We start from the raw sequence: 144,179 nt of genomic DNA, 5'->3' as shown, positions 1-144,179 counted from the left end.
ATACCTTTGAGTATCTGTCCTCCACAGAAGCCAGCAACATCTCCCAGAACATTTTAAAGAGCACAATATTGAATTCCTGCATAACATGCACTGTACACAGGTACCTAGAAGTATTCCTCCAGTTTCTGTGAATGACTTTAGGGAAAGGCTTTGGGTAATCGCTAAATTATTTGACCAAATTATGTCTATGGCATCAGAGTCTTAAATACAGCCCTATTTTTTATTAATTGAAATTCATAAAAGTGTAATCCTCTTAACCAGTGGTGCACAACTAGGTCCTGGAGGGCGGGTGTCCCTGCAGGTTTTTATTCCAACTGCACCCTAAAGTACTTTATTTGACCTTTCAGGGTTAACAATTAACTAATTTAGGGTATGGTTAGAATAAAAACCAGGAGGGACAATGGCCCTCCATTACCTGAGTTGTGCACCACTGCTCTTAACTGTCATCTCCAGCCATACAATTATAATCTTTCCATAAATTATTCTTCGGTCTCACTCCTTACTTTTTCTCAAAGTAAAAATAAAAATAAAATCTACTCCATCTTGTGTTTATTAGTATAAACTCTTGGGTGACCATGTTTCTCTATATTTAGCTAATAAGGTGCTACAAACAAATGGTTCTGTTTTAAGAGAAACAAGCAATTCAAATGACATGGTTTTCAACTGTCTAACATTATCTGACAGTTGTTGGTACACAGAATTAAAAGACACTTTTATATGACCTAATTATGATAAACACATTGTATTTGTAAGTTCTCAATCATTTTGAATAGTGTTATTTTATATCTTTGAATCGTATTTTGTCATACTTGTACTTACTAGAACCAAAGTCATTGTATTTATCTTGCTCTTAATTGTATTATTACTTGTACTGTGATTCTTGAAATGTATTTTTGTTTATGACTGTAAGTCGCCCTGGATAAGGGCATCTGCTAAGAAATTAATAAATAATAATAATAATAATAATAATAATAATAATAATAATAATAATAATAATAATAATAATAATAATAATAATAATATCTTGCATGTCATACTTTTTTATTTTATTTTACTTGATTCAATGTGAAAATCAATTCAGTATTGAGAATACATGTGCCTAAACTAATTAGTCAAAAATAAACTATATTTAGTATTTTGACGGTATTTTGTGTTCCTTCAAAATATAAAACTAGTATACTATATAGCAGAGGTAGGTAACCCTGGTCCTGGAGTGCCACAGACACTTCTGGTTTTTTCAAGCCCTAATTGATTCAATGATTTGCTTAATTGGTCAGAATTACCATGTGTTCCAGGTATTTAGCAATTAATGATTAACAGATACCTACAAAACCTGCAGGATTGTGGTACTCCAGGACCAGGGTTGCCTACCCCTGCTATATAGTACAAGAGTACCACCAAGATAGCTGCAGGGCACTGGCATTCTCTTAAAATGTGTGCACATTATATTCTAAAAATTACATGACTACTTTAATACTGAAATGCACATTTTGTATTTCACTCTGTGTGCAATTACGGCTTCTGGTGTCTTAAGTGTAGTAAGAATAAGTTTGAGGCAATTACTTATGTAAATAGATCTGCTTCAAAAATCCCAATATGTCATTCAAGGTCATACTTTCTGTCATGGGATGAAGAGACATAGTTCTGCTAATCTGGAAATTCTATATACGGATCGCTTTAAATAGTTGCTTGCTAATGGCAAATCAATAGGAGAGGTAGGGATGACTAAGCATTCGCTCAGTGGCTAATGACATTAAACCCTCTAAGCTTTAGAGCATTATTGTTTAAACCTTCAGCTTTGCCAGTGAAATATAGTCAGCCAATTTGTCTAATAAAAGTCAAACATTTAACTGAATAACAATATCTAATGGTGTGGTTCAGAAATGCTTCACAATCATGGCTCACCTTTAATATAGAGAGCTTCATCTACATTCAATTAAAAATAGCTTCTATTAGCAGATTTATGTATATTGGTATGCATAGAAATCAAAATACTCTCAATAAAGTCTGTGCTAATTTAGCTGAGAAAATTGAAGCTGCATTTTGGCAGAATGCCCTCTTTGTGTATGTTAGAATGATTACAAAAAAGCATGCATTACAAATACCAAAGCATTTAAAAAAAATGCTGTTAATCATATTAAAAAGCCATTTGTATGAAAAGTGTGACAATGGTAAGTAAAGGTACCTAAAGCATTGGGCAGCCGTAAAAAGCTTATCATTGAAAATATTTCTGTTTTAAACAAGTTGGTTAAGAATGAATCAGTTTGGTTTTAGTTGTGTATTGCTGGAATATACATCTGGTGCACTAGGTCGTGTTGACTCCTACTTTTATAAAGACACTATAGCCTGGCCTTCATATGTCCATGAATGGCAACTGGAACTGAAGAGCAGAATTATCACACTGGATACTTTGTTGCTAGTTTTATACAGTTAATTATACAGTAAATCACTTATGTGAAATAAACCACTTATGCAGCATAGTTCTAAAATTACAAAAACAACAACACTTGATAATTACTGGTAGTACCACCTTTTCATGTACAGCTCTGGCCAAAAGTTGAGCATCACTTTGAATTTTCGGATTGAGACATAATTAAAACAAAACTATATGAACATGACTTAGATCTTTTATTTAACATCATGTTATCAAAGAAACTTTCAAACGATATTGCAAAAGTCTACTGGACGTCTCAATATAAGTACAGTATTTCATGTTAGATTTCGAAATGTTAAATGTTTCAGTTTTTCATTAAATATATAGAAAACTACAAAGTGGTATGTAATTAAATATGTTAGCGTTACATTATTCAGCAGGTTTCATTCGACTTATTAGTTAATTCTATAGGGTGATGCAAAACTTTTGGCCATGGCTGTGTAGTATATCTCGTATTATTATTATTTGTTTATTTAGGAGATGCCTTTATCCAAGGCAACTTACAGAGACTAGGGTGTGTGAACTATGCATCAGCTGCAGAGTCACTTACAATTACATCTCACCCGAAAGACGGAGCACAAGGAGGTTAAGTGACTTGCTCAGGGTCACACAATGAGTCAGTGGTTGAGGTGGGATTTGAACCGAAGACCTCCTGGTTACAAGCCCTTTTCTTAAACCACTGGACCACACAGCCTCCTATATTTAAACCTGTAGTTAAACCAGGATTTAACTAAAAACTGGTGAATTTGCCTGCCAAAGCACAAATGCTGCTATACTTTTTTTAAAAAAAATTAGTGTGCCTGTTGGAAAGTACAGTCAGCGGCTGGTGTTATTGTGCAGGGAAACACTCAGGAACAGGTGAAGTTTGGTGCAAAACCAAATTATATTTATTTAAGAACACAAGAGAAAAAAACAACTAATTGTACAAAAAAAACCTATTTTTTTTAGAAAAGAACAAGGTGCAAACAAAAAAATATATATTTACATTTAAATAGAATTCACCTAAAGCAGGTGCTATACTTAGCACCAAGGTTATTACTGGGCTTCAAAAGGAAGGCAGTCCTGGACTGCACCAAACTGCCAGTATATATATATCTGTGCAGGCAGGCAACCTCTCCCCTAGACTGAACCAACTACATAGGTGGTTACAGAAAAATAAACCAAACATTTTATAATCATAAATAAATACAGACATAGTCAAAAAAATCAAACATAATCAATGAATACCTAAATAAACATTAACAAGCACGTGTATTAAAAACTACAGCTTTAAACAAGCAGAGGGATACTTAATTAAAATTAGCTACCCCCTCTTTACATTCTCAAGGGTACTGACCTGACTACAGGAAGTCAGTATCCAGGGAAGTTATTTTTAAAAGATTCCCTCAACAAGATGGTGGTTTCCCCACTTCCTGTAACAGAATGGAGCCCTTCAGAATCCCCAGCAAAGACTGGCAACTTTGCACAGCCAGGACACATTATTTATTCGAAAAGTAACACAGTATATCGGTGAAACTAGCAAATCAGTAGCCATCAGATTTTTATACGGTATAAATATACGGTAGATATAATTGTTACAAGCTCTGAGAGTCCAGACCAAGATGACCATAATACCAAACTGCATACATGTTTATCAGTCTTTTTAAGCTAGCAAAACACTCCAAGAAAGGAAAACAAGAGCAACACAACTCATAGATAGCATATTGGGAATTAACAAAATAACACCACTAGTACATTCATGGATAATTATCACACACACACACCTCTCTAAAGAAAGGGAAAACAAATGTCATGCTTTTCGTGTTACTTCTTCAAGTGTTCTTTAGTTTCCAGTTACAATGGTTTATTAGTTTTCATTAAAGTAACTCAATCACACCTGTTAATTAGTTGAAGTAAAATGCTTAGAACTGACATTATGGACAGCTGGTCTCCAGACTTGAAAATGAAAATATTGTGTACATTTTATATAATATCAGAAACACAAGAATGGATTCTAGATGAATTAGGTCTGTTTTTGTGTTTATCTAAAGCAGACCAATTAGAGTTAGAATACTGTGCTTTATTTTTAGCAAATGCTCCCACCCACCACCGACACCCAGCTGATCACAAATAGCTGGTAAAACAATAAACTGGAACTGTGTTGTTTTTTTATGTAGTTGTATCTAATAGTATTTATTTATTTATTTATTTATTTATTTATTTCTTAGCAGATGCCCTTACCCAGGGCGACTTACAGTTGTATACAAAAAAGAATACATATCAATAATTACAGTACAATTAAGAGCAAGATACAAAATACAATGACTTCAGTCCTAATAAGAGCAAATACAAAACACAGTATGATCTGATATCGGGGAAATTCAAGAGCAGATAACAGTGTTGATAGTTACATCAGTGTATACTAATGAAATTAACTTTGGCTGTCACTCAGGCCGAACGGAACATTGTGGCATAAGGGAAAAACAATGAGTGCTCTGTTGTCTGGAAGTTTACGACTTAGTGGCTAACAGATTTGTATTTATAAAACATTTCTATGCAAGATTTCAACACATGTATATTGTTCCCAATGTATAGAATTAAATACATCCGCAAATCGTGTGTCCGAGGTTTGACTCCATTCACTTATTTCCAAAGTCCACTCCATTGACGTAACCTAAGCTTAGTCTCCCAACCTGGATTTTACACGTAAATAAGACAGCATGTCACATCTTTGCCCCTGTAACTACATTTAAAAAAAAAAACACTTTAATGTGCATGGATCAATCCTACTTAAATATTTCAAATATAATGTATTGTAATATAATAATAATAATAATAATAATAATAATAATAATAATAATAATAATAATAATAATTCAAGCACAGTTTTGACTTTGTCCTAACAAAGACAGTCAAGTGCACTGAATGGCGGATTACTTCACTGAAGAGAAAAAAAAAAAAATCTGTAAAATTAAAGACTATAAATTACAGAATATTTTGTAACCAACAAAGGGGTGCCAATCCCCAAACATAGCTCTTTGAGACCTCAAGGTATAAAGTATAAAAAATATATTGATAAAAACTACATTATTAAAATTACTATTCAAAAGTAGCTTGTGCTGCAAACTTTAAAAACAAAAATATATACCTTAAGGTGAAGTAATTTAACTACCCAATTATTTTGTTTTTATCTTAACTTCTATTTTAGCTTTATATTAATTTAACTAAGACCCATTTTAACAGCATCATTAATTAACCAAATGAGATCTTACATGATACAGAAAGCCTTCTTTCAGTCCCTGTTTTAATTTGTTGAGCCTGACCTAGTGGAAATTTTGATAGATATTTATTTGTATTATTATGCTCATTATTTTTGTGGAACCCTGGTGTTAGTTTGATCTGCTGTTCTTTTGTAGGGACATAAAGTATCAGCCTTTGGGCACCCTTGAAATCATCAGGGGATAGTTCACCTCATTGTGTTTCAGCAACCCCCTACTGGTCAGAGACCCAACCCTGACAGGTAGAGACTAGCCAAGATTCAGTTCAACATTTGGAGTGTGAAAAGAGGCGATTGGTTTGACAGCAGAAGCATCTGTTGATCTTCAGCCCTTGGTAAGGGGTGTGCAGCACTGATGAGGCATTTCAATTTAGGAAGAAAAAATAATGTAAAATGATTGATGAAAAGAAATCATCATGCTGATCTTCAGAATTATTGAATATCAATCCACTTTTGCAAGGCCCACAGCTGGTCTAGGTTTGTTGGCTTTCCTTTAGCCACATGAGAATTCAAATACAGCCATAATTCTCTTTTTGATTCGCATCTGCACTGTGAAGGTGACCATATGGCTCTGTGTTCAGCGGGACAGTTTGGGATAGTTCAGGATTTTCAACTCGCAACCCAATGCATTCTGGTAAGCGTAGTCCTGCTTCTCTAAAAGTAAGAATGGTACCTGAGACAGGTAAAACGTACCAGAATGCATTTGGTTGTAAGCCTGAACTATCCCAAACTGTCCCACTGAACATGAAGCCATATGGTCACCTTATTTAGAAGGAATGATTTTTTTAATCAGCTCACCTTGGAAACATCTGAAGGATCCTGTCTTCATATTGGTAGTCTTGTATTGACCGATTACGGAAACAGATTTTGGGGGGATATATCTAAGAAGAAAGGAATTTCCCACACCGTTGTTATGCAATGGTAGTAAGTTACTAATATCTGGTGTACCACTGCAGTTGTGGGACAAACTCCTTGTATAAATGTATAACCTTTGCTTGGGTACTCAATAGTGTCTGCATTATTCTATGCTGGAGCTTACAGTATTTCACCCACCATTTTAAGATTTCTAAACAGTCATTATTAAATAGTTTGGATGTTTTGCTAGCAGTAGCCATGTGGAAAACTTCCCAGTATTTAATAAACCAGTTTCCCTTAATTTCTTTAATTTTATGTCCATCTGTACATAATTAGTTTGATGTTTTTTCTAGTCTTTTATTTTAGATACAATGCAACAGGGGGAGTTTATAGGCCAATCTGTATTTTGTTTAAATTCACAATAACAATTCTGTGTGAGACAACACTGCTCTTATGATAGTATGGTATGTGAGGGTACAGTCACTGTGATAGTAATTAGTTGATACATTTTGTAGCAAGTGCTATCGATGAAACAAACGTACTACAACAGTATTTGCAGCTGTAATGAAGTGAAACTCCAGTTGTGTGCATTGGCTGCTGTAGCCTGTTTTGCGAGCGTGAACCTCTCTCTTCTGTATGGCTAACAAAACAAAGGCTCTCGGTACTTATTAGGAGACAAACAGACTGGGTATAGGAAACAAAAATATATCTGTAGACTTAAAATCCATTGAAATTAAGGACCTCCATGGTATTCTCCATGATTTTTATGGGACTATGAGAAAAGTCAGTTTCACTGGCCTAAGGTTGTGAATCAGCAGACATTTAAATCCCCCTGTTGTCAGAAAGATAAATATAATGTCTGATCAGGAATTAAAATCATCAAACAATGTGTCTATCTCTGTTATTAAAGCTTACAGAAAAGTCAGTAAAGACACTACCGAGTACCATCCTCGCATAACAGAACCAGCTCTAATAAAAAATAAAAAAAAACAGCGGTAGATCTTGTCCGCAAAATATGTTTAGACATGCAGGTTTTACTTTGTCAGACTACAGTACCTACACACTGCTGAAAAATGAATCAGCTGCTGTCTTTACAGCATTCCTCAGCTACAGCATCACCTGACTTGAGAGCTGCCCCTGTAACACGAAAGGAAGCAAGAGAAAATGTGCAAAATTATTTATAATAATGAAAATAATAAGAGAAATTCAACTTTGCAAAAGTACTAGCAACATTTCATATACAAATATATATCAGTTCTTAATACATACATTTAAAATGTTATAGTTAAAAAGTTATTAATTACATACTTTTAAGGAACTATATTTTTTTATATATTTAATACATTTGATTTCCAGAAAATGTATCTTCTTTTATTTTTAAATAAATGTTAAAGTCTAATTTTAAAATGTATTTGAGAGCATGGAGGTAGTTGTTATGATGACTGTATATGTAAGCAATAACACACTTTAGGGTGTGCAGCCATTGTGTAATATACCACTTGTGTGAAGACATTGGTTTTACCTTATGCCTTACCACACTCCAGAGCTATGATATATTACACATTGTCTGCACACCCTGAAGTGTGTTATTGCTTAAATATACAGTTGTCTATAACAACTGCCACCATGCTCTCAAATACTTTTTGAAATTAGACTTTTAATAGCTGGATAACTCCATATGCTAAGGAGCTTAGACGTGCAGTACAGTGTAAAATGTTATTTTCAGAAATCCAGAATTTTGCAATGTTCTAAGAATGATCAATTAAAGCACCTAATTCTCTACTATATGTATTTCAATTCATTATCATTATATTAACATATTTTCAATGACAAAATAATACAGAGAACATATTTATGTTTAACTAAATCAATAACTTGCTACATTTCAAAAACTTGGAAATTAAAGTGTATGTATATAATACATTAAGCAACTGCATGTGATACTCACATTTTCCGTGTCGTCGCCTTTAAGAGGTTTTAAGTTGATAGGTATAAATTAAATATAATAAACTGTGTTAATTTCTCAACACAAAACAAAGCTCTCCCTTGGTTGTCTTTGTTGACACAATTACAGAGTACCAATCAATAACAATCTGTAAATTAATTAACATATAGCCAGTCGTGATCTAACTAAAATCACTCTGATTTTCTATGCAAATTTGTATTTGCTAGTTTTGTGACATGTGTTCATTGTCAGTTCATGTCCTTGTTATGGCAGTAAAAATGTCCATGTCGAGGGTGAGAGAAAAATGTGCTATGGAATATATATATATATATATATATATATATATATATATATATATATATATATATATCTGTGGAATATATATATATATATATATATATATATATATATATATATATATATATATATATATATATATATATATATATATATTCCATGAAGATCAGCAGGCTTCTTCCGACCCTGCTGTCTAGTCAATTTCATCTTCTCATCCAGTAAACCAACTGTAAGCAGCAGATACAGGTTCCCACCCACACCAAAAAAAAAAAAAAAAAAAAAAAAGAGAGTTTCTTCTTGCATGTGTCCACCATTTCATTTTGCACTTTTAGGCAATTTTAAATGTAAGGTAAGTGTGCTTATTATGCCTTGACGTCCCTGCCCTTATACAGTCTATAAGATCCCTATATACTGTATATGCAGTATGTTGGTTTATACAGTAACAGTAAAACGTATGTATTAAAATATACCTACTTTGAATCTTAAAGTACAATTACAAATCTGTTAGCTTAATGCTTATATTCCCTGTACCTTCTCAGTGTAACATTTTCAAAGTAAATACAGTACTTCAAATCAATTCAGGACATTGAGCAGAATTTCCAAGAAGCCAATAATGCCAAGAACAGTGAACTAAATTGGTATGCAGCATTGATTTTGGAAATTTCTAAAGCTTGATATCGTTGTATTCTTCTTATTATTATTAATGATGCTTAGGCTATATGCCTATGTCTATTATGGATGAAACAAAATCTCATGCTAGTTAACATCATTGATCAAGATTATCATGTAGACTCTCAAGGCTATAACTTACAAAGACTATATCAACTATATAAGAAAAGTTAAAATGATTTAACCTGTTCCCTATGTATAATGGTAACAGGACAAAAACTGACGGTCTATGGGGTATACAGCTAAGCCTATATGAAGCAAATGGATCTTCAAGAGATGGGTTCAATGCACAGAATACATGTTCTATAGAACTAGACTTGCTGCTTTTCAACGTTTCATTTTTAGGGGCTCAGTGGTTGCAGGGCCTTTGCTACTGTATGCAATAATTTCCATCTCCTTTACATTTCATGAATGCTGCTGTGTGTTACATCACCTGTCATAAAGCATAGTGGCAAGTGCAACATAAATGTAAGTGTGGTCATTTATAAACCACAGGACATTGTAGGAAGTGCAACTTAAAATGTTATACAATTTATAAATACATACGATTTAGCTTGAGGCTAACTGAAAGCAGTTTTCGGGTGCTTTCCTTGTTCCTTATTTTTATTAGATGAGACAGTCATAAAAATGCATGTATGAAATTCCTATTTTTCCTGAAGCTTTCATATATTCTCTATCATACAGCTGTCTGCAAAGTGAAATGCATACAGTACAACATTTAAAAGCAGTACTGCAAATGGAGAAACAAGAGAGAAGCTACTGACTGGTTTATGGATTTGGTAATAAGTAAGTCTAAATGGAATGTGATTTTAACATCTCAGCACACCCATTGTATTCTAGGTACTTTACTAGCGATTGGAGATCCCAAATTGACCAATCCAGTTTAAGGAAATCTCTGATCCATTTTCTAACATGAAGTAATTGTGCATATCTGTCACTGAAGAACCTTACAAAAATAGTATTTACCAAGATGAATGACATAGATTTACTATGTGACAATTCTTTACATATCAAACCAATAAAATAATGTATTATACAGTATAAAAGTTGACTATGGGTTATTATTTGGAAGCTAGCCTGGACAAATGGCCATATAGATACAAACCCAAGAACCCAAAAATGAGAACTATAAATGACTTGAATCGGTGCTCAGTGAAATGCTATTCACTTTATTATTGAAGGATATGTTTTTCAACTGTAATTCAGTCACATTTTAGTTCAGTATGGAGGGTATTCAAGTGTCCAGAGTATATTATATTCAGTTTACAAACACATTGCACCATTTCTGTGCTTTACACATTCATAATAAATATGTTACTGTTGTGTTGTACAGCAACTCCCATTGAATTGATGGCTGCCTTCTCAAGGCACCTAGAATCATATAGGAAAATAATGAAAGAAGAATATATAGCTTATGATGGAGTAACCCCTGGGCTGTCATGTATCACATAGAGATTATGTGCTTGATGAACTGATACAAAAGAGATTCTTCTGGGTATATAACCTTAACAGTTATGGAAAGACAGGTTATGAATAACACTGGAAAAAGCATACTTTAATTTCCTGCTTGCTTTGATCTAATACATTCCCCATAAAAATTAAAGGCAGCGGCCAGTTAGGTAGTTAGGCAGAGGGTGCTAAGAATCACCGGGTTATGATTTTAGGCTGCTACAGAACACTGACCCTGGCCACATAGAACTGCAGATTTCTTTCAGGTGAAGCAAGACTTAGTTGGAAGAAGAACTTGGAAGAATCAAGTGGGACATCGTAGGACTAAGCGAAGTATATCAAAAAGACAAAGACTAGAAAAAGACTAGAACTCAAGAGTGGACATCTTCTCTTCTACTGAGGCACTACAGATGGATGAACAGGAGGCATTGGATTCATTGTCCACAAGAGAATCAAGAATAACATAGTAGAGATTGACAGCATGTCAGCGAGGTTCACAAGACTGATCGTGAAAGTTAAGGTGAACTTCAGGTCATCCAAGTATATGCACCAACAACGAGATATTTGGATGAAGAAGTACAAGATTTGTATGAAGAAGTACAAGAACTACACAAGAATGGGAAAAGCCACTATAAGTTCATCATCAGTGACTTCAACACCAAAATAGGAGCCCAGCAAGAGGACAAGAATTCGGTCTGCAACTTTGGACATGGTTGACTGGTACTCAAGTGTAAGGTTGGTAGAGAAAACTATTGAAAACAACCGAAGCATGAAGAAAGCAAAACAAAGACTAATCGTCAACAAAAAACAGATTTTAGCAATCAAACAAGAGGACGGGACTGTCATCAAGAACCGCAAACTGATTTTGAAGAGAGTCAAACACTTTTACAGAAAATGATAACAAGATGAAAAGGGCAACGTAGCAGATGACAGACGAGATGGAAAAAACGCAACCCGAGGAAGAAGTTCCAGACGTTCTACCGGAAGGAGTGAAGCATGCTATCAAACATATGAAGACAGGAAAGGCACCCGGAGAAGACGGCATAACAACTGACATCATAAAAGAAGGAGGTGAAGAAATGACAAAAATACTTGTATTTTTACAGATTCTATTAAACAAAATAAAGTGCCAAATGACTGGAACAATGCATCAGTGATACCTTTACATAAGAAAGGAGATAAAGAAGACCTCAAGAACTACAGACCTATTGGCATACTTCCTATAATCTACATTTTTTTTACCAAGATACTCGCCAACAGTCAAGATAAATTTGACTCGGCACAATCAAATGAGCAAGCAGGATTCAGGAGTGGATTTAGCATAATGGATCATCTTCAAGTTGTACGGCAAGTGATTTAAACCAGCAACGAGTATGAACTACCACTTTGCTTGGGATTCGTCGACTATGAAAAAGCCTTTGACTCTGTTTACACAAGATCTGTATTAAGCTCTCTGAAAAAACAAGGAATTGAGAAAACGTACAGAGACTTGATCAGCACCATATACAAGAATACAACATCCACAGTACGACTCCATAAAAACATCAACAAAATCAAGATTGAAAAAAGGAGTTTGTCAAGGAGATACAATTTCCCCAAAGCTCTAGAAGATATTTTCAAAACACTGGATTGGGAAAATAAGGGACTGAAGATCAATGGAGCCTACTTGAATCACCTACGATTTGCTGACGACATCCTCATATTTACAACGTGCCCAGAAGAATTACAAACAAGAATACAAGAACTACACAAGGCTAGCACCAAAGCGAGCTTGAAAATGAACCTCCACAGGCAATTTAAGTCAATGGGATCTTGAAGTAAATAACTATGTATACTTTAGGACAGTTAGTTTCGGCAACAGAGAACCAAATGTGCGAAATCAACAAAAGAGCAAAAATGGGCTGGAGCTTTGGAAGATTAAGCATGGTTCTGAAAGGAAAACTACCCTTTTGCCTCAAGAGGAAAGTCTTCGACCAATGCGCGCTACCAGTGCTAACTAATGGATTCAAAACCTGGACCCTCAATGCAAAAATGACTAAAAAATTACAAACGACTCAACAGAGCATGGAAAGATGCATGCTGGAAATAACAAGAAGAGACAAGAAAGGAAGGAATGGATAAGAGCACAAACAAAACTATGCAATGTTATTATAAGAGCAAAAAGAACAGACCATCACTGGACCAAAGAGATATAAAGTGACCAAGAAGACTTCCAGGAAGATGGCAAGATGAAATCAGGAAACACACCAGAGCAACATGAATGAGAGATGCAGCAGACAGGCTATTGTGGAAAATCTTGGGGAGGCCTTCATCTAGCAGTGGATTGAAAAAGACTGAAGAGGGTGATGATGATATAGTGTATAATAAAGATTGTATTCTGAGTTAGACATCTTTTATGTGATGTACTGTATCAGTTTATTATGTATTTTAATGAGATATTTTACTTGCAGTGCTAAGTAACTGGAGACCACTAGATAAAATCATTTAACAATGTCTTATCATTTGGTTCCCTTGAGGCTTTGACTATTCAGCTTTAATATCTAATTACTTATGGAATCATATGGTTTGGTATCTGTAGACAATAATCAATGAAATCTACATTTGAATCGTATGTGTGATGTTTAAACCAGTATTTTAAATGTATTGTTTTTGAAACCAAGATAATGTTATTATGAGCTTTGATGCAATCAGTACTGATTAGTAATTGTAAAGATTAGGGCTGACCACGAACGTTCAAAACAGAACTAAAATGTGTATTACAAGCATCTGAAGCGCTGAATTCCAACAGAAAAATGAATTGCTGAACTGATTACTGGAATTATCAAACCCAATATTTTACTTTTATAATGGAACCTATATTTCAAGTTTGAAAATCTGTTTTCATTTGAGAAATCTGATTTCAGGTTAGAATTACATTTCATTTTGGAAAGCAGAGAAATTAGTTCTGCAATTACAGCTGCTGTAGTTCCAGTTTGAATGTAACATAGGTTTATGTTTGTGCTTTACATCATTTGGTAGGCTCTTTTAGCACAGCGTGTGTTAGCTTTTAATCTATGTGCCCATCTCTGCATCTTCAACAGTCTACATAGTTACAACAGTAGAAACATGCCCAACATCCTATATGTGTGTGAGAGAGAGAAAATTCACATGTCAATGTTGATTACTTTATTAAAAGCACTTGTGTTTTTTTCATTTTTCTCAATTGCTTTTCACTTGACAGATTTTCCTGTGGTGGGCCTGAAACCATGGCAACATTAGCTGACAAAAGGTATACATCTAACAATGTTCAAGCAAAGAGAGATATCCATGGTTACAGTTTGGATATGGCTCAATTAAACAAATTGATAATACTTATGAAGGAATCAAATTTATCCTGCCCAGTACACGCCAAGTGTCAGAAAGACAACTGTGACATCTGCATAGTCTGCAAGAAAATTCATTATGTCCAATGATCAGCAACCATGTGGCAAATTAGCTAATTAAAACAGGTACATGTCAGTGAATACATTCCAGTTACATATTCCACATGAATATTCAGCCTTGAAACAACTAGGCGTGGAGATTTTATTTACTGAATAACTGAATAGATAACCATCTCCTCTTTAAAAATATGCACACTTTTAACGAAAGTCCCATTTCACAATTGTAGGGTGGGACAATTATTGCTTATTGTTATATCATAGAATTATATAACTTTTTAATCTTAAAAATTAGCAAACTGTTGTCCATTTTTGAAGAGGGGACTATTATTTACAGTATACAAGGAAACCAAGACATGAAGCAGACAATGGTTCTGAGTGGGGTTAATCGACAATAATCATCCCACCTCTAAAGATATACAGATATTTAGTATGCAAGGGGTATGAGTGGGTTTCAAGGCTGGTGTCCCAATACCAGAGAGAGAGGGAGTGAGAGAGATTTTTTTTTTTAGGTGAGCTGTCTTCGAGTCTTCCGCAAACGCTACACAATTGAGAAATTACTTTAAAAATGTAACAGGAGTTACAATTTCTACACAGATGTGCCAGGGTCTGGAGACATGGTGAATGTTTCCAGCCTAGTATGTTGAAAAGCATGATAGATATGGAGGACATATTTTTTCACACAGTCAGCCATTAAAAAAAAACTATGAAAAACTGTAGTATATTTAGAACTCTTAGAAATGCAGTAACTTTGAGTTTGAAACTTCCTACTGAACATAAATTAGAAAAGCCCCATTAAATTTATTTTCATGAAATGATATTGGATATTTGGTAAGACTCCAAATTGTAAACCCATTGTAAAGCTACATGTTTGCTCTAAGAATAATGGAGTGGCAGTACACAGACTTGAAACTGTGTCAGCAACCATTAAAGTAAACTTTACATTTTAAAATAATTTGTTAAATGAACAAAATCAGTAGGACTTATGCATTATAATTGTAATTACCCATAGTGCAATTAAAGCACTTCATACTTCACAGAATTACATAGCTAATTAGCATTGACAAGCTAGAATGGCAACAATTGAGAAAACAACTTAAGACAATGGAACATTGGCGCTCGTAATTTACAATGAGTTCCAGCCTCTTCAAAGGTGGTTTCTGGCATCAACATTAATTGCCTGCCAATCTATGAATGGTTTCTTGATTTAATTCTGGAACATGTGTAGGCATTATTAAAAGAATGGTGGAGGAGGTTAAGAAAAGATGGAACGATATTCCGAGGCGCACAAAAGAAAAAGTCTCATATACAATGAGGGCTCAGACCTGGCAAGTTTCTTTGATCAAGTAGGAAAAAATAAGCATACAGTACGAGAGGTTTAGGTGTTCAATAATCTTTTTAAGTGTCACCATTTATTCAACATTTCAAATTACTGCCATTTGACTCATAAAATTATAGTGTTTTGTAGTGTACTTGTTTTATAAACAAGATTTAAAAAAAAAATACTGAAGCTACTACAAAATAAAGAAAGTGCAGCCCTTTGCAATAAATAAATAATTTTGTTATCTGTTTTCTGTCCCTTAGCAATACTATGCAATTAATTGTACACTAGCCTTAAGTACCATCTATCATGGGTACCTACCAAAGACAAAAAAAGTGACGTTTGTACTCCAAAATGTATTAAATTAGCATAGCTGGGAGTTCTGTATTGATGCTGACATTAACAGGCTTGAGCGACCACCTATAGAGTTGAAGTAAAATCTCTTTAACCCAATTCATTGAGCAATATTTGCTAAAGAAGAATGAAAACATGAAAAAAAAACTGCTGGTTCCACGATTTTATTCAGAAAAACACATTGATATGTATATGTAGATATATATGTAGATGTGGACTACAATTACAATTCTGAATTGTAGGTCTTTAAATGCTTTTCCAAAGAAAGTGTGGTTCATACCAATAGAAAACAAAAGTAACAGGTAGGGTGTGTGTTTTACTAGCAGCCATGCATACACTGTAAAATTGTCCATGCACATATAAAAAGTATTTATTTCCAGTTTTACCCATTCCCACCCACCATGTGTCCTAGCTGAGCCTCTCAGAAATTTGGTAGACTTCCATTGTAGCAACTCCTCCCATTTTGTGGTGCCTTAAATTTGAGGAATTTCAGACGTTTAGATATTTCACCAGAAATTAACTGAGTATATAACAATATTGTTTTGTGTGACACCTCTACTTTAGATAACATAAGTGTGAATTCAATTACCGTAGTTATTATTTGTAAATGTCTAATCTAACTTTAATTCAATTTATCCCCTAAAATGTGATTCAGAAACCAAACACAGGAGCATTAGTAATTACCATGCAAGAGGTGCATTTGCTTGTATTTTTTATTTTGAAAAACATTTACTGTACAAATCCATTTAACTTGTTCTTATAGTGGAGCACTACCAGAACTCATTCAATAGAACATATGTGATTCATAATGTAAAGGTATGTGCCTTACAGTCTAGGAACTTGTATTCTTACAATTGATGAACAACAATATCATATTTATTTCAACTAATAGCTTTCCACATTAAGCTCAATAAATTAAGTAACTGAAATGTAACTCGTATTTATGGAATTACTGCTCTTTGATACTACTTTTTTTTGGGTGGGGGTACTTTTAGAAAGAGATTTGGTAAATCATACAGCTGGTCTTGAGATTGATGTTTTCAACAGTTGTGAAATTAGTTGAGGTTGTAATATAGTTAATATCTAGTTGCTTAGAAAACAGGAAGGTTTATGAAAATGCTGATTCAAGCTTGACCCTGTTGGTACGTCAAGATCCTATCAGCTGAATATACATATTTAATAATGTAAGTCTTTAAAGTGATAGGCATGTTAACCGTAAGGCCAACTGCTGATCTCTTCGCCGTTAATTCTTCAATGGAAAATTAAATTAAAGACCAAAAGTGTACCACCCATTAGCTGTTCCACGTCCAGTAAAAGGACAGAAAACAAAGAACTGCATTTGAAAAAAATATATATAATAAAAATATAATTGTCATAATGTATTGTGACAAATGATTTTCTTATAGAACAACATCATTGTGTTGTAACAAATTACTTCCCTGTGAAACAAAATAATGTATTTGTCCTGTGTAAAAATAGTATATATTAGGTGCCAATGCTCAGTGTTATACAAAAGTATAATAAAATGCATGTAAATGTAAGTAATGCACATTTAAAATAGCCTGTTCATTTTGACCTTGAGCACAAATGGTAGAGGTTGTTGTTTCAAAATGTTTGAAGGAAAAACCTGAAGCAATGCATTATAAAACGTTTGAAACCACAAGAGAACAAAGTGTAAAACGATTGACAAGTTCTGTTGACCCAAAGCAAGCTTATATAGCCAATGAATTCTCACTGAATGTACTAAAACTGTAACAGTCAGATTTGCTGAGGGTCTGAAGAAAATATAAACCTACAAAGATGTATTTTTCTAAGATGTGATTTCTAATTAAAGATGTGATTTCTAATTAATGTATTCATTAATTAGAAATCAAATTAATAATAATAATAAAAAAGTAGTCCATTCTGGATAAAAAGTTTAGCTAAACATTGCTGTCCTCTGGCTTTCCATGGTGTCTTTGCACCATATTGGCAGTGTTCTGGCAGGTGCTTCTAATGTCTTGTCCACCCATGTATGTTTTATTGCAGATACACATTAGAATGGATGGATAGATATCTTAAACATCCTTTTAAAGCAAACCCAGCCACACACACACACACAAATCACAAAGCAACAGCACCACTGTTAGTATTTTTGTTGAGAAATAGTTTATTTTATACACATTCCTAAATGCATTATTAAGTAAATTGACATTTTATGCTAATGATCTGAACTGAAATCATTTTAAGTTATTAGTGGATTTTTTCCTCTGAAAAATATTTTTGTGAGAAACAAATCTAAACTTATGTTGGCTCAATTTTGAATATTAGGCCTATCTGTTTCTGTGTTATTTTCTGTTAGGCTGTGCAGTGCACTGCAATATTTTATCAATGATGTACTGGGTTTAAAATCCCAATGTTACTTAATAAGGCAATATGTTATAATTTTCATTAAAACGGTAATAACACAATTAGTCACTCTCCCTATATAAAGGCTTCAGGTGGCTGTTTCTTTTCAAACTATTTTTTCTTTTCATAACTGATTTATATCATATTTATTGTGCTTTATATTAAAGGGATGGGCACAAGCTTCTGAATAAATGTGTTAAATATATATATATATATATATATATATATATATATATATATATATATATATATATATATATATATATATGACTTTGCACCTCATTAGGGTCGATATGAAAACACAAACTGGACCCAGATTTAATCCCTAGAGGTTGTATATTATTATTATTATAGTAATATTTAGTTTTTGCTTTGGTTTATGCAAACTGATATAAATGAGTTTGCAGCAGAACACAATCTGATTAAAAATTTATAAAACAGACCTTTCAATGGATGCAAATAACTCAAGAGTTGTATAGACGCAATCAGAGGTGTAAAATGGATAAGTGGAAGGCAGACTCTTTGTACTATGAAACTTTTAATTTCAAATCGAGCGAACAGATTTGGTGTAATTTATTGTTCCATCCTTTTGCAAAGTTTGTCCTCTGAAATACACTATATGTCACTGTCAAATCTAGCTCTCAAAGCAAACAGATTGTGTTTAGCATGTTGATCACTGATATTATTTGGACCATGTGTTGCTCTGTATGATGCTTATCTCATTAATTGGTTCCTAAAATGGGCTTACAATGGAGTTTGGGCTTCCCATCAGTGTCATTTCGGAAAATGACAGCATTACAGCATCGGTAACGCTCTACTTCATTTTGAAACTGATTATCAATCCATTTCTGATTCACGCTGTAAAGGTGCAGGACATTTGTCAAGTATTTGTTTTTAGGCTGGAATTCTCTACATTTTACAGAAAAGCAAATCCTTTATGCTTTAAATTCAGAAAAGTCTGATAGGTCTTAGTGACACCTGGCATTTTCCTAATCAGACATGTATTATTGCAGTCTTCTGTAAACAAATGATGAGTGCCAGTTTTTTACAAACCAAATCTGTTGGCAATTGAATAATATATTTGTATTTCCTTTTAATACTGCCAAGCATTTAACATCTATATCATTTTCCTCTGATTCATCAGAGCATTGCACAAACAAAGCTTTCTTCTTTTAACACGTACTGACTACCGTAGCTTGGAGTTCACAATGAGAATAGTTTAATAAAGCCAAGCAATGTTTTACTGTTATAACTTTAACCAGAGATTGGTAAAAGAAAAGCCAGAAGCAATGGAACTCAGCCCTTGATTTTCTTGTTCTTTGGTGGCATGCAATCAATATGTATTGTGCTTTATATGAAAGGTACAACAAATACAAGCAGGTGAAACATTTCATCATTTTCTCACTTCCTAACATTCATGGTATTTGGTTTCTAATTTTTATTTTGTTTCCATATGTCATCACCAGTTTGAGCTCAGCATGGTTCATAGCGATATTTTCTCTACTAAAGTTCATTATAATTAGGGTTTCTGATTTTCAGTTTTAACCAATAAAAAATGAAAAAAACAGAGTTAAACAGAGGCTGGGAAGCTCAGCGCAAACCCCCCACAACACTCAAACTGGCTCCTCCATACCTCCCAAACCAACATTCCTTTCTTCTCCTCATTTGCATACTAGCCCTAAGGCAACCAATCAGTGTTCTCTCTGGATTCCCAATTGACAGGAATGGGGATGCTCAGCACTGCCATCTGTTGTTTTGTCACAGTATAAATAAAAAAATAAAAAATGCCAAAATGCATACATCATTTCAAAGGGATTTATGTCATGGTCTTGCCAATGCAAGATGTAGCCTATCAACCAGAAGTGTCATCCCAGTGAGTAGAGAAAGCAAGTTTAGATGAGAATAGTATGTAATGTACCATTTGCTGGTGTATATCTTTTTTTCTTTTGGCCCCAAATTCATTCTATGTCACAAAACTGCAGTGATAACAAGCAGTAAGTCCTGACAACATAACATAAATGACTGCCTTTTCCAAGGTCCATCTGTCAAAAAGGAGGAAGTTTACTACACTATTGCTTTCCAAATGTGATTTAAAAATGCACTGTAAAGAATAAGTGTGCACATTTACACGACACATGTTAGCAATGGTTTAAAATGGCTTCTGTGACAGTGATACTTTTGGACCAAATGTAAACCAACTTTATTCCAAATGAGTATACATGAGGGAATGTAATGAAAATGTGCATGTTAAATGCATATCTGCACTTCATGTGGTACATGCTATTACTAATTGGTACTGTATTAATGTCTTATTGGGATAACAATTACAATACTATATCATTACATTTGTAGGCCTACACATTTGAATTAGGTTTTCTAATTTGCTTGAAACTTAAATAAAATATATGAGCCTGTATGTAAAGGTTCAAAATACGGAAATATAATCGGAATTATAAAAATAAAAAATGTAGAATTCTTATGTTTTGTGTGTTTTTTTTTAATTGTTCATCATAAAAGCCAGGAAATAAAATAGATGTCAGGATTAAAAGCTCCCATTGCTGAATCACAGGATGAGAAAGAGTACACAATGTGCTAATTATCACACCCCTAATTCTGAAAAATGTCATAGTTAACTGGAATCAAAGAATTATGATTTCAGTGTTTAAATTCCAGTTACATACTTGTGGTCTGTTGTTTATTAATCACCCAGTATATGAACAAACTCTACTGAATACAATTGTGTTGTGTTGGTAAACAGTAAATACATAACTTAATAATCCATGTATTTAGCAATAAAGTATGGTCTTATGTACTACACTGTAACTGCTCGTGGCATCTACAGTTCTGAAGTGCACACTTTGAACATGTAATATTTACAATTTGAAAAACTACTAGTAGTCATAAGAACATAAGCAAAATATCCACACTATCAAATGGCACTAATAATTATGTAATTACCTATTCCAAAGTACTAAGCAAGGTACTAGGATGATGTACTAATTTGGAATCACCCCAGAAATACAGCAGTTGAACTCACTACTGTTTTAAAATGTATGAAAGAACTGACACAACCATACATGTCAAAGCAGGCAATAAAACAAAGGAACTGCTGAATACAAATGTAGGGCTGTTAACAATAAATACTGCTCAAGTGGGTGCATGATTAGTGTGTCAAGTAATTTGGTGGAAAATAGCTTGCACAATATAAAGAGAATAATATATGAAAGCCACAGCTATTAGCAGCATGCTTGGAAAACCAGGAGGTTACCAGAAGCCTTGCCGGTGTAAATAAGTATAAGATGTGGCCATTCCCCAGTTAAGTAATTGAGTGCTAATTGGGGAGTGGCCACCTTTACATAAGAAAGGTGAATACCTGTGTGTGGTGGAGGGAGTTAGGTTTGTTTACCTGTGTATACAGTGTTGTAACATTGTAGTGAAGGCTAATGCCCAGTATTTTGTTCTTTTGTTTGAACCTTTATATTGGCTTTTGTTCATTTTCTTTAAATAAAAATGCACTTCAGCTCTTTAACTGCATCTTTCTGTGTCCGAGTCTCTCTCCTGCCGATAACCAACCTTGCCAGTGACGCTACTCTTTCCCACAGAACAAAAGAGAAAGACTTGGCTTCAGCAAGGTCTCATCCTTGCATTATGTTTCAGAAGAGAAGAAAGGAGACATGTGTGAAGCCTCTGAACAATAAGGGTAATATACTATATAAAGGAAAAATAAAGCACAGAATGTTTTCTTGTTAACCTGGCGTGGAGCAACCTCCACACCTCACCCTCTCTTAACTGGAGTCCCCCAAGGGTCAGTCTTGGGTCCTCTCCTGTTCTCTCTCTACACCCGCTCCCTGGGCCCCCTCATCGCATCCTATGGTTTCTCATACCATTTCTATGCTGATGATGCTCAGATTTTCCTCTCCTTCCCCACCTCTGACTCCACCATCTCCTCCCGTATCTCTACATGTCTGTCTGCTATTTCCTCCTGGATGCACTCGCATCACCTCAAACTCAACCTCTCTAAATCTGACCTCCTTTTCTTTCCCTCCTCCTCCCCCTCCTCTGATCTCTCTATCTCTGTTCCTCTGGAATCTACCACACTCTCTCCCTCTTCCTCAGCTAAGAACCTTGGAGTCACCCTGGACCCCTGCCTCTCTTATTCCCAGCACATCTCCACTCTGGCACGCACTTGCAGATTCTTCCTGAGCAACATCCGAAGAATCCGACCCTTCCTCACCAACTATGCTACCCAGCTCCTGGTCCAGGCCCTGGTACTCTCCCGCATAGACTACTGCAACTCCCTCCTGGCTGGCATCCCTGCGTCCGCCACCCGTCCGCTCCAGCTCATCCAGAACTCTGCTGCTCGCCTGGTGTTCTCTCTACCTCGCTTCGCACACGCTACTCCACTACTCCGCTCGCTCCACTGGCTCCCGATCACCGCTCGCATCCAGTTCAAGACTCTTGTACTAGCCTACAGATGCCTTGATCAGACTGCACCCAGCTACCTCCAGACCCTCATCTCTCCCTACACCCCCACTCGACCTCTCCGCTCCGCCTGCACTAGAAGACTGGCTCTACCTCCGCTACGCTCCCCTGCCTCCCGAGCCCGCTCCTTCTCCACCCTTGCTCCGCAGTGGTGGAACGACCTTCCTACAGATGTCAGGACTGCCCAGTCCCTGACCATATTCCGGCGCCTCCTTAAGACTCACCTCTTCAAACAGCACCTGTAGAACTCCTCTGTTGTATCCTGGGACACTATCACCCTTCATTTAAACATGCTTTATTTTGCTCTTATCTGCCCCCTATTTTACTGCATTTAATCCTGTACCTCAGAATATTGTAATCTGCCAAGTGTTTAATCTGTAGTATTTTGTACTTAATCATATCCTGATGTAACTATCACTATTTAATCATATCCTGATGTAACTTTCACTATTATCTGCTGTATTATTGAATTGTGGTTTGTCACACTTGAGAATTATTGTATTTCTTGTTCTTATTGTATGACTTATATTGTAACACTTGAATGTATTTGTATTTGCTTGCGATTGTAAGTCGCCCTGGATAAGGGCGTCTGCTAAGAAATAAATAATAATAATAATAATAATATCCTGTTATACCCTGGGTCCATTGATTTCTCTGGAAGGCAGAGCGAATGCTGTAGTTAAGCAGCGATGCAGATCATGTCCGTCCATCAGTGCTTCTCTTGAACTCGGGTGGCAATAGCACTTTAAAGACATTTATGCACCTATGCACCAGAATTGTGCACTAATGAGTTAAAGAGCGTGACAAAGACTTCACGCTTTTTCCTTAACCACCACAATCCCACCATCTTAATCCAGTTGAGCCTGTTTGGGATGAATTTAAAGAAAATGCATTTCATGGAGGCTAAGCTTAAAAATGTGGCTTGAGTCATGAATTTGATTCTGACGCTATATGGCCATATTACACGATAATTCAATAAAAAACAAAATTACACAAATAATACAAGCGATACAAAGTCAAATTTAATTCCCTAGTTCATATAATTTCCCCACATGTATGATCTGTCTTCATTTACTACATGTTTTGACAAGGATAACAAGATTTGTTACCTTTTTGACTGCCTATCTCCTTTAATATATCCATAGATATAAAAATGTCGCTTGGTATGTGATGTTAGTGTGTTAAAATATTTTGAATGGCGCTCAAACAACTGGAATAACTGACAATACCCTGAATTCTCTATAAAGTTCACCCCTCTCTAGGTAATCACAGTCGTTTTACTTTATCCTTTATTCTAGCTGCTGGAGTGACTACTATGATTACTAATAAGGTGCAGACAATATAAATACCCACCTCCCTTAAACTATATTAAAAGGGGTGCTTTATCCTTTGGATGAGACATGAAACCGAGGTCCTATTGTAAGTGACTCTGCAGCAGCAGTAGTTGATACATAGTTCATCCCCTAGCCTCTGTAAGTAATTTTCGATAAACGCATCTGCTAAATGACTAATTATTAATACTACTACTACTACGACTACTAATAATAATAATAATAGGAAAAGGGCTTAGGTTAAAAGGAGCAATAAAGGTAAGAAGATGGATTTGAAAGCACTTTAAATGATGATTTCTCCCAGGGCTACATGTTACAGCAGGCTTACATGCCAAATCTCAAGAGAGTCAGAAACAACCTTTATTTTTTGCAGCCAGTAGAATTTTCCTAAAAAGTATTATTTGAAGACAGAAAGCATCACCCAAAAGGAGGAGCTCTGAGCATGCAGTCTTGTGTCATTTAAATGTCTGCTTTGATTAATTAAATGATAAGCAAGAGCAGAGAGTTCATTATTGCATGGCTTTGGGTTACATGACAGCACTGGGCTAAAAAAGTTTTGTGAATGAGTCTGTGTCATGTTGTCACAGTACAGCCATGCACAATGAAATATGACATGTGCCTAAGGAAAAACTGAAGCTATAACAGAGCAGATAAGCTCATCCGTACAGTTTAATTTTTCCTCTCAAATTGAGAATTGATGGAATAAATATTTGAATATAGTTTTCTTAAAGAAGACAGGTCGGATCATATTACAGATTAAGCATAATCACAAAAAATCCCTTAAAGGTTCAATTTATTTAGAGGAAATTTACATGCACTGTTGGATATTCGATGCACACTATGTGCACAAAAGGTGTTTCAAATATAACTGTTTAGCTCAATCTTTGCAACATAACCTTTGAAGGGATGTACAAAATGGGTTGAAATTAAGACGTTATTTTCAGAGGAGATCCACTGGAGGATAGCGTTATACTCCATTATTTTGACTTATATTTCCCACCGATTTTGTAATTTCTAAAGCTGCAGAAAAAACCTCGGGAATCTATCCGCTAGGTTAGTTATTCTGACACTTTCTTTTTGGCGGAATATATAAATGATCTAAGAATCCGTGCCTATTTTCCAAAGATCAAAGTGCTAAACTTCCAATTTGCTTCCCGCCTACTTCAGAATGGTCAATAGTCTACCTGCCAGTAAAAAGAGTGACATCACTTCAGATCATAAGCACAACTACCGCGCTCCCTTTTTAGGCTCTCTTTATGCCCCGTTCAAATTCCAGAATGTCCCATTTTCATTGGAAAGCTGCTGACATGAATCTCTGTAAGTTTTTATTAATGTGTTTTTTTTTTATAAACTGTATATGCAAATAACCAGGCTGTGAAAAACGACTTAATTCAGATCACATTTTAGTTTTATATCCAACGATACAAAGAAGTGGTTAACCTGTCAGTTTTCACCTTCTCGCTGCTTGTGGCAGCACTATTCATAGTTTGTACTGTTAACACTGACTTTCACAAACACTGGTGTACCTAAAGCACTTTAATATGCAGTGGGGGAAAAAACTGTATTTTGTGGTTACCAGGGCCGGCGCCCTGAGGGCAATGCCTGCCCAAAGTCAAGCTGGTGCCCACCCAGTTTGATTATTCTCATCCTTGATAAACAATTCATATACCTTTTTAGTCAAGTTTGTATTTATTGTATGTTATCTACCACAAAGCCCAGAGTGTCCGCCCCTGAGTTACTCCCTTCCAGTGCGCTACGTATTTACTTAATCGCTGTACAACACGCACACTGAAAAAGTAGAGCAGGGGGTGGGTCTTATGTGGCACAAAGTGAACGTTTCACAGAAAAATAAATAAATATTTTGTGAGTGTAAATTTAACATCTACCATCTAGAAAATCCTTCAGCCAGCTCAAACAGCTTGCAGGTAGGTATGGAAAACCCAGCTCAACCAGGCCTTAAGACAATTCCATATTGCAGTTTTGGAGACAAAAAAGATCATTTAACCTTGCTTGGTATAACAATAGGGGATGGTTAGAGTACTCCATTAAGTCAGATTCAATTTTTTGTTTTCCATGCAGAAAATTTGGATCTTTAACAGGAAATGCCGACCTTGCCTTTACTGTTAGTGGATATTGTGATTGGAAGCACGCAATTGAATAGAATAAAGGTTTAAATAAACATGTATTAAGTAAGGGACATCTACACTGTATGGCTGCTTGGAATGAAAGAAAAGTATGAGGCGCTCTGGGAAAGGCTGTAGCCACCCTTGTGAATACCGGTCAGCTTGAGAGGAATCAGTACTAAATGGCTGCAGTTATTGACATGATTGAATTCCTTGCAGTACACAAACTGCCATTCAGGGGCAGTGATGAATCTGTTGACATTGCGGATAGATCTAGTGGAGTTTTCTTGAGTTTATTTGAATAAACTTTATCCAGAGCTGGCAAAAGTTTACCAAACTATACCAGGCAATGCTAAGTGCACCTCACACAATATAGAAAATCAAATAATCGAAATAATGTGTGAAACTGTGAAGGACGAGATAGTATGAGAAATCGAGGATTCATGGTATACAGTAAAAGCTAATGGAACATGAGACCCAACTGGTTGTGAAAACATCTCGATTTGTAGTTCATTTTGTAACTGCGAACAATGAAATCAGGGAAAGGCTTTTGACTATAGCCACAACTGACAGTTTCAGTGCAGAGACATTTGCAAACACGATTGTAACTGAAATAACGTAAGCAGGACTCTGCCCTTCTAAAATATTAAGCCAGTGCTACGATGGAGCAAATGTTATGTCCGGCTACCACGGGGGAGGTTCAAAAGATTTTGCAGGACAAACTGGGAAGGGAGGTCCCGTACATCCATTGCTTTAATCACCAGCTGCACTTGGTGATTGTGCATGCCAAGTCCTCAGAAGAAAAGGTAGAAGAATTCTTCAGTGTGTGTAACTCATTATACACATTTCTAAGGAAACCTACTGTTGCTTTTCTCTACAAAGGCAAGGAACTTAAATGATTACTTGAGCAGCATTGAACAGGGTATTACTGTACAGTTGGGGTTGTTGTGAAGTCATTTAACAGCATTGTAGAATTACTTTCAGAAATCCAAAGCACTTGAGGACATGGAACTGAAGTTAAGATTGAAGCTATTGGATTATTGAAGCAAGTGACAGCTGTAGACTTCAAATTCATTGCACACATGGTGCAAAAAATGTTGAGTACACTGGACACTCCAAACAAAATGCTTCAGGGAGAAAAAAACGCTCTTCTTTCTGCTGTCGAGGTCGTTTGTAGTGCTTCAGAGTGTATTGCAAAACTGCGTTGTGATGCAGTTTTTAACGATCTGCTGAATGACTGTGGTGAAACAACTGTGCCATGCAAGAAACAGAGAGTTTTTCATCTGAGCAAGCACCTTGAAGACTTTGTGATTGAGGGATCTGTTGGTCAGCCAGGGGGTGAAGCTGATAATGAACGTGAGCTGAAAACGTTTCATAGCGCCTTTCGAGCGATGTGTTAAAACAGTGCTATGACTTGCTTTGACTTTTGGGGCTTCTACTGCTATGTGCGAAAACTCATTTGCTACCCTTTCCAACGTACTGACAACACACAGAAGGAGCAAGCATCACAATTGCAAAGCACACCTCATACAGTTGGCCTTTGAGAAGGATTTGACCCTCAAGTTCCGTGGCAAGTGGAAAGAAGTAGTAATGAAAAAGTTCAATGCAAAACAGAAGCGAAGATTGCAGCTTTACTGAGGGCTTCTTCATGACATTGATAAGTTATGTTTTACATTTAATCGATATGCTTTGACGTTATAGATTTTCCATCGATCTGTTGCTTATTCATTTGTTATACGATCAGTTATTTGCTTAGATAGCTGTTATTTGATAATATGTGCATATAGTGAGTAGCATTGTAAAGCACTTGGGCATTATTATTATTTGTGTCAGTCTTATATTTAAATACGGGTACAATGTGTCAGTTTGTATGTTATACGTGGTATGTACATATGCCCCCTCCCGTGTAATTCCTGGCGCCGGGCCTGCTGATTACACTACAATAAAACGTTTAGAGCAAACAAATTATATCATGATGTCACTGTCATGATCTATTTAAATACTGGAATTTTGTAAAAACAGGTTGAACGGTTGTATTTTATTAGTAGTCTTTGACAAGGGCAGTCAGAAGCTCCAAGGATTGACTTGCGCTCCGGTGTCATGCTGATATCTTTTATCACGAGGGACATCTAGCGTGCCCAGAATAACACTGCGCATGTGTGTTAGAAGCTTGCATAGAACGCTTATTGAAAATGTCCTAAAAAAGAACATCTGTAAATTCTCAGCGGCACAACATGCTAAAATCAGGTCGTCACCAATGCGGCAAACTAAGGTGCTGCTTTGTTGTTTTTTTTTTTTTTTTAAAGTAGGCACACATACACCGTTTCTCATATGAGGAGCCATTTCAGACAAAAATGAGAGATAAGTGGATAAGTTAAAACATTATGTTTTGGTCATCTAAATAAATAATCATTACTTGAACAACTTACATTTACCACAAACATTCTGTTAATATTACACTGTTGCATTGTCCTACAATTTTACAGATTCTTAACAGTGTAGCCTACATATAACCGGAACCATTTTTTTTGGCGGATTACACTATTTAAATGCTCATTAGTTATTCAGTTAAAACTCCTAAGAGCCACAGAAAATGAGGTATGAAATGCGATATGCTGGCGCATCCACTTTAGAAAAAAGGAGGATATTTTTTAACAGATTAAAAGTGGGAAAATTCCACAATTTTGCCGTTTCCACCGAAAATGAAACACCTTTCCAAAATCGGGGTAATTGTGTTTACTTATAATATGTTGCCAGACTACAACATTTGAGTGTGATTACACACAGACCATAAAATACAAAAATGGGTCATTTTTTCAGATAGCAGATTTTAAAATATTAGGAACAGGGTGACCGAAAAAAAAAAACACAAACAATAAATTTTAAAAAAAGTGCAACTGCAGTGGCTATCGCAAAATAAAATACAGGTACTTAATGCATTAACGACAGAAGTTATACATAATTTATTAAAATGAAATAGGAAATAATAAAAACACACACACACACAAACTAATTATGTAATCGTTGCAGTGTATTATATGTACTATGTGTGCGATAGGGCTGTACAGGAATATCCAGTGTGTTTTGTTGAATAAATAACAAATCTGCGCTGTGCAGTGGTAAATTCAACTTCATCTTATGAAAAGCTTCTGACATGCCTCAAGGCATAGTCACAGCATGGGGTGGTTGAATCTTTTTATTCAGTATATTCACCAATACTTATTTTTGTACCTATTATCTGCTGCGTATCTTCTTTTTCTAAAATATACTTAGTATAAAATAATGACAGTCAAATTTCAGCAATCAGTAGCTGGTTATATTCAAATAGATGTTTAGTGGTAAATCAATGTTCATATTTGAATAAAGCATCACCTTTAATCACTGATAAATTAAGGTCTGCTTTTTATACCAGGGTGTTTATGTAATTGTTACACCCTTAATGAAGTACCCGAGTCAGCTCAAGGCAAATACATTACATTACCACAGTATTTATGAGCAAACCTCAGAATCTATTTTTATATAGTAGCATCTTGAACATCGTGTCCTTTTTTCAGAACATTCTGTAGAACATTATAAAGTACTTCAGAAACCATACAAACTTTTCACTTTACTTTTTCAACACAATATATATTTTTTATGTTAAGTATTTTTTATTATGTATTCTGCTTGGAGATACATGTATAAAAACGCATTATTCTATGACCCGAGGGAACTTACAATACTTCCTGAAAGTTTTGCTGAAAATATTGATGTTTTGGCAAATTAGAAGACATTGTTTCACCTGAGTGATTGCAATGACATAATACACGTTTATTCTCAGGGTTTTTATATGCAATAATGGACACTACTCTCGATTTTATTTATAAATATTTATAAATAAAATAATAGTTATTCATTCCATTATTAATATAAATATGTCAAATACATCGGATTTACAGCGCTTTTTCATGTCTTTCTTACCTTTCTTACAAGTTTCTCTGAAGCAGACTGTGATGTCTTTTCTCTTGGTGCTGCCAAAACTTTCTCCACCCTTTAGACACTAAATGCCCCACTCAATGACATAACATAAAAAAAACTATCAGGAAGTGAACGTCAGTTCCTCCTCTATCCAATGATATGTGTTTCAAGCCTGTACTGCAAAGTATGGTGGCCCTATAAGTCATGAAAACAAAGTTACACGATCGCGGTCCTAGAAGCCCACTTCAGTATGATCATGTTAACACGATCCCAGCCCTTAAGGTTAAAGTTAGTATATTGGATTTAGTCATATGAACCAATTATGGAGACTTTGGGGTAAATGTACTAAAGTGTTGTGGCTGTCGCAAACTAGTCACAAACAAGTTGGAAGTCTAGGGTGAAATGTACTAAACATTCGCAATGCTGTTAGTGACCTTTTAGGGAATGCTTTGCGGCAGCAGTTTTTATTTGTGGTTCAGCCTTAGACGAATATGTAATAATGGGCGTTCCTGCATAAATTCGCAAAAATGGGGTGGGATAGTGCAAATCAAGGTTCTCAAATATTATAATGAGATGTACTAAAGCTACCGGGAATTGCAACATTTACAATTGAATCAATTTGTAGAATCTGATGGGATTAAACTGCCTTTCATTATTTATTCTAAAAAATGTTGCACGACTCTTGCAATGCTAGCCCTTTGCAGTCCTATGTCAGACCTGGTCCGACATTGCAATTATTCCTTTCCGGTCCAATGTCTGACCCTGTCCGACATCATCAAAAAGACGCAAAAAACATTTTTTTCATAGTCGTTTTTTCTCCGGAAAAAGCCGAGAAAACCATTCAATGGCCGAGTGGGAGCGACAGGAGCCGAGACAAACTGAAAAAAAATAAATAAATAAAAAAAGGGCGTATCTCATGAATAGTCATACTTGCCCCTGGGATCAGATAGGGACGGCCATAAGAAAACAAGCTGCCTGCGACTACATCAGCACTCAGAGAATATCACAGACATTTGCAGAGCTTTTTTCAGATATTATAGTAATAAAATAATGACTTGGATCGCATTATTGAGGTGTTTGGTGATAAAACGAGTGATCAGGAGATGATTGATCGGTATGTACGACTATTATTATTATTATTATTATTTACTTCTTAGCAAGCTATAGCGAACGAAAGGGTGGGGCGGGGCTGGAGATGCCTAGTGAGTGCTTTGTTGATATGCAGAGCCTTTAAAACCCGTTTGACTGTGGAAAATAAATACTTTTAAACAGCGTGTCTAAAATTAACTGCGCTTGTGAAAATAAATTGGACCTGACGCGCCTGACACACACTTAATAAATGGACTGCAGAGGGCTAGAGCTCTCGCTACCATGATGCAACAAATAAAAGTATATTGCGGCTCTCTTCATGAACATATTTTCTCTTAGTGCATACGACAAAATGTACACTTCGCAAATTGTCGCAACGAAAATGCAAATTGTGGTATGTTTGCAATGCGACTGGGAACACACAAGGGAAATTAATTTGCCACTGAAAGATCTTCGAGGGCCTCTTTCATAAGAAAGGCGTCCCTCACTTCCTTACATCACCTGGTCTCTTGACTGAAACCAAAAATATGGTATGATGGAGCGAGAGGGATGTTGACTAGCCAGAGAGCCTGCTAAATGAAAGTGTTTCTTTGAAACATACTTATTTATTAACAGAAAGTCTACATGAAAAACTGTCTTAATACAAATTGAGCATTACACCTACCAACAATAGTACAGCCTTGTGTTAGATCATAATAATCCTGCAAATTTTAAAATATTTAATTGGACCCTTTTGTGCATTTGTATACCAATACACCTATACACAAAATGTAAAATCACTGTTGAAGAAAGAATACAGAAATAATTGTAAAAATGTAAAATCACTGTTGAAGAAAGAATACAGAAAGACAAACAAAAATACCTTTTCAGGATACATGGGCAGTTGTAACTGATAAGCACCCCTTGTCTACAGCATCTGCTGATTGAGTTTACAGAGTTAATGTGAGTTATCAGAAAACATGACTATTACCCAAATAAACACAAAATCAACATTTAGAGTAATGTTGTTTCTATCTTGATTAGAGCGTATAGATGGCTGCCTTTTTATAGCCATGTGTGGATTAAGGTTTAATTGTTTGATGTTTATTAGAAAAGTGTGGAATGTGACCAGGTGGGAATTGAATTATTGAACCTGGCCACATCCTATAAATGACAAAAGGAAATGTTTGTTTAGTGAGAGAAGGTTCAGTGAGGTTCAGTCTGAACGAGGGGGTTGGGGGGTTGGGGAGAGGAGAGAGAGAGAGAGAGAGAGAGAGAGAAACACACAGGAGAAATGAGCTCCTAAACAAACTACAGGTGTTTTACTTAAAATGTCTTAATTTGTGATTTACAGTTGAATATAAAACACACAGAGAAGAAGAGGAGCAGACTTTCCAAGGGGTAGATCACTAAAATAAAAATACATTTGAGAGTAAGAAAGGAAGACAAAAGGCAGGGAAAAGGAAAATAGTGAAACCCAGAAAGAGAGGGCCTGAGCAGTACAGAGACAGTGAAGGTGATTCTGATTATCTACACACTACAGAGAAAGCAAAGAAAATATAATAATTAAAACAATTAAAAAATAAAGCTTTTGCTGCACTAGAGTAAAAATTAAAAACAATAAGAAAATGCAGAGTGCCAGTTTGAATTAGTTGGCAACTGAAGAGTGCCCCCCAACTGACACTGAAAATGATACAAATGTTCCAATATTGCTACATTGAGCAGCAGCCCCAGAGCCAAGCAGAACATTGAAATACAATACCCTGAGGCACTGTGCTCTGCTCTGGCAAAGAAACAGTATATAAACAGAGTCAGAGTGCTGAGAAAGTCCCCGGAGATCCTTATCGCAGACTGTACTGTACTGGAGGACTATGAGCAACCTGCTGTCTACTCACAGCACCCCACTGCCTGGCACACAGCCCTCTGCAACACATACAACATCATCAGGAAGAGGGGGATCTGTAATGGCAGGAAGATGACTGTGTACATGGATGGTGACACAGACAGAAGAGAGTGAAGGAGGAGATAACCAGCAGAGCGAACTGAGGAGCAGCAAGAGCTGGAGGGACTGCGACACAAACTACAGAGCAGAGCAGCCCAGGGACAGCACAGCACTCACACACACTGACACCCCTAGCAATGACACACACATATACACACACACACACTCACTCACTCACACTGGCACCTCTAGCAATGATACACACACCCACACTGACACCCCTAGCTATAACACACACACACTCATTCACTCACTCACACTGACAACTCTAGCAATGATACACACACCCACACAGACACACACTCACTCACTCACTCACTGACGCCTCTAGCACTGCTACACACATTGCCACCCAGAACACACACACACACTGACACTCACACACGTCCCCTCATCACTGACACACAGACAGCTCCAGACACACAGGCAGTGAAGCAAGTCAGCATGGAGGTGCCCATCCTGACCGACTCCAATGGGAAATTCCTGGACGGGAGGTTCCTTTTCCCTGGCAAAAGTGCACAATTCAGCTCATCAACGCAGAGGTGTCCCGAAGCTGTGCCCTGCTGGCTGGTGTTCTGCAGTATCATTAATGCCCGAATACTGATCTTCCTTACCGATATTCCTTGTCCTGAGTAAGAGTCAGATTGGATTTCTACCAAACCACCGCACCTTTGACCACATTTAAACCCTACACACCCTCACTACAAAATGTGTTCGTCAAACCAATAAAGGAAAAATATTTGCATGTTTTATCTACTTTAAAAACACATTTATTCCATTTGGCATGAAGGACTATTCTTTAAACTTCTCCAAAGTGATGTAGGGAGTAAAGAATATGACATAATAAAGTCAGTGCATTCATGATAAGTGCAGTGTGAAAATTGGTAACAAAAGAACAGAATTCTTTACACAGGGCCATGGAGTGACAGGGCTGCAGTCTGAGCCCACAGTGTTCAACATCTTGGCTACAATGCTGGAACAGTCTGCAGTCCCTGGTCTCACTCTACACGACACAGAAATGAAATGTTTGCTCTATGCAGATGATCTGGTCTTGCTGTCACCCACAGACAGGGTCTTCAGCAGAGCCTGTCACTGCTACAGCAGTACTGTCTGATCTCGGCACTGGCAGTAAACTTGAATAAGATCACAGATATGGTATTCCAGAAAAAAGCCAGATCTCAGGGTGTCGCTTCACTCTTGGCAACACCACACTGGAGCACAGTATCTCAAAAGAAAAATGGTAATCTAACCTTTACCCATTTAATGTAAATAAATTAAATTGGAATACCAAGAGCAGGCAAAGAAAGACACATTGTTGCAAACAGCTGCAAATGTCCAGTCTGCTCAGATTTCTGCAATAGCCAGAATCATCTGTACTGCTTATAAAGAATCAAAGGGCAACAGGCCTGCATATGGTTTTGAACAAGAAATTGACTGCCCGCAGTTGGATGGACTGGACATGGGGCGGATTTTGCATTCCAACATGGCATGCTCTAACATTCAACACCACATTTCTGTTGTGAAGAGGTTGCAAGACATGTTTCCGAATATTATAGCATGGCATTGCTCTGCCCGTCACCTAGAGCTTGCAGTCAGTCAAGACGTTGGAGGTACAAATCACTTTAAAAGCTTGCTAGACAAGCTATATTCGCTTTATAGCACATCTGGAAAAAATCGATTTGTGTTAAGAGTGCGCGGAAGCTCTTGACATTCAGCTTTGCAAAATAGGTCGGCTGTTAGACACTCGATGGGTTGCATCGAGCTTTAGAACTGTAGAGGCTGTTTGGAAAGCTTATCCCATTCTGCATAAGCACTTCACTGAAGACGTTTCTCGTGACAGCACAACACGCCAATGTTATCGTCGGTTCAGTTCATCAGTAATCTTGACATTATGTATGATGCACTGCAGGAGTTGTCTGAGTTCTCTTGAATTGCAAAAACAAGACTGTACAATCACTGATGAAATCTATCGACAAATGTCGGTGTTTGAAGCAAGGGAGGTATTCTGCGCAGTTACAGAAAGCCATAGAAGAGGACATGATTCAAGGTGTGCTCTTTGCATGAAGGAAAACCTTGCCACAAGAAAATTCAACAGAAACAGTTTTTTTTTTTGCAGTTTAGCAGACAATTTGCAAATTCATATGCTGTCTACTGGAGGCAGGGCTGGCGACAAGACTGGATATGAGAAACTGATCGCCGATTTGAAACTGTTATATATACACTGTACGGAGAAAGCAAGATTGAGTCTCTTGTGAAAGGTTTGAAATAAGAAACCCTCGTAAAACCATTCGGGCATACAGGGTGTATAAGGATGGAATACAGGTTCAGAAACAGTACAAGGACCTGTTGGTAGCTGTGAGCACTATTGCCATCTCCAGTGCTGAGTGAGAGCGGCTTTTCACAAATTAATCACATATGCACATCATCGCGAGCATCCCTGCTTACTGAAATTATTTCCTCGTTACTATTCCTGAATCTAGGTCGGCCCACCATTGAAGCAATTCAGCCTCATCCCTTATGTTAGTTCATGGCTTGCCAAAGGATGTAGAGCAGCCGATGACTCAACAAGTACGGAGAAAAACATAAGGATAGCCAAATGACTGGCTATCCAAATATGGAGATTTGACTGGCTATCGAGTACCATTGACCCTCACCTCTCCCAAGCAGACGTAAGGTATAGAACCATCTAAAATCTTAAAGTTTGGTTAACATTTTTCAGTTAACCAAACTTTAAGAACATTTGTGGAACACTACATTTGTGGAACATTGTGTATGTCTTAATGTCTTCAGTTGTGGGTCCATACTAAAATATAATTTGTTGGTTTATATTAACTGTTCCTTAATACTTTAGAAAACAAAGTAGACATACAGTTAAGTACTGTTATTACATTATTGATTAAACTGAACAGTTGTTACGGTGATGTTTACCATAACTGGTTGTTATTATGTATTAGTACAATATTGCACAAACACTGTATTATTCAAACTGAACAGAGAATGGTTGTGGAGAATAAAGAGACGGGATCGAGGGGGAGGTACAGGAGGAAAGAGAACGAGGCAGGTGCTAGCATAATATTTTGTAATATCACAGAGGAGATATGTCTCGACACGGACAAAGACAAACGAACAAGCCCAAGCAAAGGTGTACGGGTCTGTGGCTGGAGAATATATATACAGGCATTTTTTTTCAAGATATGTTCAAACAATGGATTAATTTCATATTTCATCACACACAATTTAAACAAATTCATCCTATAATTTTTATGCAGCATGAAAATTCAATAAACTTGCATATACTTAACAAACCTTCATTTTAGTGGATTGAAACAAAGAAAAGAAAGCAAGTTTTTCAAACGTTGCAAAGAATGAGGTTTGTTTCCAAAGGTTGCAAAGAATGTTTTACTTTGCCTTGTGATTTCCTCAAATACATGAATTTCCTGGCTGGGTCATCTTAGAAGCTTGTCGCAGGATAAAGGCAGTTGTTTCTCGTCAGAGGCAGCTTTGATTGAGGAGATATGCGAGGGGAGCAGTTAAGAGCAAAATAGATAAGTGAAGAGAGTGACTCTTTTGGAGCACACTCTTTTAAAGTCTCAGAAACTAGGCAGCTCCTTCCCAAATTCTCGTCCATGATTGGGTAGTTTTAAAATATACAAAGTAGGTAATTTCACCGTGTAACAATTTTATATATTTTTTTTTTGGTTCCTGGGTAGTAAGTGTTATTTCCTAATTGCTTATGCCTCAAAAGTATAGAAAATGGCTATTATTCCCCACAAACTTTGCTTTTGTGACCAGGACAGTGACCTATTTCCAATGAGAAAACGGGCGAATGTGTCTTTTCGTTCACATAAAGTCAGAAAAAAACAACATATGAATCCAAATTAACATGTATTTATACTAAAGTAATACAAAAATGACTACAAAAGATTTAGAAGTGAGTAGTTTTTCGAGATTTACGATTATACTGTAAATCACTTTCACGAATCAGCCCCCAAATGTAGTCTCCCATCATGTTCTCGTTATACTGTCCTTGGTAGCGGTGTTCAAAGTCCAGTATATCCTGGTGGAAGTGCTCGCCTTGCTCCTCCGAGTACGCTCACATGTTCTCCTTGAATTTATCAAGATGAGCATCAAGGATATGGACTTTGAGGGCCCATTGTGCCGTAGTTCTTCACCAGAGTCTCAACCAGCTCCACATAGTTTTCGGCCTTGTGATTGCCCAGGAAGCCCCGAACCACTGCGACAAAGCTGTTCCAAGCTGCTTTCTCCTTACTAGTGAGCTTCTTGGGGAATTCATTGCACTCCAGGATCTTCTTTATCTGCGGTCCGACGAAGACACCGGCTTTGACCTTTGCCTCAGACAGCTTAGGGAAGAAGTCTTGAAGGTACTTGAAGGCTGCCGACTCCTTATCTAGACCTTATCAAATTGTTTCATAAGGCCCAATTTGATGTGCAGTGGTGGCATCAGCACCTTCCGGGGGTCCCAGCCGTACTCATCATACTTCAAGGCGTCCAGCAAGGTCTTGATGCTGTTGTAATCCTCTTTGAGGTGCACCGAGTGAGCCAGGGGAAGAGACGGGTACTTGTTACCATTATGGAGCAGCACGGCTTTGAGGCTCCTGGATGAGCTGTCAATGAAGGACAGTATAACGAGAACATGATGGGAGACTACATTTGGGGGCTGATTCGTGAAAGTGATTTACAGTATAATCGTAAATCTCGAAAAACTACTCACTTCTAAATCTTTTGTAGTCATTTTTGTATTACTTTAGTATAAATACATGTTAATTTGGATTCATATGTTGTTTTTTTCTGACTTTAAGTGAACGAAAAGACACAAATTTGCCCGTTTTCTCATTGGAAATAGGTAAATTTCAAAATATCATTCCTGGTCACAAAAGCAAAGTTTGTGGGGAATAATAGCCATTTTCTATACTTTTGAGGCATAAGCAATTGGGAAATGACACTTACTACCCAGGAACAAAAATTGTGTTACATAGTGTTTTACTTGATCCATAGCTCCTCCCATTTTCTTTAGACAAAGACTTGTCACAAACTTCCAAGAGGGAAAGTTTTAAATCTTCATAATTCTTGCAGATTTACTCATATAGCATTGATAATTTAAAATTCATTTTCTGAAGCCATTCCACACATTGTCAAATTAAACATCTATTTGTACATTCCTTTCTGACCTTGTTGTTAATGGTTTTTGAGTGCTAACCATTTCATTTAATCAGATTTAATATATTTTAAGAGATTCTCAAAGTACTTTTTATGAATTAAATTCATAAAATGTGTTCATAAAGTTCCCAGAAATATCCTTTTTCCATAAGTCAAAAAGACCTTTGTGGTAGTCCATTGACTTACCATACAAGAATCTCCAGCAACACTATTTCCCTCTATATTTGACATAGTTAACCTAAAAGATGCCATTCTGTCTAAAAAGCAGTTTAGCATTTGAATTTATAACATCTGTGGATAGTATCACTTTATATTGTCTTATTTTGAAGCCTAAGACCTTAGCAGGGGTCCAAATTTCTACATCTGTAGAAATCTGCTTTCCTGTGAAATTGCAGTTTGTAATTCTCAGAGAGAGAAGACACATATTTGTAACATATAAATTGTTATTTCCTCCACAATGTTGTCCTTATGTCCTTATGAAGTTGTGTTTGTGAAACTGTTATATGTTTAATTGTTTTGATTTTATTGGTGTTGACAGAGAAGTAATATTTTGATATTTTTCATTTTACAACCTGAGTCATGTAACTAAGAAAATTAGACACCCTGCTAAATCCAAGATACTAACCTTGAAGGGGAAAGTATGACAGCAGGGCCACAGGATTTGAAGAGCATTAGAGAGGCTTGAATGTTTTTGCTGATTTGATCGATCTACCTCCTTGCACTTCACAAAAGCCAGAGCTAAATAAATTGACTTTTCATCCTCAGGTTATACAGCGGCAGCGGTCTCAGATCTTCGCATTCCTCATCTCTGCCCGAAGCCAGCCCTATCTTCGGCTCCATCTAAACCGCCTTAACACTCAAAGTCCAATATTCACATTCAGCAGACCTCTGCACTCTACAGCAGGCCACTGCACACTACCATTGGCAGTCCACCATTCACTATTACATATAACTGCTTCAGCAGATCTCTACTTTCTACAGCTGGGCCACTGCATTCTACTGACAACACTCCATTGTTTACATCCTCAGATCTCTGCACTGCTCAGCAGATCCTGCCCTCTACTGTTAATCACTCCTTACTACAGCAGATCTCAGCTCCCTCTTCAGATCTGCTTACTGTTGCAGCAGGAAAAAGTTACTTTATTTTACCGCTTAAATATATAACTGTCCTCCTCCAGAGCTTCCAATGCTCCAGCTTGCCTCCAATACTTGGATCATGGCAGCCATTTCCACTTGACTTCTTCAGCAATTATTATTATTATTATTTATTTCTTAGCAGAGGCCTTATCTAGGGCGACTTACAGTCGTAAACAAAAAATATATTTCAAGAATCACAGTATAAGTATTAATACAATTAAGAGCAAGATAAAATACAATGACTTCAGTTCTAGTAAGTACAAGTATATTACAAAATACGAATCAATATCAGAGCAGATAACAGTGTCAGTGATAGTTATATCAGGATACGATTAAATGCAAAATACTACAAATTGAATAACACTTGTGGCAGATTACAGTACAGTACTCTAAAGTAAAAGATTACTAGTCATATGTCCTCTCATCCTTTCAAATACTACAAACTTTAATACATGGTGAGAGACGTGGTACGAGACTGGAAATCTGTCTTGATTATGAGTTAAGGAGTTGTGAAACCCAAATCTCTGAATTTGAGTTCACCTTTTCCATTCCAAGCAGACATGATAGTAGCAAACCGCTGATCAATCCTGTATTAACTAACACATAGGATGGTCTCGCCACTCTTGTCTCCAGAACCGGCCTCCCCAATCTTTTCGGATCGAGCAGCTAATTCCACAGCCAGAGCCAACATCGATCTCTGTCCAGTCGAAGAGCATGGGGCGCTGGTCCTCTGCAGCAGTTGATTCATACATCCGTTCATCCCCTTCCGACATAGCAATAGCCATCAAAGACTAGCTAGCATGCCCAGAGTGGGGGCTACTTGACCACCAGAGGTTTTCCCCATCTAGGTTTTTTGCTCTCCACTGAGCGACAGGTACTCACATAACCATACCACACTAACACTATTTTAACCTCTCCGGTTTGTCACGTATGTCCCTTCCTTTCCCATCTTTTTCAGCTGTTTCTTTTATGTTATGCACTGGTGCGACTCCGTTTGTCTCACGGTGAGGGTCTCTGCGGGGAGCCGGGAGTCCATCCTTTGGAGGGGTAAGTGCAGATTCACTCTCTCAACCTCAGGTTGCTACGATACCTTGACATCGCTCTAGGGGGTTCTCACCGAGTGAGTCAGGGGGGACTCTCGGCCACACTATTCTTTCACAGCTCATGCACTTTTCTACCTCACCATGTGAGGTGCTGTCCTTTCTTCACTAGGGACATGGCCCGCTTTACGATCTCAGTGCCCAGTCACAGACTAACCCATCTTTCTGTTGCAGATTTCTTGCGGGAGCTTTTTCCTGGCTTTGGAGGACCGAGCCTCACCTCATGCGAGAGCAGCACCAGACTAGTCAAGGAATCCCTTTCTGATCTCCTTTCAGCCCTACGATCGGGTTATTCCTACCACCCCGAGAGGCAACTTTTATATGTTTTTAGGTCCTCAGGAACGCTACCTTCACCCAAGCTCCTAGGAGAGCTCATCGATCGGGATCTCTTTATAACCTAATTTAAGTGGGGCCCTATCTGGCCCATCTAAACCAAGTTACGGGGTCAAGCCTATATCCTTGGCCGAGCATCACTCGCTCGGCCCGTCTTACTTACAGCTCATTTCTGTTTCCTCTGCTGTATCCTCACAGCCCAGCGGACACCCTGTGAATACGCCTTCCTGTACAATGCCAGTGTTCTGATTGAAATGAATGAGAACAGAAAATAAGCATTGTTTGTTTCTCTCTCTCTCGCTCTCTCTCTCTCTTTACAGTGTCTACAAGTGAGTTATTCAGTATTCTTAACTGGGTTCTTAAATGTTCTACTTGATGTTCACCCTACCCCATCTCAGAAGTTTTGGGATGTTCCGGGTGTCAGATGTACACAGATTAAGGTGCTTCTGGACTTCTTATCAGCCTCATGAATCTGTCTACTAACTGTGGAACTCATTGCATTACGAAGGCCACTGGTGTGATATTGACTCCACATACAGAAGAGTCCCCTCTTCGGGACACTTCAATGATTAAGTGACACGACGGTTAGATTTGCCCCCTGTTCATGTCCAACACCTAATTTATGTTAAGACAATTTTAAACAAACATTCATGTATCAAATTGTTATGGGTATCAAAGCTTAAAATGCAGGGTCACGCTATACACACCCAGATGCAAGCATGGAAAACAACAAAACACATGGCTTGCTGACAGGTGCAAAACTGAGCATCAAGACAGGAATTTCATTGATTTTAATTTGACCTAAAAGGTTGATCCTTTTGTACAACCAAAAACTAAAGGGTAACATAATGTAATTGAAACAGGCAAAGATGTTAACCTTATTCCATAAAAAGAACATTTGAATTTTATTTTGTATTCCCCTGATATCTTGTTAACCTTGATAATTATTCAAGATCAGTCAAGCTCATTTTCTTCTTTTTATCTTTACTGCTTGCTTGCAGCACACCTATAAAATCTGGCAGAGAATATCTGCTTTGTACATTTATAATTTACTGGATGTTTTTGCTTACAACAGGTCTACTGCAAGCCTAGTAATCAGAGATAGTTTTTCTAAGCATAGTCGGAAAGACATTCGCAAGCCTTCATTACAGAAAAATATTGGAGCTTTTGAATTCAACAAATACATATAATATATGTTTGTATTCTATTAGGCCTTTATGTTTTTGTATTCAGTGTTTGTTTTCAATGTATAAGCCCAGCCTTGATGAATAGAGCCATGATGACAATATTAAAATGTAAACATTTCAGACTGTAACCTTAAATCAGTTTATTTAACCACTTTAAAAGCAATGTATGTTTTTTTTTGTATCGATGTATTTTACATAACAAGGGATCCTTCTGGATTCTAGCACACATTTATATTACTATATATAAATATATATATATATTGTAAATGACACTCACCCACTCGGGTTCGTTGCCCCTTTAAAAATTGACCCGGCACACAGAAATGGATTTTTACAGCGCGGTTGCGCTAATTTTTAATAAACACAAAATAAACAAACTACAAAACAAACACCTAGCTCTGTACGAGCACTAACTAAACAAACAAGAACCTAACTAATAAGCCGGACAGCTAAGCTGTTTACCGGCTAAAACAAAACACCAAAAAGAACACACAGTTACTTCCTTTTTTTTTCCACAATAGGATTGACTACACCAACAATCGGGCTTCTTTCTTCGTGGCAGCCTCGAACAGACTGGCTGTCTTTCTTTTAAACCCTGCACCTGGCTCTAATTTACAATTAACCAGGTGCAGGTGATAATTAAACTAATAAAACAATTAACCAGGACAAATGTGCATTCCGCACATGTTTTTACTGCAGAGAGGGTTTAACCCCCTCCCTGCTGTCTCACAATATATATATATATATATATACACACACACACACACATACACACACACGTCTGTGCTGTACTGTGCCCCTGATATGTAATTTAAGTAATCCTTATTGCAACAACAACAACAAAGCAGGCAGAATGACAGTCCAGTAGCAGATACCCTCCAGAGATGTAACAAAACCTAAAAGAAGATATTTCAATCCTTAGGAAAATGAATATTTAGTTTTTCAATGGTCCAGAGATGGAATGCATGAGGTGTGGTCAGGTAATTAAGCAATTAATCTACAGTGGCCAGAGATAATGTCGAGAAATGGTTTAAAAAGATGACGAAAATATAAAACATGTCTGCGGCAGTAAAGGAGACGTTTGTAAGAGAAGTGTAAGAAAGCAGAGGGTCAGGTGTATGTCGTCATTTGTAAACTGTAAAAAAAGCAAAGAATGATCTCTGTCTTGCCTACACTACAGTTTGGCAAAAGCTGTTACAATTTACAACAGGTAGTGTCTTTAAAGAAATCGGCAGAAAAATGGACCCCAATTCCTACTGCCTTCCAAAGACTGCACTGTAGTGTATAAACTGTTGCCAGAAACAGTGAGAAATCTGGTGATTGCCTTTTCAGCGAAATGATGAAATCAGCGGTAGATCTACCGTTTGATCGTAGAATGTGTGATGAAAGCACTGACCAAAGTGACACGAGTCGACTTATTATTTGTAAATGTTAAAGCAGGTTTTAACCCCTAACAGAAATATCTGGACGCTGTTTATGCAGCCATATTCAGTTGTTTGGAAAATGAACAAAATAATTATCCAGTACAGAAAAATTGTGGGGTTTTAAAAGGGGGTGGTGTGTCGGTAATGCTAGCACAGCATTATGAAGTATGTTTAGTGTATATTATAATTAAATGTACATAATACTAATGGACAGGATCTATGATCCTGTCAGTAACAGTGAGGTCAGTCAACCCCTGCATATTATGTATTATTTAAGTTGAAGTACCGCAATTGTTCTGTCCAGTACTCCCCATGCTAGTTTTTTTATATTACAAAAATAGGAGATTCAAGAATAATTATTTTTGATAATTAGAGGGGGGGGGGGGCAATTACAGCTATGGAAAAGGTTTTGAAGTACCCTACAGAACTAACCAGTTTTGCTTCATAAAGTCGCATGTTAACATATTGAACTACATACTGTTTTGTAGTTTATACGACAAATTATAAAAAATTATAAAATGTGACATTTTTAATTCTAACATGACATACTGTACTACTATTATGGCTTATGGTAGACTTGCGATATCATTTTGTAGTTTCTTTGATTAAATGGTGTTAAAATATCTAAATTATGTGCATGTAGTTTCTTTATTTTTTAATTCTCAATCCTAAAATTCTAGGTGATGCAAAACTTCTGGCCGTAGATTTGTTCTGCACTAGCTCATAAAATTAGTTGCATTTGTGTGGATCATTTATCGTACAAGATCAATTTTTATCTAGCTGTATCGAACGTATTATTTATTTATTTTGTTTGGTAATATGAATTAAACGAAGTTCACCTGTTTCCATCGCAGTTGACAAGATTTTTTATTTTATATACATGAGTTTTAGCACATAAATAGCATGCAAAGCTTCAGGGCCCCACACTCACATACAATTTGACTAACTATACATTATATTCTGTTATAGGAGTGTGCCATTGCTCGTATTCTTATTCATAATCATACTTTGAACCGCCATACTTGTGCCATAAAAATGCATTACAGTCCTGACCTATGTGTATTTTACCACTGGAAATGGGAAGGGCTAATCCCTAAAAATCAAGTATGAGTAATAAGATTTGTATTTAAAGGAAACTATTTAAATAGAAAATATTGCCCCCAGATCTATTTAAAATGCAAATAGAAAATTGGATGCCAGTAATGTATTTTGAAATAGAAAATAGTAAATACGATATTGCAATTACATAATAATAATAATAGGAATTAGTTGATACCATCTACCGGTTTTGGTATACACAACATTGTTTTAAAACTTTCCATAATAATGAATTGAAAATGCCAGTACTGCCTCACTCAATAACCCAGTTACAGCAGAGTGGAATAGGGATAACTCACACACTCTGCTTGGCTGAGAGGGTAATATACAGCCAGCTATAAATGATTGCCTCATCCCACAATCCCTCTTGTTATCCCTATATCTCTCTGACACAGTATCATTTACTGCTTAACCCTTTTTATACTGCACATTTCCATTAATGATTACTCACTGTTTGAACCCTTTTATCAACCTAAACTGCAATCCTCTTACATTATTTACAGCATATACCTGAAATCTGCATCCATTATCAAATAATTATTTTCTGGCAATTGATCCAGAAAAAGCTGCCGTTTTTTGACAAAGTGGCACAATAAATAACCATTTTTCCCCAGATTGTGTGGAGTTCACCCCGATCACACCTGTTTCCTCTTCAAAATTCCCAGCCCAACAAAAGTTAACATATTTGCACATGCATGTTACATTTTTATTCAGATTTAAAATAAAATTGGTATACAAAAACAAATTTCTATTATTAAAAAAAAAGAATTTACAAAACCATTTAACAGTCTAAAAGAAATAGTGGTAGAAATGTGTGTGTGTGTATATATATATATATATATATATATATATATATATATATATATATATATATATATATATTTAACTTCTATGTTAATAGTTCCATGCCCATCCTTTTATAATACTCATAATCATTATCTGACTATTTTATGCTACTAACATCATAAACATTTTACAGTTGGAGTTGTGTAAATATGAAATTTAGACCCTGTGGAATTCAGGAACTGTAACACTTGGTACACTCACGCTTGGTAAATTTCAACAAATTGGGGTTCATTGAATGGAATTCCCTACAGCTGCCCACTGTCACTACTGGCTGAAGCAACCTCAGTTATCTCTATCTCTATGCCATTATGTTATATGTTACCAGATTATTTGTTTGTATTTAAATGTTTTGAAAAGTAATTCAGTAATATAAAAAAGTGAAACAAACACAGCTAGCTGTCCCATCCCCGTATCCTCAGGGAATGCCTCAAACCCCAATACTCAACTACACTATTGGTTATTTAAGCTATAGGACCCTCAAAAGAAGACATAGAAGTAAGAGTCACAGTTACATATACAGTCAAACCTCTATTAAGAGACCACTCAAGGGACAGTCTAATAGTGGCCTTTAACACAGGTGGTCTCTTAAAAGAGGGCCCACAACATATGAATTTTCTATTTGTCTCTGACATGCTTTCCTGTAATTATGTATGTCTTACATACACTGTAAAAGCCAGAAGATGTAATATGAAGAAAAAGGAAGCATGTCATTTAATAACATTCATTTAGATAATGTATTTACAAAACAAATTATTTTGTGAAAGTAATGAATGTTTGCATGTCTCAGATCACACAAAATAATTAAAATCCTTTGCAAATTTCAATGCCTGTGTCTGCCTTTCAGGTACGTGTTGATTCATTGCATCCTGAAACCAACGCCAGCATAAGCATAAGATCTTTTTCGATTACCGCGCACATTGTTTTCATACTCTTATTAAGTATGGCTTGAATTTTTGGGTGTTTATTTTCCTTTTAATGGTTTGCATTTAAGTCTTTAGCTGCTACATCCTAATTATGAGAACATTCTGTTAAATTAGCAGGAAAGAACAACACAACAAAGCTACCAAGTTAAAGTAGCATGTGGGGGAAGTGATTAATGTCATTGCGTGTTCGAATAATGAAGAAGGTGAAACAGAATCAGCAAGTCAATCAGGACATCAAGGTAAAAAGAAGCGGCTTTGTTTAGTAATTAACAGTTTAATTAAGATATTGAATCGGCTCAAACACGTTCACGTGAACAAAAATAAAAACCTAAAACTTCAAGCCCCATTTCAAAATGCTGTATCTGCGTCTTTCTAGTGCCAAATTTTTTAGCAGTTACAGTTACTTACTGTCTTTACAAGTTTAATAACTTTAATTCTGTCATCTAGGGAGGACCTTTTGTTTCTCTACGTTTTCTCTCTCCCTTTACAAAAGAGCGCTGTTGTTTTATTGATTACGAATAAAAGACAGCTAAAATGGTTACCGTATTCCTTTGAATTTAGGACGTACCATTTAAAACCATGTTTTCTTATAACAATAGCCCTGTGTAACGGTGCTTAATACAGGTTTGAGTCCGTTGCTGGGTAAGAGAATTGTGGTCGCTTAATACAGTTAAATAAAAGCAGAGATATCACTGGGAGGAATTGAAAGTGGTCACTTAGACCAGGTAGTCGCTAAATAAAGGAAGGTGGCAAACTCAACTCAAGAATCTCAATATTGCTGCCTTGAACCTTTGAAACGGTTTGCTGCTGCCTTCCTCCACTGTACGAAGCCTTGGTGTACTTCTGGATAGTAACCTCTCCTTCTACCACCTCCGAAACATCTCATAGTTCCGTCCCTACCTTCCCCTCTCGGATGCAGAGATACTCTGTGATGCATTCATCTCCTCTCGACTCGACTACTGCAACTCTCTCTATGGTGGTCTTCCGTCACGTGCCATAAACCGATTGCAGCTGGTTCAAAATGCCACTGCTAGGATACTTACCGGATGTAAAAAACATGATCACATTAACCCTTGTCTTGCTGAGCTGCACTGGCTACCTGTAAAGTTCTGGATTACTTTTAAAATTCTCTTGCTTGCCTACAAGGCCCTTCATCACACAAGTCCAGAGTATCTCTCCAACCTGCTGACCCGCTATATCCCTGCACGCAAGCTGAGATCCTCTGACTCTGGCTTGCTTGTTATACCCAAGCTATAGTGCACCACACTTGGAATGCGCTCTTTTAGCTTCATGGCCCCGACTCTCTGGAACTCTCTCCCAGCCTTAGTGCATGTAGCTCCCACAGTCGCTCACTTCAAATCAGCTCTCAAGACCCACTTGTCCTCTCTTGCTTTCAATGCTTTTTAAGCCTGATATCTGTTATTAGCTGTTGTCTAAATTGCTATTTCAGGCTTTTCACTCCATCTTATTCGTATGATTCTGTATGACACACGCATCCACAATGTTTAGAATTCACATCCTAGCCTTTTATTTAATGTATTATGCCTGAATTTAATGTATGTGCATTGTTTTTTACTGTTTGTATTTAATGTACTATGCTCTGTATTTCACTGTATTTAATGTATTATGCATTGTTCCTTGTGATTTCCATTACACGAGAGTAGATGTTAAAAATTCATGCTGATTTGAACTCGGCTCTTGCCAAGATAAGCACCAACTAAGACGTAGCTTTACAGTAAACTAATGTGATCCATATGTGTCTCCATCCATTTACGTTTCCTTCCATATGATGATGTAGATATCCTTCTGTCTGGTGTTAATGGCTGAAGTGTAATGCTGGCTCCAGGGATCAGCTTATTTTGCCTCCCTGGCGCATCAGCACACACAACGGCTGCGATGCTGGCTCCGGGGATCAACCACAGTGCGGTCTCCCCAGCGCATCAGCATGACAACCGTCTGGATTGAGCTAAGTAGGGTACATCTCTGGGGTTTTCAAGTGGGCACCTTCCATCCTCAGTGTTTCGTCGACTAGCCCACAACACCTCAAGAGGGCTCGACGGTGATTCTGGCGTCCCAGCATCACCCCCCTCCGTCCCCCACTCAACTCAGCCCAGCTTACTTACCTGTACATCAGCGTTTCTTTCTTTCTATTGTGCTTGAGATCCCCAGCCAGAATCTTTCCGTCTCAACCACAGCCAGTTGCTGCTCCTCTCTGCTGCTTCAGATAAGTTCTTCACTGTGCGACGCAACTCTTGGCCACTGAATCCGACGTCTCTGAGAAACCGGGTTGTAGAGTGTGCCACAAATCCTCGACAACCCACTTCCACTGGGTAAACCCGAACTCTCCATCCTCGCTGTTCCTCTTCAGTGGCTAGTTGAGCATACCACAGTTTCTTCCTCTCATACGCCTCATCTACAGCATCCTCCCATGGCACTGTTAACTCTACCAGGTGAACAAGGCGTGCTGATCCAGACCACAAGACAATATCTGGTCGAAGGTTAGTGGTGGCAATCTCAGGTGGAAAAATAAGCCGTTGACCAACATCTGCCAGCATTTTCCAGTCTCTAGCAGCTTCCAGTTGTCCTGGGCGAGGATTGGTTTTAACACCTTTTCTTGGTGGTTGCTCTCCTGGACGGAGAAATGTTGTCTTTTGTGTGTAATGTTTTGATGGAACAGGTGACAACTTATTGGTCATGTTACGCTTGTCTTCCAATGCTAAGGCCAAACATCGCAGCACCTGGTCATGGCGTCAAGTAAACTGTCCTTGGCTAAGAGCCACCTTACATCCTGTCAAAATGTGCCTTTATGTTGCAGGTGATGAACACAAAGGACATGAGGGATCCTCTCCTACCCAGAGGTTTAGGTTCTGTGGTGATGGGAGAACATCATATGTTGACCTGATGAGGAAACTGATCCTGCTCTGTTCCATTGACCATAGGTCTTGCCAGCCAATCTTGCATTGTTCCACACTCTCCCATCTCATCCATTCTCCCTGCTTGGCCTGGGAAATGACCTTTATACACCTCATCCTCTCCTCCATCTTTTGCACCTCTTTGACTACCAGCTTCCTCCTTTGAGCTGGGGCTGCCTTGTGCCATGTAGGAGGAGCTGAACTGAAACCAAGACCCCCTCTTCCATGCTGAACTTGCCCCATGTATCTCAGTATCTTGAGTGACGCTTTGTGATGGTTGTGCACTATGAAAGGCACTATATAAAATAAATATTGATTGATTGATTGATTGGTTGATTGATAATAAGCCATAAAGAGGAACAAGTAAGGATTACAGCAAGTTATACCTCCAAGGGAGATTTGAGACACTGTGACTGTAACCTTTTCACCTGGATTCATACACACTGTTTTGAGACTGGCTCAGCATTTTAACTGCTTTAAGTGTGGTCCAGTGGTTAAAGAAAAGGGCTTGTAACCACGAGGTCCCCGATTCAAATCCCACCTCAGCCACTGACTCATTGTGTGACCCTGAGCAAGTCACTTACCCTCCTTGTGCTCCGTCTTTCGGGTGAGACGTAATTGTAAGTGACTCTGCAGCTGATGCATAGTTCACACACCCTAGTCTCTGTAAGTCGCCTTGGATAAAGGCGTCTGCTAAATAAACAAATAATAATAATAATAATTCTATACAAAATGCTAGTTGCCCATCCCTGAATTCTACAGCTCCATTTCCACAGTGAACAGTGCTTGAATTACATCAACATTGTATCCAAACTGCAGCAACACAAAATGCCAACAAGAGGGTTTATTGATTGATTCAACTTTAGCTATATATCTCTATTGCAGGACAGTATAACTGACAAGTTTTTTTTTTTCCTGACCTCATTATTTGGCACCGAAGACAGCAGCCTAACCCTAAAGTCGGGCCTGCTTCTAAATTATACTGCCAGTAAAAAAAAAAAAAAGCCTACTCGCAGTTATTAACATCAGGGCTGAAGAAAGATAAATATTTCATCAAAAATATTAGTATTCTACCAAGTTGATGCATTACGGAAGCCCTGAACCACACGGTGAAGAAAAAATAAATAAAAGATGGGGAGAAACTATCTCCTACGTACGAGATAATCCCCTTCATTTTTTACCATGCGGTTCAGGGCTTCTGTAATGCATGAAGTTGTAGAAGCAGAAAAAAGATCAATCAATTTAAAAGTCATTAGTTGTTCTGTGTAGTGCTCAGGATGCTTAAATGAGAAAGGTAATGTGCCTTAGTCAAATATAAGTATGAAGCTATTTTTTTTGTTTATAAACATTAATATTTTCATCAAAAAAAAAAAAAATTATAATATAACAATGTATTATTTCAACGTAATCTCTAAAGTAAGGTTTCTCTCTATGTCAGCATGTTCCCATTTCCTCAAATGAGCTGTATCTCTCCACAGGTCTTAACACCTTTTAAAATACAGGGAGGTCACTGAAACGAGGTCTACGGTATGAGTTGCAGTTTTAAAAGATTATCTAAATCTTCATTTCAAGAGACTGAATTTATTTTGTCTGGTTTCAGTATTGTATTTGCAATTAAGATACATATTTACTGTTTACCTTATCATCCATTAATTAATACAACACACTTAAAATGTTGCTGTTTATTTACTACAGGCACAAAAAGTATTTAATTTCTAGAACAGCTATTTATGTTTTGTGTTCACAGTTCCTATGCAATGACTTTTTTTTCTTTTAAATGCATTTACCCAAGCCTTACTTTATTTTATTTTTCATTGTAGGTACCAACTATATCAAATTTCTATTATTTGTTTTTCATATTGAATGTTATTGCATGTTAATGTCAATCTAAATTTAAAACCATTTGATATGTTTGTAACTAAGTGCATTTTAAATATTATTTACATATAATTACAATGCACATAATTGTGGGGTGTGGCAAAGTGGTAATTAGTGCGCAGATGTAGCTCAGGTGCAGTAATCCAATGAAACAAACAAAGTACAGTTGAAATGGTTTGTTTATTTATAATCCAACGGTCTGATGACCAACCAGTAAATAATAAGGAGCTTGCAATACACAGCAATGTGTATTGCATGGTAATAATAAAGCATTGCAGTGCCATAAATAATAAGCACAGTACCAAACACAATTAGACACAAAGCACGGTCACAAGTCCAAAGTGAGTGCTGTAGTGCTTGCGGTGAAGTACAATTTATTACGAGCAACAATGGTGAATACGTAGTGCAGTGTTGTCCAGTTTTAGTGCTGGCCCTGGGCGACAGCTCTGATTCGTGTTAGCCGTCTAGTCTGGTGAACAATGAACAATCACAGAGTTTTTAGACAGACAGACAAAACAAATAAAACACTCACGTTTCTTTAAAACAACAATACAGGTCCCTCCGGTTTCAGCGTAACCATAGCAAGGACCACATTACGTTGCTTCGTCCCCTATTTGTACCGTCACACATGACCCCTTGGTAAACGATTGCAACCACTCCTCCAATCCGCAGCTGCCACATCGTTTCCTTTCCGAGTCGATGAGTTAGTGCACCGAAGCTCCGCCCCCTTTCTAGATGACCGACTTCCTTTTATCCCTGGGAATTAATTGTCAGGCCAACCAGTCCAGGGTACTCTGTTCCTGTTACTTAGCGCCCTTACAGGTCGGGAGGGAGATTTACCACCGAGAATCATTCTATTTCTGTCACATGGGGTTATGGGTATACTTTTTTCAGTTGAGATTTGGACATCCCAATAAAAAGACCTTGGTGGAGGGGTCATTTTGGGTTGCCGTCTGCAAGCTGGAACCTGAACATATGTTTTTTAAGGCCCAATTTAAAGATGCTATTCCTTCACATTTCCTCTGGATTACTGACATCACAAAACAAATTGAAACAGAGAGGAATCTACTGTTTTTTTTATCAATTAGGTTGCTGGGTAAATTCCATATGTTAACACTTTGATAGAACTGTGTTCTCAAGCAAACACAATTTTCTTGTTTTGTCATCCAGCTTGGTTTATGTTGGAAGGCAAGAAATAAAACCATTTTAAATTATATAACAGAAAAACTATAACAATACATACACATTACCCCTTCTTCTCTTCTACAGCTTGCATTGCAGGCAATTATAAACATTCACTTTATAACTGCATTTTCCCCTCAGTCCATTTTGTCTACCACTGTGAGATCTCATAAGCATGCTTACCATGTCTGATCCCATATTAAAAAAAAAAAATGTTTCCCTAGGCTATTAAAGGAAGCAGTTAGAATTCCATTTAAAGTTTAAGGATTCCTTTGAGCTTCAAAATAGTCATTTGCTGTGACCTAGCATGCTTGTCAGTTAAAATATGTAAAATACAGTCATGAAAGCATAATGAGTTTTGTTGTTGTTGTTGTTGTTTACTGTATTAGCTTCTCAATTAGAGTAGATCAAATAATGTTAGGAAATAATAAACTGAGCTATCAAAAACATGCTTATGTTTGTCAGAGGGAAATGTTTTTATTACTTTTCACGTTTTCGATACTGTTTACATAATTTGTTAAACCTTTTTCAGCAGGTTGTTATGCATCATGTTTTATTGATAAACAAAATATTAATGTACATGCAGCTATCATTCATATTATAGGACTGAAATCCACCACACATCTTGTGACCATACATATTTTTATCATAACGATTATAAAAAAAGCACATACACATCTGACATACTTTATACTGGCACATTTACAGTCTTATAGTGTCATACTTTATGGTGTGCTTGCCAGGGCACCCTTTATTTTAACCTTACAACAACTGTGATTGATAACAAAAGTGGTACAGGATGTTCTCTGAACTCATTGATTTATCTTACACATGCAGTTCTACAATTTTAAAAAAAACACCACACTAAATAAAAGAGAGTAAAATAGTACACATCATCCTCTGAACTTGAGTTGTCAGTACAGTAGTTCTAATAGAACTTAAAAAATGAAACACAAGAACATTTAAAAAATCACCCATGATAGGAGGCTATTCCGCCCAGCAGTGCTTGTCTGGTTCCTAGTAGCTGATTGATGTCATGCACCCCAGCATGTTAACATATCTCATCTCTTTGAAAACTAAAGTCTAATCGAGTGAAAGTGCACATAATACATTTTTGGGGTAGTTTTGCACTCTTTCAGCCTTCCGAGTTTTACCAAAAATATTGATTGCTTACTGGCAGAATAGATGGTTGAAAGCTGGGGGTAGCTAGGGGAGAAAAGGTGAATCACTTTTAAAATGATAAATGTAGCCCTATATATATATATATATATATATATATATATATATATATATATATATATATATATATATAATAGATGGGCTTCAGTGAGTTACAGGAAAATAATTCCATCTAGGTTTTCTATGACATCATAAATTTATAAACTGTCACAGAAACCCGAGATGGAATTGTTTTCCTGTAACTCACTGAAGAGGCCCATCTATTATTTTTTTCTAATACATGGATACCCTTGTGATGCTAATATTAAAGAAGGCGAGGTTCAGCAGTACAATTGGGTTTTTTAAACATAGTGTTTCAGACGTTCTATGTGGTTATCCATTAGTGCTTCAACTTTATTTGGATGATTGCCTTTACCTTGTTTTAATTTCCCGTTCCTCTCCTGTTTCTCTGAGATACGAATGTACCAGTTTTACATCATTTTTTTTTTAACGTATTCTCATTTTGTTCATCTTTAATGAACGTTTCTGTACTGTGGGTGTTGTCGAGTGATTGAAAACAAGACATTTTGTGTTTGAATTGAAAGTGATGGTCTCCAGGAGTCAAATGGGTCAAAGTTCAAGTATATTTTCGTCTAGAGGAATTACGTCACTACTGTGGTATTATGTCTTTTTTTCTTATATATATATATATATATATATATATATATATATATATATGTATATAGTGAAGAAGTGTTGCTTGTAATAACCATGTTGCTGGTATTCATTGACTTTTACATGTGCACTGTCAGCCTCTTTAGCGCTCCACTCCACTTTTTATTTTGGTTATTTTGTTAGTTATCCTGCTGCTGGTTATTGCTCCTTGCCGAAAAGGATATTTTAAAGTTGAAAGGAAACGAAATGGCGATCCAGACCAAGGAAGGACTGGGGCTGGGATTGGTATTGTGTTTTTAACAGAAACATTGTTTTAGTGTATACTGCTAGCACTAGATCTTAATTATAGGTGATTTTCTTTTCTTTTTTTATTTTCATAAAGAGAGGACCCGTATGTCTCTTTCTCTTTTTATGTTAAGTATTTTACTGTCTGGAACATTCCTTGTAATAAACCTTTGAACTTTATTTTATGTTTTTTCTTTCCTACTCTTTGACTGTTGGTATTTGCTCTGCTCCCCAGTAAAGAGTTTACAAACCTGAAATACATTTTCCTTGGGTTTACCCTCAAGGTGGCGTAGTCCCGACTACAGTACAATAGAGAATTCTCAGCCATGTGACATACGACACTGACAATGGATTTTCTTTTGTCTTTCATGCAAACATTAAGTAACGCTTACAGGCTCCTTTTTTTACATTACAAAAACAACAATAATAATAAAAAAACAAAAAAAACACAGCTTACATAGTGTAGTGTGCACAGGGGTTGGGGTCAGGGCTGGTAGGTGATGCAATCTAAGCAAGAAGACATAAGCCCAATATCTGCTCCTGCAAGGGAGCCCAGCTCTTTTGTACAGCAGTATGGGCGCTTCAAAGTGAGAGGTCCCGGGTTCGAGTCCATATATATATATATATATATATATATATATATATATATATATATATATATATATATATATAATTTAGCCAGTAGTTAGTTTCAAGAAACTGTGCATTTGTTTGTGTATAATACATTAGTTTCCAGCACTGTATTTGATAATTATTTACAGTATCCTGCTTATTACTTTCTACAGTACAGTACTGAAAAAATACATTTCTATTTTTTTTTCAAACTTCAGGGATTTGCTCCTATTGACTTGCAATAGATTGCTAAGTGATGCAGGAGGGCTGGGAGTAATCTAGAAAAGCTGTATTTATTCAGCCTTCCAGATCATATATATATACTGTATATATATATATATATATATATATATATATATATATATATATATATATATATTTTCCCCTATGTAGTCAATTTCCAATCAATATTAGAATGAGCAAATATGTGTATGTAACTTGATTAGCTTCCAGCACTGTAATAATGTTTACAGTACCTTGCTTATTTACCTCCTACATGAAAAAATAAGATTTTTCGAGGCATCTTTCATATACTATGGGCTACCATTTTTGCACAGCCAATGTTGACTTGTAGAATCAATGCCTGAGAGAGACTACTGGCAATTCAGAGTAAATGTGCCCTCATCTACAGGACTTTGAATCTTTGATTTTATTTTGATTTACATTCATTATTTATTTATTTAGTTTTCGAGAGCTGGAGCCTTTCTATCTTATTTTTTTTTGTTATGTATGCAAGTTCTCTTTAGGGGATTATCTCGTATGTGCCCTGAAGATGCTTTTTTATGCGCAACAGAACTTCATATTGAAGGCACAGGTATGTGCTGACAAATTGTTTGTTTGTTTTATTTACTAGATTTTGTACATGTTGAGTTTCTAAGTATAATATAATATTTATGTTTATAGTTTATATTTATGTTTGCAGATTTGTAAAGGATTTTAATATTATTTTTTCTTTTTCTTTTGTAAAATAAAATATTTAATATATGCTTACCAGTTCAAAACATGAATTGTTAAACTAATAATATAAAACAGTTGTTATTGTTGTTTTTTATTTTTTTTATTTATTTGCTTTAAAATGTAAGTTAACCATGTTTATGTATTAGTGCCACTGACATAAAAATATGAACATTAAATGCTTATGTTAAAGTTAATGAATTTGTCTCTTAATAAGTGCAATACTATACATGCTATATAAGTTTTAGTAATGCCGGTATGTATTTGGAGGTTACAAAGACACAGTAGCACAATTGTTTCTTTTTTCCATTTGATTTGTGTAATAATAAGTTACAATTCTACAATGTGAAAGGAGTTTGATAATACTGTAAGTAGGCCTAGCATTTTTTTTTTTTTTATCACATGTCCCATTGCATTATGGTACTTGCAGTCCTATATCGCTTAAAATATGTTTTGAGAAAAATGACTTCATGCAGTTTTTACAAATATGAGAACACGAAATTTAAAGATCTGCTTGGTATGGGCGTGTAATAGCAGTAATCTTAAATAATGTATTTGTCTTTTATGTTTTATTTGCTTTGTATAATGTTCTGTTCCAGTTGTCACATACTGTGACCTTTTAAAACTTAGAAGTTTAAAGCACCCAAGTGGCCTTATTAGAGCTTCAAAGGTGATGTTTACCTCCATGTGCATATGATACATCAGAATATACTCATTAACCTGTCCCCCTACAACACTGACGAGTAAATCAGAAAAAAAAACATCAGTAAGAAATACCACTTACACATTTCTAACATCCACTTACATCCACTTGGGGCAGAGGGTCTCTAATAGCAAATACTGTTTTAAATAAATGAAAATACATTTTACTTCTGGCTGTACAAGAGAATAATGCGCCTCTTTTGAGGATTGCATAACTGCCAGTAACTCACAGGTCCGATTTTATTTTACACGTTTCACTCTGTATCTTGGCTTTTCTTTTCCTTTAAAGATGTAGCTCATAAATTTTCATTAATTCAATATTGGGCAAAGCTGTAAAATGACAGCAAGGTGGATCGATAGCATAAGGCAAAGATGACTTATGGTGGTACCTGGAATGTTGTCAATAGCCTCAATCAATGATGGACAGCCTGTGATGATGTAAAACTCAATTTTTGGTTCACTGTGTATGTGGCACAGTTGAAGTTAGCCTGATGAAATTACAATTATTCTTTACAAATGTAGATGCCACAGTGAGTTTGTAAAAATTGTATTATTCAGCATTGTATTCAGTAGGTTTAAGGTACAGTAAAGTGACATAAATTTGAACACAGCAACAGATGCATTGCCAGTGAGAGACCTACATTACTGTATCATAATATAAATTGATTCAAATGTACACTGCACCCCTTATTTTGTCAGCTGTTATGCCATCTAATGCACAAACAGATTTTATCCTATAAAAACAATTGTTATATTTCCAGAAACATTTACAACTAGCGCTCCAGATAAGGTTTTGGGTCGCTGAGTAATTTAGCCTGCTCTCCAAGTGGGAGGTAAAATCTGATGCCCAATCGTGAGTCAGTAACATTGCCTTTAAGTAGTCTAACAATTCTTATTTATTTATTATTATTATTTTTTGTTACTGGTTGGAAAAACCGACACAGTTTAAATTATATATATATATCTCCTACGCGGACGTCAGTGGTTGGCTTGTGGAAGTGTCATGGCAAATTTCACCCTTGTATAAAAGTATATCAACAAACGTTATTAATACACGTTAAAACAATGGCACTATCGATTGTGTGTAGGTATAAAGACACAAAAAGAGTCAAAATGTACTCAGATTTGGTTTGGGTTTTTCAATGTTACAAATAATAACTGAACGACGGGTAAATATGTAAAGCATATTATACACACACACACACACACACACATATACACCGGTTTCGTATTTCTGTAAAATGACGTTTCTTTGTTTTAATAATGTTGACCAATAATAATAATAATCACATTCACACACTAACTGAAGATTTTATTAAAACTGAAAATCAATAAAAAAAAGTATATTAAACTAATGTTCTCAGTATTTACAAATAAATATGTGTAGATGTATTCTTTTTGAATGATTTACATGTTAAACTAGACCACATATAAACATTCACTGTTAAATGTCATTTTTTACACTATTTCTTTGTTTTATTTATTTTATTTCGTCTCCACAAAAGGAGCAAAAGCAGACAGTATTTTCTTTTCATGACTAGCACAGTTGTGTGTGTGTGTGTTTTTTTATGTACTCGTGTTGTATTCGTGTCGTTTGCTTCGCTCCCGGTGTGCATAGCCCTCAAGTCTAGGTCAGTGGCATAGCTGTCAGCCATGTGCAAAAATCTTGATCCGTCACCAGCACCCCCCCAAACAAAATCTAGTGGTCTCGTTTAAGGTTTTTCAGCAGGGGTCTCACTGGTGTGAACACTTAGGAGTTGAAATGTATGCATAACAAAAACAATGCAATATAAACATTACGATTAAATACTGATAAAAAACGCAAAAACATGTTTTTGTCTTACTCTTAATGGCAAAACTGAATTGTCACGTTACTCGTTTACAACTACAGTGGGGGGCGAAATTTGCCATGACAGAGGGACCCCACTTGTAGATACTGCAGCCCGGTGAGCAGTTGAGAATTTATGTTTGCTTCGTTGAACAGTTTTTGGCTCTCTTGTGCAGTTCTTCTGCCTGAGATGTCTCTAACAAAATGCAAACGCAGCACCCAGCACTGTCTTTGCGCCGCATCAAAATCACTTCACAGCGAAATGTTAATGACACCACGGCTCCGAAGTTATGACGCCACTGATGCTAGAGCCTCTGAACACACCAACCCTGTGTTAGTGATTTGTCCTCCTTTTATCTACAGCTGTGCCGGGGCTCGCTGGGTAATCAGTCATTCACTTGAATCCTGGTACAGTCTGCACGTGAACTAATTTGTGCAATCATCGTGCCCACATACAAATACACACTTTACTCTGCATGTGAAGTGATTGTGCAATCCTTGTGCCTAAATACAATTATACATTTTAAAATCACCCGTGCTACATAACCCACACTCCGTGCACCACTGCATACATACATATAGCATAAAATACGCACAGGGGCAGGTGTACCCCGCCACAATACTTTAATGCTAACTTTTTACATTTTAACTATAATTTTACTTTTAACTACTGTACAAAAACTTGGTCTTACAATTAACACAAAAACAACAATTCTTCATATTTGCTTTACTGACCACAAACAATGTGTCTGTGAAGCAAATTAACAGAGAAACATCAAACATTTTTTTAAAATTCCAACACTGCAGATGGAATATACTTAACAAAAGGCCTACGTGGACATACTATGTATTTATAAAGAAATGATAATATTGTTATCCTTATTGATCGCCTTACTTTAGCAAAATAAAGCGCCCTCTCCAAACACAGAATATTGTATTAATTACATTCCAAAAATGTGGTTGACAGATAGGTCCAGTCGGTTATTCACCAGTCACTAACATGCAGCGGGTGGATTTAACCGTCGTATTGAAAACCCAGAGTTGTTGGTCACGTGTTTCTGGCAATTCCCAGGCAGGCTACAATTACTGTACCAGCAATCTCTAGCAGTATATTCACAATTGACCACTGAGATGCCAGGAACCAACGAAGTACAAGAAGCTTGATACCATGCAAACTCAAGCTGTGCAGCAAAATTTCTGTGCATATTCGTTAGGAATTCCATTTATATATCACACATAATTCATATTTTTTCAATGCATCTGGAGTGCTGCTTACAACCATTTGCCACCTATTGCATATAATCTTTCTTGTTTTCCAGTTATATTGTAGAGATCTGTGCATTTGTGTTTATGTACTGTATTCCCCGCTGTCTGTTTGTGTTTACATACTGTGTGTTATTCCCTCCCAACTGTATCCAGTCACTGCTTTGTTTACCTTTTGTGTGTGTATTCCTGTGTATCATGTAACCCGCTGCCTGGTTGTCTTCCCTGGTCCGTTCCCCATTGGTTGTTATCTGTCTGTCCTGATTGGTTGTTGTTCGTCTGTGCCCGCTGGTCTTGGTGTGTGGCTGAGGACCAATGGGATGTGTATCAGATCTGGTACCCTGATCTGCATAAGGAGTTGAAGGTATAAGAAGGCGCTGCAACGCCAAATGTGTGTGTTGTTGCTGACAGAGCAGTGGTCTCTGAGTGGATGCTGAGATAGCATCCAAAATAAAAGAATTATTGGAATTGAAAAGAGCATGTCTTCTCCGTAGACCTTTACAACAATGTTTCAACTATCTCCTCTCCCTATAGCATCCAAAATAAAAGAATTATTGGAATTGAAAAGAGCGTGTCTTCCCCGTAGACCTTTACAACAATGTTTCAACTATCTTCTCTCCCCATTATTTCGGAAATGTTATCACCACAGTATCTAACATACCACAAACTAAAAATATTGTATTTCATTACTTCAAAGGCCATGACCTCCACTGCTAGAGATAAATTATGTTCAATCCACAATCATTTAAATATGTGAGAGCAATACAGCAGGTGAGATTACATTACATTTTCCTGAAAACAAATCTCTTAACCGCACTGATGGCTATATAAGCAAATAGGCAAATTGCATCACAGGAATATAGGAAGACATAAATAAATCAAAGCTGTCGGTGTACATTACAACCTATCATGAAACAGGGTGAGTATATACAAAGCCGTAAATTGACATACAAGCCCATTTCCATTAACCTCTTAACAATGTGTCCTAATGGCAATTTACAGTGTAGCTTCATTACATATTCAGGGTGCTGTGATGATAACTAGAGAAAAAATACAGATGGAGCACACTGTAGATACTGTGGGAGAGTGGTGAACAGAGAATACACTGTATTAGTCTCCATATGAAAAAGTCTAGTCTCCCATGTTAAGCACGGTGTTCGGTTTGGAAGGTGTAGTTTCGAGGATGAAGCACTAGAGGTATTCACGATACTAAAATGTCAATACCTGTATATGTATTATTACTGTTTGAAGGGTAATAGAGCACCGCTGTTCTACTAATTAGTAATTAATCACAATAGTTAAACCACGTGTGTAACATTGTTCAGGGTGTGGAAGTGAAGGAGTTCCTGGTGTCCGTGTACGTGCGTCAGGGTGGGTAATTGAAAGTACTGTGAGTAAAATAAAGTGTGCTTTGTTAGGGTAAACCGCTTAGCTGTCCCGTCTTAGCCAGGGCATTTTTCTTCTTTAGTTAGTCCTCGTCATCGATGTAGGTTTTTGTTGTGTAAGTTCTGTTAATAAATGTGAGCAGAAAGGGCTGAACTATACTACTGTCTCTGGGTGAGTGCTATTGCTGCTGCCAGCCTTGACCGCCAGTCACGTTACCACAATACTGAACTGTAAAATGGGTTTAAATTCCCTGGCCTGGCTCTCCAAGTCTTGGCAAACACAACTGGGTTGCGATCTTATTTGGAATTCACTTTTGTATGAACTATTAAATTTACATTCTGCTTCTTGAAAAAAAAATAAAAAACGGAGTTGACTCTGAGCACTGTAAAAACAAAAAAATTATCTACTGCTATGCAAAATGTATTCGAAAAAGACCATATTATAACCAACATTAACACGTTTTTCTTTCAGATGAAAAAAGCAAAGGTTTATTTAACCTCATAAATACATTAATTTAATAAATGCATTAAATTCACAGTATATTATTATTTTTGTGTATGCAGTACTATATATGAGCCTGTCCATGCCAAGTAACAAGATGAAGGCTGTTTGGGATCAGCATCTCCGGCTCCCGGAGTCCCAGGTTCACGACAACTCCGGCCTCTTCAAATGACCTTTTCAAACGGCCTCGGCTGGGCAATGCCTTCACGAGCACCGTCTTAGAGTGCAAGGATTTCGTGAAGGAGCTCTCCATGGAGCGGACGCTCTCCTCGTCAACAAGCACAAGCTTTCGCTCAGCGCCCCTGTATAGCTTTGGCCATGCAGTAGCCTTGAGCTGCGGCACAGACATTTTATGAGTTGCGTGCAGCCTGCCCAGGCATGCCCCCTAGCCAATCAGGACCTCCCGATCAACTTAGCACCGGGCGAGCCTACCTGCTCAATTAGTTGCTTAGCAACGTGTCTCCTGTTGTGATTCCCAGCTGTTTCCATAAAGGCAGCAGTGTGGAGTAGTGGTTAGGGCTCTGGACTCTTGACCGGAGGGTTGTGGGTTCAATCCCCAGTGGGGGACACTGCTGTTGTACCCTTGAGCAAGGTACTTTACCTAGATTGCTCCAGTAAAAACCCAACTGTATAAATGGGTAATTGTATGTAAAAATAATGTGATATCTGTATAATGTGAAATAATGTATAATGTGATATCTTGTAACAATTGTAAGTCGCCCTGGATAAGGGCGTCTGCTAAGAAATAAAAAATAATAATAATAATAATAACACATGCACTCAAGAACCAGCGACAGGGTATTCACTGTCAGAATACTGTATGGAGATCTAGTGCTTCTTCAGATAGAAACACAGCTACCTTCTCTAAAATACTGAGTTTTTTTAAACAGGCTTAATTTGCTAGCTGTTATCTTGGCATTTGGAGTGCAAAATGAATCTGGGAATGAATTACTCATATTTGTGACTATGCAACAGACAACTGTTGATAGAACATGTGATAATACCACATTGATACCATCTTCATTAAATACAATTGGCCTACACTGCATGTCAGTAACAATGTGGATGCCAATATGCATGGGATTTTATATTTGCATCCAATCAGCATACTTAAATATGAAAATAACAAATATCTGCTAACAAGGTTAGCATTTTCAATCATCTTTCAGATTGAAATATGTTATTATTGGAGTAAAACCAGATTAGAGGGGATGCCGGTAAAAGTCAAGACAGAGTATTTATGTAAGAGCTTTTATGTATAGCTGACTCTAAAAAATAATGTATCTATTTTTTGCTCTTTTACAAAAAATATGTCATTTCTTTCGAATCTAAAATTTGCAGTTTTGAGTAAAATAGCCTTGCTATTGTCTAGGGGTTACAGAAGTCACTTGATATTGTACTATACATATGAATTTTGTACTCAAAGGCATTTGCAATTACACAACCCATGCAGCCTTAGTTTGATTTAAGTGCTGGTACTTTTATTTTGGCACATGTAGAGTTACAATAAGGCATGACATTCATTCAAAACACCAAGCACAAATTATATTTATCCAAGGCTTTTAATTCTATTTAAAAGAGATAAATGCTGTATGATTGATTAAGCTTGCAACCCAACTCTGACAAAACTGTAATCAGTGCCATAATGCACAATGGCAATGATGCATACTGCTTTGTGATTTAAAGTCACCCCATTCTAAGTGCCATCTTTAATTTAATAAATTCACTATATATATATATATATATATATATATATATATATATATATATATATATATATATGAGGCTGTGTGGTCCAGTGGTCTTTCGGGTGAGACGTAATTGTAAGTGACTCTGCAGCTGATGCATAGTTCACACACCCTAGTCTCTGTAAGTCGCCTTGGATAAAGGCGTCTGCTAAATAAACAAATAATAATAATAATAATATAATATTATATATATATATATATATATATATATATATATATATATATATATATATATATATATATATATATATTGTAGCGTGCATGGGGGAAGGCAGCAGTAGGGCTGGTAGGTGACGTAATCACACACAGAGACATGAGCCCGATATACGCTCCTTGCAAAGGAGCCGGCTCTTTTGTACAGCGGTATCGGCGCTATGCTTCAGTGCAAGAGGACCCAGGTTCGCACCCGCCCTCCGCCTGTGTGTGGATTTCCTCGCCCTGTGTGATGCGCCTGCCTGCGGGAACCAAGAACGCTACAATATAAAAAAAATTATATATATATATATATAATCACTTTATTTTTTATGAAACGCCATGAAATTAAGCTTGGAAATCTGTGACATGAGAAAACAGTCCAAACAAGTATTACATCATAAAAAATAAAAAAAATAGGGATGTTTTCCATTTTGATTTTGAATTTAATCGTGAAATGTGAAAAGCAATTTACCAGTTTCTCACCACAAAGTAAATGATTGCATTTATTAATTCACACTTAACATTGATGAGCATCGACAAATGCAAATACTTGAAGCAATTTTATACAGGCTAACTGAGGTATTTGCACTGCAATAAACTGTTTGATTAGTTTTCACACAATAACAACTGCTTCACGGTGAGTTAATATTATGTATAGACAAATAAATATGCACAGTTAGAAAAATGATGTGTTTGTTTAATAGTGCAATTAATAATAAAATACAAATAAACTTACATATACGAAACCTCCAGTGATTCCTCATGTGGATAATGTTGTAATAACATAATAGAAATTAACGACATCCTGGTTTTGTATCTTGAAAAGAAAAACAATGCTTACAGCATAGTTAAAAAAATGTTTACAGCATAGTTATAAGTCATGTCATAATAATTCTGTACACTAAGAAAATAATTGTTATCATGGACAGTAATATTTGTTGAAATGCAATAAACAAGTTTATACATTCAACTGTAAAGGTTCTTTGCCCGAAACGTCCTGAAAATAAAGGATTTTTTAATCTTTTAAACTTTTTGTGTACATTTTTAAAAAAACCTTTTATTTCATATGCCTTCAATTTTGTACACTGAAGTTATATACAGTCACCTCCAAAATTATTGGCACCCTTGATAAAGATGAGCAAAAAAGGCTGTATAAAATAAACAACACAGGTAATGAGCTATATTTTATGCTCAAATATATGGGAAAACCATATTCTTTTGTTCTAATACCATTGTTCAGAGAAAGTTTTTTATTAACAAGTAAGAAACATTTTTTTCTCAAAGAAGGTGTCAGAATTATTGGCGGCCCTAAAGATTCTTATAAATAAAATAAAACAAAATTAAATCTGCATTAACATTCTACTTCTTTAAGTTAATCTCAGTGTTAAGGAACTGTATTGTGGCCTTCCATGGCTTCCTGTTTCACTGGGGTATAAAAATGCGATATAATTTTGTAGTTTCTTTTATTACACAATGTTAAATAAAATATCTACATGATGTTTATATAGTTTTTTTAAATTATGTCTCAATCCTAAAATTCTAGGTTTCTAACTAAAAGTATGTTAAACAGTCATTTATCATTTATCAAATTATATTCTACCACAACATATCAGATTACAGTTATAACATTATTAAGATTAAATAACAATATATTAACACCCCCCCCCCCCCCCCAAAAAAAAAAAAAACATCACACAGTGTAAGGTTCATGTCATTTTTAAATTAAATTAAATTGTAGGACCGATTTTTATATATATATATATATATATATATATATATATATATATATATATATATATATATATATAGAGCTACACATTATAAACTTATTAATTTATAAGTTAATAGCCTAATACAGAATGAAAGTAATATTTACCACGTCTGGATGAACCCCCTGCCAAGTTAAGATATCGCAGTTGGTTGTAAATGCAATTAACTAATCTCTAGCTCTGTCTGAGCTTGATGTGATGCTGTTTCGGTGAATGCTGTTATGTTATACGTAAGCAATAAGGCATGACAGGGTGTGTGATATACTCGAATATCACCACACCCCCGGTGTGTGTTGCAAGTCTGGTTCCTGGTATCTGATCAGTCTCAAAACTTTTTTTTATTTATTTTTTATTACTGAACAATATTTGATCTAACATCTTTATTTTGTTATGTATCCCAATGTATTTCCTTGGATGTCCATGTTTTGAAAAACCGAAGATGATGTGAGAAATATTTTAATCTAAAAAAGTTATCTAGTTCTGTTGAGTCTGGGTATAAATGATAAATAAGGAATGGCGGTTATTAGTAATAATAGTATTGTATTGCAGATAACATCGTTCTATTTATAAATAAAAATCTTAGGCAATCAATGGCTATGTTTGCACCAGAACACCTGCAGTGGGAAGGCTAGTGCCAGTTAGATACATATTTCCAGGATTAAAAATTCAAATTCAAGGCACTAATTGAAGACTTGCCATCCTACTGAGACAGAAAGGCTTATCCACAACTTCAGAACAAATGACACAAGGTGCCAATGAAACTCATTATTAAAAAAAAAAAACCCCAACCAGGGAAAGGGCACAGCTATATCAGTGCTTCCCCAGGACTGTCAAAAGTATATCATATTAAAAATTCTGCAACACACTTCTCTGAATAACTTTAAAACAGGTCAATCTATTTATACTGTACAAATATAAATTACAAACAGTATGAAGTTGAGATATACACATCTGTCACTAATAAAACCACTGAAATATCAGCCGCAAAGCCAATTCTCTCAATCAGAAAAGTCTTAGCTCACATTCCTTAAGATCACAGCATCAAATCCCACTGTTGGAAAATATTGTAATACAAAAATACTCCTGCTATAATAATTATAATAGTTACAGCCTTTCTTTGAAAATGTATTGATTTGGAGTTAAGAATAGTACATCTTTTACCAGACACATTTTCTGAGTGAAGTTCATATTATAGTGAAGCTATTCTGATCATGGCATTGCTGAATAAAATGAGGTAACCATAAACAAAGCAGATAATAATAGTATTCTATGTAGTTATATAAAATACATTTCAATTTAATTAGTAGTTGTGGTAGCCTACTGGCACAACTTTAGCACATTAACTAATCTGTGTTGTGCTATGAGGGAATCTTAAGGGAAACATTGAACAAATAATTACATTGAACCATCCTCGAAGATTAAAAAAAAAAAAAACATAGCTGACCAGCAGAATGTTCCAGTTACATCTACTGTAAACTTGGGTGGCCACAATTAGGTAAAATTGGAACATTTCCAAACTATCTAAAATCTTAGGTTTCTTTTCAGTGAAATTCACATTAAAAATGTAAAAATTCAGAAATGTTATTTCCTGGAGATATTGTAAAGGGATTCTTTGGTTTAGTTAATCTCAAACCAACATATAGATTGAATTGGTTTCTAGTCATGTAGCTTCAGAGTCAGCCCCAAAGGGATAAGATAGTTTCTTGTTTTATAGCTCTAGGCTTCTGTGTTATTTTATTCCCATTGCAATATAGGAATACAAAGATAATTAGAAGAAAAAAAAAACAACATTATATTTTAATGCAAGAATAGCTACATTTGACTCCTGTATATGGACAGCTTTTACGTTTTGGGATAATAATTGAGAAAGATTCTGTCACTCAAATTTAATTTCTCAAAACAACACAACAATGTGAAACAAATAAGAGTAAAATCAAGAGTATTATGGCTTCAGTGGAGGACTGAGAACTGAGAACCAGACCACACACACTGGAGATATTATAAACCTGTGACCACTGCCAGCTGCAGCTTGTCTTGGAGGTGAGGTCTCATAAGCCCTCCATTAAAGGTAGCTTTAAAACCATTTGGATCAGTGCACTGATTTATGGCCTGTCTAGTTTACAAGCAGAGCTGCATTTTATATTAATTTGTAAGTGGTTTTGACCGATAGGACTGCAGCTTGGGCTGCAAGTTTGGACCGATGAAGTAAGCCAACACTGTAGCAGGTTTTTTCAAACTGTCACATATTCTTTCGAACTGTGTACCTTTTGCTGTAAGTTTTGGTTTGTATTGTTTTTTTAGCTGTGCTGTTATAAAGCAATCCTTTCTTTTGTACTGTTGCATAGCACTAGATTATAGTACAGCCCCCTCTTATTTACAATACAACACACTCTTCTAAAACTTCAGTAGCAGCTTCTTCTTTGTAGTCCTGCTGTCCCACTGTTTGCAGTCTGCTGTACTATAATAAATAACATGCATTTCTTACCAGTTTAAAACGTGCACATGTTGCATGGTTACAAATGTTACTATCATGCTTCCTTTACCTTGAAATATATTGCAGTTTACTGGGATGAGAAGGAAGATCCCTGATATATTGGATTTAGATTGCTTAAACAAAAGGGTTACATTTTTTTAATAAATATTCTTAACCTGAACTGTTTTCCACATTATATCTGGAAAGCAATCTGACAATTTGACATTTCCCTCCTGTTAGCACCACGTTTTGTTTCAAGTCAGTGGCTTGGAAGAATCCAGTTAAATAAAGATTGCAGTCTGTACTATTTGCTAGTTACAGCATGGTTAGTTTGAATTGGGGTCACTGGAGAAAGTAGGAGCGATGATAAGCCTTCAGGCATCACTTAATTTTGACTTTTAGAATTAAAATGCTTTTCAGCAGTTTTGAATGTTGACAGAGCAAAGCTATTGTACCAGGTGGTCGCCTTTCAATATGTCTGGTTAATCCTAATGATACATGTTTCATATGTTAGATCACCTGGAAATAACAAAAATGATTATAATTAAAAAAATATATACTTTTTTTCAGACAATCCCTTGAGGTGTCATTATAAACAGGTTTGACGTTTGTTACAATTCTGCTATATTTAAATGTAAATGTTGTATAGCCTGTGCTATACATTATATTTTTTTGTGTTCCCCAGTTCCTGCAGTCATTATTATTTCAAATAATTATACTGAATGAACTCTTTGGAATCAACTTTCCATTTTTATAATACTTTTTCTTTTTACAGAAATAGCAATGTTATTTCAATTGAATTAATAATATGTAAATCAAAATATTTATCACAAAGTAGTTAAGAATTTAATAGATTCTGGCATACAATTAAAACCTAGATAAACACATAGGTACTTAGTTAATGATTAATGACTATAATCAGGCAATAAAGAATCTTCTCAACAGGTTTGGTAATTAACACAATGTTTACTTAATGCATTCCGCTCAGATTTTCAAAAGATATAAATCTAAATTCCAATAGCAATTATCAAAAACAACAGCAAACATTGCTCTACTCAGCAGAACAAAACATGCAGTTGAAAGCTTGTTGCTCTTCATATTACAAAAGACTGGGATCTGAAAAATCTAGTCATGTAAAGATCTGACCAGAGAAGAAATGTATGTTAACAGACACAAGACAAAGCCTTTTTTTCTGCAAACCAATGATTTGGTTTCTATCACACACACACACACAAAAAAAAACATTACCATAAAAAGCAAAGAGAAGCAGCCAGCGACTGCTGTACTATGTTCAGTGTTAGTTGAACATAATATAATAATTTTCAAAAATGGGTAAAGTGCATTTGTGTTACATATCTGTGTTTAATTTACACATCATTTTCAAATGTTCATTTGCGTACCTTGACGTGCTCAAGTAAAAATAATAAAAAAATAAGAATAAATAAGCATACAAAGGAAGCTCGAGGTTTAGACACCTCTTCATTCATTTCTTTTTTTATTCATGTTATACTATTTATATAACATTTTCTAATTACTGCCATTTGCAGCTGGCTCCTAAAATGATGGTGTGTTATATACTGTAGTTGTTTTATAAACTTTTTTTTTTTTAAAAGTCAGCTCTTTACAAAAACAATGCAGTCCTTTGGCATATACATTTTATCAGGGGTGAAATTTGGACAAACCATAGCTCTTTTGTAACCAGTGTCTGTGTTCTACAAGATTCTTTATTTGCTCGGCTGCACATTTTTTTTCATTGAGGTATGACACCTACTCTGCAAATAATTACACTACTTGGGACCTGTATTTTAATGTGAAACTCTCCATGTGTTAAATACAACACCATGGAATAGTTTACAAGCTTACAACACCGGAAAATAAAATAAGGGAATGCATTACTAAACTGTTAGTATACTGTTCAGTTTCCATATCCATGACTACATACCATCATTATACAGTATAATCCACTGAGGATGCATGTCCCTGCTGTGGTATATAACAGAGGCTGGCGTATGCGTATGTCACACTTTTGCATATATAGAGTGATACACTTGTTATGATGACAATTTCCAAGAACATTATTTTGCAAGTTGATTCATATATTATAATCTGTGTGTGTATGGAAGCTTCTGTCTGTCCAATCCACAGTCTGTATGTCAGATATTTTTGCATATTTGTGATGAAACTTGCTAAGGACATTAAGTGAATCTGATGGTAAATCTATCCATCTGTTATTTTGTTTGCATGCCAAACAGAAATGTTTCGCTTGTGCACATTGCAGATCTAAATCACTGGTGGTCATTATAGTAATTAATCAATAATTTCTGAAATGTCTTAATCTTTTTATGTTTACATTTAACTTATTTAAAAAAAAAAAAAAAAAAAAAAAAAATCTGGAGGAATATTTAGATTTATTTATTACATGGTTACCCTTGACGCTGGATAATTTAATTGCTATTGCAATTTTTTTTTAAAAGCAGAAGATAAGCATCGTCTCCGGGCAGAAAAAAGGAGACAAGCAGACATGCTTCAGTGGCTCCTCCTGTGATGTCAGAGAGCATTAGGAATGTAATGCGAGATTCGGTGTAGTTTGTAATTCAGTTGACTGAATAAAGAACGGGTACTTCTAAATCAGCAGTTAAGTGATTGGCCACTGCTGTGTATCACCTCTCAAGTTATTTATTCAACATTAAGTCAAAGACATTGTTTAGTGTAAGATGTCAGTTGAAACATGTCCATTACAAGTTGGCATGACAGAGTAGTAGTTATCTGATTTTAAAGCATCTGTGCCCCAGGAGATCAACATAATAATAACCAATCCAGTTAACTAACCTTGTAAAACAGCAGGTGTAGATGGTAAAAAGAAAATAATGGTAAAAAAGGAACTAGTGCATATTCATTACTTAACTCTTTCAAACATGTAGGGCTATAGAGAGACATAAGGAAAATAACAACTGCAGTACAGTATAGGAAAGTGTTTCGGATTGCTCGTGTGGTGATGTCAGACGAGGAACTGAATGACACAGAGTTGTGCAGTGAATGAGTGCGCTGTGGCGCCGGTTTATTATAAATAAAATGATTAAACAAAACACTTATACACAAAACAAACAGCACATTGGCCAAAACAAATAGACATACACTAAACAAACACGGTGAGACAAACCCAAAAACATGTAATGTGCTGATTTAGTTCAGCACGAGAAGCAATTGTAATTTCTTATTTATTCTCCTCCCGATTCTCGTTCTCTTCTCACCGAACACGCTAACCCAGTGTGCGTGAAGCACTCGCTGTTTTATGCAGCTGTGCCGAGACTTGATTGCTAATCAGTCATTCACTTGAATCTTGGCACAATCTGCACGTGAACTAATTGTGCACTCCCTGTGCCCCCATACAAATACCCACTTTAATCTGCACATGATGTGATTGTGCAATCCTTGTGCCTAAATATAAATATACATTTGAAATCACCTGTGCTACATAACCCACACTCCATGCACCAAAACATACACACAACATAAAACATAAAACACAAAAATAGACATGGGCAGGGCACCCTGCCACAGAAAGCTAAAGGATACCACTGGCTACAGCAGAGCAGCAAATTAATCTTGTGTATAGCCATATATACGGTACTATACTCTATATTGTGGTAAGGTCTGGGTTAAAGTCCTGGGTGGGCAGTACGTCAGAGCACAAATTCTGTGAAGCCCCTATCTTTTATGAAATGTGTATGTTATGCGGTACAAGGAAATGTAGTCTACGTGGTTTTAATGGTGGCCATTAATACCGTAAAATAAAACTACATTTCCTGAGATGCTTTGGGCTGGAGAACAGGTGCTGCTCAACAATCAGGGGATAATGCTTAGCACCTGCAGCTTGTTATCTGTGTGAATATATAATGCAGACTGAAGCCTCATTCTGGTAGGGGAGTTTGAGGAGTGAGACCTGTTGTGTTTTGGTGAATTGTGAGTGAAATAGTTTCTGGCTGAAGACAAAGAACGGATTATTGACTTCTGCTTGTATGAAAACCTCCTTTGCGTACCGATCTGTTTTGCGTGTGACCTCGACAACGAACTGTACCACCTAAAAAATGTAACTGTTACACGTGTTACCCTGTGGAACAAAACCTACTGAGTAGCCTATTTCTCCCCTACAACACTGTGTGGGAGGTCGCTACCCCACTTTGCCACTATATATATATGACAGGAGATGCCTTATTTTGGGTTCGTGACCCAGAAACTAAAAGTTGAATTTTTAGCGCCCAAGGCACACTTTTATTATACAAAAACAAAATTAACAAACAAAACCTAGGTCTTCTGAGCACTTACTAAACATTTATGATGCAGGTACCTGACTAAAGCGCAGAAAAGCTAAGCTGTTTACCTGACATACAAAAAGTTTTAAACAAACACACATAAACCAAACGTAGGTTTTACTTTTATATAGTACCTTTTTCAGGATTACGATAGCCCTGAATGAACTAACTCTGGGGTTTTTATGCCCCAGAGAAACAGGTATATCACTCAATCAATCAATCAATCAAACTTTATTTGATATAGTGCCTTTCATAGTCCTTTATATTTCTGTTCTTTTTCTTACACTATTCAGCCTCCCTCTCCTTGCACCCAGGCTTTTATACACTGGCATAAATAAGAGGTCCGTCCTACCTTTAAAATGTAGTTCATTCTCTAAAACCTTTGTACCTCTGTACAATTCACTCTTTTGCTGCAGCCCGGCTGCCTCCCCACACTGGAATATATTATTGTCTGTCGGTCCGGTTTGGTAACATCACACTCTATCCAATCACCGTGCACCCCACAGCTTGTTCAGCAGTCTTACAGCCCTCTCACCAAGATCGCCAACTTTCAGTTCCGTCTTACCATTGAGTCGGCCCATCCCTGTGAAGGCGTACCACCAACCACATTCCGCCCTTCCAAGTCGGGAGATAGATTTACAGTTCAGATTCATTCTCTCCCATTCACAGACCGTTTAATCCCCAGATAAAGATCACAATATGTAGTATGGAAATAACAAGGATTATTCTGTATTTTTATGTAAGTGGTATTAACTTTGTTTTATGAAGGTTTAAAATGTGTGTACTGTTAACACTTCCATTGCATACAGACCAATCACTTATTTATCAGAAGAAACAAACTGATATGTATTTACTTTAACACAACAGGTTGTAAGTGATGCACCCACACACACAGACATCTTATGAAAACAGTGCTCATTGATTTGACAACAATTCCTGTAGACAGTGAGCATTGGTGATAAGGAAGCTCTAGAAAGATTAGCCACAATTGTGATTAAAGCAAAAACTGTAGGAACATATTTTCAGAGGATGCTTTTGTAACTATGCAGGACATTGCTATTAGTGTAGGGATGAATGTAGAATCAAATGAGATTATAATTCATGATCATTAGCAATACAAAGAGGCTTGCACATGATGAGTTCCTTAGCAGATTTTCTTTTCCAATAGACATGTATACAGTTATGAAGTGCTGAAGAGTTCATAGCACAGTAAACCAAGCTCATAAGTGCTGTAAATTGAGGTTTACACATTCATTTGTTTTATGTGTCTTGACAGCTTTAGAATTTAATGTATAATATTTGGAAAGTAACAATCTCGCTTTCCATAAAGACTGCTGTTTGTCTTAAAAGTTGTGCTAACCAATGGTTAAAAGCAAACCACTGGAGTGAGTTTGAACTATGATCAGGTGCCAGAAAGCAGCAGCATTCACTTTCATCTATGGGCCATTGCACATCAGATTCAAACCGTCATTTGCTATATGTACACTGGTAAAACGATATTGAATCAAAATGATTTTGGTTCCAAAATCAATGCATCACCCTTGTAAGCAAACCCCTAGGACTGAATATGTTGTGTTCTGACCACAGAAGTAGTGTGTGTAACGTTTAATTAATTTAAAGTCAAATTGTATTATTTTTCAGAAAGCCAGTTATTTAAGCATTTAACAGTCCAATTTAAATTGTTTGTTTTGTGGTATTAATTTCATTTCGAGTTTTTTTCTAGCACGTCAGTGTTACATTTTTGTACCTGTAGAGCAGGGCTACTCAACCCTGGTCCTGGAGGGCCGCTGTCCCTCCTGGTTTTTGTTCTAATTATACATTAAATTGATTAATTTGACCAACTAAGCTTCTAATAAACACTTAATTGGTCCAATTAAGTAATTTAGGGTACAGTTGAAACAAAAACCAGGAGGGACAGCGGCCGTCCAGGACCAGGGTTGAGTAGCCCTGCTGTAGAGTGTGAGTGTGCGGTGGTAAAGAAGAGAGACAGTGAAGAAAGTCGGATGGAAGTTATGAAAAGACATCTTGATGTCTTCAGTATCTTCCATGATAGCAGGTATTTTGACATCTGTTTTTTTTTTTTCACTTTGGTGGCGCAGTGATACATGGTTAGCACAGGTGCAGTGATTTGTCTTTGTTCCGAAGCAGTTCCTAATCGTGACATTGTGCTGGATATTGTAACAGCTTGGAACACTAATGGACCAATCAGCATGCAGCATTTTAACAATCTGTTTTCTAAGAACATTTAACTAATTTACAAAGAACTGAATGTCATTTATGAAAGCTGTTTTTCTTTCATTGATTTTTATTTCATAATCTTGCTATGTATACAAATCCCTCCCCCACACTGAAGCAAAATCAATTAACTTTTTGAGCTTAATAAAAAATAAAAGTGCATTAGTCAACTAGTTTAGGCAATTTGTTTCATGAAGAAAATGTATTTTAAATGTCACAGACCCCAGTTCCGCATCAAGTCTGTCATGTCATACGTCATGATGTGAATGGCAAACGTGTTATGTCTAATGGGGATATTTTTAGGATGAAAATTGATCTATTTAGAAAACTAATCAAATCAAAAAACATTTATTTAAAAAAAAATGTTATGTGAAATGGGCAGCATTTACAAGAAACTAAATTGCAAAGCAGCAGCATTAGAAAGAGGATATGCAATATGAGCATATAAATTGTTGGTTAATGATTTGGTTTTGATATACCCTAGAAATACAGTTAAATTACGGTACTGCTTTCCTAAGAGCAGTATCTAAAAAGTACCAAATAACAAAAACTGTATGAAATTATTTCATTGTTGTGCTGCATAAAATGCCAAATAAACAACACCAGTTACCTTTACCACAGTTGTTTGTTTTAATATATGTTATATGTTGCATTCACAGTTTCCGAATCTATCGTTGGGAGTAAGATCACAGTGCATAAACTGCAGCATCAAATTACCTACTTTTTTAATGAAAGGAGACACAGGTGAAGATGCAGTAACTGCACACCAGCCAGCCTAGCAAGTGTACAATCAACTGCTTTGTTGACAGTGATCAATGATATCTGTTCATGGTCTGTTTCAATACTGCTACCGCTTCAACAGTTTTTCTTCTCAATGGCCCTTTCTTCTTTTAACATTATTCCTCAAAAAGAAAAAAAAAAACTTTACAATTCAGAAGGCGGCCCATGTTTTAGTTAGTAAATTAGTAGCGGGGAAATAATCCATCATAACTGGCATGTATTTTGCTTCTTGGCAGTTGTCTGATGGAATGCAGCAGGCTGCGGCTTCTTAAGATTGGAAAATGAATTTTTTTCCCCTTTTTACACAAGGTGTTTTTAAACTCAAATGTATCATATGCACATTCCTGCATTCATTATTTGTGGTGTTTTGAAAACATTTTGTCACACCCAATGTCACACCCAATATGTGCACAATACCTTCTCGATTGCATATATGCTTTCTGGATTCTTAATTAAAAAATGCAGAAGTTACATTTGTCATGAATCTGAAATGATTTATTTGATTTCTGAGACAGAAAGCAGATTAACTGTCACCTCTGCAACCCCCGCACTAACTCGGGAGAGACGAAGACGAAACGAGTGCCGTCAGCAGTCCGCTTTTATTCACTCTGCAAGCCCGCTGTGCAGCCATATCCACAATTTACAGCGTCAGAGGACCACGTAGTTTTGAATTGCGTACAGGCCGGCCTGCAGGCGTCCGGCCAGCCACAGGGGTCGCTGGTGCACGGTGGGCCAAGGATTCCCCAGCCAACCTAACTCCTACCCCACCCGGGCAGCGCTTGGCCAATTGTGCGCCGCCCCCTGGGAACTCCTATCCACGGTCGGCAGTGGCATAGCTTGGATTCGAACCAGCAATCTCCAAGTTATAGGGCCACTCTGGAGCAGATTAACTGTTTTGATTTATATGTTATGTACATATTTGCAAAGCATTCACTCAAATCTGTAATTCAATTTTAAAAAATCATGTTAATGTTACAAAATGAGAAATAAAAACAACTTCTGATAGATAGAAGATGGTGAATTATATGCATAGCTTATATTACTGAATCTGGTTTTCTGACGTACACACTAGCACACTACCAAATTTCTCATCCTTGACCTTTATTATATTAATATTAATACCTGGGAATCTCTGGCATTGCTCTGGCCTGGTTCTCCTCCTACCACTCCAACCGCACCTACCAGGTAACCTGAAGAGGCTCAACCTCCACACCTCACCCTCTCTCAACAGGAGTCCCCCAAGGATCAGTCTTGGGTACTCTCCTGTTCTCTCTCTACACCTGCTCCCTGGGCCCCCTTATCACATCCTATGGTTTCTTATACCATTTCTATGCTGATGATGCTCAGATTTTCCTCCCCCTCCCCCCCCCCCCGACCCTACCATCCCCTCCTGTATCTCTACCTGTCTATCTGCTATCCCCCCCTGGATGCACTTGCATGTCCTCAAACCTAACCTCTCTAAATCTGACCTCCTTTTCTTCCCTTGCTCATCTTCCCCCTCCTCTGATCTCTCTATCTCCATTACTCTGGACTCTACCATGCTCTCTCCCTCCTCCTCAGCCAAGAACCTCGGAGTAACCCTGGACCCCTGCCTCTCCTACTTCCAGCACATCTCCACCCTAGCACGCACCTGCCGATTCTTCCTGAGCAACATATGAAGAATCCGACACTTCCTCACTACTCCACGCAATTCCTCGCCCAGGCCCTGGTACTCTCCTGCCTAGACTACAGCAACTCCCTCTTGGTCGGCCTCCCTGCGTCCGCCACCCGTCCGTTCCAGCTCATCCAGAACACCGCTGCTCGCCTGGTGTTCTCTCTGCCTCGCTTCTCCCACGCTACTCCAGTGGCTCCCGATCACCGCTCACATCCAGTTCAAGACTCTTGTACTCGCCTACCGATGCCTGGACCAGACTGCATCCAACTATCTCCAGACCCTCATCTCTCCCTACACCCCCACCTGACCTCTCCGCTCCGCCTGCACTAGAAGACTGGCTGTACCTCCTCTATGCTCCCGTGCCTACAGAGCCCGCTCCTTCTCCACCCTTGCCCCGCAGTGGTGGAACGACCTTCCTACGGATGTCAGGAAAGCTCAGTCCCTGACCACCTACCTTTAATGCACTTTAACTTGCACTTATCTGCTCCCTATTTTACTGTATTTAATTCTGCACTTAACCCAATCTGTAGTATTTTGTATTTCACTTGCACTCATATCTAACCCAGATGTAACTATCAACACTGTTATCTGCTCTTGAACTGCCCCGATATCAAATTGTACTGTGTTTTGTATTTGCTCGTATTAGGACTGAAGTCATTGTATTTTGTATCTTGCTCTAATTGTACTGTAATTCTTGCTATGTATTTTTTGTATACAACTGTAAGTCGCCCTGGGTAAGGGTGTCTGCTAAGAAGAAAATGCAGAAAATAAAACAATTCTAAACTTATTTACAAAAATATAGTCAAACAAAATACAAAGTGCCTTACATATAACTGCGGCTCTCATTGCGCTCGCGCAGCTTTTATAGCGATACAAGATACACCATTTGTTTGCCCATCTTTTGGCAAATTGAGTTAATTAATAACAATAATTAATAACAACTGTCTTTCGTTGCGTGTGACGTCAGTAGCACGGCTCGGCTCCGCAGTGGAAAACAACCCAGGCTCTCCATAACCGCACCGTGAGGGCTCGGTACGGCCCTGGTGCGGCTCGATCATGCAGTGGAAAAGAGATCCACTTGACCTTGTCCTTTTTTATTTTTACATGTATTTACAAACAACTTCTAAGTGCAGCGCCAGTGCGTATCATTTTATGGTAATTAAGGAGGGGCTGTGCTAATATCTGGGATGTCGCACGTCGTAAGAACCGTACTATGAATTCAGTATGAATTGCATTAAACAGGATATTTATAATGACTGTAAGATTTTAGAACTATATTACAGAAATGTTTCGATTTTACCTACCTAATCGTGGCCCAGCAGGGTTTACACCAGATGTAACGATTGATCTGCTTGTCATCCTTACTTTTTTCTATCTCTGAGGATAGTTAAATGTAATTCATATGTTTATTTGTTTCCCTTAAGATTTTCCTGTAGCACAGAAGAGATGTGTTATTGTCCTGTGCAAAAGTTGTGCCAACATGCTACCATTACTACTAACTCCATTATTAATTGTTGAACTACTTCTCACTCGCAATGTGACCATCAGCATCAATAGTGTCACTGTAATATGAATTTAAATTTCAAACAAAATATGTCTGGTAAAATATATACAATATTGAACTCCCAACCAATTACATTAAAAAAAGGCTATAATGACTAATTATTATAAGAGAAGTACCTAATAATAATGTTAAAATGTCATCCAACAGTGGGGCTTGATGTTATGATCGTCAGGACAGCAAAATAAGGCTTTATGAATTGAGCAACACAGAGAGTTCAGCTTGCTGCTGAAATTTGAGAGGTTTTATATCAGCAACAGTCTGGAGGTGTGGATTTCTTGACCCTGCTCTATTTGTAATTTATGTAGAGCTAGTTATCATTAATATGAATTTCAAGGGACCAGCAACAAAATTTGTATTATCAGAAATTCGTATGATCAGTAGTGTAGCCAAATGTATACTGTCAGTTTTTATTTAAGTTACTGTAACAATGAAAAGTATTATACATTTAAAAGTACTGTGCATTGTATTGAAAATACAGTTGTACGTGAGCTTTTAAAAAGTATACATTGCAAATGAACTGTACTTGAAATCTGCATGCCCCATTCTGACCATGTATTGAGAAAATCGGAAACGCTGACGACTTGCATCCACAGTTTGTTGTTCATAGGTCTGTTTTATCGTACCCCAGTTTTTCATAATGGTTGACAAAGTGTTCACGGGAATGTTGAAATGTATTCTTCTAGTGTGGTGGTGCATTATCCACCACTTTCGACACTTCCACTTTTGTCTTCAAGGATAGTGCATGTTTTTGTGTTGCGTAAATGGCATTAATGATTGCTCACTATGGCAACTCAAAATGCATCATAGGATCAGTCGTCCCAAAACAGCACTAAAATACAGAACAGAGGTGCTAATCTGGATGCAAGTGAATACAGTTTCCAAAATCCTTAGCACTCAGCTGTTCGAACTAGGGTGATTCATATTCACATTTTGAAAATTTTAGCATGACATTGATGAAGCTCTGTGCCTTTTCCCTGCTTGACAGAAAAAAGAGTCAGGCACACCATCGGCAAGTGGATTTGATCTTGTGCCTCGATGTTGCACCGAATCGTAGCTGCACATACAATTAATCAGATGTTTTTACTCAGGCTATCCTTCTTACTTTAAAGATTTAATGTCTGGTGTTATTTGTTCTGAAGTTGTGCGATAAGCATTTCTTAACACAAGACTTGCAACGGGATTACAGGATAAGTATATTTTTGTATCATTAAAATTATTATTCTTCAAATTGTCCTTGAAATGACACATTTTGACCCCTGGCAAAATGTAAATCAGACTAAATTGCCTCAAGCCCACTCCCTCCAGGCATGGAAACTATTCATAAATCTGAACAAAAGAGCTTTTGGCTTTCATGGATGGTAGGTGAGGTCATCCAAACTAGCAACAGCTTGTGATAAATATGTTATTTTAAGTGCCTCTCTGTTTTCAGTGTGGAGTAATGGCTTTCTGCATGAGGTATTAATTATGTTATTAATTATAAGTTTTGCATTATGTGTATGTTTGTCTTTTATAGCTAAGTTGTTTTTAATCATTATGAATAAATTGTGTGTGAATGTGTTGTTTATAGTTGTTTTAATGTGCTTACTAATTCAGTTGCTTTAATATGCTTTTATATTCAGTTTCTACACAGTATTGTGTAAGTTTCGAGTTCTTTCAATTCCCATCAGCAAAACCAGCTACGTGCAGTTTTGCATAGCCTAACATGACTCAATGCATCCAGATGGGGGGGAAGGTACATTAAAAGACAAAATGAATGTGCCCTGCTCAATGTAGCACGTGTCGGACCATAAGGTCAGAAAGCACCGCCCCCCTTTCCCACAGAGGAAGTGTGTGGTAGGCTCGCTGTGTGTGATGACAGAGAGTCTACCTCAACGATTGGGCAGAAACCAGTCGGGTTGAAGGGAAGTCAACAATTGTTTACAAAGGTATAAATATCAAACACTGTAAAGTTTTGTCTTTTCGTCTCTTTCGAATTGACTCTGTGGATATCCGTGACTCTGTGGATATAAGTGCCCCCTCATTGCTTTCATTACTTACACGGGCAGAATGGGATAGCTTAATTTGTAGCTGTACATTTCTTGTCTAAGAAAAAGTTTTAAACAGATACATACAGTAGATGACTGGGGGAAAAAAAGAAAGAAACTGTATGTGTATCTAATGTAATGTGATGATGGAAAATTAATAGGATATATTTAAATAAAACCAAATGTATAACCTTTTTTTTTTACACCTTTACATTTTTAGTTGGTCTAAATATTTTTTGTTGTACATACTATACAAACACACTTTTCTAGCTAAGAGGTATTTTTGAAAGAAATAAAATGATTTCAACAATACAAATGTGTTGTTTTTTTTATGATATTGGTAAAATTATGTTGCACTTCAAGTGTTTTAAATGATAATATATATTTTCTAATGTAATTTCCCTGGAAATCAATTGACAATAGTGGTAATACCAGCAAGCAAGTCAATTCTGTCCACTTTGCAATCATTTTAGATAACGGAATATGAACAGTATTTCTGGAGCAGCAATGAACCAGAGGGCATAAAATGCAAATATATATATATATATATATTAAAAAAAAAGAAAATCACATCAAACCTTTCCTTCATGTCTTTGATTAATGTATCTTTATGGGAACTTTATTGAATACATTCCTATTACCAGGGACCTGCAATGACAAAGTGTCTTCAGAATTGCAGGTAGCAGAAGCTTATCTTGAGTTCTGTCTGTCTGTGCCTGAATTGCATGTGATTACACCCACACACAGAGCTTACATTTGGGCATTACATTTTAAGAGGGCCCTATGATGATCTTCCATTAGGTTTGGATCCCAGGTTTGGGAAATCAAATTGTGTAATTAAAACATAGCAGAGACATTCACAATTATTGATGTATTGCTTTGAGCTTCATTTGAAAACCACAATGTAAAAATAAATGTGAATCTAGGTATTTTATATATATATATATATATATATATATATATATATATATATATATATATATATATATATATATAGTAAAACATTTACTGCAAAACTTGTTGACATATGATAGCTACAGTAGATTGCATAATAGATTGGATCATGTCTGAACACAGGTGTAAGAGAGGATATGAGAGCTAGCACATTTGTTTTCAGCTAGGATGAGTAGGTTGAGGAAACCAAGTAGCTGCGATCCCCTTACCCCAGAGAGAGAACGGACAACCTTGAAGCAAGACAGTAAAGAAAAATAAAAGAACAGTCATTTAAAGTTTAGAAAGACCTGATATAATTTGGTGTATATTAGGATATTGTTCCTGAGGGCGGGACCTTCCTTTGTAGGGAAGTAGTGCACACGAGCAAACACTGTTTTATTTTCTACCTTTGTTTTGTAATGTGTTTTATCTATCATTTTTGTTCTTCTTGGTGGTGGCGCAATGACACCTGCATTGTTTGTTTTTTTTTTTTGTAAAAAATGATAAAAACTGTAATCCCTCTGTCTCTATTAGACTCCCACACCCTTTTAAAACATATTACAAAAGTAACACCCCCAAATTTCAGTAAATAATAATGCAAGTACAGTAAATAGTTTGTATCTACAATATGTTCCTTTATCATACTATACCAAAATATAGCAATGTCTACACCAACTATAGCTAAACAAACATTTTATACTACTCATTCATCCTCATCCAGACGCCCTTGATGTCTCTCTCCACCGCCCTCCCAATCTTGTAAATTGATGTTATTAGTTTCTTGAACATTTAAATGAGAAAGGCAATGAGATAAAAAAACAAAACAAAACAAAAAAAAAGGCTTATCAAATTAAAACTGGCAAATAGCTGTGGGTTAATGAGCCAAATTTAAGTATTGAAATTCTGTCTGAAATAGGATTTAGAGCGTTTATTAAAAGAACAGCTTTGAAAAGCTATCTTGCCTTCAGGATCAATAACAATCAGATTGGGTTATAACCCTGCCACCGCTCAAAACTGCCAAGTTTGTTTTTTGTATTATTATTTCTCTGGCTCCAAGACAAATAATAATGATTTGAACTCTGACTACTCAAAAGACCATCCCATCGATTATGATTCAGGAGAAGTGAAGACCATGCAGATGGCACACCTGGAATGAGATTATACCTATCCCATTTCGTATTGACTATATCATTATTAAAAACATTAGAACCATATAGAAAGATCTATTACAACAGTGGTCGTCCACACAGACAGGTCTGAATTCTTTGGATATAAAGGAAATCCATTACATAGCCTCCAATGACTTACTTGTCCACAAGTTTTTCACTCATTATAATTTGACACTACCTTGCCCCTCAACTAATGACGCTTTGTTTCTAGAAATTAGAAAATTAAGGTAGGTTAACCAATATTCTTTAAAACAATCTGTTTTCTATAGTCCAGCAGTATAGTACCAGAACTGTGAAATATACACTTAATTCAAATTACGTAGATTTAATAAATATAGGAGGCTGTGTGGTCCAGTGGTTAAAGAAAAGGGCTTGCAACCAGGAGGTCCTCGGTTCAAATCCCACCTCAGCCACTGCCTCATTGTGTGACCCTGAGCAAGTCACTTAACCTCCTTGTGCTCCGTCTTTCGGGTGAGATGTAATTGTAAGTGACTCTGCAGCTGATGCATAGTTCACACACCCGAGTCTCTGTAAGCCGCCTTGGATAAAGGAGTCTGCTAAATAAACAAATAATAATAATAATAATAAATATCAATGCACAATTTAGTAGGTCCTCTAATGCTTAGAAAATCTGATCATGAAAATAAGTTAGGTGAATATTTTCGATCCGAGAGTTTCCATCCTGCAATCATAATAGGTCCGGTTCCAAACCTAAGTCACTTGTCCCAAATCAAATCCCAAGACTTAAAATGAATGTGAACACATCTGTTGGCTATTTTATAAAAGTTACCTAATTTTAAGGAACTAAAACATAACGTTATATATATATACACGCACACACACACATTATTTACAATCCAGGGCTGGCAGTGGAACGTGAAACAAGCAATGTGATTGGTCGAGCGAGGTTCCAGCTGTCCGTTTATGGTTTGGATACAAACAGATCACAAACAACAAAGTTCACGGTCCAAACAATTCTTTATTTGTTTTATTTGTAATCCAGGTCGTGTTGGCGACCGCAAATAATAATCCCAGGCAATACATAGCAATATGTATTGCACAGTTTAAACCACGGGTTACAGTACCGAAATAATAAACAGAGTATAAACACACACACAACACAAACACGATCAGAAGTCCAGATTGACTGGTAACGTACAAGTGGTGAAATACAATTTATTAGTGCACAGTAGTGCAGTGCTGTCCGGGTAGGTGCTGGCCTTTAGCGACAGCTCCTGGTACGTGTTAGCCGTCTAACAAGAACAAAAAAGAACAATTAGAAACGACAAAACAAACAAACACTAAACACTCACAGTTCTTTTATTACTCCTTCACTGGTTCTCTCGCAACCATAACAAAGGAGCAGTTCGCTCGGCCACATCCCTTTTGTACCTTAAGCCACGCACCCTTGGTTAGTGAGTGCAATCGCTTTTCCTCCAATCCACGATTGCCACATCGCTTCTCGTCTGGGGCAATGACTTGGTGTACTGTGACTTCGCCCTTTCTAGATGGCCGACTTTCCCTTCACCTTTCCTTGGAATGAATTGTCAGACCATCCAGTGGGGCACACTTTTCCCTTTACACAGTGCCCTCACAGGTCAGGAGGGAGATTCTTTTTCTGTCACAGACACTTCTGCACATTATCCTCCCCTCTCAGACACGTAACTTGAAAAATTACTGAAATCAGAAATGTTGTTGTATTTATTTGTATTCCTAACGTATTCTGCTCAGTGTGTCTGCACTGTCACTGTCGGGGGAAAAAAAATAACTCGGTGCCATCTCAATTCCACCCCCTGGTGTATCTTTTCAATGGCAATGTCCACAATATCAAAAAATACTTCATACTTCAGGCCTTTTTATTTATATATATATATATATATATATATATATATATATATATATATATATATATATATATATATATATATATATGTATATATATATATAGAGAGAGAGAGAGAGAGAGAGAGAGAGAGAGAGAGAGAGAGATAGATAGATAGATGCAATAGCTGGATGTGTGACACCAATCAAGGGGGTATTACAAGCACCTGGCAGGTGTGCAACGAGATTGAAGGAGGCAGTATGAGCACATACTGTATGGGTGGACTGTAGAACTTTCTGAGCCACTCGGTCCAGGCAACCCTTTGTCCCATTCTGGTGAAACAGGATCAGTGAATATGACCTAGGTAGAGAGAAGGAACCGTCAGGCACACCATTGGCAAGTGGATTTCATCTTGTGCCTCGATGTTGCACCTAATCGTAGTAGCTCATACAATTAATCAGATTTCTACTCACTTAGGCTATCCTTGTTACTTTCAATATTTAATGTCTAAAGTAATTAAAAAATCTAATTGATTAGATTGTGTCTGTATAGAAAAACCTTTCCATCATTCAACATTGAAATAATGCTGAAGGGGCTGTGTATAATTTTTCTTTGTTCCCTAAACACATTTATATCTTTTAACAACATATTGAATACAATCAGCAATTAAAATTTGGACCAGAATATGTAGCCGACTTATTGCTGGCATGGCAAAGTGACAGTTTGCTGTAAAATATGAAATGCCCGTAAGCAGATGTGATAGAGCAAGTTCAATGAGTTAAATTATTCAAGTAAATGTTATTTTAACTACATTTTAAATGTATTGATGTCTGTGGTGGGGCAGGAGCACACGCAGAGGGGTTTTTGTGTAAATGTATATTGTAAATAGTGTGTGTGTGTTTATTGTAATTGTTGTACTTAATTAATGAAGAGTCTGCCTGCAATGTGCGATTGCCAGCTGTGGATAATCAGCAGGTAGGTGTGTTCCAGTGGGACGTGAGGTACAAAAACGTCCTGCAAAGCTAAAGACAATGGGCTGAATATTGTACATCCTACCCAGACAAAGAGAGCTAAAGACCTTGATGTAATCCTATGATCGCTGTGAGAGTGACCCGGGATCAGAACGTAAAGAAACCGAAACCGCAGACGGTCGGGCAAGTAGCCAGAGTCGTGGTTTGTGTAGTATTGAACAGAAAAGATTAGTTCAGGGATTGTAGATCCCACCAAGGTCTGGAAAGCAAGGTGAATAAGTGGGACCTCCCATGTATTAGGAGCAGCACACACTGTTTTCACGGCATCTTGTATTTGATCATTTTTGTACAGTGTTTTATTTTGCCCTGTATGTCCATTGCTGGTAGCATCACGTGGGGTTCCTGTATGTTCTGTCTGTGTTTCTGTAAATAAAACCTACGCGACTGCAGGGCATGTCAACTTCAACCTCCGTCTCGATCTCCTGCCTGTCACTCAGCAGCGAATGCACGCACCCACACGGCAGTAGCCTGGCACAATGTCTAAAACATGTTGTTAAAATATAAGTTAAAATTAAGTCCATCCTATCATTAATTAAACAAGAACATACCACCATGGTGGTACGAAAATAACACGTTGAAATATTAATCATAATTCCACTGCAATACCCTCTGGTTTATGATTATGTTTACTGACATTTATTTGAAATCTTGTGTAATGATTTTATGAGATGCAGTGCAGTGTGGGCTTATTCTTTCAGCAGGAATACCTCATGAGACTGAAGCATCATTAAGCCTCCTCACTGCCACCCTTATTACTGTTTGGATCGCATGAACCATATAAGCTGGTAACTTCATATTTTCCCTATTGCTTTAACCTCCAGCCATATCAATAATATAGACCCCATGCTTTGACATGTGTGGTAAACAGTTGTACTCTATGATTCTCTATCACAGGAGGTGTCCAGTGAACATTAACTGTTTCAATTACACACTTTGATACAGACCACTCGCTTTCAGGCAATGTCTGCATGATGCATTCTCGGATTCTATCATTAAAGTTCAGTGCAGATGTTTTCCCATTTCCATATTACTTCAGGTTTACAAACCATTTGATCCGATACAACACACCCCTTAGATTATGCATTGAACACCGGTTTCAGTGCTCTGGACTCTTCTATCAGCCGACTTCATATTTACATTTGAACTCCTGCCACTTTCTGTAAAGTGTACTATAAATGCATACCTTGAACTGAGTAAATCAATCAGCATTGTGTTTGAAAGTATTCAAGCCTGAACAGAGTTCAAGACAATTTTCCACAGATTATTGCATTGAGGTCTGCCTCGAGTGCTCCAGCACCGCACAACAAAGTGCTGTCTTCTTAGATCTTCTGGACTATCAATAATGTCCTCAGGACTAACTTTGATCTTTCTTCTTTGACTTTCTGCACAACTTGAATGACTCCAATGATCCAAACCAGCATTTTTGAAGCAACATTAGGATATAAATTATAAAAAAAATAAAAAAAAATGTTCAATATAATGTCTAATATTTTACCATCAACTTCACCATTGATATCTATGGAAATTATAGGGTCTAGTCAAGTTGAGGAAATAAAAGTTAGTTTATAAGGAACATAAGAATTGGGTTTATTAGACAATGAAGAAAGCCATAAGGTTTACCATAAACCTTAGCATAAGATCATGTTATGGGAACAAGATGGATTTGTTGGTTCAGTTTTGCTCGATTTTGATTGATTCAAGATAATGTAACTTCTCTGCATGGTTTACCTCCCTTCATTACATTTAAGTAGAAGGGCACACTAAGGTTATTTGGGCGTTTACTACACTAATTGTTTTTCTTATTATTACAAATTAAATTGTAACAGCTGGTGACCCTTGGCAACTTTAATACAACTGAAAGGGCTAAACTGCTTTTATCATTTACATTTAGATAGCTTGTGAATTCTGTGCAGTTTCAGTAAATAATTTAAAAAAAAATAAACATTTTAATTTAGTTGCCGAGTAGCCTGTAATAACCATTCATTTTCTATATTTAAAATGTTATCATTAATTACACATCTCAGAAAATGACATCTAGAAATTTGTATTTATTTATTTATTTATTTTTTTGTTTATTTATTTTTTTAAATTTAGTGGTCGCCAATTATTTTTATTGTTTTCTCCCCAATTTAGTAATGTCCAATTATATTTTGGCTCAGCCCACCGCTACCACCCCTGCGCTGACTTGGGAGGGGCGAAGATGAACACATGCTGTCCTCCGAAGCGTGTGCCATCAGCCGCCCGCTTCTTTACACACTGCAGACTCGCCATGCAGCCACCCAGAGCTACAGCGTCGGAGGACAATGCAGCCCTGGGCAGCTTACAGGCAAGCCTGCATGTGTCCAGCTAGACCACAGGGGTCGCTGGTGCTCGGTGAGCCGAGGACACCCTGGCCGACCTAGCCCTCCCTTCCCCCGGGCGGCGCTCGGCCAATTGAGTGCTGCCCCCTGGGAGCTCCCGTCCTTGGTTGGCAAAGGAATAGCTTGGACTCGAACCGGCAACGTCCAGACTGTAGGGTGCATCCTGCACTCCACGCGGAGCGCCTTTACTCAGTGCGCCACTCGGGAGGCCCCTTTATTTTTATTTATAACATAACACTGGCATACTTTGCAACAAAATAGTTCTTCAACATGACACCTATGTTAATTGCTGCATGAATGTACATTACATGCCTGTTGGCAAGATTTTCTTTCTTACGATTTACCACTGTCAGAATTATACGCCTGAATATCACCCTTACCATTTGTTAATACAATACAAATGTATTTTTATATAGCACCCTTCAAGCCAAGGAATCCCAGAGTGCTGCACAAAGTTAAAAATAAAACAAAATGGCTCATGTGTACAATACACTCCAGTTACAACCAATTATTTAAAAGCACATTAAAAAAAAATATATATATATATTTTCAGTTTAGATTTAAAAGTGTTTCAGCCTACCTAATGGTAATCGGAATAGAGTTCCACAACAGCAAAAAGCTCTGGCTCCAGCTGTTTTGGAACAATTAGTTCTGCATTTTCTGATCTTAAAGAACGACTAGGAACATACAGAGTTAGTAGTTCTTGGAGATAGGATGGTCCTAATCCATGAAGGATCTTATAAGTTATTACAGCAACTTTAAAATCAATTCGGTAGCTCATTGGTAACCAATGTAAGGACCCAAGCACTGGAGTAATGTGTTGAGAACGACGAGTATGTGAAAGCCTTCTGAGTTCAGTGGCAGGTATACCAACAAACAAAGAATTCCAATAATCAAGACGAGAAGTTATAAATGCATGTATTAACTTCTCTGAATCCCTCACATCTGATACATATTTTAATATGGCAACATTTCTGAAATGATAAAAAGCTATTGTGATAACAGAATTAATATGGAAATCAAAAAAAAGCTCAGGGTCCAGAGTAACACTCAGGTTCTTCGCTCCAGTGGAAGGTAAAATGGAATTGCCATCAAAATTAATATTGATTGGATTACATTTCGATAAACCCATTTTAGAACCAATTAACAATTTATCTTGGTTTATTTTCAACCATTTTGTAGCCATCAATGATTGGATCTCAGTTAAACACTCTGTAAGAGTATTTATTGCCATATCTGCCTGCGTAGGAAATTATGCATAGATTTGTGTATCATCAGCATAAAAATGGAAGTCAAGATTGTATTTTCTAATAATGTCCCCAAGAGATAAGATGTATACACTGAACAACAAAGGGCCTGAAATAGAGCCCTGAGGAACGCCAAACTGTACAGTACCTATTTCAAAGGTACAGTTGCCCAGTGAGATAAATTGGCGAAGATGAGATAAATAGGAAACAAACCAATCTAGAACTTTTCCAGAAAGACCAACATGAGACTGCAGGCGATTTAACAGAATCTCATGACCAATGGTATCAAATGCTGCAGAGACATCTAACAAAACTAGAATTGAAAGCATTCCAGTCTGTAGCCATATAAAGATCATTGCAAACTCTCACTAGAGCAGTCTCAGTACTATGACTGGAATAAAAAACAGATTTAAATTTTTCCAGCAAATCATTACTGCTGAGATGGTCATAAAGCTGGTCAGCAAAAGCTATTTCAATTACTTTTGGAACACATATAGGAACCCACATATGCTCTGTCAAAAAATGTCCATGCCTGTGACCTCTGACCTTTCCTAAAAGTCAAATGCAAAAATTGCTAATAACTCCTTAGAGAGTGCAGATAGGGTCGTGGTTACTATGGAGCACATATAGGAAACCATATATGCTCTACAAAAATGCCCTTGCCTGTGACCTCTGACCTCTCCTAAAGGTCAAATGTAAAACTGGCATATAACTCTTTACAGTGCAGACAGTGTCATAGTTACTATAGAACACACATATGAACCCATATATGCGCTATCAAAAAATGTCCTTACCTGTGACCTCTGACCTCTCCTAAAGGTGAAATGAAATGCAAAACTTGCTTATAACTCTTTAGTGAGTGCAGATAAGGTCATGGTTATTATGGAGCACACATAGAAACCTATAAACTTCCTAGAGTTGTATAGGCCTATGGGAAGTAATCCCATAGACACCCCAACCCCCCCCCCTAAAATGTGGCGAATTGCTTGGAGCGATAGCCTGCATTCAGAATGGAAGAGCTACCAGAGTATATACACCTTGATTTGTAGCAGATGTTTCTTATTAATATTTAATAAAATAGTCCTGACAAAGCTGAGGGACTGGATGTCATACACAGCAATTTGTTGGAAATTAATTCTACTGTAGAAGACTGACCCTTAACAGATAAAAGACAGATATCTTATCTGTCTTTGATAGGCTTTGCATTCCCCTCAGATTTCAAGATAGATTTGATAACTCCGCTATGGTGAACATGACAGCAAAAGCATTTACAGACCCATTCCATGCTTTCTTTCCATTGCCACATTTGTTAAGAAAAAAATGAAAAGTTATTATAAAAAAATGTTTACAAGCCAACGTTTAATTGGCCTTTTACATAGAAAACTCTCCCAAATGAGTTGGCTCCCTAGACGAGTGAAGCATCATAGCAGCTATTTGGCAATATTTGACGTTTATTTAGGCCCGGACCAAACCAAAACTCTGACAACCGGCTAATCACACTTAACAAAACTGTATTTAATAGCATTTTCTTTTTATGAGTGAGATTTAGCGGGTTGTCAAAGTTTTGATTTGGTCCGGGCCTTAGTTACAGTGTAATTGCTATTTAATGCATATGTAATCATAAAGTTTATTTAAATTATTCTTTCTGAAATTACATACACAAAGCTCAATTCATTAAAAACACATTTTTGTACACAGATAATATACCCTATTCTGTACAAATAAAATATAAAACAGTTCAATAGGTAAAATGTGGTAATCACTGGTAAGATATATGCATTTATTTTTGTATTGCTGAGTTATAAATAAAGTTTCTTTTTTTTTCATTATACTATGATTTTTTTACATAAGTACAACAATACTGCAATATAAACAATTTTGATTATTTAGTTTAGTTTATTCACTTTGTGGCCAGAGAGCCAGGACAGGTACATCTCAATAGTGTGAGCACTAATGCAAAGAGAGACCTACATACAAAGAGACGCCTAATAATGCTGAGTATTAGTCCACAGCCGTGTCCAATCACAGTCCTGGAGGGCCATTCCACTCCAGGTTTAACAGCTATAATGATACAATTAACTACGTATGGTCTGGAAGGAGGTTTGATTGATTCAATTAAACCATTTAGAACAGGTTTGGAACAAAGACCAGGACTGGAAGGGTCAACTGTTCACCCCGGTCCAGAATATCTACAGTAAGAGGAATATTACCATAGCATTAGCAGGTATGCCATGCAAGTCTTGTCAGATTCAATAAAAAATATTTTTTCCAAACACATTGACCTGGCTCTCTAAAAATATAGGGTGGTTAGTTTCTCTGGAATAATACATTAAATGTACTGTACAATCTGTTTCATGCCAAGGTTATCATTAGCTGTTTTATTTTATACTAGAGATGTGTTGTCTCTGTATAAGAGTATTGGCTTGGTTACAAACGATTTATCAAAAAATATTTCATGCACCAAAAAGTTACTTACATTATTAACAGTTAAGAATAATTTTTTTGACACTGTTGTGCAGATAATGTTACGTGTGTGAACACTTTAAGGACATTAAACAAAACACTTAAAGGTTGTGATTATTGCTACTTGCTGTCTGCAAAATCAAGTGTTAATCTTTATTATTTTAGATTTTTAGTATTACCAAAAAAGCACACTTTGTTACAAAATTTGAGTTTTTACAGAACACCTCCCCTCTGTTTATTGCTGTCCTTTTGATGTATTATCATTTGCAACTTTTGAATTGAATTACCATAAAGTGTAAAATAAAACAAAGATTCACAGAAAAAAACAATATATCAAAACGACAGCTCAATAGTAGTCGTATCAGGCATGATCATTTTCAAGACATTCTTCCTTTGTTCAAATGCCCTCTTTAAAACCTTTTTTTAAGGACTGTTACAGTTTCTTCTTCCGTGTTTCTTTTGTAATTGTGAATTTAACAGGACTGATATATAGATATACATATTACTGTTTACAAAAAATAGGGGTTAAAACACAATGTCAGATTTTGGGCATGACCATCCCTGAAGTTGAATTCAAAATTTAATTCATAAGAGAACATAAGCACTTTTGCATGGGCCAATGACTGATTAAGCTTCAGTGAATACAAGGATAAATGTGTCTGTTTCTGAGAGGAACTGCAACAATGGATCTTCTGGCCCTCAGATGGGTGTCATGGAGGTGATTTCTAATTTTTTCAAATGACCACATACATGAAAAGGACAATGTAAAGTCCTGTTGCCACAGTCCGGTCCTATTAATGTGCACTATAAATATAAAATATCTACTTGTTTTATTTTTAATACTTTTAATATTAATGAATATATACCTACCAGTATATTCCTTACTTTTTGTTGGCTGCAGGGGTTCCAATTGGGTAATACTGGTATATTATTGAACAATATATATTTTTCTGTGCTGGCTGTCAATTATCCACTAGTAAATCGACATTTGCAGAAGATTGCAATTCTTGCAAGGGAGATGCAAGTTGACAAATGTTTTGGCTAATATCTTTATCAGTTTATTTTGCAAAGTTTATGTAATGATCCTGTTAACACTCCTGTTAAAGATTCTGATCTTGTTCCCTATCTAACTACCTTGGTGAGAAACAGAAAAAGAATTGCCCCATGGAATAGAAAGTTTGTTTGTTGTAATCAACAACGGTGAATTGTAATCATCATTTTTTGTTATGATGACAAATTAAAACAAGAGGCAATTTGTAAAACACCAAATCTGGCACTGTTGTAGCATCATTTTCTGAATGTCCTTTCTAGTCTGGCAGCAGCACTTTTCATACTGTTTAACCCCTTTAAGGACCAAGCGTTGTCAGTGGGATGCTCCCCCAGGACCAGTAGTTGACTCTCTTCCTATAAATATTTACTAAAAATCTATTTTTGGTGTCTTTTTTTCAGAACACTCTGGGGAAAATTATAAAGTACTTCAGAAACCATACAAACTTTTTGCTTTTTTTGTTTTTGTTTTAAACACGATATTTAGTTTAATCGGGATGTCTGATCAAACAGGCGGCAGCCCCCTCACCCTACACACACTCAGCAGAAGAAGAGAGGATCACTATAATTTCTTGATACTCTGAAGTACCTAAAATATACAGGTTAATTACTGCATAAACCCAGGCTGATAAAAAAAATTATCTGTTATTTACAGAACAGCTGTATGTGTTAAACTAAACTCAAAGGAGATTTTCATTGTAGAATTGTGAAGTACATTCACAGTATCCAGATGCATTGTATTCTGTTTGTTTAACAAGTACAGTATATGTTAATAAAAATAAACATATACTGTACTGTAATATACATTTATATTAAGATCTACATCTGCTTAATGGGACAATGCAATTCACCCAGTCATTCTGTAATTGGACAAAGGTTGTCATACTAATGCCAGTTGTTACTTCATGTCATGTAATCTATATTTACATCACACAAATACATATTTATGTAAGATCAATGAACAGGTCATAACTTCATTGTGGAGGATGTTGGAATAGCTTGTGAGTTAAATCTTCAAAAGCCAGGCAGAACTGTAAACGGAGATATTTCATGACAAAATTGAACATCAGCTCATGAATAACAATGACATGTTTTACAGAGTTATTAGCTTTATTGAATTTGCAATTAAGCGACCATCATTCATGAATAAGCTGACATATTTAGCAAACTGAAACAAGTGCCATGGTAAATTTGAGTTGATCAGCCTTGAAATGCAATCCATTGTATTTTATTGACACACCCCCTATAGCGCCTCTATCAAAACACACCAAAAGACGAAGCCTGAAATTTTTTTGCATTCTGTTTCAACATTGCTGGGTTTTTTCTTTTTTTCTATTTTTAGTAAACAAAACTTATTTAAATAAAGTTTTTAGTCACAAACTAAAGTATTCTTGAATAGTATAAGAGGGGATATAAGATGCGTCGGTCCTACTGTCCATATTTGACACTTACATTTTTTTTTTATTTTTTTTTTTTATAAATTTAGTCGTTGCCAATTAGTTTTTATTATTTTCTCCCCAATTTGAAATGCCCAATTATTTTTTAGGCTCAGCTCACCACTACCACCCCCTGCGCTGTCTCAGGAGGGTCGTGACTCCAGTTCAAGACTCTTGTACTAGTCTACAGATGCCTTGACCAGACTGCACCCAGCTACCTCCAGACCCTCATCTCTCCCTACACCCCCACTCGACCTCTCCGCTCCGCCTGCACTAGAAGACTAGCTCTACCTCCGCTACGCTCCCCTGCCTCCAGAGCCCGCTCCTTCTCCACCCTTGCTCCGCAGTGGTGGAATGACCTTCCTACAGATGTCAGGACTGCCCAGTCCCTGACCACATTCCGGCGCCTCCTTAAGACTCACCTCTTCAAAGAGCACCTGTAGAACTCCTCTGTTTGTATCCTGGGACACTATCACGCTTCATGTAAATGTGCTTTATTTTGCTCTTATCTGCCCCCTATTTTACTGCATTTAATCCTGTACTTCAGAATACTGTAATCTGCCAAGTGTTTAACCTGTAGTACTTTGTATTTAATCACATCCTGATGTAACTATCACTATTTAATCATATCCTGATGTAACTATCACTATTATCTGCTGTATTATTGAATTGTGGTTTGTCACACTTGTACCTTGCTTGAACAAAAGTTATTGTATTCTTGCTCTTATTGTATTACTTGTATTGTAACACTTGAAATGTATTTGCTTACAATTGTAAGTCGCCCTGGATAAGGGCGTCTGCTAAGAAATAAATAATAATAATAATAATAATTTAAAATCATGACATCAGAAGAGTGCAAGACAGACATACACTGAACAAAATAGCCATGCTAATGTGATTATTAAAGATGGTTATACATGTAACACCAATACATATGTATTATAGTTGTATATTTAAAAATATATATATAATCAATGTTGATAGTGTAACTGTCATGTATAATGTTGAGAAAGTTTAGAATAGAAAAATCTATAAATAAATGTTTTTCTGCTGAATCAATATGCAGTGCTTTTAAATTCAAAGTAGATTTTTTAAGTATTTTCACATGATGATCGGAGATCGCTGTTCAGAGCAAGGCAGGAGCACAGTACAGTGAGTACGTGATTACGCTGTGACTTGCGTAAAATTGCATAAACCACGTTGAACTCTTGAAGAAGAAGGAGTCTCCTGTGGTTTCTTAGGCTGCTGTTGCAAAGAAAGTTGGCGTGTCAACATCGCAGGTGTTTCGCCTTTTTTGTTTAGGCATTTTAAATTATGTATTGAACATTGACTAAGGTTGTCTGAAATGCCTCTCATTTAATTGGGACAGCCGTGTATTTGGGATAATTTTACTTCTCCCGAGACGTCCCGATTAAGTGGCACCAACTGTACCACGTTGATATGTACATATTTTTAGGTTGTTCTTTACAGAAATAACCATAGGCTGTTAATCTTGCAGGTTGAAATTAAATGTAATATAAACAGTAAAAGCATATTTAATTTCAATAGACATACCATAGTTCACCTTTTGTTAGATTAAATTAATCATGCCAGATCTATTCTTTAAGAGCAGACAGTCAATTGTGACATGATTGTGCTAATAGCTGTGACAATGAATGTCCATTTAAATCAATCAAGATTGATATATCCTGCTTTAATTATGTGTGTTGAAATTAAATTATAAAGCTCTGATTTATTTTATATCAGCTTTAAAGTAGATTTGCCTGTATTAGTAAAATGCTGCTTTGCTAATAAATCCCATCACACATTCAGTGTTCTTTTTTTAATTATATTGGCAAATCTATGTGCCAACAGTCTAGTCATAATGGATCAGACAAGAAAGATGTACAGTACATTAATTATGTCCTTCAGTGTGGGTGTAGAATACAAATGAGATTGTTTGTTTATATGTTTATGTTTTTGGCCTGGAAAAAGAAGACAATGGATCTGATTTTCAGGAAACGTGGTGAAGCGCAAACGTAAGGGCAAAGTGCTTTACCTTTGTGCTGGATTGCACAGTCTCCTTCACGTTGGGATTTTGAAGGGAGTTTGAGCTGGGCGCTGGCGGAATTCTATTATCACTAGCCAATAAAAAAAAAAAAGTGGGAGTCAGAAGAGGCTAGCAAATCAGGAGCAACTGACATTCCTTTTAACAAAACGCTGCTCTTTGTTGTCATAACACCATTTGTTAATGCCGTATTTAGACATTTTTATATTAACATTGTTATAAATTGAGTAGTTTGCTAATCCAGCACATCAATCGAAAGGATGAACTTTTCACTGGGTCAATAAAGTTTAAGTATGAATCACATCTTTCCAATACAGCTTTTAGGACATCTCCAAATTGAAAATGCACAGGTGCTGTACAGGCTGCACGATCCTAAAAGCTTCATTTGAATGCTGCTCTGAATGCTGCTCTGAAACTTAAATGATAATTGAAACCCATACTGGTGTGAAAAAATATATTCCAGATCACATATTTTTTTAAGAGAATATATTCTTCTTTGGAGTTTGAAACACGCACATTCCAAAAGAAGGAACCCAATGAATGTTTACGTGAATCACACTTTATCAAAAATATTCATACGGTAGCTTTAAATATGAAAATGATTTTTAATGCTAGATTTCTCCACACGTTATCCGGAAGGACTTATTGATGTGGATACCAAGTATTACATAACTTGAACCAGTGGAACAGTAGCCTTATACAAATCCCCAGGGTCAATGTTTATTAAAAAAAATATAATAATAATTCAAATGAAAATTCAAAATAAACATACTCGTTCACATGGATTCCCTGTAGCAGGTAGCATCAGTTGGGGTAACCTGTTACTGGAATAATATTAGCGAGGTAATGTAACACTGTAGATTTTTAATGGGAGTAGTGTGGCGTAGTGGTTAGGGCTCTGGACTCTTGACCGGAGGGTTGTGGTTTCAATCCCAGGTTGGGGACACTGCTGCTGTACCCTTGAGCAAGGTACTTTATCTAGATTGCTCCAGTAAAAACCCAACTGTATAAATGGGTAATTGTATGTAAAAATAATGTGATATCTTCTAACAGTTGTAAGTCGCCCTGGATAAGGGCGTTGGCTAAGAAATAAATGATATTAGTTGCTTTCCGCAAAAAAATAAACAAGCTTGTCTCGTTACCTTTCCTCTGTTGTGCACCTACAGTGGACTTTTCTTTTTTATAAAGCCAAAGTACATTTCAGTTCAGTTGTAACTGTAAATGTGAACTGCTCTTTATTGAATTATCAGTCAGCATGACACAACGTCTAACTGAAACACTAAAAACTCGGCTTACGGCAGTAACTACTATTTCCCTATACACATGGAAACCCTGAACACAGCTTTCATTGCATGCGTGCGCACAATCAGGATTAACTGGGTTGAGTACAGAGCTTAATAAAGTCATAACAGAGATCCCGACAGGTACATAAACAGCTTCTTCTTCAGTAATCTAAGCTCCATTTGATGAAATACAACCAAGACTACTTAGATTTATAAACAAAACGTTTAAAATAGTTTGGCAATGTACACTTTGAAGAACTCAAATTGCATGCATACGAAAAATATTACAGTATAATTGATGCATAGTATGCATCTACAAAATACATGTGTATCTATTATGTTATGTAATTTATCTAACACAGTGTTTACATACATTGCCAGTTTTCCCCCAAAATAACGCTCACTATTCTCTTTTAAAAAGCCTTTATGTAGCTTGTTTCTTTTTTTTTCACTCTTTATGACTTGTGCATAATTATTAAGAGTTGTTTGTTTGTTATACTACAAAAAAATTAAAAACCTGTTTGACACATTTAATAAATGAATTACCAGACATAGTTTACTATTTAACTATAGTCACAACAGCTGTTTCGCAGGACAAGCCAAGAAAAAAAAATATAACAAGTAACATAACGGGTAATATAACTCGCTACCTTTTTATTAAGCAATAAGTAAGGGCATTATATTAGTTTTTCTGATGAAACGAGAAAGAAGTTACTTTTTTCAATAACATGCCCAACACTATGTAGATCAATAAACAAATCACATATTAACAAATAACATGTAGGAAGGTGTAGTTGTTAATATGCATGAATCATTACGCAGGCTTCTGAGCAGACTGTTTGTTTGTTGCTGATAGACCTTGATAGGTCCCATTTTATCATGTATTTCCCTATATTTCAGAGTTCCAGGCAACAGCTGCTGAATTGTCAATTATGCAGTTACCAATGGTAGACATGACATTGGAAAGTCAGAGTCCAAACATTGCATAGATAAAAGAATGGTGATCAGGAAGCCAGCAAAAGGGGAAGGACTACATCAGTTTTATGTTTCACTATGTATTATTAAACAGTAGGTGTTTTCATTGTCCTTTGAAATAGAAAATCGAAATAAAAAGTTTTTGTTGGGCCGAGTGCAGGCAATCTGGGAATGTGAGAGAGTGACTGCTGCTACACCATTCAAAGCCACTCTCTTCAAAGCAAACAGCCTGTCAGTCAAGCTGTGTCAGTAAACAGAGTAAGCAGGTTCACAAAGGGCTAGACTGTCTCTATATGAAGTTTGGTGCGGTTTAATGGCAGAATGGCATAGTTATACAGCTAATACCCCGTTTACACTTGTAAATACCTGAGCCAAGCCAGAACCAAGCCGTGAAACTCCAGCCCTGCAACATATCTGAATCTGGCTCGGGGCCGAAGCAGCCTGTGGGCGGGGTTACTGCATTTCGTCATCACACTCAAGCGTCATTACAAGAAAGTGGCAACCCCCAGGACCACAACCGGTAAATGTTTTCTTAACTCCTTACCTTAACGCCATGGGACACATAACAACACACATCTGACTGAAATAGAAAATAACTCCCTCTCTATAATATGCATATAGTGAATCAAAAATGTAACTTTCCGTGAATTAACCATGCATAAAGCACAATGTAATCAACGCCATATTTTTTATGAAAAAAAAGGTAACATTCCCACTCGAGGATCATTTTAAATCAGCAGTTTTTAAACTAAATAGCCTGGCTAAACGGCGGTCAGGAGTTCAGTTCGAGGCGACAGACAACCAAACCAACAAAGTACGAGAAGGAGAGTGGGTCAGGAGAGGGGAAGAGGGAATGGGCTCGCTCCAGGTTCGGCTGCCGGAGTGGGGCTGAAGCATCTTGTCTCCTGGAGAAAGCTGCAGCTCCTCTCGCAGAAAAAAAGTAAATACATTAGGAAAGATAACCACGTAATAGACCTAATATTTATTTAGTTATAAAACGAATGTTGAATAAGATGTGTTATAAAGTGTGTTATAAAGCTTTTTTCAGTTCAGATACAGTATCACAAGGGAGAAACAGGAACGGAAGTTACACTAATAAGTTGTTTACAGTTTGAACACCGGTACTGTATTTACTGTAGAAATATTGCACTTGTATAGGGAATTGTATTTCAGTACTTCTCTTCAATAAAAAAAAATAATAATAATCCATGATAAAAAAATATTTTATTAAATTAATGCTTAGTTCTATTTTTGCGGTCTGTGACATTTAATTGAATGGACTCAGCATGTTCATTATGCGTGACGTCTCTCAGCTCGGCTCACCTTTCTCTAGTGTAAACGCAACTCAAGCTGCCCGAGCCGTACCAGGCTGGCTCGACTCAGCACCGGCTCGGCTCGGGTGTGCAGGTGAGGATGTGTGGTCCAGTGGTTAAAGAAAAGGGCTTGTAACCAGAAGGTCCCCGGTTCAAATCCCGGCTCAGCCACTGACTCATTGTGTGACCCTGAGCAAGTCACTTAACCTCCTTGTGCTCCGTCTTTCGGGTGAGACGTAATTGTAAGTGACTCTGCAGCTGATGCATAGTTCACACATCCTAGTCTCTGTAAGTCGCCTTGGATAAAGGCGTCTGCTAAATAAACAAATAATAATAATAATAATAATAATAAACGGGGTATAAGATGGGTCACATAGCATGAAATTGAACATGGCCGAAGGAGGCTTCAAATGGGTTAACTAAAAATATCACACCTAATGTTCTTCATTAACTTAGTTTTATGCATTGAATCAAATTTTTCCCAATTAACGTGGCACAGGCACTATATGTGTTTTAATCATTTATCCAAACCCTTACAGTACACCAATATATAAGGTTATGTGAAGCTGCTCTGCTTCGTTCAGTCCTGGATCAGCAGCAAAACTTCCTAATTGTAACATTTTTCAACAGGACTGATAAAAATCTTTTTTTTTTTTTTAAATATAGAAAAATTATTGTTAAACATGAAATTGACAACCACCTTCCTTGTGACCCCACCTCCCTGTGTAAACTGTAAAGAAGAAAAACATTTAAAATGCTAGCAGCAAGTGAAGAAAAAACCCATCACAAACAGCAAATGGAAACCATTTTCTAATCTAGTTTTCAAGATTTCCTTTTGAGACTAAAAAAGTAGTATTCTTTTGGACCTACGGTTTCAGAAATCAATACAAAAAAGATTGAATGCTTTATTGAAAATACTTTGTATAAACAATGCATTTATAAAGTAAGACATTAAATCAATAGATCTTACTATATGTCCACAGCCAAGACTACTTAATCACTGTATTGTGTTGCGAACATTGATGGCTTAAAATGACAAATATGGATTGGAATGATCATACACTGTACAGAAGTATCACTTTACAGAAGTATCATTATGGCAACTTTTCAAAAAACATGTTTTAAAGACTTCGTTATAGTTTAAGCTTGAAGCCACAAAAAGTTAGGATATTCCTAACAAAAAAATGACAATAAATTAACTTCAGTGGTGCAGCTTGAAGCCACAGAAATCAGGAAATGCCATACCATCCATACCTGAACCTCATCCATGTTAGGCTTTTAGCATAGACACTGAGATGTGATGGGCAGGGTAGCATTCAAAGATTTATTTTAAACTTTAATAATAATAATAAAAAAAATGCAAACACTGCTGTGTGATGGGAACTATGTTTTGATTTAAAAGTATTTATTACCCAGATTTATTACATAATTGGTAATATGGCTGTATTGATTGGGAGTGTGGCGATTTTCTTAAATGCTTTTTCAACATATTTTGAATGTTTATAAGAATGAACTACTGTTAGTCTTTTAATATTGATGTCATGGTTGGTATTTATTGAAAATGAATACAAAATATTAAGAAAAAGAAAGATGGCAGGCAGCGACGGTGTGTAAACAGGTTCAGAAAACACAATACAATACACAATATCATCTAATAATTAACGGCAGTGTTGAAGCTGCGCTTAGTAATTTTAAACCAGTCTAAATAGTGTGTATAAATAACTGCATAGACATTACTTATGAAGCGAGCGGATTGTTTGCCTCAGAAAGGCGACGTGTCATACTGGCATTTGACAGCCTTAACAGATTGAATCAATAAGGTTTTCTCAAATCAAAGTCTGGCTATCTGCATTGCTTGTAACACAGCTGAGTAGGTGCTGGAAATCTCTCATCAGCGGGGGATATTGGCTCTATGCAGGTGTCCTCCTGGAATTAATTTCCCAATTCATCCACCAAAAGTTTTCGGGGTGAATGGTGGCTCATTTAATATATATATATATATATATATATATATATATATATATATATATATATAGGGCAGCTGGATCTTTGAGCTAAATATATATGTTGGCTCCTAAAAGAATCTTTGTGCCCATTTAAACAATAGCTCTTAAAAGAACCAGACATATTGTCATTGATTAGTGCCACTATAATGTTTAAGTAAAGGGAGTTAGTTTATAGCAACCATTAAGTTTAGAACACAAGTGTAGATAGTGCTTAAATGTTAATTGTATGTATATGACCTGTCTGTTTCTGTGGCTGTCTTCGTAAAGATGTTGGATAAGCGAATGGCAGTGAGTTAGTGTTTAACATAGAGAGTGAGAGAGACGGATGCCAGCTTCACTGAAACAGCTCCACAGATTGTCATTCTGCCAGGGAATTATGTTCAAAACTCTCCCTTTTTATGTTTAATATATTGGGGTGAAAAAAACATGTTCATCAACTGTCTTGGATGTATGGGTGTATAAATTAGAATAAGACAATGCAGATACAACACAATTCATATATATATATATATATATATATATATATATATATATATATATATATATATGCAGTGGTGGCTGGTCATTAAGGGCTGAAAGGGCTAAGCCACTCCAGGGACATATTCCAGCACATTCACTTACTGAGCTTAGTATTCATTGTTAGTTTCTCTTATCAATTAATTTCATTCAGTCTCTTGTTTAAATTAAAAACAAAGGTGCGCCCTCTTGCGGTCATACGTTATTGACATTCCTTGGTCTGCGTCATAATCAGACCGGAGAGGGTTAGCACGCAGTATTGTTCGACTTGCTCTGCATTCATCAATTCATCAGTCAGGGCTCACAATGCTGTTCATGCGAAGCACACCGGGAATCAAGTGTGGCTAATGTGACAGCTGAAGATTACCCGAGTATTTACAGAAACTACCGATGTGACCCTCCAACCTGCCAATTACTCAGTTATTCAGCGAGTGTGTAGTGTGTATGTTTGTAAACGGCTGGTACAATGAATTGCATTGACAATTTGCTTCAGAAGCCTTTATTTCTATGTCAATAGAAGACAAGTTGGAGGTTAAAAGGCTGGGTGTACACCAGCCTTGGGATATTACAATTACACACATTGACAAGAAACAAAACCAAAGCTTTTGTGTGTCATGGTTTGACAAGAAGGGTTTGCTGACGGTGAGCAAAGCAAAGCAAAAAAAACCCCAAAAAACATGCATTTTCCATGTATAGTGTTTGGAGGGGAAACAAGCTTGGACCAGAACCGAAATTAGATTTAAAACACCTGTCAGAAAAAGTTAAGAAACACAAGTGCAGTGCTTCTCATATCGGGAAATGTGTTAAACTGAAAAAGTTAATATTGCTACTCGGATTGATGAAGGTTACAGTATTTCCGTGCAAAGGCATAATGAGCTTGTAGTTATAGAAGAATAGATACCTGACTACACGTTGATGAAGACACGTTAGGTGTTGAAGCGTGTTGTTTGTTTGTTTGTTTGTTTTATCACCATGTTTTTAACAAATAAAGACCATTTTTGATGAATATAAATCAGCAGGAGTTACGCATTGAATCCTTTCGAAGAAGAAAAATGTTGAGAGTGCAGCTATGAATGTCCCTATGGAAACGTTTTTTGGTAAGATATTTTTGTACTTTTGTATTGCCGTAGAGACTCTACCTTCAGACTATATATATATATATATATATATCAAAATGAGTTCCAGGGGGGACGGACGCAGAGAGCCGATATCCCCCACCAACAGGACCGCATTACATTTTAGCATGCAGGATTCTCACACAGCACTTTGGTTAAGGGTGCATGTCTTTCTGCGCAGACGTGAGTGAAAAAACGACCCCTTTCAAACACTCGAATATACACACCACAAAAACAAAATAACTTTAAAACTACAAATCCAATCAAATTCTAACCCCAGTACAAATATAAGTCAGCGGGAGCCGTTACTATGATGCCGAGTACTATATCTTGTACAGTTTTTTTCTCCAGGTCTGCTGAAAATTCCATTATAATTATAATTCACATTGAACACAAGGGAATCTTAAAATACTTAAAATAACAAATGATGCTGCTGTGTTGACTGTCAGCTATTTCAGGGTAATGGTGAAAATACATTTTAATATCATTTTAATGTCAAAGAAACCCTGATGGAAATATTAACCTCAAAGCAGTTAACCTTAAAGAGTTTGGGGGTCATCTTTGATCCTGATCTCTCATTTGAAACTCATATTAGGGAAGTTACTAAAGTATCTTTTTACCATTTGAGAAATATAGCCAAACTTAGACCAATTATTTCTGTATCTGATGCCAAGAGACTAATGCTTGCCTTTGTTTAATCTAGAGTTGATTGTTGTAATGCACTTTATTCTGGTGTCCCAAAACATGTGGTATCCCGATTGTAGCTTGTTCAGAATACCGCCACTAGAATTCTGACTAAAACCAGGAAAAGTGAACATATTACCCCTGTTTTGGCCTCTTTACACTGGCTCCCTGTGCAGTATAGAATTGATTTTAAGATTTTACTGTTCACTTACAATGCCCTGAATGGATTAGCACCTACAGTGCCTTGCGAAAGTATTCGGCCCCCTTGAACTTTGCGACCTTTTGCCACATTTCAGGCTTCAAACATAAAGATATGAAACTGTAATTTTTTGTGAAGAATCAACAACAAGTGGGACACAATCATGAAGTGGAACGAAATTTATTGGATATGTCAAACTTTTTTAACAAATAAAAAACTGAAAAATTGGGCGTGCAAAATTATTCAGCCCCTTTACTTTCAGTGCAGCAAACTCTCTCCAGAAGTTCAGTGAGGATCTCTGAATGATCCAATGTTGACCTAAATGACTAATGATGATAAATAGAATCCACCTGTGTGTAATCAAGTCTCCGTATAAATGCACCTGCACTGTGATAGTCTCAGAGGTCCGTTTAAAGCGCAGAGAGCATCATGAAGAACAAGGAACACACCAGGCAGGTCCGAGATACTTTTGTGGAGAAGTTTAAAGCCGGATTTGGATACAAAAAGATTTCCCAAGCTTTAAACATCCCAAGGAGCACTGTGCAAGCGATAATATTGAAATGGAAGGAGTATCAGACCACTGCAAATCTACCAAGACCTGGCCGTCCCTCTAAACTTTCAGCTCATACAAGGAGAAGACTGATCAGAGATGCAGCCAAGAGGCCCATGATCACTCTGGATGAACTGCAGAGATCTACAGCTGAGGTGGGAGACTCTGTCCATAGGACAACAATCAGTTGTATACTGCACAAATCTGGCCTTTATGGAAGAGTGGCAAGAAGAAAGCCATTTCTTAAAGATATCCATAAAAAGTGTCGTTTACAGTTTGCCACAAGCCACCTGGGAGACACACCAAACATGTGGAAGAAGGTGCTCTGGTCAGATGAAACCAAAATCGAACTTTATGGCAACAATGCAAAACGTTATGTTTGGCGTAAAAGCAACACAGCTCATCACCCTGAACACACCATCCCCACTGTCAAACATGGTGGTGGCATCATCATGGTTTGGGCCTGCTTTTCTTCAGCAGGGACAGGGAAGATGGTTAAAATTGATGGGAAGATGGATGGAGCCAAATACAGGACCATTCTGGAAGAAAACCTGATGGAGTCTGCAAAATACCTGAGACTGGGACGGAGATTTGTCTTCCAACAAGACAATGATCCAAAACATAAAGCAAAATCTACAATGGAATGGTTCACAAATAAACATATCCAGGTGTTAGAATGGCCAAGTCAAAGTCCAGACCTGAATCCAATCGAGAATCTGTGGAAAGAACTGAAAACTGCTGTTCACAAATGCTCTCCATCCAACCTCACTGAGCTCGAGCTGTTTTGCAAGGAGGAATGGGCAAAAATTTCAGTCTCTCGATGTGCAAAACTGATAGAGACATACCCCAAGCGACTTACAGCTGTAATCGCAGCAAAAGGTGGCGCTACAAAGTATTAACTTAAGGGGGCTGAATAATTTTGCACGCCCAATTTTTCAGTTTTTTATTTGTTAAAAAAGTTTGAAATATCCAATAAATTTCGTTCCACTTCATGATTGTGTCCCACTTCTTGTTGATTCTTCACAAAAAATTACAGTTTCATATCTTTATGTTTGAAGCCTGAAATGTGGCAAAAGGTCACAAAGTTCAAGGGGGCCGAATACTTTCGCAAGGCACTGTAGTTATTTGCAGGAGTTACTGACCCCTTATCTTCCAAACCGCACTCTGAGATCACAGGATGCGGGGCTGCTGGTTATTCCTAGGGTCAACAAAAGCAACACGGGAGGTAGGGCTTTTTCTTGTTGAGCTTCTAAATTATGGAATGCTCTGCCTTCATTTGTCAAGGAAGCTGGTACAGTTACACTTTTCAAGTCAAGACTAAAAACACACTTTTATAAAATGGCTTTCTTAGTGGGTTTTAATGTAACTTTAAAATTGATGCCTTTGTATGTGTATACTGTTCTGATTTATAGCAGTTGTATGAGTGACATGCTATACAAATGTATTGTGGTTCTTTTTTTCTGCTATGTCTGTACTGTGCTTTGCGATACTTTTGTATAAAAAGCACTATATAAATGCAATAAATCAATCCTTCTGTACTTAGTTGTATTGTTGTTGCCATTTTAAATCTTAGTGGGCTGTTATTACATTAACCCAAGGATTAATTAGCTATACATCCAGGGTATTCAGAAAGGGTAATTAAAATGACTGCCAGTGCTACAGGGATCTTTCAAGTTCTTACAGCTCCTTTCAATCATTTTTAACTGCAAGGCATTTATTTATAGGAGTTTCACATTTTTTGTTAAGCCCTGCACAATAGAAATACACTATCTTTAAGCACTGTTTAAGTTTATGCAAATTGATTCCTTTCTGAGCAGTCAAGGGACACAATTTTCACTCCTCCGTGAACTTCTTTGAACCTGTTTTTTTATTTATTTTTTTATTAACTTTTTACAGGAAATATCTCCTGATGTTTCCAAAATGAACATAACAAGAGTCTTACCAATGTGGCAGGTTTGAGCAGATGTTGATGTTCCTAAAGCAGACACAGGTAACAACCAAAAGCACAGGTGGAGACTGGGCTGTATCTTGATCATTGACCATTCAATTATTTTCTGCATCACACATTTAAAGATTTTAGAAATTTCAACACCAAATAAATAACGTCAGAGCTTCACATGCAAATAATGGGTCAGTTCTCATATACAGACCATCAACATGTGCACTTTATTAGTATTATTATTTATTTTGTTTAATGAGCACGTTATGATTTATTTGTCACTATATTGTGCCTTATTTTTTTTTAATGATTTTACACTGATTATTTACTAAATATTTTCGCTTACTTGTGTGTGTGGATTTTCGATGAGCATGTAGTGGGTTTTTTTGTTTTGTTTTGTTTTGTTTACTTTCACTGATTGACTCCCTCCATATCGACCCGCCTCCTGAAGTATTTACAGATTACCTTGACCGCAGGCATTAGAGTTAGAAAAAAGATTTCTTTTGAAGTATTTCCAGATTACCTTGACCGCAGGCATTAGAATTAGAAAAAAGATTTCCTTTGAAGTATTTCCAGATTACCTTGACCGCAGGCATTAGAGTTAGAAAAAAAGATTTCCAGTAAGGATTGGGCGATGCGTCTGCTTGTACCACACTCTCGCCTATATCAGCAAGTTTATGGCAGCTAGAGAAGTGTGCGTAATAGAAAAAATTAGTGAATGAATGGCAGAATATGTGGAATAGGGAAAAAAGGGGCGTACATGATATAAATTACAAAGTAAAGTCCATTTGTGGGAAGGATGGTATGGAGGGAATAGACAGGAGGAAGTTAACCTAATAAGGCTGTTTATAGGACATTCAACTTTAAATGAACATTTCTATAGAATTGGAGCGCATGAGAATTGCTTATGTATGAGATGTGGGGTTATGGAAACTGTGGAACACCTGATGGTTGAATGTGCTAGATATAGGGAAGTGAGATTAGAGGTAGGGGAAGAGTTGTTATATAAGAGTTGAATATTCAGAATAATTTTTTAGGGACGGTCTAGAGGATGGTAATGGAATAGATAGGGTCAGGTATATAGGGAAATTCATTAGGAAAACAAGGAGATTTAACCAGTCATAATTAAAAAAAAAAAAAAAAAAATCAGGAATCAAAAAGTGTTGGGCTCAGAATAACGATAATCAAAACAAACAGGTGGCGACAATAAGCTTCGGTGGAAAAATACTTCACAGAGGTCACAGGACAGGCTGTTGATTGGGGGAACAATAGATGAGTATTTAACAGCGCATGCGTCCAGCACCTTGCATTGCTGATAGAAGGTAAGGATTGGCTGCATGTTGGTGAAATTTGTAGGAGGAATTTTCAAAGCGGAAATATGGCACAAAGTCAGCCAACAGATGGACAGTCAGTCTCAGCAAAGATCTTCTATATACACAAGATAGTCAACTCGCCCTTTTTTTCTGTCCCCACCAATGCGGTGCACCATGGGAATCCAAAGAGTTCCGGTGGCGACTTTAATCCTATATAATGTAAAGTCTGCTTCATTTCCTATTCAAAGCTTTCTCTTGAAAACGATTGCATTTTTTAGCAAAATTTGCCGAGATATGTTTAGAGACACCCCTCCTTAACACATACGTGTTATTATTTCTACAATCGATGTATTCACTTGGCCTGACAAGAGTTCTTTATCGCCGAAGTGCTGTCCGAAATTGCTGGCTCTCATGAATATTCATGAGCAGACAAGACGGGGGCGTGGTTTGATCTTTGGCTTGGGTGTCAGGGATGGGATAGGCAGCGATCGAGAGTGAATGAGATTGGTGGCAACTCAATTCAACTTTTTTGATAGTGGGTTAATTAGGTCTGTTTATTAGGTTAATTAGGAACATTTTCTATTGATTATTAACATCATTAATATTTCAATCACTATAATTACAAGGCTTAGGCCTACTATTAATTAGGCTTATATTTATGATCCATTGTTTATAGGGTGACCAGACGTCCTGATAAAATCGGGATCATCCCGTTATTAGGGGCTTTGTCCCGTGTCCCGATCGAGGTACATACTCTACTGGTTTAGGGTGTGTTGTTTGAGTGAGTTGTTTGCATTGCATCTATGCGGCTCTCCAATCACGTTAACTTGCAGTCATATGATGCAGTATGTGTCATGTGTTTCAGACAGCACTTCGGCGATAAAGAGCTCTTGTCAGGCCAAGTGAATACATCAATCGTAGAAATAATAACGCGTTTGTGTTAAGGAGGGGTGTCTCTAAACAAATCCAGGTGAATCTTGCTAAAAAATGCAATCATTTTCAAATGAGAAAGCTTTGAATAGGAAATGAAGCAGACTTTACATTATAGTGATAAAAGCCACCGGTTAAAAGCCGCCACCGGTACTCTGGATTCCCATGATGCACTGCATCGACGAGGACGGAAAAAAAGGGGGAGTTGACTATCTTGTGTATATAGAAGATCTTTGCTGAGACTGAGACGGTTCATCTGTTGGGTGACTTTGTGCCATATCCCCGCTTTGAAAATTCCACCTACAAATTTCACCAAGATGCTGCCACTCCTTACCTTCTATCAGCAATGCAAGATAGCTCTTTTTTGTTAAGAATGGAGTTTTTTATGTTTCTATGTTCTGAACGATTCATAATTTTTTTTCCAGGAACGTGAAATGCTCTTTACCACAGGGTTTCTGGAGTAACTTATTCTGCGTATGTGGCCAGTTTCACTTCTGTGTGTACACAGACCGTTTTTCATATTTAGGAATATTGTATTTTTCATTTTTCGTCTACAATGCCAATTTTACAATTGTGACAAACAAAAAGAAAAAACTTGTAAGTTTATGCCTTCAACCCTAAGCAAGCTTCATCAGTTCTGTGTCAACATCTGACACCACTTGTGAAATGGGTCTATAAAAATGTAAATCCTCCACAGAGAGAACAATTTATTTTGTGATTTATACTAGATTTTATGGAAACATTGATAAATTACAGAGGCCTTGTGGATGATGAAAATGTTCAGCTTGCAGCAGAAACAAGTTGTAAATTAATGACGCGTAGCACACATTTTACAGTGTAATGATGAATTTATTGTTAATAATATGGAGTATAATTATGCTATCTACAAGTAATTATTTAAATAATTAGGACAGGAATACTTGCAGATAGTTGATTATTAATAATACATTCATATGAATGTTACAGTAGTGCTAGATACATTTGAAAGATGTAATGATTTCCATTACACGAGAGTAGATGTTAAAACTTCATGCTGATTTGAACGCGGCTCTCGCCAAGATAAGCACCAACTAAGACGTAGCTTTACAGTAAACTAATGTGATCCATCTGTGTCTCCATCCATTTGCGTTTCCTTCCAAATGATGATGTAGATATCCTTCTGCCTGGTGTTGATGGCTGAAGTGTAATGCTGGCTCCAGGGATCGGCTTTTTTTTTTTTTTTTGTCTCCCTAGCGCATCAGCTCATCACAAATAATAATTATACTTGTGATGGTGGTCCACTATGAAAGGCGCTATATAAAATAAAGATTGATTGATTGTTACTTTTAGGGGTAATATATTTAATCCAGTTTTTATGTCCTGAGAATCTATATTACAAATTAAGAAATACACATCTTCAGATTGATTTAGATCTCCACTGAATTAAATTACTTGTACTTCATTTGTTAGTCAAATATAGTCAAAATAGTGTGTTTGGGAATCTACAAGAATTACTTAAAGTGACTAAAAACAAAGTACTTGTTAAAAAATATATATATATTTGCTGTCCTTCTGTTAATGAAGTTTCAGATTTCAATGTTAATGTGCCCTTTTCTCTGTTCCCTGTATGAACCAAGAAAAGCAATTGCACAAAACTTCTCTGCCATCGTGAGTAAATTATTACAAATTCTCAACTGAGATTTAGGGGAGCAATCTAATGCTTCAAGGATAATTTTTCTGACCCCACAAGATACGCCACTGCCCTACATAATATTATTAACATGATAATAACCTCATTGTGACATTCCCTTCCTGTATGTACAGCATTTCATTTAAGACAGCTGTTGGTACTATAAGCATGATATGTTTTATAGCAGGTCACATTATACAGTATACAATGGAAGGCTTGTTACATGTCTCTTTCTATCTTCTCTTGCTATATTCATAAATGAGTCAGGCTCAGTAATTCTGCCTACAGCAAAGTTTGCTACTCAATGACTCATTCCTGTTCGCTACTCACCTAATATGGTAGCGCATCAGTGTTTTCAGTGATGGGAGAGGTACAAAATGCTTTCTGCTGCCTCAGTCTGCATATGATGAGAAGTGTCTTAGACTGTTATACTACCTCAAGGTCATCTTCACATTTCTATACTTCTCCTTGAATACTGATAAGGCATGCAGTTTGCTTACAATATATATATATATATACTGTATATATGTACATACTACATTTTTAGATTAATTCTGGACATTCAGGGTTACAGCCTTTTAAGTACTAGTGCATTGATAGAAACACATTCAGAATGCAACAGATTAATCTAATGGAGAAAACACAATTTTGTATACACATGGAACAACCAAGACATGGTACAGTTTTGTGTTTATCATAAAACACGAATTACCGCAAACATTATTGAGCTGAACAAACACTCTGACAGACTATGTATTACTTTGTTTTATTTAGCCTTACTTACTAAGTAGGTAAAATAACCTTTCAAAACAGTATAGATTGGAAACAGTCCATTACACTGTACATCCTGCTCTCATGACTTTGTTCTAAACACAAGACATACATTGTCCAATCACTTTTTGGACATGCTTCAATTGACATAACATGTTTCTATAGACTAAATTACATTGAATACATGAATCTTAACAAACAGTTGTGTTATTTAATCATTCTAATCTTCTTATGTCTGGACATAAAGCTGACATGGTGTTGCAGGATGCCCTAATGCATCAGAAACTATTCAGCTTCTAGCCTCAGAATACTACAGAACCTTTTTTGCTGCCAGGCTGATCTATCTGTGCTATGGTAAAAATGGCAACATTTATATGGCAACTTCAGAATGTTCTATGTTTTAGATTAGTATCTTGGATTTAGCATGGTGTCTTTTTTTCAAAATATCCAGAACTCTGACACAAGAGTTATCTTGTGCTGACGTCTTCATCATAAGTCCAATAAATAATTGAAAGCTAAAGTGCCCCACAAGCCCAAAAAATCTTTAGAGAATGGTATTGTTGTCTTAATACTTGACCTGTCAATGAGATCAAGTTCAAAGCATCTGTACTGTACAACTAAAAAGGGACTTTATACACCAAACGCTACAGTACACTTTGGAATTGGTTAGTTACTTAGAGTGTGGTCCTATTACATATCATATTAGGGTAGCAACTTGTTTCTAAATTTATATGTTTGAAATGTGCAATAGTTTTACACAACATTTTTCCAATTTTGTGACTGATTATTTTTAGAACAGGTGTAAAATGCTGTTTTTGCATGTAATGTTAAGAGTGTCTTAATCTGTTCACAACCAAAATAGCACCTCAATTTTGAATAGTACTTCATTTTATAAATTGACTGGAGTCACTGTGACTCTAGATCTGATTCAGTATGTATATGTGTGTCTTTCAATTCATTACGTGTTCATCCTTTTACTTATAATACTGTGTGACACATATATGGGATGAATATCTCATACACTATGCAAATGCATATTATACTAACTTAAACACATTAGAACATCTTCTCATTTCCAGTATTTTTATTGTAATAATCCCTAGAATTATGTCTTGGATTTTAAATTGTTAGTCAAACTAGTGCAAGCATCTTAATTAGTCATTTTGCAGATGCTTTTATCCAAAGCGACTTACAGAGACTAGGGGTGAACTGTGCATCACAACTGCTGCTGCAGAGACACTTACAATAGGACTTCTGCACACCAAAAGTATTCTGATAATTCAGACAATTTAAATATAAATCATATCTGTCCCAGATAATAACCTGTCTTTTGATAACAATAATGTGTTACATGTCAAAAACTGTCACTAAGGTGTAGGTGCTTTCTGAATACTATTTTTTATTTATTTATTTATTCATTTAGCAGATGCCTTTATCCAAGGCAACTTACAGAGACTAGGGTGTGTGAACTATGCATCAGCTGCAGAGTCACTTACAACAACAACATCTCACCTGAAAGACGGAGCACAAGGAGGTTAAGTGACTTTGCTCAGGGTCACACAGTGAGTGAGCTGGGATTTGAACCAGGGACCTCCTGGTTACAAGCCCTTTTCTTTAACCACTGGACCACACAGCGTCCTGAATACTCAGGAAAGGCCACATTCATAATGAATCTGAATAGAACGTGGGATTCAGACTCGGCTAGAAACACCTGTGAAAAGTGTATGTGAGCACATCTGTCTCAAACACAGGTAATACTGTAACACACAGTTGATGTTTTCAGATAAGAAGGTGCATACAAAAAGATAAAAACAAAACTTGCATCTGTCATTTATTTTAATCTACCGTGGCAGGTAATAAAAACACAAAAAGCACAACATCATTTTCTTGAAATATTGGACTTTATCACATCATTATTATTCCAAAAATATGTATTATTAGATAACAGCTTAGAGGGTGTTATATGTTTTAAGAAACATACATATTTGATGTCATATTTAATTTTGAAGTAAGCTTTTTTTTAGCTCTAAAGATTTTTTTGAAGGAAATGTCACTTACACCCTGAAGGATAGTAGGAAGTCTGGCACAGCAAAACTCTGTAACATATAATCCTCTTAAACCTCATATGCATTCCAAAAGCAATTACTAAGGTCTCCTGGTGCATGTATAGCCAACGGCAGTCTACATTACACTTTTAAAAGTTTATCAAAAGTAAAACTAAACTATTTGAAAAGGACAGAATACATATAAAAATGAGTTAGAATATAAACATTGTATGTGAAAATTACAATTCAAGCCTGTGGGTGGCCGAGGGCAAGCTGGTGTCAGCGCAGAGAACAAACAAGTCCAATGTGGGTTTTAATGGAAACAAAAAAGTGCATACAACTACAGTCGCAGACAAAAGTATTTGGGCAGTTAACAAAAATTAGTAAAACCACAAAGAAAGTGATAATTGTTATGATTGTTCTATTGAAAGATATAAATTAGAGATTCCACTTTATAATAAAACAACAATTTATTACATAACATGCATGAAATGAAAAATAACATGCAAAAACGAATTTCATACTTTGACAAAAAGTATTTGGGCAATCAACATATTCCGTATGAAACCCATTTGTTGCTAATTATTGACAGTTGTCATGATTGAAAACCAACACCTGATGATAATTATAGAAAAAATAAATACATAATCGTCAAGTGCTGAAAAATAAATTGGAAATTTGTGATTAAAAAAGCAACAGAAATGGTTAAAACTAAAGAGTGCAGCAGCGATCTCAAAATGGCAATGATACAATTAAATGAAAAAGTAGAAACTACCAGAAAAATAGCAGAAAGAAAGCACTGTGTGGGCTATTACTAACAAACAAAGGAGAACATTTACTGCAACTAGCTCCAGTGTGGAAGACCAAGAAAGATTTCTGAAAAATCTGGAAGAAGAATCGTTGGAGCAGCCCGGAAAAATCCATGGATAACTGCAAGATTTGACACAAGAATTGAGAGAAGGTGGTCCAGATATTCATGATCGAACAATTCAGCGATACCTTAACAAGATGAATGTCCATGGGTGAAAACCAAGATGCAAACCTGTGTTAAAAACAATACACAAAAGAAAGCAATTGGGCTGCTGTTGCAAAAAGGAAACCAAAGTCGATTGCAGAACTCAAAGCTGTATGTGTTGAAGAATGGGCAAAAATATCTCTGGTAACTGGGTTCAAAATACATAAAAAGACTGCAAGCTGTAAAGGAAGCAAAGTGTGGGCACACAAAATACTAAAATGTAAGGGTGCCCAAATACTTTTGTCAAAGTATGAAATTAGTTTTTGCATCTTATTTTTCATTTTATGCATGTTATGTAATAAGGTGTTGTTTTATTATAAAGCTGAATCTCTACTTTAATTTATATCTTTCAAAGGAGCAATTAAAAAATAATACAAATCACTTTCTTTGTGTTTTTTCAATTTTTTTTAACTTCTCAAATACTTTTGTCTGTGGCTATTTACAAACAGGGCTAGGAGACTGCAGGTGGTTGTGCTGAAAGAATAATAGACAACAGTGTCCCGAAACAAATCATGTGGTAAACAATCCACTTTTGTCACCGGCACACAGTCCTGTCACAGTTTATCTGCCGTCGGTACAGGTATGACTCTTTTGTTTAATCTGAAGTACAAAGTAAATACAGTACACCCTGTTACACCCCTCACTACTTCACTCTCGCCTCCTGCTTCTCGCTAAAAAAAACTGAGAGCGACAAGACAGCACGCTCACATTAGTACCCAGTGCTCCTGAAGTCAGCCAAACACCAAAACCCTAGAGGGCAGGTGTTCCTAATAATGGCTGAATAGAGTAGCGTATACCTGCTCACTGGTGCTTTCTTCCTTCACCAAGATGGCAAACTCTAAGCAGTGTGGAGTAGTGGTTAGGGCTCTGGACTCCTGACCGGAGGGTTGTGGGTTCAGTCCCCAATGGGGGACACTGCTGTTGTTGTACCCTTGAGCAAGGTACTTTACCTAGATTGCTCCAGTAAAAACCCAACTGTATAAATGGGTAATTGTATGTAAAAATAATGTGATCTGTATAAAGTGAAATAATGTATAATCTTGTAATAATTGTAAGTCGCCCTGGATAAGGGCGTCTGCTAAGAAATAAATAATAATAATAATAATCATGGTCCAGTGAATCCTGGTAAGGGAAACCCTCAGCTGGCTCAGCGCCCTCTAATATCTTGATGTGGAATTGCAGACTGGCTCCCCTTCAGCCCATCACAAAGCCATAACCCCATTATACCCTAAGAATACAGGAATTCAGTATTACAAAGAAGATAAATATACAAGATATGTGTATTTAGAAATGTACTCGTACCGTCATGTTTGAGCCCACCACCAAATAAATAAGTTAACTGCCTAGATTATGAAGAAACCCAAAAGTTTTTAATTTAAAGAACATTTCAAGCATTCAAAATATATGTAGTCATCTTTAGCACTGTTATCATTCAAAACTAAGGTATTGGCAAGGAATTCAATTTAGGCTTGAAATTGCAAAATCAAGCGGTATTTGCAACAAAAATAAATAAATAACCAAACGATTTACGCTCATAATTTTGTAATCTCTACATATAATGGACTTTTTTTCCCCTTTCTATCAGGTATTTGTTGGAAATATGATAGAAACTGGAACTAGAACTATTTACCATTGATCTTTGAAAAGAATGCCTAAACAACCATTAAAACAAAAAAAAAGAACTGTGAAGTGACCAGTGAAAAATTACAAAAAAGAAATCTGTTGTCAAAGGATTTTGCAGATAAACGTAACATTTCTTGGGGCATAGTGCAGCAGCCATTGTCTTGTTATGAGGGACAGAACCCCTTTTGCAAGGACAGGGCACCCAAGGAAGACTTCTGGAAAGCAGGGTTGTGTTATAAGGTGAATATTGATTTATAATTGTTTCAAAACCTCTTCTGAAATAAATGCACAGGTGCAGGAGGATTTGTATACTACCCTATAAACTAAACATATTATGTGGCTGCAACTTTTCTTACAGTATATACATTCTCCTTTGAACGGTCCTATCACTGAGTGAAACAGCATGCTCATCCTGCACCGATGCAGTTATTTTAAGAGAGCTTTGGTATCACTTTGGAATCATTACTCGTTAGGATTCCTTTACAATAGCTTTCTTGCTATATTCCTTTTCCCTAGAGCTTTTTTTCTTTTCTTTTTTTACTAGCTCTGTTATTTGAGCTCTTTATTATTTCAGCTTTTATTTCGCGGCTCTTTTGTTTTGCTTTCATCCTTTTAATGGTAAACAGCAGGCAAATGAATGTAATCCCTGTTACAACAAACACATACCTGATACAAAGGGGAGATAAAACAATGCTTGACTAAATTGTGAACAATAAAGCACCAAGTAACTCAAATACTTGTTTGCCCGTATACCATTTTGCAATTTCAGGAGGCACCATTTAAATTCCTTACCAATGCATACGTTTTGAATGATAAAAAGCAAGATTCCTGCATGTGCTGAGAGTTTATTAAGTTGTAATGAAAATGTGCCTTTGTTTCAGTTCTATCAATTTGGAAATAAATGTAATATTGGTATGCCCCTTGTGTATTCAGTTTATATAAACATATGTACAGCTCCTAATGGCTCACTGCCATGCGTATCCCATTGGAAAATTAAGTTGTACTGTATATCTGTTATATTTGCATAACACATTCAGTACCTAAACCAAGATTGACGAAATAAGTCGATTTGAACTCCACTTCAGAGCACCTGCAGCTGTATATTATGTACCAGTAATGGATGTTTGAAGAAAAACACAAGTTAAAACCATAGTGCTTAACTGAATATTTCCATTGGTAAACTGCTTGCTGAATATGTCTTCACTGCATTAAATATAATTATCCATTGCATCTAATGATAGATGATTCACAAGTTCAGAAGCCTGGCTTACATAAAGAAATATTGTGGGCTTCATTCATAAAGCTTAAACTTGTGAGATATTTATTCAGTCTGATATTCATGAACCTCTTCTAGACTGTTGTTGAATTCTACATCACTGGTGAGTGTCGTGGCATTCAGTTTGACTGACTTCAGTGTTGGATGGTAACAGACTACATTTATGTATTTAGAAATGAATGGGGTAAATTTTAATTAGCTTAAGAGTGGTGGGTCTTAAAACCGCTGCTCCTAAGCTACCAGGACTGATTTATTGAATAAAAAAAATAATAATTTGGAGGTGTCTAAAGAAATTGATTCCAATGAGCGGGCCCGAACAAATAAGGGGCAGTGATTTTTTTCTCCTCCCCTACAAATCAAACTGTAGTCAAGGTAAAATGAGGCGTATGAGAGGAAGAAACTGCGGTATGCTCAACTAGCCACTGAAGCGGAACAGCGAGGATGGAGAATCCGGGTTTACCCAGTGGAAGTGGGTTGTCGAGGATTTGTGGCACACTCTACAACCCGGTTTCTCAGAGACGTCGGATTCAGTGGCCAAGAGTTGCGTCGCAGAGTGAAGAACTTATCTGAAGCAGTAGAGAGGAGCAGCAACTGGCTGTGGTTGAGATGGAAAGATTCTGGCTGGGGATCTCAAGCACAATAGAAAGAAAGAAACGTTGATGTACAGGTAAGTAAGCTGGGCTGAGTTGAGTGGGGGACGGAGGGGGGTGATTCTGGGACGCCAGAATCACCGTCGAGCCCTCTTGAGGTGTCGTGGGATAGTCGACGAAACACTGAGGATGGAAGGTGCCCACTTGAAAACCCCAGAGATGTACCCTACTTAGCTCAATCCAGACGGTTGTCATGCTGATGCGCTGGGGAGGCCGCACTGAGGCTGATCCCCGGAGCCAGCATCGCAGCCGTTGTGTGTGCTGATGCGCCAGGGAGGCAAAATAAGCTGATCCCTGGAGCCAGCATTACACTTCAGCCATTAACACCAGACAGAAGGATATCTACATCATCATATGGAAGGAAACGTAAATGGATGGAGACACATATGGATCACATTAGTTTACTGTAAAGCTACGTCTTAGTTGGTGCTTATCTTGGCGAGAGCCGAGTTCAAATCAGCATGAACTTTTAACATCTACTCTCGTGTAATGGAAATCAGTTACTTAAAGGAGTAGCAGCCATTGCTTTAACCCATTCCTGCCTAAATAAAATGACCATATACGCGCATGAATATGACCACTTTGGGGTAGGTGTACTAAAGTGTTGTGTCTGTCGCGATAGTCACAAACCAGCTGCAAACGAGTCGGAAGTCTTGGGTGAAATGTACTAAACAAGCACAAAGCTATTTATGACTTTTTAGGGAATCCTTTGCTGCTGCAGTTTCTGTTTGCGGTTCAAGCGTGATACAGTGGGGGGAAAAAAGCACATGATGTCACAAGGCAGTCGGAAACATAAAAATAATGCTTTGGTGAATGCTTGTTGCTTGTTGCTTGTAGCACATTATTTTTCTATATACAAATGCATTAAATCAGCACCATTTCGCAACTGAGCACCGATCCTGGGGTCAGCAAGCCAATAAAAAAAAAAAATAATAATTAACATCTTAACAATCAAATTCCTTCTTCAAGAAATGTAATCTATTGATATTAAAAAAAATGGTATGATGGTTATATGTGGGTAATGCTTAACTGATGTCCCATTAGTTAATTCAATCTTTCCATTTTTTCTAACTGTAACTACCATTACATTTTTTTACTGACTGAAAATAATTAAGCTTATATAAATGACTTATAAAAATAACAAAATAAACCTTTAATGAACATTAACGAACCAGACTATTTTTCTAAACTGTACCTCTTTCTATGATTTTACTGTTACCAACACTCCGCTTCCTGACAGCATTGGTAGAGCTCACGCAACACCAGGCTGTTTAATGGGTGGGGGACCCTAATCTGGAGACTATTAAATGTGTATGGATATGATTTAACAGTACGTGACTACAATATTAAACATCTGAAATTGACTAGTTGACTAAATATGCCTGAAGCTTGAAGATAACTAATTAATTACAAGCAGACGCTATCCTAAGGAATTATAGAGCTAAACTATTTTTAAAATGCAGCGTTAGGTTAGGTTCCAGTAGCCCTAAGAAGGGACTGTATCCAAAGATAAATCTAAACAGAATTAAAACATACATTTACTGCTGGTGTCACAGGTCCTGATTATCACCAATCTTATACCTCATGTTGCCTTAAGTAAGGTTGTCCAAATCCAAGATGTGTGCCAATCAGGGTCTGTGAATCCAGACATTAAAATGTAAATGTTCACAATATTGCATATGATGGTTCTTACAATGGTTAAGAGCGCTATACTTCATTATAAACTATATCTCTCTCTCAAAAAAGCAGCACAACATTTTATAGTGTGAAGGTGCACTTCGTGATAAAACACATGTTGAAACTTAATAAATTCAAGTAGTACTAATCTTTTTTTCAGAAGAGAATATTAATGTGACAAGTCTGAAATCATAGTTGTCATCTGCTATGATATCAACAGCAGCTGTAAAATAGATGGTTTTCAAAAAAAGTAGTGCTAATAGTTACATAGACAAAAACACAAAAGAATGCAGTGGAACTCGTGGCATTGAATGAAAGTGATTCCTACAAATAACATATGCCATTCTTCCTAAATGATTATTTGGAACGTCTTTGTTGTTGTATATAAAGCTTGCTATCTAAAAGATATTGATCAGTAGCTGGAAAACAGTCTAGACTTGTCAACTGTAGACATCAAGGCAGAAGCTGGGGTGTGTTCATCAAGGTCATATCCAGCAGCAGGATGTTGAAATCCCTATTGAAAAAACAACATGCCTAGAGCTTCTCATGTAGGACCATCCCTCTATTTCAGAACTATTATTTTGTGGAGATAATTTGATGCCTGGCAATTTTCAGAATTATAATTTATATATTATAACTCCTTTGTGAGTTACAGATCTTGGTAAAGGTTGTTGTCACAACTGTATATAATGAAAAAGATTGTATTCAGAATATACACAGGTCAGAAACTGACAATACACAACAACCCCAACCAAGCCACTGCCCTACCTATATACAGCTCAGAGAGACAAGGTAATACATGTATGTAAATTAAGTGCAGAAAACACAAACACACAAACATAACACAACCAATGAGAACTAACACACTCCAGTCCACTGGCCACCACCCGCCCCCTGCTGCTGCATCTGCTGTCTCTTAAAATATGAAAGTATAAATCCAGAAACGATATATTTAATTTCTTAAATATAGCTATATTTTTTACAGCTATAAAGGGTAGAATGGAAAGGGCTTAAAATTGGATTATTCTCTTACCCAGGTGTCATTGCTGTGATTATAATATCACAATGACACTGACAATTGCTTTGTTAAAAATATGCTTGAATCTTTTATTTGTACTAAAATACCATTAATACAAAGTGATTTTTAAGAGCTTTTTTTATATTTTAGATAAATAAAATACAATTATGTAATATCTATTTTCCCTATATAATTGAACAACTCCAGACTCAATATCCCTGTATACACTCACCTGTACGCCGTTGTAAGTGTAACACTTACTATGGGGTAAAAAGTTGAGTGTTGACACGATGGTTTACCTGTGATAGCCGTGTCTCTGGTTCACTCAAAAGATGTGAAACGAAAAAGGATTCATGACTGAAGGAGGTGATTGTAGCCACTGTCTGTAAGGAACTCCCAAAAGGCATTGCACTCCAGCAACATCATCCTTTTGATCTGCCAGTCTAAAGATGATGAAAAGGTATGAAAAACATGAATAGACGCTAGACATTAGCATTGCTCGGTTAAAACAGTTATTTTATAATATTATTATTATTTATTTATTAGCAGACGCGCTTATCCAGGGTGACTTACAGTTGTATACAAAATAAAATGCATATCAAGAATTACAGTACAATTAAGAGCAAGATACAAAATACAATGACTTCAGTCCTAATAAGAGCAAATACAAAACACAGTACGATTTGATATCGGGGCAATTCAAGAGCAGATAACAGTGTTGATAGTTATGTCAGGGTTAGATACAAGTGCAAGTGAAATACAAAATACTACAGATTGGATTAAGTGCATGATTAAATACAGTAAAATAGGGAGCAGATAAGTGCAAGTTAAAGGCAGAGTGTTATATAGACCAGAAGGGAAGAGTTGAGTTTTACAGTTGTTGTCGGAAGAGGTGTGTCTTGGAGGCGCCGGAAGGTGGTCAGGGACTGGGCAGTCCTGACATCCGTAGGAAGGTCGTTCCACCACTGCAGGGTGAGGGTGGAGAAGGAGCGGGCTGTGGAGGCAGGGGAGTGTAGAGGAGGTACAGCCAGTCTTCTAGTGCAGACGGAGCGGAGAGGTCGGGTGGGGGTGTAGGGAGAGATGAAAGTCTGGAGGTAGCTGGGTGCAGTCTGGTCAAGGCATCGGTAGGCGAGTACAAGAGTCTTGAACTGGATGTGAGCAGTGATCGGGAGCCAGTGGAGTGAGTGGAGCAGTGGAGTAGCGTGGGAGAAGCGAGGCAGAGAGAACACCAGGCTAGCAGCAGAGTTCTGGATGAGCTGGAGCGGACGGGTTGCAGTTGCAGGGAGGCCGGCCAGGACGGAGTTATAGTAGTCTAGGCGGGAGAGTATCAGGGCCTGGACGAGGAGTTGCGTGAAGTAGTTGGTGACTAAGGGTCGGATTCTTCGTATGTTGCTCAGGAAGAACTGGCAGGTGCGTGCTAGAGAGATGTGCTGGGAGAAGGAGAGGCAGGGGTCCAGGGTTACTCCGAGGTTCTTGGCTGAGGAGGAGGGAGAGAGCATGGTAGAGTCCAGGGGAACGGAGATAAGAGATCAGAGGAGGGGGGAGATGAGGAGGGAAAGATGAGGAGGGGAAGAAAAGGTCAGATTTAGAGAGGTTGAGTTTGAGGTGATGTGAGTGTATCCAGGAGATAGCAGACAGACAGGTAGAGATACAGGAGGGGATGGTGGGGTCAGAGGGGGGAAGGAGAGGAAGATCTGAGCATCATCAGCATAGAAATGGTATGAGAAACCATAGGATGTGATGCGGGGGCCCAGGGAGCAGGTGTAGACAGAGAACAGGAGAAGACCCAAGACTGATCCTTGCGGGACTCCTGTTGAGAGAGGGTGAGGTGTGGAGGTTGAGCCGTGCCAGGTCACCTGGTAGGTGCAGTCGGAGAGGTAGGAGGAGAACCAGGCCAGAGCAGTGCCAGAGATTCCCAGGTCAGCTAGAGAGGATACGAGAATAGAGTGCTGTACAGTGTCAAAGGCAGCAGAGAGATCAAGGAGAATTAGGACAGAGGAGAGAGAGGCAGCACAGGCAGAGTGGAAACCAGATTGGAGAGGGTCGAGCATAGAGAGGTTAGACAAGAAAGCAGAGAGCTGGCGGTGTACTGCCCGCTCGAGGGTTTTAGAGAGGAAGGGTAAGAGGGAGACAGGACGGTAGTTCTGGAGGAAGGTGGGGTCGAGGGTAGGTTTTTTGAGGAGGGGGCTGATAAAGGCTTGTTTGAAGGCAGAGGGAAAGAGGCCAGAGAGGAGAGAGGTGTTGAGAAGGGAGGAGATGAAGGGGAGTAGAGCAGAAGCAGCAGCTTGAAAGAGGTAAGTGGGGAGGGGGGGTGTCCAGGGTGTACGTAGTGGTTTTGTGGTCCTGGAGGACAGAGGAGAGGTCAGAGTCTGGGAGGGGAGAGAAGGAAGAGAAGGAGGGTGAGTTAGTAGGGGAGAAAGAGGGTGTTGCGAGAGGGGGTGGGGGGGGGGAAGAGGTGTTAAAGGGTTTGCGGATATCAGAAATTTTAGAGGAGAATAAAGAGTCAAAGTCATCAGAGAAGATAGAGGAGGTTGAAGAGGGAGGAGAAGGTAGAGAATAGTTTCCAGGGGTTGTTAGTGGAGTATTGGATAATAGATTGGAAATAGGAGCATTTAGCAGAGGAGAGAGTAGAAGTGAAGGAGGAGAGGAGGGAGCGGTAGAGGTCTAGGGCAGTAGGGAGTTTGGTTCTTTCTTTTCAGAAGAGCGCAGTTCGGTTCTTGCCGAGCAGAGCTCAGAGAAGATCCAGGGTTGGGGAGGGGAGGGGACGGGGGAGTTGAGGGAGGAAGTGAGGGTGGAGTTAGCAGAGTCTACAGAGAGTTGGGAGAAGGAGTTGATAGGGGGAGGTGAGAGAGAGCGATGGAGGCAAGGACAAAGGGGTAGAGAGAGTGGAGGTTACGGCGGGAGGTGACAGTGGGGGTAGGTGGAGTAGGGAGAGACAGAAAAAAATAGATTTAATAGTGATCAGAGAAGTCCACAGGAGTGACAGAGAGGGTGGAGGTGCAGTAAGCCCTGGAGAAGGTGAGGTCCAGTTGACGGCCAGCTTTGTGGGTAGGAGGGGATGGAGAGAGAGAGATGTTGAAGGAGTGAAGGAGAGGAAGGAATCCAGCAGAGTGGGTGGGGTTGGAGAGATGGATATTGAAATCATCTAACAGGACAGTTGGGGTAGACAGAGAGCGGAGGGAGCAGAGGAGATAGTCGAGTTCTTTGAGAAAGTGAGTGAGAGGTCCAGGGGGACGGTACAGTACAATTAGCAGGAGTTGGCAGGGAGTTAGTTGGACAGTGTGAAATTCAAAGGTGTTAACAGACAGTGAGGAGAGGTCAGAGGGGACAGAAAAGAGTAAGGAAGGAGAGAGGAGAAGACCAGTCCCACCTCCCCGTCCAGTGAGACGCAGCGTATGGGACAGGACATGGAGAGAGGATAGGGCAGCAGGAGTTAGTGTTATCAGGAGAGAGCCAGGTTTCAGTGTGAGCAAGGAAATCAAGAGAGAGGTGGGAGGCAAAGGCAGAGATGAAATCAGCTTTGTTAGCAGAAGAGTGACAGTTCCAGAGGGCACCAGAGATAGTGGGAGGGGGGGAGAGGCAGAGGTATGAGGTTAGAGTGGTTAGGGGAGCAGCGGCGGAGAGAGGACAGAGGACGGGAGTGAGAGGACAGAATAACAGGGATGTGAGAGACAGTCATAACAGGACAGGTGAGACAGATAGGTACAGTAGTAGTGGGAGCAGGAGGTTTCGATATGAAAATGAAAAACAAACAATCAGATACAACTTAATATTTTTATTTATGAACATCATACATAACATTTTCAGAGCAGAAACACCATATTTACATTGAAAATTAAACTTTTTTCTTATTTTTTCAAAAAGAGCACATATACATAAACATTAAAAACTGTAATAAAATCAACTTTACGCAGTAAACTTCTGTGTAAACAGGTGTAGAAAGCTGTATGCACATATAAAATTATGAAACATAAATAACGAGTTATAAAAATAGCATAAAACAAAAAGATAACATAACTTATGCAACGTGAAAGCGCTTTGAGTGAAACAGAGTTCAAAGGCTGTCTGTCAGTTCAGAGTTCTATTACAGCTTTCTAAGTACATTCTATGCAGAAAACATGCTTTTCAACTGAACCAGTGCAATTGCCACAGACTGCCTTTTCACAACGGGCGCAGACATCAAAAGTTCTGTTTTTATTGCATTTACCAACCTGGCATTGTCTTTTATTCCATGTGCAAGTGGGCGCAGTGCTGGCTGAAGGTTGAGGGGCATTTACCAGCCGGCTTTCGTGTCTCTTATCAAAATGTTTCTGCTGTAGCTCCAGGGCTAGCTGCAAAATGAAGTCCCTCCGAGTGATTGTGTTACCGATGCACTCCTTGTACAAAACCAAAGCGTTGATGGCTGCCAGGTCCAAAACATTATTAAAAACAGCCACAGGCCACCTGCGAGTACCACCTTTGACAGAATACAGCCGTGCCATTTGATACAGTATATCCACACCGTACTTCGTTGTATTGTAAAATGCAACAGTCTCTGGCTTTCGTTTAGCATCAGTCCCGATGGTCACTGATCTGTGCAGAGAGCTTAGAATATGCACTTTTTTTTTTCTTGCACCGTCACACTCAGGGTGGCACAGTCGTTCTGCCTGAGAAATGTAGTGCAAATAATAATAATATATGATGTGTAGAATGACTTTCTTCAGTGTTTCAAGCACTCAACAAGCTTATAATACGTTATTTCACAATGACTTTGATTTTATTACAAAGCCCAGACTAAATTGTCGGCTATATTGTATTGATTTCAATATGCCGCATAAACTGCACGTCTGGCGGTTGAACTTATTCATTTTTACGATTCTGCAGCTGAAACACCGTATGGGTATTTAATTCAAATATTTAGTAACACTTAAGAACGGACATGCTCGAGATATTCACATACGCAGAGATATTTAAATTTGAATTGCAAAAGCCGTTCAAAAAGTGGCTATGGCGGTGATTGTGTTAACAGCTGCTAAACTGCGCTAAGACAATACTGTAGCGTTCTGTGCTATGGGGATGAGACAGACTCGGGAGAGACCAGATGAGGTTCCACGTACTTTTATTTTTTTAATTTCTTTAATAACACAACGAAACCCTGTTTGGGCCGGGGTTCACGCCAAAATAACAAATAGCTGTCTCTCTCTCTTTTACACCGCAGACTCACCGACAAGCAGTCTCTCAGCCGGTACTCTGTCTCTCGTAATCGCTCTCCAGTCAGACATTCACACGCATTCTCCCGCTCGCGGCTTCCCCCCCCTCCTACTTATAGCCTCTGGGGGAACCGCCCACTGCACACACACGCATGCACTCACGCAGACACACACCAACGGCGTGCCCCGTACCCTCACAATACATGGAACCTTAAACAGGACGTAACAAACAAGACAAACACAATGTCCAGGATGCTGCCATCGCCAGGGTCGTTACACAGCCCCCCCCTTAGTCCCTCGTCCCCGAGGGAAGAACAAAGTCTCGAAAACGACCCGGGAGGCGATGCTGTCTTTGCGGGCGGGAGCCCTGCGTGGAGGACGGGCTCCTGTCAGCCACAGGGGACAGGGAAACTGAACCGTCGGGGGAGGAACCCTCAGCCCTGGGGGTGGGAGGACTGTTAGGGCGGGGTGGATCAGGAGGGGGCAGGAGAGGACTGTCAGGAGCTGCTGGGTCGGATGGTGCTGGGTGTTGTCCCAGGTAGGGGGCCAGCCGATCCCGGTGCAGCACTACCTTCCGTCCTCTGTGAGGTAGCTGCACCCGGTAGGCCACGTCCCCGATCCTCTCCAGGACATGGCAAGGACCAAGCCAGTGGCTGTCCAATTTGGGGCAACGGCCCCGCTGTCTCTTGGGGCTGAAGACCCACACGAGCTCCCCGGCGGTGAAGTGGCGCCCCCGTACTCGGAGGTCATAGTTCCGCTTCTGCCGTACCCCAGCGGCCTGCAACTGGTCCCTGGCGAAGCTGTGGGCTGATTCCAGTCGGTCCTGTAGTCTCCTGGCATACTCAGGGCCCGGGGGTACACTGGGGGCATCTGGGGGACGACCAAAAGCTAGCTCCGCAGGAGTGCGCAGCTCACGCCCCAGCATGAGCAGGGCAGGGGTGCAGGCGGTGGAATCCTGGACAGCAGAGCGGCAGGCCAACAGCACGACAGGCAGGTGGGTGTCCCAGTCCCGCTGGTGGGTGGCGGTGGTGACAGCCAGCTGTACGGCCAGCGTGCGGTTGAACCTCTCCACCAGTCCGTCGCTCTGAGGGTGCAGAGGGGTGGTCCGCGTCTTCTTGATGCCCAGGCGCCGGCACATACCGGCAAAGACCCGGGACTCAAAGTTGCGCCCTTGGTCGGAATGCAACTCTTGAGGGACCCCGAACCGGCTGAAGAACCCCTCCAGCAGTGCTTCAGCGACCGTCTCTGCCTCCTGGTCTGGCAAAGCGTACGCCTCTGGCCACTTAGTGAAGTAATCGAGGGCCACCAGAACGAACCGGTTCCCCCTCTCGGAGCGTGGAAAGGGGCCTAGTACGTCCACGGCAACCCTCTCCATAGGCCCCCCGACCTGGTACTGCTGGAGTGGGGCGTGCGACCGGCCCTGGGGTCCTTTCCGGGCAGTGCAGATGTCACAGCGTCGGCAGTGGTCCTCCACGTCTCGCCTGCACTGCCCCCAGTAGAACGACTGGCGGAGCCGCCTCAGGGTCTTCGTCACTCCAAAATGACCAGTGCCTGGGGTCCCATGATGGGCCTCTAGCACCTCCTGGCGCATCGCCCCCGGGACAACCACCTGCCACCTCACCTCCCCCGTGGCAGGCACCTTCCACTGCCGCTGAAGGACTCTGTCACGCAAGGCCAACCCGCTCCACTGAGCCCACAGCCCCCGAGTGGCGGTGGAAAAAGGGGCCACCTCCTCCCAGGGAGGCCTTCGCTGCTCCTCTAGCCAATGTAGTATGGGGCGGAGGTCCGGGTCTCGGTCCTGATGGGCTCTCCAGTCCACCCTCTCAGCCGATACTGCCACCCGGCATTGCTCTTCCCCCCGGCGGGACAGCTCTGCTTCCCTCTCCTCCTTTCTGCTGCAATGGGCGCATCCCTCCCGGGCACAGGGACGACGGGACAGCGCGTCCGCATTGGCGTGCTTCTCACCAGCCCGGTGTTGGATCCGGTACTGAAACGCCTGGAGCTGCTCGATCCAACGGGCGACCTGTCCCTCCGGCTCCCGGAACGTCAGGAGCCACTGCAGGGCAGCGTGGTCTGTGCGAATGGTGAAGGGGAGCCCGCAGAGATAGTGGCGGAAGTGGCGGACCCCCTCCACCACCGCAAGCAGCTCCCGTCGGGTGACGCAATACCGGCGCTCTGCCTTGCTGAGCGACCGGCTAAAATACGCCACCACATGCTCCCCTTCTGGACCCGGCTGGGATAAGACAGCCCCGATCCCCTCGTTGCTTGCATCCGTGTCCAGCAGGAAGGGAGAACGGACATCCGGGGGAGCCAGCACCGGGGACTGGCACAGCGCATGTTGCAGGGAGGCGAACGCCTCCTGGCACGCCGGGGTCCACTCAAAGGGCTCGTCTTTCCTCAGGAGGCGGTGCAGGGGGGCAGCGATGGTGGCAAAGCCCTGCACAAACCTGCGGTAGTAGGACGCAAGCCCTAGGAAGCTTCTAACCTGCCGGGGGTTGACGGGAATAGGCCAGTCCCTCACTGCGGTGACCTTGTCCACCTCTGTCTGGATCCCCTCTGCTCCCACTCGGTGACCGAGGAACGAGACCTCCTGGCGCATCAGCTGGCACTTTTCAGAGTGCAGTTTTAGCCCCGCTTTCCTCACTCGCCGGAGCACCTCATGCAGGGAGGCCAGGGCGTCCTGGAAGGTCCCTCCGTGGACTAGCAGGTCATCCAGGTAGACCAGGCACTCCGAGGGGGGTACTCCGGCCAGCACCTTTTCCATGAGCCGCTCGAACGTTGCGGGGGCGTTGCAAAGTCCGAACGGCATCACAGTAAACTGCCACAGACCCCGTCCAGTGGAGAAGGCAGTCTTCGGCCGTGCAGAGGGATCCAGCGCAACCTGCCAGTAGCCGCTGCGGAGGTCCAGCGAAGAGAACCATCTAGAGCCGGCCACCAAGTCCAGGGACTCATCGATGCGGGGAAGGGGGTAGGAGTCCTTCTCCGTCACATCGTTCACTCGCCGGTAATCGACGCAGAAGCGCCACTTGCCGTCCTTCTTCCGCACCATGACTACCGGCGAGGTCCAGGGGCTGTCGGACGGCTCAATGATCCCCGCTGCCTTCATCTCCTCCAGCACCTGCTCTGTGGCTTCCTGGAGGGCGAGTGGTTGGCGGCGAGGGCGCTGCTTAATGGGGCGGGCGGCTCCCGTCTCGATCTGGTGCTGCACCAGGTGTGTCCGCCCCACGTCATCCGAGGCGGTAGTGAAACTGTGGCGATACTCATACACCAGTTCCCACAGCTGGCGACGCTCTTCTGTGCAAAGCCCTTCGCAGCTCCTGAGCCAAACTGCATGCACTGCGCTGAGAGCTGGGTCTTCAGGGGAGACTGGTGGCGGAGGGGAGATTGCTGGGGACGCTGAATTACTCCTGACAGTAGGGCGTGGCATGGCGGTATCCTCCCGCAGCCCTTGGGTAGCGGTTGGCGGCGCCGGGCAGGGTGGCGGGGCTGCCTGGGGGAGAGCTGCATTCCCCTGGGCCACGCTAGAACTGCAGGAGGGCGGCTGTACATGCTGGCGAGCATTGCGGCCTGAGGGTGGGCGTGTTGGCTGGCGAGCGTTGCGGCCTGAGAGTGACCGTGTTGGCTGGCGAGCGTTGCGGCCTGAGGGTGGCCATGTTGGCTGGCGAGCGCTGGCACCTGAAGGCGGCTGTGCAAGCAGTAGCTCCTTCCGGAGTGGGGGCCGTCGAGACGCTGTATTGTCCCTGATGAGACTGGCGCATGATGGAGCCCGGGGGTGTGCTGAGGTCTCCCGTCTCATGGCGGCGGTCCGTTGTGTCCTCGGCAGATCCCGAAACTGTCGTGCGAAGGGGTCCCGACTCCGACCCAGCGGTCCAAGGGGTGAGGCTAAAGCTAAAGCCGGGCTCCCCTGTATGTGCAGTGTCCCGGTCCGGAGGTTTAGCTGTCCGCCTGTGTAGCGCAGGAAGTCCAGGCCCAGTATGCAGGGGTCCTGTACAGCTGCTACCCAGACAGGGTGGTGTACTGTCCGTCCAGCCACTTCAATAGCAAGGTTGCCCTTTCCTTGCATGGGGGCTAGCTCTCCAGTCACAGTGCGCAACTGCACGGTGGTGGGCTCCAGCCGGACCCCTGCAGGGAGCACATCGGGGCGGATGAGAGTCACCGTGGAGCCAGTGTCCACGAGAGCAGTGCACGGGACCCCCTCAATGCGGACGGGGACATGGCAGAAGTCCCCGGCAGTGGTCCTTCCTACCGCTATAGCTGGCTGGCACTGTCTGTGGTCGGCTGTTTCCGTGAGGGGTGACGCCCTGCTCTATCGGCTACACGGGTTAGTACTGGTGACGGCCGCTGCAGCTGGGTGGTCCGCGATTAATGGGACTGGACTGGGGGCACGCGTCGTCCCGTCTATGCGGGCCCCTTGGCGTTTCCCTGCGGTTGCTGTGTCAGGTGTGGTGGTGGTGCAGCAGCTGCTGCTGGGCAGTGGCGCCGTAGGTGGCCAGGCTGTCCACAGCCCCAGCACAGCTGTGGGGGGGTCTCAGGAGTCCGAGCTGGCTGGGTGATCGCCGCCCTGATGAGGGTGGTAAGCTCCGGGGGCCAGGTGGGGTCAATGGTGCGGTACGGGGCCTCCTCTTCTTCTGCTTGAGCCATGCGAGCTCTAGGTGGTGTGTGGTCAGGCCGCCTCTTCTGCTGACCACTCTCGCTCCCAGGGGCATGGTCCCGCTCCCCCTCCTCGAGCACCGCCTCGACTCGTTCGGCGTGAGCCACGGCAAGCTCTAGGGAGGTTGGGGCAGCAAACCGGACCTGCTGACGTAGAGCGGTCGGGGTCAGTCCGCGAACAAAGGCCTCGACAGCCAGGTCCTCCTGGGTGGCTGGCGGGAACATTGGGTACCCCCTCCGGGCCAGGTACCGGACATCAGCAGCCAGTACGCCCAGTTTCTCTCCGGGAGCTCTAGTGCGGTTGGCCAGCTGCAGGCGCAACCCGACTGCGGGCTCCACTCTCCCAAAACGGCGTTCGAGAGCTGCGGTTAACACCTCGTATTGGGCCACCTCGTCTGGGCCCAAGTCCAGCAGAACCTGCAGCGCTTCTCCCTCTAATGCAGCCGCCAACTGTCCTGCTTTCTCCGTCGGCCCCCAGTCATTAGTGAGCGCTGCCATCCTGAATTTGACGTGGTACGCCTCCCACGGCGATCTACCGTCATATCGGCCTGCTTTCACTGGCTGCCGGCTCGCCCCTGGCAACATGTTCCCCCCACACCGCATATTCTCTCTCCCGTGATCGGCACGGGGCCCATGTCGGGGCTTAACGTCACGCTCTCTTGTCAGACACACGCTCAGTTCAGCAACCAATGTCCCATAGCTACTACAGCCATTTAGATCGACGGTGGTTAAACAATGTAAAGCCTCTTCTTCTAAACAAGCAATTAAATTACTGGCTTTCTCTCTGTCTGTCCAGTTGTTTACCATTGCCATCATTTCAAACTGCTTTACAAAGTCTCGCCAATCGGCCTTACCGTTGTACTGCAAACGGCTGTAATAAACCCCCTTGTTGACATTCTGCTGCAGGGCGGGCGTGTCCGATGGTGACGCTGCCTCCTCCTTGACGCGCACTTGCGCTCCTCCTATCTCTGTGGCCGATGACGTCCTTGCGGCGGCCGAAGAATCTCCTTCTCTCTCGATGACGATGGCGCAGTGCCCCTCAGCCTGCGGAGCAGTCTGTCTGTCTCCCAGCTCCGCCATCTTGATCCCTCTTTCCGCTTTCGCCCAAGGGTTCTTGCTCCTCCCTCGCTCCATGTTCTCTCCTCCCCATGCAGCGCCCATTCTCGGGTAGCTCCTGACCCTCAGCTCAGCGACCAGCTCCTCCAGTCTGGCTCGCAGCTCGTCTTCTCTCATCTCTCTCGCGTCCGCCATCTTCTCCCTCTTGCTTCTGTTTCACCCCTCGTGACAGGCGCTGTACAAATCCCACTCCTGAAACACCAATGTAGCGTTCTGTGCTATGGGGATGAGACAGACTCGGGAGAGACCAGATGAGGTTCCACGTACTTTTATTTTTTAAATTTCTTTAATAACACAACGAAACCCTGTTTGGGCCGGGGTTCACGCCAAAATAACAAATAGCTGTCTCTCTCTCTTTTACACCGCAGACTCACCGACAAGCAGTCTCTCAGCCGGTACTCTGTCTCTCGTAATCGCTCTCCAGTCAGACATTCACACGCATTCTCCCGCTCGCGGCTTCCCCCCCCTCCTACTTATAGCCTCTGGGGGAACCGCCCACTGCACACACACGCATGCACTCACGCAGACACACACCAACGGCGTGCCCCGTACCCTCACAATACATGGAACCTTAAACAGGACGTAACAAACAAGACAAACACAATGTCCAGGATGCTGCCATCGCCAGGGTCGTTACAATACTTAAGCAATAGAATAGTTTCAGTGCACTTCAATGGGATCACACAACTACAAAAGCTGTGTGGAAACCAATCAAATTGCAAATCAACCGATATTCAATTTAACCACACTCACCTGGTACTAATCACAACAGTGCATCGCCCAATTAAAACACCACCTTAATAATGTTACTTAAATATAGCTAATGTAAAGAGTTGGAATGAGGCCTCTAGTAGCCACTGGGAGAGATTTGGAAAAGGTCCTCGCTCTACCTATACTCACTCGGACTGCCACAGCTCAGACTGTCCTTGGACGTGTAGCCCTTAGACTGCCACAGCTCAGACTGCCATTGGATGTGTGAATGATTATCTGTGCACATAATTTCTACGTGCATGGTACAAAAGTCATAACAACAACAAGAAAAAAAAACTTGCATCAACCGTCCTGAGCGTAGGTTATTAACACTGTATACAATGCTCACACAAACTCACGTAAATATAACACACATTTCCTTTTATGCTCTAATTTGTATACAATTATTATAGCCTTAGTTTGCACAGTAGGTTGTAGGTTAAAAGCATACCAGAATCCTAAACTGTTATTAATAAGGTGCAGGGGGTTACAATTTCTGGATTGTTTATAGAATATTACTCAAATAAAAGGACCATAACGACAGGTGTGCTGCATATCAATCATCTTACAACCCAGTGCTCTGAGGCAAGGTTGTGGTTAAACCACTAGTGTTTGTGAGTGTAGACAAAACAAAGTTAGTCTGATGTAAGGCGAGTGTCAACTGGGCTAATGCATCTTGTTAATCATGGTAGAATGGAAGCTCCCACAGGTGTTGAAGGTGAGACCAATAATCAAATGAGTCTCACTCTCTTACCGATTGTGTCACATTGATGATGCAATATGCCCATATGGGATACTGAACTACGGCGAGTTGAAATGGTCTTCAGTAGCTAGGCACCTTGCTTGCTTAAACTTTTAAAATTAAGTATCAGTGATGTGATGAAAAAAAACAGAAAAAAAGACGAGAATTGGAAGCCAATTAACATGACTGACACGTGGGTAAGAGAGCAATACGTATTTGAACCCTTTCTATTCTACTTTTAATGCTTAGGCAATTAGACTTGATAAACTTTACCCCCTCATTTATATTACATGGTAGTTTTCAGGGTTGGGTTCAAGTACATTTGCATTTAAATGCAATCAAGAAATCGTGGGTTTTTTTTTTTTGTTGTTTTTTTTTTTTTTTTAACCAACTCCTAGTGCAATTAATGATACAGCTATTAGTGATACATTGTTAAAGTAATCGCAGGGTAATTGAGAACTTGCAAGTGTTTGAAGTAATTTCATAGCACATAACTAATTACATGATGAGCACGATTAAAGGAGTTTGTTATAACGGAGTAGTTTGAATTGATGGTGCAATTATTGGTGATGAATTTCAGTATATATTTTGACAATCTATCAAATGCATTTACATTTCTATTTAAATGAAACTGAGGTGTGCACGCATTTGTATTTGCATATGCATTTGTAAGATGTACGCGTGTTTGAATTTGCATTTAAATGCACTTGAAACAAGAATACTTTTTTAAACAATCTGAATTAAATTCAAAATATGTTTTGTTGGTTGTGTGAAATATTGTTGTATATAACATACAAGTTTTCATGATGTTGAATTAACTATGCTGTTCTTGCACTAAGCTCCACCGAATGCCAGGAAACAGTGTAATGCCTTGCTTCATTTGTTTTCAAAAAACAACACATCAAATATACTAAACTGCAAAAAAAGGTTACAGTGATTTGATAACATTTGGTTATTCAAACATAAGCAGAGTAACAAAAGTATAAATGGATGTATAAATAAAATGGTGGGCATTGATTGGAGCATTGATTTACAGTTGTGGAGCAGAGAGCAGTGATGTCTTTATTATTTATCAGAATGATAAGCATGACACAGTAGGGTCTATTTAATTGATCTTAACAGTGTTGGATATTATTACCACCTCCACTGAAATCATTTAAAAGTTGTGCAGCAGAGTCACTTCTCCCCCACATGTTACAGTGTAGGCTGCTGTAATCGATTACAGATCCTCTTAAGCTGAGGAAACACAAAGCCACTTTGTGGCTTGGAACTTTGTTTCAGGAGACTAGGTTTAAGGCCGCTGTATTAGCTTCAATTAGCAGAGATCAAAAGAGTTTATGACAGCATCATACGATATAATAGTGTCTTACACATGCGGTTCAACAGACCAGTCAGTGAATATTCACTAGTGTTACTGTCAACAACACAACATTAGATTTAACATTATTTTAATGTTTTATACCCTTCACTTATAATACTGTATTATGTAAAATGTACAGGTACAGGCCTACCGTTTCAAGACGGATGGTGTCACACGGGGCTTTGCCACAGGCCTATAACTTTTCTTTTGTTTAAAATCAGACATGATAAAGGAATTTCAGGAAACTGCAGACTTACCAGTATTCCAGTAACACATCTATCACCGTCCTCATCATCACAAGCTGTTGTCTTCCCTGGAAGACACAGATAAATAATTTGTTTTTGTAAAAATTTTCCAAGCGTTTATTCTTCATCTTGTTGGTTCTGTGTCGTTGGTCACGGTATGTCTTTGTGTATGCTGCATCATGAAAACCCACCCTTGGGAAGAGTGCTACAATGCTTGCGGGCATTATATTGTTATATAGAGGCACTGGATGGCCGCCGGTCTTGTGTATAGTTTAAGTCATTAACTATTTCATGGTTGTTTTTATATTCAATGAACTGAATTAGTCTCTTAATTGTTGTCTGTTATGTGTATTGTTGTTTCATGTGTATTGCCTTCCTGTTATGCTTTAGGTTGCTATACAATTAAGGTAAGAAGCTCATTAAAGTGAATGAGGTGCACCTGTAAAAGTGGGCGGTGCTAAGCAGGTATAAAGAGTGATTTCCACTAGCAGTCAGTTCTACCCAGAGCTCAGTCGACACAGGCCTTTGCTGTGACATCCCAAAGCTAGGGCTATAGGGAAGTATAGTAGAATCTATACACATTTTTTTTTTTTTTTTTTTTTGAAAGTTAGTTATTTTTGTTCATCTGATTTTTATATATATATATATATATATATATATATATATATATATATGTGTGTATATATGTATATTATTTTGTTATTTTTATTTATTTATTTCACTTTAAATATATTTGCAAAGTGGTTTGCTGCATTGGAATGTGGACATTGTTTCCTTTTATAAATAAAGTGAACTCTTGTTATTTTAAAAAGGATGGTTTTCTTTATTTAATTCTGGGGACCTGGATTACTGCTCAGCTAAATAGGACCTCATGACAGTGCATTGGGTTTTGGAATTTTCATAATACAGGGTTCTAATTTGGGGGGGTTGATTTGAATGAACTGTGCATGCCCAGATTACATTAAAACCTTAATATCTCTTTTAATTACATTTTTTTTTTCAGTTCTTAGTGCTAAAAGGCCCGATTCCTGTCCGTAGACCGTGTCTGTGCTGAGCGCCATGTTTCTACACCTTGCAGTTTTATGAACTATGGGTGTCTGAATTAAAAATGGTCTGAAACATAGGAATTAACTTATTTTTAGGCACCCCTTCAACTCAAAAAGTGCAATCTGGATGACTGTGTTCACCAAATGTTATACTTTATTATTATTATTATTATTTATTTCTTAGCAGACGCCCTTATCCAGGGCGACTTACAATTGTTACAAGATATCACATTATACATTATTTCACATTGTACAGATATCACATTATTTTTACATACAATTACCCATTTATACAGTTGGGTTTTTACTGGAGCAATCTAGGTAAAGTACCTTGCTCAAGGGTACAACAGCAGTGTCCTCCACTGGGGATTGAACCCACAACCCTCCGGTCAAGAGTCCAGAGCCCAAAACGGCTTTTAAACTCAAGTTGTTCATATCTCAGATCTGGTGTTTATAATGGGAGCTTCAACACGCTACCACACCTCTGTAATACATAGGTCCTATTCAGAGCACTACAGTCTCCGTGCATAACTCTCTCCAAAACACATGTTATCACATTGAATGCCAGTTCAGTTTTGCAATAACCACTGCAGAAACCTATTTATTTATTTATTTATTAAATGTAGTCGTTGCCAATGGTTTTTATCCCGGTTTTCTCCCGAATTTGGAATGCCCAATTATTGTTTTTATCCCGGTTCACTGCTGCAACCCGCTGGCTGAAACACGCGTCCTCCGAAACATGTTCCTGCCAATCCGTAATTTTTCGCACTGCGGATCCACAGTGAACCCACCAGACCTATAGTGCCGGACGACAACACAGATCTGAATGACTCCACTGCAGACACACAGTCGCCCTATCAGCCACAGGGGTCGCTGGTGCACGACCTAATCCCTGCCTACCCAGGCGGCGCTCGGCCAGTTGTGCGCTCCCCCCCCCCCCCAGGAACCCCCGGTCATGGTCGGCAATGACAGCCTGGATTCGAACCTGCGATCTCCAGGTTATAGGGCGCATCCTGCACTCCATCCGGAGCGCCTTTACTAGATGTGCCACTCGGGAGCACACAGAAACCTAAAATACAAATATCTCACCCAGTACTGTACTAACAAATACCCGACAGCAGTCTTGGAAGGGGATTATTAGAAGTAGTACAAACTTGTATTAGTGCTAAAAAAAAACAAACAAGCAGCTCCTGATTGACAGACAATAGAAAAGGGAACAGACTCTTCTGGTCACAGTTTTATCTTACATTTACATTGCAATTCAGATTAGTGACAAATCACTTTCACATACAGTTATTACTTACCAAATAGCCTCTGCCTTTTTGTCTAAATTGTTCTTCTTTTCACCCTTTGGTCAATGAAAATTACTACCTTCTCTCCACTCTCTTGGAACCACTTTACTGACTCTAAAATAATTTTTGTTAGTGTTCATATTAAAACCTGTCATCCACACTTCAGGAACACATTTCGGATATAATGAAGTGTGCCACTAGTATTACTATTTCCCATGACATTTACTTCTTTCACAGTAGTTATTTGTGTGCATTTTTTTTCCCAACATCCAGTTTTCTGCTGAAATTCATCACCGCTATAAATGTCCCCAGTGTGCTGCATGTGCCTAAATGGTGTTACATTAAAATGAAACGAAACACATCATTTTCAGTCACCTTGGATATGAAAATATATAGAGCAAGTGAACATTTGCAAAGAAAATGTTTATAAAACAGCAAGTCTTGCTGATACAATCTTTGTGTTTCTGCAATAAAGTGTAACTATAAAGACTCAATAAAGACCGCTCAAACTGTGAGCCCATTTAATTTAACTCCTGTATTTTTTAATTAAAATGTGGTGGTTGGATTCCATTGTAAGACAACACTTGTATGTTGTTGTTTTGTTTTTTTGTTTTTTTTAAGTTTACATGTTGTCCTAATGGAATAAAAAAAATCTATAGTACATCCACACATTCAAACTATGATATTTTCAAGCAATATGATTTCATTTTCAATGGCAGTGTCTTTCTATGTGTCAGCAAATTAGGACTGTCCATCTAACAACTAGTTATCTATGGAATGGTGTAGGTGAATTTGTAATTGTATATCCTCTCTGCCGCTATTTGTTGTACAGTATTGATTTGAAACTTGAAAGATGTAACAATCAAAAATAATTGTAGGAGGATGAAATATGGTTGCCTGGAAGCCAATAGTAAAATTAATAATCACATATGAGAAATTATACAGTATATATGGCATCCCTTGCATGGAACTTGTTTCTGTTTAATATTACTTTATGAGTAGAATCTTTGTTTTTGTGATGTATTTAAGCTATTAAGACATGACAGGGTGTGTGATTAACACATGATAATCACACCCCTAAAGGCGTTATGAGGCACGCTGCGAAGCAGTGCTTTAACTCTTTAGTAATGGGAGTATCACATGTTCATCTCATCACAGTCACACAACACATTCTTCCAGGTGACAAGCACTCCTGTCCTGTGTCAATTTCCCCAGCGCCACTGTGTTTAAGGGCACTTCCACACCTAGTTCGTTTGACCCTTTGCTGTGGATTGAAGTGCGGTTTGGTTTGCTTGGAGTGATATGTGAAACCTCTGAGAACCACGTAAGTGCATCAGGATGTGCATCAAACCAAGTGAACCGAGATCACTTGAAATAGTTTTGCCACTTTGCTCCATTTCAACTTTTTGCAATGTGAAACCAAACGTATTCCAGTTCACTTGGGAACGAACTGCTCCAAACAGCGAAGCGCAGAAGTGACGAACTACTTCAGGAAACACCAAGGAAAGTGTCTCCCCACTGTCTGACATATGCAACACAGGGCTTGTCAAAAAACACAGACATGCACACAACAGTACATCACAAAAAAAATACTGTGGGGCTGATTTATTAACTGCTGCAACTGGTGCTGTTCAATGAAATTATGCTAATACCAGTGTTTGAGATTTACAAGTAACATGCACGTTCTTTAAGCATAATAGCAAAACTGTCACAAGGCAAAGAAAATAGGAAAAATATGAAATAATAATTGAAAAATGATTTAGCACATGTATTGCATCTGGCTTTACTGTGTCATATACACTTGCAGGAAAACATTGCACCAGGACAAAGCTGTACTGTCTGTACAGACATTAGTCACTGATGCATTTGCACTGCTTCGCCTGAGTTTAGTAAACCAGCTCCTGTTGCATCTGTATCTCACCACACTGTCACGCATGCGTACAACATTCACAACAAGTTGCTATTATTATTATTATTATTATTATTATTATTATTATTATTATTAGTAACAGCTAAATTGCAATTAAGAATGTACAATATGTACATCTTTTTCATAATCATGATTGTCTCTGGCATTTCCTCCAAAAGAAGGCCTTTTCATCCAACGCGGATGCATTCCATCCACTCACACAGTCCACTAGCACAACGTTTCTCAAATGTGCTTTCATTCAGCACAGTTCATGCTGCTTGCGTTCTGTTTCCACATACTGCTTCTGTTTCTGTTACCTTCTATTGGCCACTATTAACGTCAGTATAATCACTGCATGTTGATTGGCTGAGCTTTCATTCTGAACAGATTTCATTTTGGCATGAGTCCCACATCTCCGCCCATTTCACTTTGTGTCTCATTCGTTGATCAACGAGAGAAGACTTTAGCAGTGCAACGTGAAAACAGCGGTATGGAGTAATTATCATTATTATGAAGTAATAATTATTTTCTTTAGTATGGCGGAGAAACTCTCTGAAATATTCTAAACGAACATTGATGCACGTGAATTTGAAGGCAAAAATCCACATCAGTGTTCGCCATAAATTTACATAGTTGATAAATATTGGAAATAATTATCATAACGCGTTTTGCCTTGCACCGATTTACCACGCTGCCAGAATTTGCACAGAATTTTCTATAATGGCAGGTAATGTGTGGGACAGTAGGGATTAACAATAACATAAAAAAACAGGATCAAAGTGCAGCTTCACATAATTGGTAAGCGAGTCAGAATTGGGGTACAGATGTAGGTGTTCTTCATGCTTTTCAAACACTGGCCCAACTTGCAAGGTACATGTTAAGCATAGTGATCAATGTTTTGTTTTGTTATGATTCCTAGTATTTTCTGTTATGAGGACTGTAATAAATGAAAACCAAAATGGTGGGGTGTTTCTTTGTACAATGCCCCCTTTTCTAAAACATTTTGAAGAGTTTATTTAAGTTAAATGTGAGTTTTTACTTGCATGCACATCTAAAAAAAATAAGGCAGAAGTAAACCACAGTAATGATATTACTTTATGAAAATATGTCTTTTGCCACTTTGTTTCTTGTGCAGAAACCACAATACCAAGAGTAAAATAAAAATAAAAAAGTCTACTATTATACTGTTTCTGCCTGAAAAAATATTTTTTTCTGGAGTAGATCATGGTCATTAATCTACACAGAAGTAATAATTACAAAATAAATACAAGAAACAGGAATATATGTTCTAATCCAAGGCTATTATTGTAGTATGGTTAGGTCCTGTTGTAGGTGAGTACCCAGGGTCTGGAAAGTATGGGGATGATTTCAGATAATACTATGGAGATTAAAATGGCCAAGTACATCATTAGTTGTAGTAGTGCCTGTTACATAATACATTTCAGGGGTATTTTAGCCCCTATTGTGCATTGTTTCTTAGACCTTTTTGTATAATTTTCTTCACAGCACAGTTGTTTTTTTTATACCATTTTGTATAACATCATCCAATTTTTAAGATATCTTGAAACAAAACTCTACAGCAGTTACTGCATGGTGTAATATTTCTTAATGCTCATCATTTAAGGTTTAACTTAAGTGTTATATTACAGTACATGACTGAGTGATACAAGCAGAGGATACAAAGCTTTCAGTATTTCCAGCTTCTTTGTTTATGGTGAATTGGTTATACTTGATCCATTTTTTTAGGCTTATTTTGTATTAATAAATGTATCATGTACTAATATGTATACATTTTTTAAGTATGTATTCATTGGCACTCAAATTGTCTCAATTTTTTAAATGTTTACCCCCGGCTGTGCATATGAGTACCTGCACTTTTTTGTTGAGAATTTCACCCCTGACTTACAGTATATAATAATTATGTTGCTAGTTTTTGACATCTTCTACTGGATAAAGCCCCAAATGGAATAACCTGTTATTTATACGATATACTGCAATCCAATAAAGCAATTGATTTATAAACATATTATAACACTGAAGCAAGCTGTATAGGTGTCTGCAGCTGGGTTTAATGAACATATCTCCTACAAGCAAAGAGGATAGTAGAAGTTAAATTGGACTGGCAGACAAAGCAGGACTGAGCAAATGACAGAGTAAGGCAGAAATATAAGGGCTAGTGGAGGTAACTGTGTTCAGAAACCAGTAAATGAACTATGAAAGGGTTCTGTGTAAATAGTGTGTGCCTTGAAATAACCTGGTTAAAGAGGAAGCTGCACCTCTGTTTTAAAGCCTGAAGATAGCAATCTGTTTGTGCTCTTGACATTATTCTTGTTTTGTGTGATGTCTGATTAACTGTGTGACCAGATTGGTTATCCTAGCACTAGGGGGTAACCACTGTGCTCCTGAACCTTGGCACTGTAGTTCTGATTCCCCCCCCCCCCCCCCCCCCCCCCCAAAAAAAAAAACCTCTCTAACCCACAGCATGTGTAATAACTATATATAACTGTATTTGTTGTGGTAGGTATCCCTACATCATATGATCAGCTACTATTGTTGGTTTATGGAGGACATTAATCATATCTTAAACAAAACTATTACAGAGCTGCTTTTATTGGAAATGTATGTTTAGATGTGGGTATCTTGCATGACTTTTGAAGCGGCAAAGTGGTTTCAGTGTGTATTGCTGAACTTTCAGTTGCAGATTTGATCTGCCTAAAGTGCAAAAAAAACCAAAAAAAAACACACAAATGTTTTTTTTGTAAAGTACTTCAGGTCCTGCTTGATGAGATTCTGGGATCAATAAGCTACTAACAACCAAACGAGCAAGATGGGCTGAATGGCCTCCTCTCGTTTGTAAACGTTCTTATGTTCTTATGTTCTTAACTATCACACTTTTGTATGTATTTTATGCGCACTTTTATAGACAAACATGTATAAGTAAGACGGTTGCCACCAGGGGTCGTGTTTACGCAGAATTATATGTTATGTTGTAGATGTAAGGATACACACAAAGTGATTTGCGGGTGCAAAACCCCCATAGTGTGGCCTGAATCGTGTCTAGCAGCTGTAAAGTCTGATGTTACCGGGCGCTAAAAATGCGGCGTACATAGCGAATGGTGTTCACCGTAGTGTTCTGCACCTGCTATCAAATTTGCACTTTGCCATCATTAATCCATTAAAATGATATTGAAATGCATTCAAATGAAGAAAAGAGCATGGAATTGGGCAGGATCTGGATATTGAGCTGGCAAACATTATAATGTAATGTAAAGATTTTGCCTTGCACTTAGGCAATTGCTGACCTTCCAAAAACTTTACACCTCTTCTTACAATGTGCAAATTCTGCAGCTGTATAAAAGCACACACCTGCAGAGATCTGTCATTGGCCTCAGGATGGCTGCTGTGGTACACTTCCTGATGCAGCGACACTTGGCTCTTGTTGAGGAGAGGCAGGAAAGCGTTTGGAAAAGAAGAGCAAGACGAAGAAGACCCCACATATTCAATCCCAGGGTCACTTTGTTTGGGATGTCGGAGCATGTGGTGCTAAAGTGTTATCGTCTCAGTCCGAGGGATGAGCTAGACCCCAGTGTCAATCTAGGGACCGCTATCCCTGGACATGTGAAAGTGCTGTGTTCTCTGCACTACTTAGCCTCTGGTTCCTTTCAGACCACAGTTGGAATGTCTGAATAGCCCAATCCACCTTTTCCAGAATGCTAGGCAAATTTCTGGATGTCATGCTGAAAAGGGCAGGCCAATACATATAATTTCCTAAGGATACTAGCTTAACTGATGTTGGCTGAGTGACCTTAGCTATAAGGACTCTCGGCTCATTCCCAAAAAACTTTTCTTTTCTTTTCTGTGCACCAAGAGGACTTTGCTACCCTCCTCTGACATATTGTAATACAGCGCTTACTGCTCTCTGTACTCCGAACTCCGTCACCTCGGGGCTGCAAGTGCGGCCGCTAAATAGACCGTTGCACTCATTGAGTAAAACAAACAAATTACAACAATACATTTCTAAATCACACATGTAACAAGACCTAAGACCCTACTTTTAACATTCCTATCCACTACATTCACTGCATTCTTATTATAATGGTACTGTGTCTCATTGCACACCATCAAGCAAGCAAAGAGGAACTGGTCTAAGTAGTATAAAAAGGAGCAGCAACTCCACATTGGTCTGGCAGTGCAGCCTTGACTGTGGCTCTTGATAAGAGGTACATTCAGTACTTGACTTAAACAGTTTCTTATTATTGCAAACCTATATTAATATTACTGTATGGATATATGTGCTATGTGTATGCCCAACTAGTGTAACCAATGATCATCAGTGTATTATTCCCGACAATCACTTTATTATTTGTAGTAGCCAGACATAAACTGACACAGGCCTGTTTGGGCGATACAGTATCAACAAAGGGTTAAGCAAGAAATATTACAGTTATTCTATCATTATTATTATTATTATTATTATTATTATTATTATTATTATTATTATTATTATTTTATTATTATTTAATTATTTATTTAGCAGATGCTTTTATCCAAAGCGACTTACAGAAAATTAAAGAAAATATAAAAAGATATATAAATAGGAATTTATAAATAAAGATTGAATAAGTGAGTTTTGAGAAGACGGCAAAAAGCAGTCCTGAGGATAACCAGTAGCTGGTTCCACCACAACGGGACAAGGGAAGCGAAGGAGCGAGCACGGGAGGAAGGAGAGGGAAGAGAAGAAGTGAGCATGGGAAGAAGAAGAGTGAAAAGGAGTGAGCATGGGAAGAAGGAGAGGGAAGAGAAGTGAGCATGGGAAGAAGAAGAGTGAAAAGGAGTGAGCATGGGAAGAAGGAGAGGGAAGAAAAGAAGTGAGCATGGGAAGAAGAAGAGTGAAAAGAAGGAGTGAGCATGGGAAGAAGGAGAGGGAAGAGAAGAAGTGAGCATGGGAAGAAGAAGAGTGAAAAGAAGGAGTGAGCATGGGAAGAAGGAGAGGGAAGAGAAGGAGCAAGCACAGGAAGGAGAGGGAAGAGAAGAAGAGCAAAGAGAAGGAGTGAGCATAGGAAGAAGGAGAGCAAAGAGAAGGACTGAGCA

Source organism: Acipenser ruthenus, chromosome 8 (assembly GCF_902713425.1).
Source record: "Acipenser ruthenus chromosome 8, fAciRut3.2 maternal haplotype, whole genome shotgun sequence".
In the NCBI taxonomy this organism is placed as follows: Eukaryota; Metazoa; Chordata; class Actinopteri; order Acipenseriformes; family Acipenseridae; genus Acipenser; species Acipenser ruthenus.
This window is presented reverse-complemented; position numbering follows the sequence as displayed.